Source organism: Medicago sativa, chromosome 4 (genome assembly GCF_051527215.1).
Source record: "Medicago sativa cultivar Bolivia chromosome 4, Bolivia_mono, whole genome shotgun sequence".
Classification (NCBI taxonomy): domain Eukaryota; kingdom Viridiplantae; phylum Streptophyta; class Magnoliopsida; order Fabales; family Fabaceae; genus Medicago; species Medicago sativa.
The window spans coordinates 29,211,999-29,356,177 of record NC_140752.1 but is presented as its reverse complement, the minus strand read 5'-3'; the positions used below and the strand labels follow the sequence as shown (position 1 = coordinate 29,356,177).

Below are 144,179 nucleotides of genomic sequence, written 5' to 3'. Positions count from 1 at the left end.
TCTCAAGGGGTGTTCTATTGTGCAATTGCTTCCGAGTAGTCAAGATGACTTCTTCGGTTGCATCCATTTTGAAACATGCACCCTTGTCTTTCGAGTACTTCAAGGCTTCCCAGATGTTGAAAGTAACCTCTTCATCATTTACCTTGACCTTCATGATATTATCATCAAGATCAATCATCATCCGAGCCGTTTGCATGAAATTCCTTCCCATTAAGATAGGCACATCCTCATCTTCTTCGACATCCATAACCACAAAGTCAGCCGGAAAAATAAATTTGTCCACTTTTATAAAAACATCTTCGGCCATACCTAGTGGTTTTGCAAAGGATTTGTCGGCCAATTGCAACATCATCCTAGTCCGCTTTATACAAAGGTCACCAACTCTTTTGGCAACAGACAAAGGCATGAGATTTATGCTTGATCCAAGATCAAGTAGTGCTTTACCAACATGTGTTGTGCCAATAGCTACCGGTAGAGTGACTCTTCCCGGATCTTGCTCTTTCTTAGGCAACGTTCTTTGAATAATAGCACTACAATTGGCATCAATTTGGATTGTCTCTTCATCGTTGACTCTTCTTTTCTTGGAAAGGATATCTTTCATGAATTTCGCATAGACCGACATTTGCTCCAAGGCTTCTGAGAATGGTATATCAATTTGCAACTTCTTGAAGAGTTCAAGAAACCTTGCGTATTGCCGCTCTTTGTCTTTCTTCGATGGAGCATGTGGGTATGGTAAGCGTTGAGCCACCACTTGCTTCTCAACTTCTTGTTTCTTCCCTTTATCTTTCCCCACATCTTTCTTCTTCCTTTCCATCTCCTCTTGTTCCACTAGTTCTCTTTTTTGATTTTTTTCTTTTTCAACTAATTCTTCTTTATTCTTTATATACACTTCCTTCTCTATCTCTACAACATCCTCCTCGAACTTCTCTTTTACCTCCTCATTGACAACTTCATCATCCTTCTCTTCAACAACATCTTCACCTACCCCTTTACCTACTACTCTACCACTCCTTGTAGCAATAGCTTTTGACTGCTATGCTTTGTGATGCTCCTTAGGATTTGGTTGAGTGTTAGCGGTGAAAGTTCCCACTTGCGGAGGACCTTGAGCCATTTGTTGTGCTAACTGACCAACTTGCGTTTCAAGGCCTTTGATGGACGCGTCGGTGTTTTTCTGGTTAGCCATGGACATTTGCATGAATTGCTTCAAGGTTTCTTCGGTGCTTTGGGAATTGTTAGGTTGTTGGGGGTTATTTGGTGGTGGGAATTGGTATTGATTATTGAATGGTTGTTGGAATTGAGGGTAAGGTTGTTGGTAGAAGTTTGATGATGGATATTGGTAGTTATTGTTGTAAGGTGTTCTCCAAGGTCTTTGTTGGTTTTGGTTGGCCGGATATCTTCCTTGGAAGTTGGAAGTACCTGGATTTTGAGCTTGTTGTGAAGTTCCGGCTTGTTGTGGTTGGTTAGGTCTTTGTTGGTTTCCCACATAATTCACCTCTTCTTCAAAAGAACCGGGTGTGGGACAAAAGCCGGTGGGATGATCTCCCGTGCAAAGCTCACAAGCGTTTACCTGAGATTTCCTCCTTCTTGTTTGAGAGATTCGAGAATTTGTTTTGGCATAGCTCTCATCTCCTTTTGCATAGCTTCTATTTGTTGAGTGAGAAGCTTATTTTGAGCCAAAACTGCATCGTTTGCTTCTAGTTCAAGGATACCGACTTTCCTTTGATTAGGATTCCGGTTGTGAGAAGATTTTCTAGTGTTGAGAGCCATTTGGTTAATGATTTTGACAGCATCAACTGGACTTTTCAAAGCAATAGATCCTCCAGCACTTGCATCTAGCATCGTCATGGACATGTCTTGAAGCCCTTGACGAAATAGGTAGATTTGCATCTGGCTAACATAACCATGCTTAGGACAACTCCTAAGCAAAGATTTGTATCGCTCCCAAGCATCACATAGAGACTCACTTTGACCTTGAGAAAAAGTTGTGATTGATGTTTTAGCTTCAAGATGCCTATCCTCCAGAAAGAACCTCTCTTGAAACATTTTCTCCAATTCAGGCCAATCTTTCATCAAAGAAGTAGGTTGATCTAAGTACCACTCCTTAGCCTTACCAATCAAAGAGTGAGGAAATAATTTGCAAAACATTGGTTCTTCCTCATCTTCCCTCATACCAAGAGTACCGGCGGTAACATAGAAATTTGTGAGGTGCTTGTAAGGGTCTTCATGATCCATTCCAGTGAATTGATTATGAGTTATCAAATTTATCAACCCCGATTTCAACTCGACTTGCTTGGCATTTTGATTACCAAGGTTAGCAAGCCTTCTTGGACTAACCCAACTTGGAAGAGCATTCTCATCTTCATTAGCCATAGTTACAATAGTTTCCCTTTCCGGTGATGATGGTGGAGTTGTGTGTAGAGAACCACCCAGAGATAGTGTCTGAACCGAACCCGAAGGAGAGTGAATAGAACTAGATGATTCCGGCTGAGCCAGCCTGGCTAACCTCTTAGCTTCCTTTGCTTGCTTCTTAAGTAACCTAGCAGTTTTCTCTATTTCTGGATCAAATTGAATGTCTTCTGTAGAAACGGTTCCTCGCATAAACAAAGTTTACCAAGACTATACCAGGTGGTTAGCATCAAAAATAATGAATGATATAGGTGTATAAGTATATGCATGAAAGAATTTTGTGCAAAATTGACTTAACATGACAAAATTGTTTCAAAACTTATAATATAAAATACGCTACTCCCCGGCAACGGCGCCATTTTGATGTAGATTTTCTACATGTCATATAACTATGTACACGTGAGTATATATAGGATCGTTTTCCACAGGGAGTTGTGTTATATCATAAGCGTTTTCACAATCTTTCACATTAAGGTATCATTTATAAAATGTTTGTTTGTAACACTATATTCATAGATGACAATAAAGTAAAAATGAGAAGAGATCGAACTATTTCGCTTGCGGTATAAGATAACGAGCAAGCATAACAGCAGCAATGTCTCGATCGATTAACAGATTCTAGCTTTATAACCAATATTATTACAATCATTTCTACAACAACCTTCGTGTCCAAAGTGACATCGTTATTTCTAAGTTAGCGTTTAAACATTCGTGTCCAAATCCCTTAAACGATAACAAAGTCGATCGGATAACTTAATCGACCGTGTCCAGCCTGATTAAGTATCCGAAAGCATTAAAATCTTGATTAAAAGTAATTATCAAAGGTTTACAAACTTGTCAAGAGTGATATAACATAAGATAGATTGTTATTCTAGTTCTAGATTCAAGAGTTCGTGTCCAAATCATCTTGAATCTCTTTGAAAGCATTAAAAGCGAGAACAACAACAATATTGAATCATTAAGCTAGAACCTTATATATTAAAAGATCAAAAGATTACATAATAGCTTGATTGTTACCTCAATACTACAAAGAAGGTGATAGCTACACATAGACATGTAAACTAATGCAAGGAATGAAGGAAAGATGAAGATTCCATGCCAAGATCCTTGATGTCTCAATGAATCTAGGGTTGAATCTACTCCTTAATCACTTGCTTTGTGGTTCTCTCTAGGAAATAGCTCTGACCTCTCTCTTAGAATGTATAAAAATATCAATGGAATAGTGAATGACCTAAAAGAGAGGTAAGAATGCTATTTATATGGGCCTGTGTTTTTGTACCTACGCTAATAGCGCAATTTACGCTAATAGCGTGGTAGGTCGGCCTATAATCTGGCCAATGGGCTGCTGCCACTTTGGCCTTGCCCTGCTTCTACACTCCAGCCACGCTAATGGCGTGGCTTTCTGGACTCTTTACGCTAATAGCGTGTCTCACGCTAATGGCGTGTTTCTTCATGGCCTGCTACGCTCCAGGTACGCTATTAGCGTATCTTTCGGGAGTGATTACGCTAATAGTGTAGCTTACGCTAATAGCGTGTTCTTCACAAGTGCTCCAGATTCACGCTCCAGGTGCGCCATTGGCGTACATTTCTGACCTTGGGCTTTTCTTCCTCCCGCTAATAGCGTAGGACACGCTAATGGCGTGGCTTCCTTGAATTTTGACTTTTCTTGCTCCTTGCTTGTATTTTCCTGCACAAAAAGGGTAGAATAAGGTTCAAAAGCATAAATGACATATTAACACAATATTTGGAGTTTTCCATAGAGAATCTTGCAAAACAAGTCACTAAAATGCCTAAACTCCTATGTGAAATATATCACTTTTAAACACTTATCAGGCCACTAAAATAAATTATAATATATAAACACAAATTAAAATTGTAATAAACAATATGCAAGAGGTTGAAATGATGGAGTTTGACTAAAAAACTAAGGTGGATGTAACACCCATACTAGACGTATCTAGAAAGTCTAGCATGTGTATTAGTTTAGTACTGGATACATTAAAAATTTACAACAATACAACTACGAATGAATATATATCCAACCAAATGCGTTCGTACATAATAATACAACTCAACTTTCTAAAGTATAATAGATGCATCCTTGAATATCCACATCGTCCTGCAGCGGTACGAACAAACACTTGTCGCATCATCCATTCGGCTACTAGCTTGCTAATCCAACCTGTTTATCTGAAACAAATAAGGATTGGGATGAGACATAACGTCTCAGTGAGTTCCCCTAAATCCTAGGCTATAGGCAACCTCAGGGAAAACCTACGGTCACCACGTGTCTAAAATACAACCTGACGGTTGATTATACGTGTGTGGGGACTTGCATACTTAGACGGTCGTGCATACTAGGGCCGTCATAGTCTTATCTCATTTGTTATAAGCTTCACTTCCTATACGTGTCATGACGGTCAAGGGGAATCTAAAACCGCAATGCCAAGAATACGATCTACGTATCGAGGCCTAATTCTAACATAATCATGACACGGTTCTAAACCGAACGATTAGGGGAAACCTAAGATCGTCATCAGCATATCTTTCTCTATTTTCTCTAATGCAAAATACGATGTTTCTAACAACATATCTTATCTTGCTATCATACTAGTTTTGACGATCTACGTCAATGTTCTACTATTCTTGACGATCCACGTCAAGGCTCTACTAATTCTTGACGATCTACGTCAAGGCTCTATGACATAACATAAATATGTCTAATAAATATGCACAGTCAGATTCATTCATAAGTTAGCGTTTAACAAATAAGCATTATCTGAGTTCATTTTACGGAAAGCCCCGAATGGAGTAACCCCGAGCGCAATCCCTATCTATCTGATGGAAACCTATCTAAGGTATAACCAACGGCACTCCTGCAGTGACGTGCGGGATCCTTACGGCTAACCCCGTTTCTCCTAATGGAAACCCCTTGAACCAACCTAGTGTGGACACAAGAGACACGACCACTACATCTTGCTTACTAAGTGACATGCGGGTTCCTTACGGCTAACCCCGTTTCACCTAATGGAAACCCCTTGAGCCAACCTAGTGTGGACACAAGAGACATGGCACCTTTAACTTAAAAGTCTTGGTCTATATATTAAATCTATAAATGCTATCTCTATTACCTCGGATGCCTATACGATCCGACTAGAGGTAAACTATATGCTTGCTTAACTTGCTATGTGAAGAGATGTCTAATCAATTCACGCCTAGCCACACTCGTATGGCACTCTAGTTTCTATACGAAGAGAATACTCTATATCACTTCGCATCTAATCAAGCATACTACTCATGCCTAGCATTCTATTCTTTACTAACTATTCTAGTTCTTTACAAGCTATGTCAAGGCTCTACTTTCATCCCATGCCTAGTTCTTTGCTACCCGAGTAATTCGGCTAATCTCTCTTGACTCACTCTTGCCATTCATGTTAAGATTGCTGATAGGCGTTTGGCAAGTGCACCAAATAATATCGAAGTAGTAAAATATCAATTCCACGAGGACTGTTTTTAATCTCAATAATTCAACTACGTTGTATTTTAGGATGTATAAAGGTTATTTTGATTTGCCACTAGGCAGTAGATTGGTTTGATTGCATAAAAGTAACTGCTAAAAATAAATTGGTTTTCAAGAATAAGAGAGAGATGAGTTTAGGTCTTTCGAATCATCTATGTTCCCCTAATTGTTATGTTGCACCTATTCGTATGAATGATCTTCTAATCCCACGATAGTTAAGAAAATAGTCCTAATCAATCCCTTGAGTTAGGACCCTCTTCTTAAACTACAGCCCCTAATCCCTTAGGTGGTCTAATAATCTTTGAAGGTTTAAAGCACGTTAACCTAATATCACTAATAAACGATTATCCATTCCAAGACTAACCATGTTTATTAGAACAATTCAATAGGTCTAAGTAGAAAGCTATGGTCAGTAGTCATTCATTCTCACAAAATCATATTTATATTTGATCAGGATATAAAAAGCATTAAGAACAATTGAATTGAATAAAGACTAGAATATCATTCACAATAAATAGAGTTTCACAACATAATATCTTAATTAGGGTTACAACGAATCATCTCAGACCTAACCTCTAATGGATTTAGCTACTCATAATAGTGTCTACAAATAACATAATCATTAGAGGTAATAAAACATACACAAAGTGGTTGGAAGATGAAGAAATCGTCCTCTTGGCCTTCCTTGCAGTTGCAAAATCGCACTTGGCTCTCTAGAATTCGTAACCCTTGTTTTTGGAATAGACTTCAGCTTAAATAGGCACAGAATATCGCCCAAATCGTGTCACGTTTTAAGTGAATCGTGACACGTTTTTACCTTCTGGAGCAAGAAACTGAATTAGGGTTTCACCAAATCGTGTCACGTTTTACCAATCGTGACTCGTTTCTTCAATGTCGAAATAAGAGTTCTGATGCTTCCCAAATCGTGGCACGTTTCTATGCAATCGTGACACGTTTTCATCTTTTGCAATCCTTCAGTTTTTCTGCTCTTTTTGCTGCATAAGTCTCATTGTGAACTCCATTTTTGTGCTAAAATACATCTAAAATTACGTAATGACAAGCTGTCATCACAACCCCAAACTTAAACCATTCCTTGTCCTCAAGGAATTTAATTGTAAAGCTGACAATCGACAGTAAAATAACAATTACCTGATCAAGCAGTAGTACCCAAAAGTTCAACACCTTACTAGCTAAAGATGAGCTAGTTTGACTTGTATGCATCCACCAATTCACAACTCCACGCAAATATTTGAAATAGGGTTCTACCAGTCGACATGCAGGTCTACATATTACCCTACGCTTGAAAAGTTTCTCAACATCAATCAAAGTCAATATCATTACACACTTTTGAGGTCTTTAGGGTTATAACGGGGCTGAGGTGAAAGGTGGGATACGCTTGGATAAGTAGGCTACACAAGATTTGAGTTAGGCATTCCTACGAAAGTTAAAGCAAAAAATTCAGTCCAACACATTCATTCACCTAATAGAACCACAGTTGCAAAGGTACTAGAGAATATTTATAACTTTAGGGACAATCGAGTTTGAAGTTACTCGTATGTTTCAAAGTTTGGTCCCTTTTTCATCATTCATTTCATTTTTTTTTCTTTTTTCATACATCACTTTTTGAATGTATTTTTTCATTTTGCATGACAATTCTTTTTCTTTTTGTTCTCTTATTCTCTAGTACCCCCACCCCAAACTTAATTGGTTGCAAATTCCAATAGCAACCCCAAACTTAATTTTAAGCAACATTCTACAATGCCTAACTCAGAAAAACAATAAGGGACAAGTCCTAAAAGTCTCTAAGTTTGTAATGTAGTTTGTCACCGAACAAATAGTTCTAATCCTACCGGCTCAAAGTGGCTAAGAAAAGGATAAAGTTTAACAATTATAATCAGGGTAGGCTTCAAAAGGCTCACAGGACCAAGCACTTTTGCCTCAGTGTGTAATTAACAAAGACCAATCAATAATAGAGAAACAATGCAAGTTCTAGAAATGTAGTTGCATGGAAAACTAAGCTAAATATAAGTAAACTGAAAAACAAAATATGGCAATGAACCTTATGGATGAGATTTTTGGGAGTATGTGACTACCTAGCAACGCCGTACACTTCGCCTTTGAAATACCAAGTCACTCCTCCTTTTGAACTTTTGGAATACCACTTGAACAACTATTTGTTACTAAACTGTAAAAAGTCAACTAAACAAACAAATTCATCAATAATAAACAAGTGCAGGAATAATTACATAAACGGGGGTTAAAATCGAGTTAAACTCAATGAAAGCAAATAAAATTGTTCGAACATAAAATTAAAGTTACATAACCAAAGTGCTGAAACAAAAACAGAAAAATAATAAAAGGTGGGCCATCAGTAGCCCACTCAATCCTGCATCTGGTCCTCCGGAATCCAAGTGTTGGGGTCGTCCTCTGCATAGGTATCCTCCCCAAAGTGCTGCCTAGACTGAGCTCCACCAGCAGCAAAGTCAGCTCGGATCTCCTGCTCTCTATCCTGAGCTCGACCTCTGGTGACATCAAAGTAGTGGTCCATAGCCTCCTCGGACCCATCAAAGCGCTCGAAAGACCCAGTCATCTTCCTCCAGTTGAGGCAGACCGCCTCAGTGAACTCCTGACCAAACCTAGGACGGTTCCAGTACTCCTGATCTGACACCTCATTCATCCAGTTGGCATGGCCGAACATGTAGTCCAGCATCATCGGATGAATGGGTGCATAGGTACCCTGCTGACTGCTCCCCTCTCCATGAACAAACTGAGGGTGAGGTGGTTGTGGTTGGGGCTGTGGCTGTGGTTGTGGTTGCCCTTCTGCTGCCATAAGATCCTGCATGCGCTCCTGGTAGTCCTTCATAAACCCCTCCATGTATATGTCGGTGATAGGCTTCATCATTGGAGCATCCAAATCATTGGCAAAAAGGTCACAGTCGGTTTCCTCACAAAGCCAGCAAATAAGGCTTAGATGAGGCAAAGCCTTCTTGTTACCTGTAGCAAAATCAGCAATATTATTGGCGATCAACTCACCAACATTAATAGGAGCACCATCCATAATAGCCGCGATCGTGTGGACTCGCACCAATGGAATTTCAGAAGAACATGAGGTGCCCTCCAGTGTTTACCACAAATGATGCCCAAGCTTTAGAGACCGGCTTGAAGTCAGACTTCAACAGCATCCGCTTCCCTCCTTTCCAAGTAGCCCCCTCTACACATATCTGCAATAGCAATTCTTCCCAAGCTTCATCATCCCAATTACCACAAGTTTCCCTTCTCCTCTTCACATCACATTGCTCCGGTGGAACAATCTTCAGCAAGTTATTGATCGCCTCAGGTGAGAAGTCAATGTCTTTCCCACGTACATAAGACCCATACCTTCTCCCGGAGAACCGGGCATTAGCATAAAACTCTAGGGCCAATGTCTTGTTAGCTTGCTCGAAAATCATCCCATTTAAACCATGCCAATCCCGAGCAGTTAGGGCTTGCTCAAACTCGGGATTTTTCAACAATTTTGGGAGCAGGAAGGCCCTCTCCGGAATCACTCTGTAATGCTTGATGTCTTTGAAGCAGTCACGGGCTTGTGAGTTTAAAAAGTGGTGGTTCACGGATGGTGGTGGTGGTTCGTTGGTAGACTTAGGTTTGACCGGTTTCTTTCTAGGGTTATCGGTTTTGGATTTCTTGGTGGCTTTTTGGGTGGATGCTTGACCTTTGTTACGTGTTTCGACCATGATTTTGGTTAGGGTTTGGATTGAAGGTTAGGTTTTGTGGAAAAGTGAATACTAGGGTTAGGGTTAATATGAATATGATGGAGATGGGTTGTTTGTTGATGATGATGAAGGTTTATGGTGATGGTTTGGTGATTTGAAGATGAAAAGATGAAGATTTTTCGTAGAAAAGGATTAGAAAATCGTAGGTTAGGGTTCTGGGAAAATTTTGGCAGAGTTTTGTTACTTTTGGAAGTGAATGGAATGAAAATCGTGTTGGGTTTATTTATAGGCTGGGAAAATCGTGTCACGTTTGGCCAAAAACGTGTCACGATTGGGCTTTGTAACGGTCAAAATTTGAAAAACCACCAAAATCGTGTTACGTTTGGGCAAAACGTGTCACGATTTTTCATTCTTGAAAAATTTCTTGCCCAGAAATCGTGTCACGTTTTGGCCAACGTGTCACGATTTCCCATTGTCGAATTGCACCAGTTTGAGACTTAGAAAAAATTTCATGTGCCAAAATTCGTGTCACGATTTCAGTATCGTGACACGTTTTTCCAAATGTCGAATGGGCACCTTTTTAGACTTAGAAAAATTTCTGAGAGGAGCTTCAGAGGGAGGCAAATCGTGTCACGTTTTGCCCAAAACGTGTCACGATTTGCACAGTATTGGAAAACAAAAATTTTCTTCCTCTGTTCGTTTCAGCAAAAAAAATCTTTTTGTATTTTTGAATATTTGAAAGCAATAAAAAGAAATAAGAAATACTACCTGAAATCTAAATGTGGGTTGCCTCCCACCAAGCGCTTCTTTACCGTGACTAGCTTGACTCATGACGACCCCTAAGGATCATTCAAAATAAGTCCTACCCTTGCCTTCGGTAGGTCGCCACCCAGATATGGCTTAACTCTTTGCCCATTTACCTTGAAACTTCGGTCACCTTCAGGTGTCATCAACTCGACAGCTCCATGAGGTGACACACTTTTCACCAAGAACGGTCCAGACCACTTTGACTTGAGCTTTCCAGGAAACAGTTTCAACCTGGAATTATACAACAAAACTAATTGCCCACAGTTAATATCCCTAGACACTAAGTTTTTGTCATGATACCTTTTAGTCCTGGCTTTATAAATGAGCGCATTTTCATATGCTCTAAGCCTCATCTCCTCCAGTTCATTAAGTTTCAAGAGTCTTTTCTTACCAGCGGCTTCTTGATCAAAGTTTAAGGTCTTAATGGCCCAGTATGCCTTATGTTCTAGCTCAACTGGTAGATGACATGCCTTTCCATAGACTAACTGATAGGGTGAGAGCCCGAGGTGAGTCTTAAAGGCAGTCCTATATGCCCATAGTCCGTCGTCTAATTTTTTTGACCAATCCTTCCTATTTGACGCAACTGTTTTCTCTAAGATTTGTTTCAGCTGACGGTTTGAAACCTCTGCTTGACCACTTGTTTGTGGGTGGTAGGGAGTTGCAACTTTGTGCCTTATGTTATACTTTTTAAGCAAATTTTCAAGAAAATTATTGCAAAAGTGCTTCCCCCCATCACTGATCAAGACTCTAGGTGTTCCAAACCTAGTGAAAATGTTTTTATGCAGGAAGTTAACAACTGTCTTAGCATCATTAGCAACACATGGTATCGCTTCAACCCATTTAGTGACATAATCAACACAGACAAGAATATGAAGAAAAGAGTAAGAGGAAGGGAAAGGTCCCATAAAGTCGATGCCCCAACAATCAAATGGTTCAACTTCGATGATTCCTGATAGGGGCATCTCATTCCTCTTAGAGATGTTACCTGTCCTTTGGCATTTGTCACAATGTGCAACAAAGTCGTGGCCACCAGAATCCACTTTGCAAAATTTTTGCCGCGGTTCTTTCTCCACTATGGTGGCCCCCATAAGCTGAGCTATGGCAGTGCCACATGATACTATGAGCTTCCTTACCTGCAACACAACGTCTTATCAAACCGTCAGTTCCTACCTTAAACAGATACGGGTCATCCCACAAGTAGTGGTTTGCATCCTTGAAGAATTTTTTTCTCTGAGGATAGGTCATATCATCAGGAACTATGTTACCGGCCTTAAAGTTCGCAATGTCAGCAAACCAAGGCCTTTCTCCAATAGCAAACAGTTGTTCATCAGGAAATTCTGCCTTGATGGCCTTCTCTTTGTTTGTCACCTCATCATTTTCCAGCCTTGATAGATGATCAGCTACTACGTTCTCTGCTCCTTTCTTGTCACGAATCTCAAGATCGAATTCTTGTAGCAAAAGGATCCACCTCAACAGCCGAGGCTTTGAATCCCCTTTGGTCAAGAGATATTTAAGAGCTGCATGATCTGTAAAAACAATGACTTTGGAGCCTATTAGATAAGAACGAAACTTTTCCAATGCAAAAATTACCGCAAGCAACTCTTTTTCAGTTGTGGAATAGTTAATTTGATTCTCATTTAAAACCTTGCTTGCATAGTAAATTGCATGGAAAAACTTGTTCTTGCGTTGGCCTAGAACTGCACCAATAACATAATCACTTGCATCACACATAAGTTCAAATGGTAAATCCCAATCGGGTGCAATGATTATTGGTGCAGTTACCAACTTGTTTTTAATTAAAGAAAAAGCATTCAAACATTCATCATCAAAATTAAATTCAGTTTCTTTGACCAAGAGGTTACAGAGGGGCTTGGAAATTTTTGAAAAATCTTTTATAAAACGCCGATAGAAACCAGCATGCCCCAAGAAACTTCTTATTCCCTTAACATTAACGGGTGGAGGGAGCTTCTCTATAACCTCTATTTTAGCTTGGTCCACCTCTATGCCCTTCACACTTATTTTATGCCCCAAAACTATACCTTCGGTCACCATAAAGTGACATTTTTCCCAGTTTAAAACAAGGTTAGTTTCGGTGCATCGTTTAAGGACAGCATCTAGGTGAAATAAGCATTGATCAAAAGACTTACCAAACACAGAAAAGTCGTCCATAAATACCTCAATATTCTTCTCTATCATGTCAGAGAAGATGGAGAGCATACACCTTTGAAAGGTCGCCGGCGCATTACACAGCCCAAAGGGCATCCTCCTATAAGCAAATATACCAAATGGACAAGTGAAGGCTATCTTCTCTTGATCTTCTGGAGCTACCGCAATCTGATTGTACCCCGAATACCCATCCAAAAAGCAATAAAAGGCTTGGCCAGCCAACCTCTCAATCATTTGGTCCAGGAATGGTAAAGGGAAATGATCCTTCCTTGTTGCGGTGTTCAACCTCCGGTAGTCTATACACATTCTCCAACCAGTAACGGTACGGGTGGGTATTAATTCATTTTTTTCATTAGCCACCACCGTCATTCCACCTTTCTTTGGTACCACGTGGACTGGACTTACCCATGAGCTATCAGAGATGGGGTAAATCATTCCTGCTTCCAGTAACTTTAGCACCTCTTTCTTCACCACCTCCTTCATTGTTGGGTTGAGCCTTCTTTGAGGTTGAACAACGGGTTTGTATTCAGCCTCCATGTGTATTTTGTGCATGCAATAAGCTGGACTAATACCCTTCAAATCAGAAATATTCCACCCTAAAGCTCCTTGATTGTCCCTCAACACCCTCATCAATTTTTCTTCTTCTAAAGGTGTCAAAGTGTTGCTTATGATTGCTGGCTTAGAGGCGTCTTTAGTGAGAAAAACATACTTCAAGTGAGAAGGTAGTTCTTTTAATTCTGGATTTTTCTCTCCTTCTCTACTCACAGTAGATGCCACGGTGTAGTCTTTACCAATTAATTCTTCCATTTTTATCGGGCCTAACTCTTGTTTGCTTGCCTCAAGTTGCTTGACACAAGCACTCACCTCAAAATCTTCATCATGCTCACAACTCTCTATAGAATTTACAATTGCTCTTTCAAGAGGTTGTGGTGGTTGAGGTTCACGAGAGTTGTCTTCTACTATTTCTTCAACAACATCAATCCGGTAACACTTGGGGTTTTCCTCTCGGTGTTTCATTGCTTCAAAGATATTGAACACCACTTGTTCATTATGGAACCTCAACATAAGCTCTCCCATCTCAACATCAATCAAAGCACGACCAGTTGCAAGGAAAGGTCTTCCTAAAATGAGTGGCATATCTTCATCTTCAGCCATGTCTAAGATCACAAAGTCTGCTGGAAACACAAGATCATTAACTTTGACTAGCACATCTTCAAGTATGCCAACAGGATAAGAGATTGACCGATCAGCTAAAGTAATGGTCATTCTCGTTGGTTTTGGCTCCCCACACTTGAGCTTCTTCATCATTGAAAGAGGCATCAAGTTGATACTTGCTCCTAGATCACATAAAGCTCTTCCAATGTCTACCGGTCCAATGGAACATGGGATAGTAAAAGCACCAGGATCTTTCAGCTTAGGCGGTAGCTTCTTTTGAAGAATGGCGCTACAATTCTCGAAAAGAGAAATATTTTCATCATCTTTAGGCTTTCTTCTTCCCGTTAGCAGATCTTTCTTGAACTTGGCATACAAAGGCATTTGATCAAGAGCTTCACTGAAAGGAATATTCACTTGAAGTTGTGAAACAAGTTGCATGAACTTCTTGAATTGTCCTTCCTCCTTCTTTTTCTTCTTCTCAAGATGAGGGTAAGGAAGCTTCACATATGATGGAATAATTTGTGGCTTGTCTCCATCTTTCAAGATTTGACTCTTTGACTTCCTCAAGATTGAGTCTTCATCTATCAATTTCTCACTTTTATCTCCCTCTATTTTTTTCTTCTTTTCATTTTCAACTACTCCATCTTCAATTTCTTTTTCAACTTCACCATCTTTTTCCACCTCCACCACTACTTCATCAACTTTCTTTGGAGCTTTTGGAACTAACGGTGTCAAAACCTTTTTGCTCCTCAATTCAATAGCATTGCAAGACTCATTCTTAGGGTTCTCTTTAGTATTACCTGAGAATCCGCCTTTGTTTTGTTCAGCCAACTGCTTAGCTAATTGCCCAAGTTGAGTTTCTAGCATCTTCCTGGAGGCTTCGTTGTTCTTTCTTTCAGCTTCTTGACTCTTCTTCATCTCCTCAAAGTTGCCTTGAGTCATCTTCATAAAGTTCATCATAGTTTCCTCGAGAGCTGATGGCTTTCTTTGTTGTTGTTGTGGAGGAGTGAGCATCTGAGAGTTCAAAGCGTTGTTATTTGAGTAACTGAGATTTGGATGCTTGTTGATACCTGAGTTGTAGTATTGATTTTGCCTTTGATAACCTCCCATGAAATTAGCTTCCTCACTTGATCCCTTTGGAACACATTCACCATTGGGGTGTTCTTCACCGCATAAGTCACATTTGATTGCAGCCACCTGTTATTGCTTATGAGCCAAAGTAAACCCTTGAAACTCCTTAGTAAGAGCCTCTATTTGTTTGTTCATAGCTGCTTGGTTAGCAAGGATAGCAGTTTGCTCACTTACCCCAAACACTCCTCTTTCTTTCTTCTTAGCTTGATCACGATACTCATTGCCAGCCATGTTTCCAATTAGAGCTTGAACTTCATGATCAGTTTTACTTTTGAGACTACCTCCCGCGGAAGCATCTAAGAACATTCTAGTGTTTGGTGACACCCCCTCAGTGAAGATTTGGAGGTATTGTTTCTCGGTGAACTCATGATTAGGGCATCTCTTCAGAAGCAAATTGAATCGCTCCCAAGCATCATACAATGATTCACCTTCTCCTTGCTTGAAGTTAGAGATCTCCATCTTCTTTTCCCAATATTTAGACATAGGGAAATATTTCTCCAAGAACTTCAGCTCTAACTCTTCCCATGTTTGGACAGTCCCGTTTGGAATTGTTAGCAACCAATCTTTTGCTCTTCCCGTCAATGTGAAAGGAAATAGTCTTAGTTTCTTTTGTGCTTCAGTCACGGTGGCTGGTTGCACACAAAATTCACAAGTTTCAGCAAAGCGGCTCAAGTGTTCATGAGGACTCATAGCTTCAGTCCCATCGAATTGATTGTCCCTCAAACCGTTGAGGACAGTTGTCTTGATGTCGAAAGCAACAGGGTTAGCTGGTTGAAAAGTGTGGGTCAGTTGACCGCGATGAGTTGCTAACCCGTAGTCTCCTAGCTTAGGTCTCGGTGGTACAACTCCTTCCATAGTTGCAGATTTAGGAGAAGCAGATGTTTCAGATGCAGTGGAGAGTGGCTCCGGTATTTGTTCTCGAACACTCGGTGGAACGGAATGAGCTAACCTTTGCGACCGGACAGTTTTCCGGAGTGCTCTAGCAGTCCTTTCAATTTCTGGATCGAATTCGAGATCGTCGGCGCTCACTTTACCTCGCATAAACAGCAAAATACCTTAGTAGCACTGCACAATGCAAAGTAATCAAATGAATATGAAAACAAAAAAATAAAAAAAATAAAAACAGAAAATTAAATTGCAGAAATCCTAAATTATAACGTAATTGCCTTGTTGAAATAAATCAACAGTCCCCGGCAACGGCGCCAAAAACTTGATAGGCGTTTGGCAAGTGCACCAAATACTATTGAAGTAGTAAAATATCGATCCCACGAGGACTGTTTTTAATCTCAATAATTCAACTACGTTGTATTTTAGGATGTATAAAGGTTATTTTGATTTGCCACTAGGCAGTAGATTGGTTTGATTGCATAAAAGTAACTGCTAAAAATAAATTGGTTTTCAAGAATAAGAGAGAGATGAGTTTAGGTCTTTCGAATCATCTATGTTCCCCTAATTGTTATGTTGCACCTATTCGTATGAATGATCTTCTAATCCCACGATAGTTAAGAAAATAGTCCTAATCAATCCCTTGAGTTAGGACCCTCTTCTTAAACTACAGCCCCTAATCCCTTACGTGGTCTAATAATCTTTGAAGGTTTAAAACACGTTAACCTAATATCACTAATAAACGATTATCCATTCCTAGACTAACCATGTTTATTAGAACAATTCAATAGGTCTAAGTAGAAAGCTATGGTCAGTAGTCATTCATTCTCACAAAATCATATTTATATTTGATCAGGATATAAAAAGCATTAAGAACAATTGAATTGAATAAAGACTAGAATATCATTCACAATAAATAGAGTTTCACAACATAATATCTCAATTAGGGTTACAACGAATCATCTCAGACCTAACCTCTAATGGATTTAGCTACTCATAATAGTGTTTACAAATAACATAATCATTAGAGGTAATAAAACATACACAAAGTGGTTGGAAGATGAAGAAATCGTCCTCCTGGCCTTCCTTGCAGTTGCAAAATCGCACTTGGCTCTCTAGAATTCTTAACCCTTGTTTTTGGAATAGACTTCAGCTTAAATAGGCACAGAATATCGCCCAAATCGTGTCACGTTTTAAGTGAATCGTGACACGTTTTTACCTTCTGGAGCAAGAAACTGAATTAGGGTTTCACCAAATCGTGTCACGTTTTACCAATCGTGACACGTTTCTTCAATGTCGAAACAAGAGTTCTGATGCTTCCCAAATCGTGGCACGTTTCTATGCAATCGTGACATGTTTTCTTCTTTTGCAATCCTTCAGTTTTTCTGCTCTCTTTGCTGCATAAGTCTCATTGTGAACTCCATTTTTGTGCTAAAATACATCTAAAATTACGTAATGACAAGTTGTCATCAATTGCCATGATTTTCATTTCAAGAATCGTTTGATGTTATGTGCATTGCCTAGATGTTGTTTTGGGGTTATAAAGTTATAAAACGATGAAAGAAAGGCTATTGAATGCACCACCGACCCTAGGATTGACCAACAAGCCAAAGCATGTTGGCCAAGACCAGTGTGCTGCGCTAATAGCTCAGCTGGGGCGTGGCTCATCCTGAAGAATTTCGCTATTAGCGTAGACTTCGCTAATAGCGTAGTTCTTCGGGTCTGTGGTACCAAATTTCCAATTTTTGACCCAAAACTCATTCTAATGGTTCCTGCAATGCACCAAAACATCCAGCAACATATATATACCTTATAAAACGTCTTTCATGGCAATATTAACAAGTACAAGACTAGATCAAGGCTAGGGTACTAGAAATCATTTTTCTCTAAACTTAACTAAAATCATGATTTGCTTGCAATTAAACACATAATCCCAATGGTGGGTTCTATCTAAGAACTCACCTAACATATTCCTTGTGATTCCTCAAGTTCCAAGCTTTCCCAAGTTCAAACCCTAAGCCAAGAATCCTTGCTCAATCCTTTCTCTTTGTTGTTTCTTGTCCTCGAAGCTTCTATGATTCTTGTTTGGTTACCAATTGCATGATTTGGAAAGCCTTGGATGGATTGGAGAGGGAAGGAGGGGCGCATATCTAGAGAGAAGGAGGAGAGAATTCTTTACCCAAAAACGTAGAGAGAGAAGGAAGATGGAAAAATGTGATATTTTGGTGCCAAAATCCAATAAATATCCTTTTTCGTGCAATTGCCAGAATACCCTTGCCTCAGGCGTGTTAAATCCGACTCTGATGCTTAACTTGTATTAAGTTGACATCACATAATAAATATTTCCGTCGACTTACTTGTCATAAACTTTCTTCCTCTGGCACGCTTGACTGATAATATTCCGATACTGATAAGCGGAATATTACAGTGGATACTTAAATAATTAAATATTTTACAAGTACTATAAATTATGAACGTGTTTTTGTACAGTACAACCGTTAACCGAGAGAATTTTCAGTTGATAGGACAATATGCATGAGATTTGAAACCCATGCAAATTTGAAGGTATAAGTCTCCACTAAGATGCCAAGTATAAGCATCACAAAAATCATATATGCCACTTATGAAACGACTAAAAACTAAAATCGTTGAAAATTTGTTTAAAGTCTCGCAAAATAGACCTATAATTGAATTATCTAAATTTTTCGGGTGGTCCAGTACACCTCTTTGCAGGAATTCGAATCAACCGAAACCTAAAACCGATCGACACAAAATTATATAAAATCTCGCAAAATAGACATATAACAGTTAATTTTTAAATTTTTTGGGTGGGCCGTGGCCCACTATAGCCCATGAAGGGCTCCGCCTCAAGTGGAATTTGTGAACCTATATCATGGTTACAAGAAAAAAAGTATAATGAATAAATAGACAAAAGACATAAACTAACACATTGAAAAATTATACAGCTTCACAATGGTTATAGTTTTATATCATGGTGAACCTATATCAATGCAGATTGATATTTTTTTTTTTAAAATAACATAGATAGATATTTTGTAACATTGCCGCTTCACACAGTACACTGAATTTTGATCTCCTAAAATATCACCAACAACAAAATTAAATAAATATCAATAGTATTATATATATATATATATATATATATATATATATATAAATTAAGGTTTTTTATACCACATGTCACTTCCACATCCATTCTTAATATTTTTATTATTTTTTCTATTTTTTAAAATTAATATTTTATTTGGCATAAATATCTAAACAAACTTTTGAGCAGTTCCTTCAAAAAAAATTATGTAGCAGAAAATAGAAATATCTCCTTTCAACAAAGTTTACATATATGATCTTATTTTATGATTAAAAGGCTCCAATTATTTTTTTTTGTTTTTGTAGGAAAAGAAGCTTCAATTAGTTACTACGTAATCTTTTAGCACTGTATCATTCAATTAGTTTTTATTTTTGTGGAAAAAATGCTTCGATTAGTTATAATGTTATCTTTTAGTAGCATATTCTAATGCAAATGTTAACTATAAATAAAGGAATTTTGGTTAATCATATATTCACATATTTTGAGTACAAACAGAAACCCCAAACCTTCTTTTCGTGTAACTTTTTTCCTTCTTCAGGTTTGTCAAACACCAATTCTGTTATTTCTCTTACATATACTTGGATATATATATATATATATATATATATATATATATATATATAAACCACTTTCTAATGCTACTTTTTAAAAGGGTTAATTGCACTTTTCCCCCTATCTTTTGCTAATTGTGCGATTTTTCACTCCTTTTTTTAGAGCGATTTTGCACCCCATCTTTTGCCAATTGTGTTTTGTTCAAAATCATCATTAAAAGATGGAAAAGGGGACAAAAGATGAGGTGCAAAATTGCTCAAAAAAAAAAGAAAAGAGGGTGCAAAATCGCACAATTGGTAAAAAGACAGGGGCTAAAAGTGCAATTAAACACGAGAAGGTCCATCTAACCAGAAAGGGGGCAAAAAGATGGGGTGCAAAATCGCACAATTAGCAAAATTTAGGGTGGAAAGTGCAATTAAGCCTTTTAAAATAACATGTTTTCATCTTTTTATTATTATTTTTTTTAATTTTTGAAGACAACTTTTCAAACTTTTTAAACACTTCTAGATGTTTACACACACACACTTACAATACCTTGATTCAATTTTGATTCTCAACTAACCAAATCATGAATTTCATCATTCTGTTTTTTATTTTTCTTTTCCAAAAATTATTGCTACAAAATTTAACTCCTTTAATGAAGTAATTCAATCAAAAGATATTTTATGTCATGTATCGACTCCATGTTTATTTTCAAAAATTTAATTAATCTTCTATTTTTATGAAAAATATATTCTTCTAATTTAATTAATCTTCTAATTTTGCATTGATATCTCAAAAAATTCTTTCTTTTCATGAAAAATATATTCTTCTTCTTTCAATTTAGCATATATTTGTCTCTGTCAACAAACTATATACATTACATTTATATTTTTCAATAAATATGTAGTTCATTATCTGTTAAAATAATAAGTTTTTCGCACTATACTATAGATTCATAACTTAACCCTTTAGAGAATATATTAATTAATACGTGTAAGAAAACAATAAGAGTAATAAAACAAAAATTTAGAGGGGTACCCATTATGAATCACGGACACCCTTTGGATTAGGCGTGTCCTGTTGTTGGACATGTGCCGTTGAGAATTGAAGAGCGAGAAGTCAAGCGGCTAAGGGGAAAGGAACTTGTCTTGGTGAAAGTGATATGGGGAGGACCTACGGGAGAAAGCACAATTTGCAAGTTGGAGAGCCGAATGAAGGAATCTTATCTGGAGCTATTTCCTTCCGGTAACTTTCAAAGACGAAAATTCTTTATGTGGGGGAGAGTTGCAACACCCCGATTTTTATTATTAGTTTATTAATATTAGTAATATTAGTATTATTTAGATATTTAATTATTTATTATTTTCATTATAATGTGGTTGAATAGTTGGGTTAGTCAATTATTCGAAAATAAGAGGTTATGAGAAATTAAGGAGAATAGAGGTGTATTACTAAATAAGAGGTTTAAATGAGTAAATAAGTAGCGTTTTAATTAATGGAATAGAGAACACTAAGTGAACCAAGCCCAATATGTGTTTGTGAGAAACCAAGCCCATTAAGGGGATTATAAATAGATAGAGTCTTATCAAATTAGGTTAGAACACACTTTGGGAGAAGAGGCAAAGAAGAGGCAAAGAGATCTAGGAAGAGAAGAAATCAAGGAATCAAGAAGAGGAGATCGGAGAGAGACCAAACATTGGGAGTGACTAGTTTTGGTGATTCTAGAGGTAAGGGGTAGTTTATATTCACGTGGGAAGAAAGAGAGTTTATGTTTTTCTTCATTTTGCTTCATGATCTTTGATGATTACATGTTAAATTCGTGTTCTATGATGTTGTTATGACTTTGGGTATGTAATTGTTTCTGAATCTCTGATGAATCTATGACTTTGATGTGCTAAATTCGTGATTTAAATAGTCTAATTTTAATTTTAATAATAAAAATAGGCGAGGATGATAGCAAGTTACCTTGTGGTGTAGAATTGCAGGAAGAGGACACTCATTGGCTATGAGTACCAGAGGACGGCTTTGAAGTCTACCCCGGGGGCACTGGTTAACATTTCCCTAAAAAATAATATGTGGCGTTTATCGTGTTACACATATCAAGATTGAAGAGACTATAATAGTATTATTTTATCATTAAATATAATTTATTAAAACTTGTAAGAAATATTAATTATCTTCCATTAAATGTTAATTTATTGATAATTCTTTTAAACTTCAAATTTAAAGTATTCTATATCTCATTCTTTGACTCATATTTTTATTTAATATTTTGCATTTAATAAGTAAAGAAAATACTTTGTGCTCATTAAAGAAAATAAACCTATTGAAGATAGTGGAGATCATCTATAAATATGATTGTGTAGTGTTACTTAATTTCTTATATCATCTTCTTTTTCTCCTTTTTGCACTTCTTTCCTTCCTCATTGATATCTTTCTGCCGAAACAAATCACCAATTCATTCTTATGAGTTATTGATTACATAATAAAACATTGTAATTAATTACTAACATTGTATGTAAATACCTTTATTGAGATACAGGTTGTGATGATATTTACTTATCAGAGTATTGAATCGAAGAAGTTTTTATCAAAGCTTTACAAATCCACTCTTGTGAACCAAGGCTTCTTTTGATCAAGGCAGTTGTAAGGTATTTCTCTTCTTTATTTTTATTTTATTTTGTGTGTTGATATGATTCTTTTTTACGATTTTGTTGATATGTTAGTAAGAATATTGTTGAATATCGTAAATGAGTCGTGGATGTGTAGTTATTGGGAAATCTTATACTAACATATAGATTATACTTTTGCAGTTTTTGAAAGAAAAGAAAAATATACAAACAAATAGATTAAACCAGGTAATTTAATTAAAAATAAAATTTACCATGTTCTAATTTTATTTTATTTTTACTAAAACTAGACATTTTATTAATTTTTTTAATAAAAAGGATAAATTTTTCAGGTTCATCACACTCTCACCGGCTCCATTGTAAAATAAACAAAGTTAAATAAATCTTTAAAAATCATAAATCAAAATATATTTTTTTAATCTAAGTGTTACCAACTTAATTTTCAAAAAGTACTCACAATCAAAAGGTACTACTCCAATTTTCAATGCCCTAAGTCTAAAAATAAGGCCAAAAGCATAACCAATTGAGAAGCTCATTCACAAAATGTTATTAATGAGATACCTTATTTTCCTCTCATAGTTGTTTAATTGAAGAGAAATTAAGAATGTCAAAACAAGTACAAGATATTCAAAATAATGCATCAAATCCCACATCTTAGATATTTTTTCACAACCCACGCAACAACTACGACAACTATTATTCTTGTATCTCTTAATACATCTTCCATCATCGTTGTTCCATCACCTATCATATCTCAAGTTCAACAAGGCATTGATCAAGTTGTTGTTGCGAGATCAACCATATTCATCAACGATGTGGCATTTGAGGTAGCATCTGGACCTTTCAACGTTCGTGAGACATTTGGTGATGATGTTGTTCTCACCCATTCATCTGGTAAATCTGTTTTGACAAACCAATGGGGTGTCACTTTCCATTCACCCATTATCTGATATATGAAAAAAGAGAGTTAAAGAATGATGAGGTTTAATGCATAGGGTTTAATTTTGTTGCCATCTATTTTGACGACTTTCTGAATTCTTTTTCATGTTATATTTTGTCATCGTACTATTGTACCACTATTAGGGTTATTGTTTAGTAGAGGTTTATAGAACATTGCTCATGAGAAAGACTTTTGATATATGTGTCTCCAAAGTATATGGGTATCATTCTGGATTTGTCAACCTAAATATGTAACTTTTATTTTCTCTTCTATCCGTTTGAAGCGAACTATGTTTGTTAATTTATAGTATAATATGAAATTATATGAGATGGAGTTATTTGCTAAATATTTTTCTTAACACCATTAATGATAGATTTTGAATGAGCTCCTCATTTGGCTTGTAGCAAATAAGGTGTATGATTAATCTTCTTCAACATATTTTTAGATAATAACTCCATATCATATAGTTTCATATTATACTATAAATTAGCAAACATAGTTCGCTTCAAACGGATAGAAGAGAAAATAAAAGTTACATATTTAGGTCAACAAAGCCATGATGATATCCATACTTTTGAAGAACATATATTTGAAGTCATTCTCATGAGTAGTGTTCTACAAATCTCTATTTAATCATAACCCTAATAGAAACACAATAGTATAGTGACCAAAGATAAATTGAAGAAGAAATCAGAAAGTCATCAAAATAGAGAACAACAAAATAAAACACCATGCATTTAACTTTGTCACTTTTTAGCTTTCCTTTTTCTTATATCAGATAATAACATGCACCAATGAATGAAGAGTGACACCACATTGGTTTGTTAAAACATGTTAACCAGTGAATGGATAATAACAACATCATCGACAAATGTGCTCGAATGTTAAAAGGTCCAGATGCTACCTCAAATGCCACATCGTTGATGAATATGGTTGATCTCATAGAAACACATGCTTCTCCAATGCCTTCTTGAACTTGAAAAATTAATGTTAGGTGATGGAACAATGATGGTGGGGGAATTAGTATGAGGTACAACAATAGTAGTAGTTGTTGTGAGGTGGCGTATGAAAAAATGTTAAGATGTGGGATTTGGTGCATTATTTTGACATTCTTATCCTAATTTTGACATCATATTTTTTGGTCGGGCCTTGAAAATTGAAGAAGTAGTTACTTTTTTATTTAGATTATGAATGAGTACTTTTTGAAAATTGGAGAAGTTAGTTATTAACTTGCACTTAAAAAAAAATCATATTGTGATTTATGATTTTTTAAGATTTATTTCAGTGTTTTGTGATAGAATGGGGTCAATGATTGTGTAATGATCCTGAAAAATCGACCCTTTTTATTAATTAAATAAGTAAAAAATTATCTAGATTATATATTTGCAATATAAAGAAAATACCAACATGCAGATTAAACCCCATATTTTTATTAAAAAATAAAATTTAGCATGATTGTTTTTACTGCATGTTGGTATTTTATTTATATTGCAAATATATAATGTAGATAATTTTTTACTTATATAATCTAGCTAGATAATTAACATGAATTTAGATATAAGCATCAACGTGACAGGCTAACAGCCAGAAATCCACAACTACCACACTTTTATCTTGTGGAATATATATAGGTCAAGAATTTGAAGTTAAGTTTGATTTATATTCTGGACATTTACAAAGGGTTATTCATGAATATGATCCTACGTTTTTAGATTTATTACCGATACCTCTTATGAATCAATTGATAAATAGTATTAGGGTGCTGATTTATGTCTGTTGCTGCTGTAAGCAGCTGCTACTGTAAGCAGCTGCTACTGTTAGACATAGGTGCCGATTATGTGGTCTGGCATGTCTGTTAGGGGAGTGGCAGTGGTTTTCGTTTTGGGTGTTTTTTTTTTTTTTGTGCAAGACCGGCTGACAAGAGTTTCACCAAGTAATTGACATGCTCCACTTGTAGTGACGTTGTGAAAGTGTAATTTATTTATTTTCGTCATTTACCTTCCGCAGACCATAGCATGTATCATGGGCTTTAATGTCATAGTTGTAGGTGCATATGTGCGTGCGTGTGTGTGTGTATGCTTTATTCTTATGCTCCTAGTTTAGGTCAAAGGTTCTTGTAGTGATCCAACGTCACTACAAGATACCTACGTTTTATTTTCTTGCTCCGTTTCAATTCTAGTTTAATCATTATTCAAAAAACAACAAAAACATGCAAATAGTTCAAAAATCACACAAATATTTTCATAATTAAACCTTGATCCCAAATCAAGTGATCCTCTTTTTTTGTTTTCTTTTCTTAATCAAACATTATTCAATTTAATTCCATTTTGAGTCTCTTTTCGTTTATTATAAAAAATACAAACAAGCTTATTTTGCCACTTGGCTTTTCATTTTTAAAACCTTTTTCAAAACAAATAAAAAACATCAAACCAATCAAATGTCAATTTCTACCCCGAACTACAAGGTTTTGATCCCTCACGGGTACGTAGGCAAAGGACACTCATTCTTCCAAACAATAAAAAATGTAGATAATAGGTCTCTTTTTTTCCTTCTTTATCACTTTAAATTCTTTTCTTTAAAAAAAAAAAGCAAATTATAGCGCATTAATTAAATAAAACTAAGAGGTTCCCGTAGGATACTACGGACATAAAAGGTGCTAATACCTTCCCTTTATGTAACTAACCCCCAAACCCTAAATCTCTTCAATAAGGGGTGGTTTGAACTTTTTTCCCCTTTTCTTAAAAAATTAAATGTTCAGTCGTGAAATAAATTAGGGAGTCAAACGCTAATCAAACAGCCTTGATCTCCGAAAAATGACGCAAAAGAAATGGCGACTTCACTGGGGCCCCCTAAGAGGGTTGAGCCTAATTTGGCTTTATTTAATTCTTTGTGCTATAACTTGCTTAAAAATAAAAGATGGAAATGCGTGTATATATGCTTCCTTCTTCTTTCTTCTTTCTTAAACGTGAGTGGTGAGATAAGTCCTACACCCGGACTTGAGGGAAATATAAGATATGATGGAGTACAATCATAGTGCCATACCAGGAGCGGTCCTGTGCTATGTGTGCATGTGATATGACCCCACTCAATGGAGGTCTTTCGATCGAAGTAATGTGATGTCATCATGAGCAGTCGTGATCGACACTATTATTTTTGAATGACCCTCGAAGTTGAGAAACCTTTAGAGTCACCTAACCCATCCTGGCCTTTTTAGGACGTAGTGCGGTGGCTAAACCAAGAGCAGTCTTGAATTTAGTTGATACGTGATACTACACTCAAACTAGACTTCCTTGTGAATGTTATTGGACTAGGAGCAGTCCTATGCACCGATATATTCAAAACGGGGTTGGAATTTGGGAACTTGGTAGAACCCTTGTTACAAGTGCAATTGAAACCATAGTCCCTACCAAATGGCGTTGTTACCCTTGACTCCAACATGTGGACTTAACCTCACCATGTCTTCATGTTCTTCAGCATAATCATGCATGCATGCGTTCATCCATAATTTTTTTTTCTCACTAAAACATCAAAGGATTTAGATGAGTTCTTGTAAACATCAAAGGTGTGGACCTTGTAAAGAGGAACATCAAGGAATACAATTTCAAAAGTCTTAAACTAGACCTTAGCTTTGTCGGGGACTTTGTCTTTGGTTTTGCTTTTGTTCTTAAGGGAACTGCTTTTAATATTTCAAATTATCAAATGAAACAATGTTCCTTATGATGTTTACAATTACTTTGACAAGTCCTTCGATAAAAAAAAAATGCGTCTATTTTTGCATAAGCATCATGCATCATTTTGCAGTCTCAATTCCAAGTCTCACAAATTTTTCATTGATAATTGGGAAATGAAGTGTGGATGCGGTTACCACTGATGAATTTCTTGTAATATTTTTTAATTAAAGTGATTTGAGATTTAAAAAATCAGGGGTATTTTAGTATTTTAAAAAATAACCAACACTTCTCTCTTCTCTATTTCTTCTCTTTTTCTCTTGTACCAAACCATATACATCAAATCTACTCTATTTCTCACCTTTTTCTCTCTTACTAACTTCTCTCTCGCCTATTTCTCTCTTCACAACTTCTCTTTTAAACCAAACACACCCTTAAGGAGTTAAGATGTTTTCCATTTATGTTTCTCTCTGTTTCTTCCATTTAAAAAGATAAAGACACATACTTTTGTTTAAAAAAATATAAAATAATTAATGATGATGAGACCCACTATATATTTTTTGTGTCTATCTCTCTAAATTGCATACTTCATTTATTTTATCAAATGAAGAGGATATTAACCCGAACTTAAGACATAAGATAACGAAATCTTTTATTAAATAAATGGGGAATTAGTCAACATTAACAAGAAAAGTTAAACTCTTATAATTTGTTGCCTAGGACTGATAATATTAACTTTATCACTGCATTATGTCACCCAATTGATTCGCCTATGATCTTAACCTATATTATTAGAAAAAATGCATTCACATTGTTGAAACAAATGAAAATTAACATCTCTGTAAAAAATTGTTGAAACAAGATGCATACATTTAAAGATAAAAATGTTTATAGCATTCCATGGAAACACATTTGTAGAAACAACAATGTTACAATCTACAGAATATAACTTTCATGCAATGGCACATAATATTAATCATTGAAAAGCACGAGAATGTTTACATGCAGCAAAGCTTTATAATGCAGCAAAGCATGAGAATATAACTTTCTCTTGATAAGAATGAAGGAGGCACTTTTTATGCAGCAAAGCTTTATAATGCTTTGTGTCGGCCCTTTAAAGAGTAGAATAAAAAGGTGCGACATTGTCGTCGATGGCAGTTTCAGGACATGTATTTGGGAAAATCAGAAGTTTAGAATTCAAGCAATTATGCGTTTATAAAATATAGCGCATTGCGTCTAAAAAAAATTACATTAGTAAACATACATTTAAATTGATCGGCTGACAACATATTAACTTATTCAAACAAATAACAAAGATTTTCAAAATAATAGTGTTCAACCCGTGCGAAGCACGGGTTTTTAACTAGTTGTACCATAAAACATAATTTATCCCACAAAATCATGAAAACATCCAAAAAATAAGAGTTTAATGTGTTGCTAATGTTATTGCTGAGCCTGCAGATTCTCAATTATGTAAGTCCTTGGTGAAGGTGCGGCCTCATCTAAATAGGTTCTTTTATTGGCCAATGGTGATGGAGAGCGTGTCAATGCATGGATTAGAGCCTGGTAATTTGTGGATTGATGAATTAAATGTTGAAATCCCAACTGTTATGCAAAATTTAATGTAGCAGATTTGAGTGATCAATTTAGTGGCTGAAACTATGATAGTATCCTAATTCTGAAGAGGAGAACATGAGGGATATGAGTGTGTTGTCGGGTGCTGAAGCTGGAGCCTTTTTATTGCATCTGCATATAAGTTGATCATCAATTTCAGTCTGAAGGATCCCGCTAAGGGGTGGTCTCTAGCAGATCCTGAGCGCGTGCGAAGCTTTATTTGTAATTTACAACATGATCGTTTATTAACAAATAGAAGAAAACATTACTTGAATTTTAGGCATTTCTTCTATTGAACTAAATAAATACCAATCAATTTATTTGTCTTACCATTTCTTCTATTGTCTTTTCTCTGCAAACAGTTTAGGCATTCGACCCGTTTGAGATTAATTATTGTGCAGTAATAGTGTAAAGACACTTTACACAGTCATCCAATAAGTCATACAACTATCTTTCCCACATCTCCTACCTTTTCGGTGCTTGACGGCAACCCACACTTCCTCATTTCCTTCTCTTCCGAGGTTGTAGTCCGCCACTTTAACACATCGTAAGCAATTTGGCTTAGCATCAACAACATTCTAATTACATCTCACGGTAATTTTGCTAAATCGTAGCATGATTTTGGTTCAACATTTTGGAGGAAGCTACTAGAAAAATCGTTGGACGGATTTAAGGTTAAAGTTCAGTAAAAGGAGGTAACTCTGTATAAAGCTTCATTTTTCGATATTTTTGAGAGAGCTTTCAATAGAGACAGATTTGGTACATCAAAGGAGATAACTACTTTAGTGTTGAGTGTCACTGAGACAAACTCTGTAAGTCTGCACCACACGTTTAAAACTGCTTTCATAATGGACATAAACTTCTCTTAGCCAAACTAATGTATTGTCCAAGTGAATAAGAAAAACTGTTTCAACATTAATGCCAAATAGAATAAGAAAAACTCAAATAATGAAAACATATAATAACCAGTATCACTTAATTTCACAACGAAAATAAAAAAAAAAAAACTAAGTATCAATGGCCATTAGTAGCTCCATGTCTCTGAGGATCCTGACTAGATGATGATGTGCGCCTGCCTAAACCGAGAACCTGAAAAATATAAAATAGTTGAACTTGATAAAATGATCTCAAACTGAAATGCTATTAATTAAGAAAAGTCTGCTATATATAATGGAAAGACGAATATATAAAACACCCTCCGAACATTCAAAATCCCACCCTCCTCCGTTCAAAAAAAAACTACAACTTAGAAGCATAAACTGAAAGAGAGCTACTACCTACATTATATATCTTATATGTCATCAATAAACTGAAAGTTGACATGTTGCGGATGCCCTTGGACACGAGGATAATTTCCTTTCTACTTGACGTTGTTTTTTTTCACTCCATATTGTCATGGTTTGTAAAACTTTTGCATTATTTAGAATATATCTTGCTAACACAATGTCATGTTGTAGGTCCACAAAACCGAAGTCCCGAATAGTGCAAGTTCTAAGATATAAAGAAAGGCACAGTGGAGCGGTTTCTGGCTCCACCCAACTTTCTTGTCCGCGTCCTCCTTTAATGTTCTCATCCCAATCAGTTTGTGTCTTCTGTTAATAATTCACAAAGCAAAACTAAACATAAATGTACTCAATTTTTTTATTTGAAACAAGAAACATAATAAGGAAAGATAAACTAAATACAATTCTTAAACTTAACAACCTGATAGAGCTCAAGATTTTGAAGATCAGGGCAGTGGTAGAGCACTTGTATAAACATGTCCTTATAATAGTCGATCACCAAGTGAGTCAAATTATTGAAGGTAGGAAAATCATAAGGAGTATACATCTAAATTATGTGGAAAGACTATATCAGAAATCAGAACAAAATTCACTAAAACAAATACAAATGAATCATATATCATATTAATAATCAAACTTACGAACCTCCCATAGTTGTATTCTTAGAAACTTCAAATTAAAAAGTGACTTCATAGGAAAATCACAATAAACGTTAATTATTTCCGCTCTAATCAACTCTCTTAAGCTTAAGCTATGAAACACTTGACGTTTTGTTTCCTCCTCCTCCTCCCTCTCGAATGCTAATACATCGCGTGCCTTGAAATCCTGAAGAACAGGACATCCAGCAACAAGCAACCAAAAGTTTTCTGCATCCTCGAATCCAATGCGATACAAATGAAGCGTTTTGAGTGAGGGAAATTCAAATCCAACAGAAGAAAAAGAAAAGCCTTCTACATTGAACCAACTAAGGTTTAGAACCACTAGGGTTTTACAACTAAATATGGCATTGGGCAATTTGGGGGCTCGGATTATGTGTTGTACAACAAGACCATAATCATCATTATCAACATCAGTATGAAGAAGAAGATGGAGAAACTTAACTTTGGATTGAACAACTTGGTTAACGGTTGTAATGAGATTGGGTAGGCTAAGAGAGTCGACATGATTAATGTTGGCATATCCAATGTCGAGGTAGAAACTGTCGATGGAATGATTACCTCGCGAGAGCATAACAGAGTAGACAAACTGATTGAATAGGAGAATGGATTTTTGATCGTCCAATTTGATGTCGGGGAAGTCAAGAAGAGGAAGAAAGCGCCATAATTTAATCCATCTATTTGATAGAATTCCAGTCGTAACAGCCTGTTTGGTAGAAAGATGTGAGAGAATGAGGTAGATGACTTCATCTGGTAAAGTGCTTATTCTATCCTTCGATGGTGCCATTGCTGATAGAGAGAATATATGATGGAGTGAGTTCAAAGGTTAGAGGAAGCCAACAACGAGGTAAAAGGGTTTTCAGAGGAAGCCAACAACGATATTAAGGTAAAAGGGTTTGAAGGAAGTGTCGTATAAATAGACCTATTTCTGTTGGGTCTCTTGAAACCCACGCAACAATAAAGATTGATCAAAATATAGGTTTTTCTTTTCTAAAATACTAGACTCTAACCCGTACGATGTACGGGTTTTGTAGAGTTTCTTATATAAACATCAAAGTGACTATATTATTAATTTTAGAGTTACATTCAAAGTAATAGAAACAATGAAACTAAGTGATGTTTGAGAGTGATCGACATGCAAAATCTCAAAAAAGAAAATTATAACATTAGTTTGCATCAACAAAAATGGACATGGAATAAAAGTCATAAATTATGTGAAATTAATCAAACATGAAAATAAACACAATAAAAATGAGTGTTAGTGGCTTAAAAAAAAGGCCTTTAAGATCACATATCCATTTTAAAAGCAACTATATTTCAATAAAAATGTTAGTGGTCTAGTGGTAAAAGCTCTAAGGTGTTGTTATGGGTAGTTGGTTCAATTCCTTGCAAAACAATTTTTAAAAAAATAATATTTAGAACAGCCAAAAAGGGCGGGATTAGGGTTAATTAAGGTTAATTGGAGAATATCTAACATTTATATATATATATATATATATATATATATATATATATATATATATATATTAAGATATTCGTTCCTTTATAAAAATGAAAAATATTCGTTAGGATTTCAAGCATGTGATAGTTTTTTTTTTTTTTTAAGGAATGTGATAGTTTTTTGTTTCTTTTGTTTTTAGGGAGGGATGTGATAGTTTTTTTTTTCACGGGATATACCATGTAATAAAACTATCACATCCCTCCCTAAAAACAAAAGAAACAAAAAACTATTTAGAAAAATATTGATTTACATTATGTCAACGTGTGGAAACACGGGCATTCACATAGCCGTCTTTTCGTTTTTTTTATTACGCTAACACATATAGATTATGAACGATATTTTATATAAAAAAGTTTATATAGATTAAAATTATAAGCATAAATATTTATGAATTTCAAATGTAACAAACAAAATTGTTTAAGGTATAATTTGAATAACAAAAGTCAGCCTAAAATCCTCTATTGTTTATAAATATAGTACAAATATATCATTAATAATTGTAACAAAAAAAAATATCATTAATAAGTGCACAACAACTTGTCAAAAAAAAAGTCTACAGAAACAATAGATATATACAAACGATGACACAACAGGATATGAATAAAAAGCTTATCAGCGTGGAGAAATATTAGGGATTGCTGCATTTTAGATGGAATTTGTTAGTTTAAATTGGTGCGCTGCATTTTAGATGGAATTTGTTAGGTTAAATTGATGCTAATCTAATGCAGAATTTTAGAGGGAAATTATTAGGTTAAGTTGCTGCAGACCTAATGAAATTAATAAATAAGGATAAAAAAGGCATGAAATTGGTGGACATGAAATTGGTGCGATGCATTTTTTTAGATGGAATTTGTTATGTTAAATAATTGCAAACCTAAAAGTGTAGAAAATATTTGATTCAAAAAAAAAAAGGAGGATAGGAATGAAATTTGTTAGGTTAAAAAATAAGGATTCGGCTGGCCAAAATTATAGCAAACTTGATAAAAAAATTCGGCTGGCATTAAGTAAGATGATTAATGACTAAAATTGAATGGCGCCTAAATGTGCAAGATCCAATGGCTCAGAAAAGTGGAGGGAAAAATGGGGGGAAAATATTAGGGCAACAATAGCTTGAAGAGTTAAGCTTTAGTAAGTTAGGGTAGAAAATATTTGGTTCATAAAAAAAAAAGCAAGAGGATAGGAATAAAATTGGTGCGATGCATTTTTTTAGATGGAATTTGTTATGTTAAATAATTGCAAACCTAAAAGTGTAGAAAATATTTGATTAAAAAAAAAGGAGGATAGGAATGAAATTTGTTAGGTTAAAAAATAAGGATTCGGCTGGCCAAAATTATAGCAAACTTGATAACAAAATTTGGCTGGCATTAATTAAGTAAGATGATCAATGGCTAAAATTGAATTTCGCCTAAATGTGCAAGATCCAATGGCTCAGAAAAGTGGAGGGAGAAATGGGGGGAAAATATTAGGGTTAGAAATAGTTTTACTCGATCTCTTTTATTTGTAGGCATTTTCCCGTTGTATTCTATTAACTTGGGTGCTGTGAGTTTGTTCCCAGATTCACCCTTTATGTTATAACGATGTTTGTATCTGATGTACTCGATTAATTTGAATGAATAAATATCGTTTTGTTTTTGTTAAAAAAAATGGAAAGATAGTCGTCTGTAATTATCATGATAGTATATTGGCTTTTAAAAAGGACAATTATACAATTTTATTAGATTTCGATTTTTATATTTTTTTTCAATATTTTTTTATATGTTTTTTTTTACAATTATTTTTTTTATATGTTGTAAGTAGATTAAAAAAACAAATAATATTTTAAAATTAAAAGTGTTCCAAAAAACAAATAAATTTGTTATATCCACCTATCTGTGGAAGTACAAATTAGTTACAATTTTTTTGCAAAGAAAAATTTGGCTACACCTCTTTTGTTTTTAATTAAAAAATAAATAATATTTTAAAAGTATTCCAAAAACTAATTAGGTACCGTTTGGCCAGGCATTTTTCGGTGTAAAAGTTACTTTAAAATAAAGTTAAAATATAACTCTTTAAGGAAGAAGCTAAAGTTGTTTGGTTTCTTTATTGTTTTTTAGTTTTAAAGTTATTTTTAAGTTAAAAGTTGTTTGGCAAAATATTGTACAAAACTTTGTATTTATTACTTTTTTGGTGGTGTCCGGGGTTCGAACCCCGGACGTTGCATATATTTATACTTTATCTTTAAAAACTGAGATAAGCTCACAAGGATAAAACTTTGAATTTATTATGAATATATCTATATTATGTATATGTGTGTGTATATATAATGAGAATAGTTGATTTTTTCTTTTCCAATTATACTCTATAACAAATTTTGTTATAAGAATACCATATTTTTAGTGTCAGTCAAAAAGATAAGAATTTATATTATATAATATTATATTTGTTACATTGTTGGTGTCATTGAAAAAGATATGTTTAGTTTTTTTAATAAGAAGAAGATATGCATAATTTGTTACAATACAAATGTGTAAAATATATATAATTATAATTTTTTTAGGCAACTACACTTGTACTTTTAATTAAAATCAAAATTTTATAAAAATAATTATACGCATTACGCAACACTAAAAAAAATTATACGCATTAGTGTAACAAAAAAAAAAACATACAGACTGACATAAAGTATTACTCTAAACGCTAATGTGTGTGTATATTACTCTAAACGCTAATGTGTGTGTATATATAAGTGATAATTAAAAGATTTTGAAATTAATATATAAGTGATAAAAAAATAATAAAATTCCTTCAAAAATAGATAATAAAATTAAATGGACCCTCCTTAAAAAAAATAAAATGGACCGGTTGAAAAAAATAAAGTAAAATAAAATGGAAGAAAAAAGCATATTGAAAAAATAAAAGAAATGGTTGTCAGCGTGAGTTAAAGAGGTGTTTGTGAAATAAATTGTCGGAGTTTTTTGAAGTAACATTCAACAACTTTTGGTCAAAACTCATTCCATTCAATTTTATGCATTCTAAAAAAGTACTTTTTTTAGAAGGTACTTTATTGATATTTTGTTTGGCCTAGCTTCTCCTTAAAAATGTAGAGAAGCTGACAAAAAGCCAGGCCAAACGGTACCTTAATTTTGCATCCCAAAAAAAATATGCATGGAAATTTTTTATATCAATGGCTAATTCCATAATATTTGTCCTCGGCGTTCAAACCCCGACTGTAACACCCATACTAAACGTATCTAGAAAGTTTAGCACGTGCGTTATTTTTAGTATTGGATACATTAAAATTACAACATAAAATCTTCGAATAAATGTTATACATCATTACACGTTCGCAAAAAAAACGATACTACACCTTTTGTCTAAAATAACAACAAATACATCCTTGAGATCCAAAACCATTCCTCAGCGTGTACGAACGAGCATTTGATGAGACATCCATCCGGCAACTAACTTGTCGTCCGACCTGCTAATCTGAAACAAAATAGGATTGGGATGAGACATAATGTCTCAGTGAGTTCCACCTAATCCTAGGCCATAGGCGACCTCAAGGGAATCCTACGGTCACCACGTGTCTACTTTACAACCTGACGGTTGATTATACGTGTGTGGGGACTTGCATGCTTAGACGGTAGTGCATACTAAAGCCGTCATAGTCTTATCTCACTTGTTATAAGCTTCACTTCCTATATGTGTCATGGCGGTCGAGGGAACCTAAAACCACTATGCCAAGATACGGTAAATGCATCGAGGTCTTCATGTAACATGTTCATGACACAAACCTAAGCCGGACGATTAGGGAAACTTAAGAACGTCATCGGCATCACATTCTTTACTTAGCTTGTACCTAACATAATCATATCATAAAACATGCATGAATGTATTCATTGATTCTTTATGTTAGCGTTGAACAATCAAACAAAATCTTGGTTCGTTTTACGGAGAGTCCCGGGTGGAGTAACCCCGAGTACACTCCCATACATGACCGATGTACGTACATCGGACTCCCTCAGTGTCGTGCGGGTCCCTTGCGGCTTAAACCGTTCCCCTTAGGTCGAGAACCTCTCGTATCCCCCTAACGTGGATAACGAGAGACACGAACACCTACAACTTATATTAATCATAGTCTTATGCATACATGAATGGTTAATCTATAACCTCTTGAGTTAATTTCCTTAACTCGGATCCTTAAACGATCCCTTGGGGTAAAACATATAAGTTCATGAGCGTAGAAGAATATTCATCGCACTTTACTTACATATAATCATAATCAATGATATAATTCTCGACAACTACATTGAGTCTCTAGTTCCATTCCCAATTTAGCTATTTCTTGCTACCCGTTCAATTCATGTTAAAAACTCTTGCATGCCATGCTTATTTATACGTTATGAATACTTGCTAAACTATCAAGAAACATTTTTAAAAGTCCAAGCCTTGGAGTCATGTATTGAGGGGTTTAGTACTGTAAAAGAATGCTCGAAGAAACTGGACCAAAGTGCATTTAAAAGAACCTGAAGCAAGCAAACAGGGAGCTGGCACCCTGTCACTCGCCACTGCGAGTGCTTTACTCGCCACTGCGAGTAATCCTTACTCGCCACTGCGAGTTGTATGCGAGCTGGGGGCGAGTAACACCCCCCCTTCGACTTCCAGCTCGCCACTGCGAGTAGTTTACTCGCCACTGCGAGCTAAGACAGTCCAGACATCCAAAAATAGAGTTTTTGACCCAAAAACCTCAATACAAGTATCCCAATGCATGGCAAGTTGCTAAAGATCATATAGAACTTGTAAAATAGTCTCAAAACAAGTATTCACATGTACATTTATGCATGACACAAAAAGGGTAACATTTATATATAAAAACCCTAGAAAATTCATGGTTATCTTACAAGCATATACCACATAATCCCAAAGGTGGGAGCTATCTAAGGAACTCACCTATCATGATTCACAAGCTTCAAGCATCACCTTGCCTTTACATAACCAAACCAAAGTATACTTCCTTGCCTCCAAAACTTTAGGTTAACCAAGCAACACCATCCATACTCTAGCCCATGCTCCATCTTCCACTAGTTACTTCCAATTTGCCATAATTATCATAACATCATCAAACCCACTTCTTGTTTGTCTTGAAACCCTAATTCTTGATCTTGATTCCAAGTTAGCATCAAAGCTTCAATACAAACATAAAGCCCTAGCTTCTTGGTCTATAAACTTGTGAAAGCTAGAACAACTTATGTTTCAAGTTCCAACTTTTCCAAACCAAAACCCTAGCCTTGAATATCTTCTAAAAAGGAGGAAAAGAGATAGCAAGCTTCATCCAAGTTACTAACCTCTTGTGAAATCATAGAAAAACCAAAACTTGATTCATGAACCTTGAGGAGGAATATTTGATGAGGATTAGGAGTAAAGAACAACCCCAAACCAAGCTTCTTTGTACCATAAAAATATTGGGAAAAACTTGTTCACCATGCTTCTTGATTTGGTAAGAGATTGGGAAAGATTAAAGAAGAGAAAGTGATGGATAATCAAGCTAGATCCAAGTTTCTCATGCTTAAGAGATCAAGAGAGAGCAACCTTAGCTCACTTGGAAAATGAAGGAAGAAGATTTAATGGAGAAGAAGAGAGAAAGGCCGTGAGGAAGAAGAGAGAAGGGAGAGAAGTTCTCTAACTTCAACCCTAGAGAGAGAAAGAAAAGGAAAAAATGAGATATTTTGGCCACAATTCAAAATAAATATCCTTTAGGGTGAAATTACCATTATGCCCTTGCCTTTAAACGTGTTAAATCCGACTCTGACATTTATTACGTAATGAGCCGACATCTCATAATAAATATTCTCCATAACTTTCTTTCAAAATAATAATCCTCTGACACACTCGACTGATAATATTCCGATACTGACAGGCGGGATATTACATTCCACCCCCCTTAAAAGAATTTCGTCCTCGAAATTCGAAAACCATCTACCAAACACTTAGATTAAACTCGTCTTCTTCAGTTTTCAGTTAAACAAAGTCCGTTCATACTCACTCCAACGAGTTCAAAGCATACTTCCCTCATCAAAACGTGTAATTCACTCTCTTTCTTAATCCGCACAAACGAACATAACCTCTTTATCAAATCCCAAAACTATCTTAGAACATCATGTTTGATTCTTATCTTGCTTCTTATGGATTAATTGTTTCGAGTCCATACCTTAACTACTTAACTTAACCATCAATTAAGTAACTTATAATTAGCTGAAACACTCAGAATTTGCCTTGTAGTGCTTTCGTGCATCTAATTCATGTCATCTTACATACATAATCTTTCTTATCGCTCTTGGCGACTTATTCTTCTTGCTTAGTTTACTTACCTTGATGGTTCCGCACATTTCTTTCAAACTCTACAGAACTTTTCTATCTTTCCACAATTTTCTCACACCCGAAACCATGGGTAGCTCGTCTATCTTGGCATGGAGAAATGAAATCAATTACTCCAATTCTCTTGACAATTAATAACCAAATCTGAGGTTTGCTCAACTAAAAAAAAAAAATTTCCTTCCAAATCCATATGCACTTGCGATTGAATATTCTTAGGAAAAATTCGTGCACCCCATATGATATTAATATCACACGAACATTGCTATCTCCTCTTAATACTTTATCTCCATAAAACTGGCATACTTCCGAATACCGCTTCTTGTTAGTCAATAACGATACCCATCTAGTACTTTACTTCAAGAACTTTCTAAACTCTGATACTTAGGTTCTTGGAACGAACATTTACTTGAATAAAGAAAATCCCAATTTGAAACTGAGTTTGCAATGATACCTCAGAACCACAGGACGGGTCTTTACATTTATTAAAAAGGTTTTACCACCCGCCACAAACTTGTCTATATCAAGTTGGTCCTGAAGTCGGTACGTCTTAAGTGAGATTGCTCACTTATCGCGCACCTCATTGGTTTCATCAATGTTTAATATTTTACTTTTAAAACAATTTCGTTTCCAAGTTCCTTAATACCAATCTTAACTTTAAGAAAATTTCAATCATATCTTGTCACTATTCTAGCAAGTATCGTTATCATTTAACAAGTTTGGTATAGGAGGGTATATACTTCATCATGTAATTCTCGTGAACCTTACTACATCATTATAATTTATGCTCTTCTACATACTCAACAACAACAATTAGACAACCCGAATACTTCCTCTGTGGCAACTCTAGTCTTCTTTGTCTTACTTAAGTAAAGATACACTTCTCATCCTTTTACCTTAATCATCTCTGACCACATAAACATCGATACTTACTCGCTACATCGAGAATTCCTTGTTGGTCTCATAGTACTTCTTATTAAACTTATATCACTTTCCCAAACATTCTTCGTAAAGATTCTTACAACCAAAGTTCCATAGTCACCGTTCACAACTTTACCAGTTAATTTCCTTAGCGCTACTCTGATTCCCACCGGTTGTCTTTGACTAGTTCTCTAATCCGTTGAGACGAGTGGTCTTCACATTCCTTCTATTATTTCGATAATATCTTCGTGAGCTCTTCTCAAACTTTCTATGTTGCAACCATCTCTGCTATCCTGCTCTTCCCTTAGCTTGTAAGATTAATCTCAAGATGACCTTTTCTCTTGACATACACCTGCTTCAGTCAACTTATTCTCGGTAATCTGATTTCATAATATACATCTTTGATATTACATACTTACTATTTATATAATTCATCCTTCCAACTTCCCAGGGTAAACTCATCTTGCACCCTTACGTACCTTCCTTATGCATCTAACATTACAACTTGACATTCTCTCCCGCTATGTTTTGCTCAATCTTACCATTGATTGCTCGTTAGTTTTCTTTTAAAGAAAAATTTCATAATCTAGCACACGGGCCATTGACGTTGATGATTTCCCATTGTTTGTATATAAAAACCATACTGAACCTAGGCTCCAGTCGTTACTCTAAATTCACAGAACGGGTTGACAACACAACCGTGCTATCAAATCTTAGTTCCAGTGAGTTTAGTCGACGTTATATGAGTCGTAACAACCGGTACCTACAAATTCCTCTTTGAATTTCCAAAAATATCAACTTCAATCACCTATATGCGTATGTTTCTCTAAAATCTTGTAAACTTTATAATTCAACATCCTAACGAGCCTTTGCAAATCAATTAAGCAAAACGTAGGTTTGAGGGATACTCATAACTCCACCAAAACCAAGAACCTTGTGATTTCCTATAGCTCCACACCACTTTAATTCTTACTTCATGTCTTCAATTCCGTGACATCCATTCTAAATACCAGGACTTCTAGACTCTTGATCTGAACCCCTTCTCGACCCTTGACACATTAACTTCCAAAGTTACCTTGAATCGAATCAATTCCGTTGATAGTTGCTCATGCTTTCTTCTTTAGAAAATCTTAGGGTGTGATATGCATTCGTCACTTGTTGTCATAAAGGTTTTCATTACTTAAAATATTACTACGAAAATAACTCTCCAATAGTTACTGCAAACCCTTGAGACGAACTGACCGTTTTTGGAAAAACAGAAACCTCGCCTCAGGTTCGCTATTGGTGAGCTTCTTCAGCTCAACATTCTTTTCCAAAAACTACTTTGCATAAAATCCTTATTTCTCAAGTACCCCAATGCATATCATTCATTCCCATCATCGTAAAAATGTTCTTTAATATGTGCACAGCAACCATCAACCTATATCGATACAATTCTTGGCACGTCGGAAATTTAATGCCTTAGCTCTGACAACCATAAACTTTCGCTTAAATCCTTATCTTCATCTACTACGAGTAACTTTCCTAGTTACGTCGTCGCTTATTGCAGTTTCCGTATACTAGAACCTTGTCCACCCTGATCTTACAAATTCACCAACTCATTTACATAACGCTATCCCTGCAAGCCTACTAATTCCGTCAACAACGTCGACTTCTTCCTGTACAATAAATCTGTTCCACAACAGCTCTTACTAAAACTTCAGATCATACATAAACATTTCCAAACTCTTACTTACGGGTATGCGAAGTATCTTCCACATCTTACCCAACACTTTCGGAACATTCCTACTTAACCTTACCTTACATCCCCAGTGGAACTATACTTCCACAACCTAGTTCACCGTCCACCTTCTGGCACTGCAACCTCTTACTAATACTCATCCCGGGTTCTTACCTTTCAAGGCATCTTCATCTCTTACTTCATTCCTCCTGGGTCCTATTCAGCTCTCAGGCGTCTATCTTAATCGTCAATTGGTAAATTGAGTTGATCAGGCTCAACCAACAATGACAACTAGAACTTTTACCCGGAACCCAATGGTCCCACTACCTTGTTGTAACTTAATGACCCAAGGCACGGTCTGAATCGACCTGCTCTGATACCAAATGTAACACCCATACTAAACGTATCTAGAAAGTTTAGCACATGCGTTATTTTTAGTATTGGATACATTAAAATTACAACATAAAATCTTCGAATAAATGTTATACATCATTACACGTTCGCAAAAAAAAAACGATACTACACCTTTTGTCTAAAATAACAACAAATACATCCTTGAGATCCAAAACCATTCCTCAGCGTGTACGAACGAGCATTTGATGAGACATCCATCCGGCAACTAACTTGTCGTCCGACCTGCTAATCTGAAACAAAATAGGATTGGGATGAGACATAATGTCTCAGTGAGTTCCACCTAATCCTAGGCCATAGGCGACCTCAAGGGAATCCTACGGTCACCACGTGTCTACTTTACAACCTGACGGTTGATTATACGTGTGTGGGGACTTGCATGCTTAGACGGTAGTGCATACTAAAGCCGTCATAGTCTTATCTCACTTGTTATAAGCTTCACTTCCTATACGTGTCATGGCGGTCGAGGGAACCTAAAACCACTATGCCAAGATACGGTAAATGCATCGAGGTCTTCATGTAACATGTTCATGACACAAACCTAAGCCGGACGATTAGGGAAACTTAAGAACGTCATCGGCATCACATTCTTTACTTAGCTTGTACCTAACATAATCATATCATTAAACATGCATGAATGTATTCATTGATTCTTTATGTTAGCGTTGAACAATCAAACATAATCTTGGTTCGTTTTACGGAGAGTCCCGGGTGGAGTAACCCCGAGTACACTCCCATACCTGACCGATGTACGTACATCGGACTCCCTCAGTGTCGTGCGGGTCCCTTGCGGCTTAAACCGTTCCCCTTAGGTCGAGAACCTCTCGTATCCCCCTAACGTGGATAACGAGAGACACGAACACCTACAACTTATATTAATCATAGTCTTATGCATACATGAATGGTTAATCTATAACCTCTTGAGTTAATTTCCTTAACTCGGATCCTTAAACGATCCCTTAGGGTAAAACATATAAGTTCATGAGCGTAGAAGAATATTCATCGCACTTTACTTACATATAATCATAATCAATGATATAATTCTCGACAACTACATCGAGTCTCTAGTTCCATTCCCAATTTAGCTATTTCTTGCTACCCGTTCAATTCATGTTAAAAACTCATGCATGCCATGCTTATTTATACGTTATGAATACTTGCTAAACTATCAAGAAACATTTTTAAAAGTCCAAGCCTTGGAGTCATGTATTGAGGGGTTTAGTACTGTAAAAGAATGCTCGAAGAAACTGGACCAAAGTGCATTTAAAAGAACCTGAAGCAAGCAAACAGGGAGCTGGCACCCTGTCACTCGCCACTGCGAGTGCTTTACTCGCCACTGCGAGTAATCCTTACACGCCACTGCGAGTTGTATGCGAGCTGGGGGCGAGTAACACCCCCCCTTCGACTTCCAGCTCGCCACTGCGAGTAGTTTACTCGCCACTGCGAGCTAAGACAGTCCAGACATCCAAAAATAGAGTTTTTGACCCAAAAACCTCAATACAAGTATCCCAATGCATGGCAAGTTGCTAAAGATCATATAGAACTTGTAAAATAGTCTCAAAACAAGTATTCACATGTACATTTATGCATGACACAAAAAGGGGTAACATTTATATATAAAAACCCTAGAAAATTCATGGTTATCTTACAAGCATATACCACATAATCCCAAAGGTGGGAGCTATCTAAGGAACTCACCTATCATGATTCACAAGCTTCAAGCATCACCTTGCCTTTACATAACCAAACCAAAGTATACTTCCTTGCCTCCAAAACTTTAGGTTAACCAAGCAACACCATCCATACTCTAGCCCATGCTCCATCTTCCACTAGTTACTTCCAATTTGCCATAATTATCATAACATCATCAAACCCACTTCTTGTTTGTCTTGAAACCCTAATTCTTGATCTTGATTCCAAGTTAGCATCAAAGCTTCAATACAAACATAAAGCCCTAGCTTCTTGGTCTATAAACTTGTGAAAGCTAGAACAACTTATGTTTCAAGTTCCAACTTTTCCAAACCAAAACCCTAGCCTTGAATATCTTCTAAAAAGGAGGAAAAGAGATAGCAAGCTTCATCCAAGTTACTAACCTCTTGTGAAATCATAGAAAAACCAAAACTTGATTCATGAACCTTGAGGAGGAATATTTGATGAGGATTAGGAGTAAAGAACAACCCCAAACCAAGCTTCTTTGTACCATAAAAATATTGGGAAAAACTTGTTCACCATGCTTCTTGATTTGGTAAGAGATTGGGAAAGATTAAAGAAGAGAAAGTGATGGATAATCAAGCTAGATCCAAGTTTCTCATGCTTAAGAGATCAAGAGAGAGCAACCTTAGCTCACTTGGAAAATGAAGGAAGAAGATTTAATGGAGAAGAAGAGAGAAAGGGCGTGAGGAAGAAGAGAGAAGGGAGAGAAGTTCTCTAACTTCAACCCTAGAGAGAGAAAGAAAAGGAAAAAATGAGATATTTTGGCCACAATTCAAAATAAATATCCTTTAGGGTGAAATTACCATTATGCCCTTGCGTTTAAACGTGTTAAATCCGACTCTGACATTTATTACGTAATGAGCCGACATCTCATAATAAATATTCTCCATAACTTTCTTTCAAAATAATAATCCTCTGACACACTCGACTGATAATATTCCGATACTGACAGGCGGGATATTACACCGACCACCACAAATTTTTTTTATTTCCATAATATTTGTTTCTAAGTCATTTTTTTAAAAACAAATAAATTGATTTTATAGTTATCCGTGAAAATTTGCTAGACTCTTGATGAACATTATCCGTAAAATTTTTAATAAATAAATTTTATAGTTATCCGCGAAAATTTGTTAGACTCTTGATGAACATTATCCGTAAATTTTTTAATAAATAAATTAATTTTATAATTATTCGTGCAATTTTGTTACAGTTATGATAACCATTATCCATAGTTAATTTAAAAAAAATAATTAAATTAAATTTTGCAAATTGACCATTATGCACAGAAAATTAAGAAGATTATGAGTTTTAAAGAGGACGATTATGAAATTTTGTTGTACTTCAACTTTCATATATATATATATATATATATATATATATATATATATATATATATATTTCCATAATAGTTGTTTCTAAGTCATTTTTTTAAAAAACAAATAAATTGATTTTATAGTTATCCGTGAAAATTTGTTAGACTCTTGATGAACATTATCCGTAAACTTTTTAATAAATAAATTAATTTTATAATTATTCGTGCAATTTTGTTACAGTTATGATAACCATTATCCATAGATAATTTAAAAAAAAACAGTTAAATTAAATTTTGCAAAATGACCATTATTCACATAAAATTAAGAAGATTTTGAGTTTTAAAGAGGACGATTATGAAATGTTGTTGTACTTCAACTGTCATATATTTATATTATCCATAGTTAATTTAAAAAAAATAATTAAATTAAATTTTGCAAAATGACCATTATGCACATAAAATTAAGAAGATTATGAGTTTTAAAGAGGACGATTATGAAATTTTGTTGTACTTCAACTTTCATATATACTAGTTTAGGGACCCGGCGTTGCCCGGGTTAGATATTAAATAAGTTTTATAAGTTTGTGTGCACGAATAGACGTATCAGTATATTAGATTGAATTTATTTAAATTTACAATTATAATAATATCATAAAAATAAATATAAATGATGAGATGAATGTCCAATGCAAGAATAAAAAGTGTAACAAAATCAATAATGAATTAGTCCAAGTGGTAATAGTTTTGGGTCCCTTTAAACATGTGGTCATGGGTTTGTTTCGTGGCCCATGCGTATGAGAGAGAAAAATCGACTGAAAGGGAAGAAAGTGGTTGAAATATATATATATATATATATATATATATATATATATATATATATATCAAAATATATGTATGAGAAATAATAAAATTGGTGTTTGGCAAACTTGAAGAAGGAAAAATGTTAGATGAAAAGAAGGTTTGGAGTTTCTGCTTGTGCTCAAAATATGTAAATATGTAATTAACGAAAAATTATTTATTTATAGTTAACATTTGCATTAGAATATGCTGCTAAAAGATAACATAATAACTAATCGAACCTTTTTTTATCAAAAAAAACTAATCGAACCTTTTTTTTTCCTCAAACATAAAAACTAATTGAATGATATAGTGCTAAAAGATTAGTAATAACTAATTGAAGCTTCTTTTCCTAAAATCAAATAAACAAATTGGAGTCTTTTAATCATAAAATAAGATCATATATGTAAACTTTGTTGAAAGAATTATGAGTAGTTTGTTGAGATATTTCTGCTACATAAAATATTAGAAATTCAATAAAAATTTAAAGAAAATATTGAGTGGATAAGATCAAAATGTTGTTGAGATATTTATGTTAAATAAAATACTGGTTTTTAAAAATAGAAAAAATAATAAAAATATTGAGAATGAATGTGGAAGTGACATGTGGCATAAAAAACCTTACTTTATATATATACTATTGATTGATTGATTTAGAAATACAAACGACTGTGATTGGTTTGTTATTTAGAAACGAGTGTGTTCCTATACACTATTGGGTTCACGGTGTCCGCTATATTGGCATGCACCAATTATGAATGGATGCCAATACCTATTGCTATAACGGCACGCACCAATTATGAATGTCCGTTATACTGGGTTCACGCACAAAACAACAAAAAAGATCAACATAAGCAAAAATACATATTGCTAAACTACGTAACTGGTGAAATAAAATAATAATAATAATAATAATAATAATAATAATAATAATAATAATAATAATAATAATAATAATAATAATAATAATACAAAATAGGAATGGATGCCACAAACTCAATTATGAATTATGAATAAGAATGGAGAGAAGAGCGGTACTGTTAAATCGGAAAAAGAAAAAGAAAACAATAGTATAGGTGTTAGTTCAAGGACCTGAAACAGAAACAATAGTATAGGTGTTAGTTCAAAGACCTGAAACTCGTAGATGTTTGTAATGGATACCAGAAACAATAGTTCAAGGACCTGAAAGAAAGAAAAAAACAATTAGTAAACTCACTCGTAGATGTTAGTTCCATCTTATATTATATATATAAAAATAAAAATCTAAGCATAAGTAGAAGAAACGATAGTATAGGTGTTTGTCAAACATGAAGAAAAAAAAGCTTAGAACAAAAGAAGGTTTGAGTTTCGATTTCTGCTCAAAATATGTGATTTTGGTGATTAACAAAATCTCATTTATTTATAATTAAAAAAAACAAACAGAAGCCTTTTTTTCCTCAATGAAAAAACTAATTGAATAATATGGTGCTAAAAGATTATTAAAAGATTATATAATAACTAATTGAAACTTCTTTTCCTAAAAAAAAGATTATATAATAACTAATTGAAACTTCTTTTCCTAAAAAAAAGAAGAAGAAAAAAGGAAGATTTAATGGATAATATTGAAATTATTATATATAGTTTGTTGAAATATTTTGGCTACATAAAATATTAGAAATTAAATATAAAATTAAATAAAATATTTAGTGGATAAGATTAAAAGTTTGTTGAGATATTTATGTCAAATAAAATATAAAAAAATAATAAAAATATTGAGAATAAACGTGGAAGTGACACATGGCATAAAAAACCTTACTTTATATATATACTAGTGTATTTACCCGGCGTTGCCCGGGTTAGACATATTCAAGAAGAGAAAAAAATTCTATGTATGATATCTGCAAATAAAATTTATCACAAATTGGTATAGGATGAATATCTTAATAAATACACACAAATATAATCAAATATACCATATTATAAATACTCGTAAATTTATAGATGCACATACAGATAAAATTAACTGGATTTAGTAAAAATATTAACACATATAGAATAAAATTACATTTTTTTAAGTTTTCAGACTCGCATAAATCCATATTCGTTATTAAATTATTAAAATTATACAATTGTTGTGTTACATTAAATAATATATAACTGGATCTCCTAATTAATGATTTTTGTTGGATTAGTAATTTGTGAATACCTGATTTATAGTATAGTTGAAGGGTATCGTAAGTAATTTGTTGAGATAGTTCTGTTACATAATATATTAGGAATTAAATAAAAAAGGTAAGTAAAATATTTAATAGGTAAAATCAAAAGTTTGTTGAGATATTTATGTTAAATAAAATATTAATTTTTAAAAATAGAAAAAATAATAAAAATATTGAGAATGAATGTGGAAGTGACACGTGACATAAAAAACCTTACTTTATATATTGATTGATTGATGTGTAGTTTGTTGAGATATTTCTGCTACATAAAATATTAGAAATTCAATAAAAATAAAAAAAAAATACTGAGTGCATAAGATAAAAAGTTTGTTGAGATATTTATGTTAAATAAAATATTAATTTTTAAAAATAGAAAAAATAACAAAAATATTGAAAATGAATGTGGAATTGAAACGTGGCATAAAAAACCTTACTTTATGTATTGATTGATTGATTGATGTGTAGTTTGTTGAGATATTTCTGCTATATAAAATATTAGAAATTCAATAAAAATAAAAAAGAAAATACTGAGTGCATAAGATCAAAAGTTTGTTGGGATATTTATGTTAAATAAAATATTAATTTTTAAAAATAGAAAAAATAATAAAAATATTGAAAATGAATGTGGAAGTGAAACGTGGCATAAAAAACCTTACTTTATGTATTGATTGATTGATTGATGCGTAGTTTGTTGAGATATTTCTGCTACATAAAATATTAGAAATTCAATAAAAATAAAAAAGAAAATATTGAGTGCATAAGATCAAAAGTTTGTTGGGATATTTATGTTAAATAAAATATTGGTTTTTAAAAATAGAAAAAATAATAAAAATTAAAACAGTATAGGTGATTGATAATATTACAACGCTACTGTTGAAACGAAAAGGAAAAAAATAGTATAGGTGTTAGTTCAAGGACTTGAAACAGAAACAATAGTATATGTGTTAGTTCAAGGACCTGAAACTCGTAGGTGTTTGTAATGGATGTCAGCAACAATAGTTCAAGGACCTGAAAGAAAAAAAAAAACAATCGGTAAACTCACTCGTAGGTGTTAGTTCCCTCTCATATTATATATAAAAAGAAAAATCTAAGTATAAGTAAAAGAAACAACAGTATAAGTGTTTGTCAAACCTGAAGAAAGAAAAAGCTTAGATCAAAAGAAGGTTTGAGTTTCAGTTTCTGCTCAAAATATGTGTTTACGTGATTAAAAAATTCTCCTTTATTTATAGTTAAAAAAAACAAATCGAAGTCTTTTCTTCCTCAACGAAAAAAAACTAATTGAAACTTCTTTTCCTAACAAAAAGAAAGCAGAAAAAAAGGAAGATTTAATGGATAGTATTGAAAGTATTATATATAGTTTGTTGAGATATTTTGGCTACACAAAATATTAGGAATTAAATATAAAATTAAATAAAATATTTAGTGGATAAGATCAAAAGTTTGGTGAGATTTTTATGTCAAATAAAATATAGAAAAAAAATATAAAAATATTGAGAATAAACGTTCCTTCAAAAAAAAAAAAAATATTGAGAATAAACGTGGAAACGACACGTGGCATAAAAAACCTTACTTTATATATATACTATTGATATACTATTGATTGATTGATATACTATTGATATATATATATATATATATATATATATATATATATATATATATGTGTGTGTGTGTGTGTGTGTGTGTGTGTGTGTGTGTGTGTGTGTGTATATATTGTAAGTAGATCGAGGAGAAAACTGAATAAACTAGGAGAAAGATTTACCCTGAGGTTTAGCTCTTTAACCTTTCTTTTACTCTGTTAGGGTTTCGAGATTTTAGCTTCCTAATCCTATTATTCGCTATTCACTCTCAATCTTTTTCTCTTAACTCACGTCCCATAAAACATCAATGAATCGTTATTGGCAGGCTGAGATTGTTTCTACTATTGAAGAGGAGGCGAAGAGGCAGGAAGGGTTGGATTTAGAAGAACAAGATGAGGATGCTTTGGCGGAGAGAAGAAGACGGATTAAGGAGAAGTTGCGTCAGAGAGATCAGGAGAAAGAAGAAGAGGAGGAGGAGTCTGAGTATGATACTGATTCTGATGAGGAGTACACTGGAGTAGCTATGGTGTTTGTTCCAAAGTCGGAGAGAGATACCATTGCTGAGTGTGAGCGTCTTGAGGAAGCAAGGAAGAGCAGAATGGAGGAGAGAAGAACTGATAATATTTTCACACGCGATTTCTCTGCACCAACTGGGGAAGATAAAATGGACAAGACAGTATTGCCCAAGGTTATTCAAGTCAAACACTTTGGTCGCAGTGGAAGAACCAAGTGGTCCCATCTGGTCAATGAGGACACTACTGATTGGAACAACCCGTAAGTTCACTTTCCCTTTGTATATCTTCAATAATAGCGGTAGATATGTTAATGCATTGCTGAATTCATTTTGTATACCATGCAATCTTACTTCAGGACCACTCTTATCTTGTCCCAGAAATTAAAAAAGGGGTTTTCTAGGATGCTAGGATGATTTTATACCTGGATTATTGATTTATTTTTTTATGCTCTAATGTTCTTTTTTTAATACTGATTTGCAATGCAGGTGGACTTACAATGATCCACTTCGAGCCAAGTATAATGAGAGAATGGCAGCAATGAACGCGCCTATAGCGAAGCGCAGAAAATTGAAGGACTGGGAATCTCGATGAATACTTGTGTTCTATTTTAACAGGAAATGAAAGCACTTCATTACTGGCTTAAGCATGCATGCTATGGATCATGGAGATTTATGCCTAGTTCATCTGTTTATTCTTTCTCACTTAATGAGTGAATCATATACATAATTAATTGTTAAATTATATGTTCTGCAGCAGACCAACACACTCACATAATTAATTGTTGGCATGTAAAATTAGATTAGAATAGAATATCAGTCGTTTCACATTCATTTGATATACATAATATACATGAGATGATTAGAAGGGAAATAAAAATGTGATGTTTTTTTCCCTATGCAATTCAATGTCAGCAATTCAGTTTTCTGCAAATGGAGGTAGTTTTCTACTGCTGAAGTAAATTGGCAGAAAGGCAAAGCCAACCCATTGTATATGCCAACACGCTAGCAAAAATCATGGACAACAAAGTTAGAATGTTTGAATTGAACTTATTTACAAGGTTTGCAAAGTCTAAATGTAAATATAATTGTGACAGAATATGAAAAACAAAAAAAAGTTGTTTTCATAAAAGCTTCTTCATTCAATTCAAGAGTCAGACCTACAACGATAATACTTAGAACATCCTCTATTATAAGGAATACACCCTGCAGATTTACTATAAGCTTCACCACCTGCACCACCATTACAAACTGGTTTATCTCTCTTGAGAGCTCCTTCAGAAATGTATCTCCTTTGCTCCAAAAACCTTCTGCTTATTTCAGACTCCATCAATTGTTCATCTTCTTGATTGCATTCAGCTATGGAACCACTGCATATGCTTGCATGATGATTACGACTCAATGATATTACAGTGCTGCTAAATTGAGTATAGTGTTAGACTCCAAACACATTTAGAGATGTTTTTGTAATTTTAATATTTTTAAAGAGTATAGTGAAAGTGTTAGACATATTCTCCCCTCGGATTAGTCGATTCTTTGATCGGATACCGAGATTTCAGAAGAAAAAAAAAATTGTTAAACATATTCAATGACTAAAATGATTATTTGCTATGTTGGATTCTTATTATACTAAAATTAATATTCATGTCGATTGTTCTCTATATATATTATAGAAAATAATAGTATATAATATGGCACTAGCTTTTTGTAGTTTTGGTATGTAGTAGTTTGATCCAAGTTTATGAGTATGAAGCTTTATAATTAGGTTGAAATTTATTTATTATTGTTTGATTGATTCAAAGAAATTTATTATTCCTCCACCCAAAACATTATCACTAAATCTTTCTCTTGATTTTATATTGATTCTGTAGTCTATATCAGGTGTATTGTTGGTCATGGCATATGTTACGTTTGTAATTGCAATTGTGGATTCTTGTTGTCTGGTGCGTGTTGTTTCTATTGTTCAATATAGTGCTTGTTTCACGGCTATCTTTATTTATCCCGTTGCATCCTCACTTATGTTGGCTTCGTGCAGGTATTCGGATTAAAGCGAGTGCTTTGGTATTGGTTCTAACTCGAGTAGACCTTGTGCTTCGGTTTGAGCTGTGTTAATAATGAAACAGTTTGTGCAGTATCTTTTCATTTCCTCTCATTCGAATTTAAGTTACCCCATAGTTGCTGGATTTAAGTTACCCCAATAGGTGGTTTCCATGTCTATGGAAAGCACATAATAACACGAGTTTAAACCAGATCAAGAAATTATTTTTCAGTAATTGATAGAACTCAGCATGTGTAGGGTGGTTTTTGATTTTATGTATGCTTTAAACTTGTAAAAATCAAAATCAGTTTATTTAGTTTTGATGTTTTTCTTTTGCTAAGTGACAAAAGAACAATGAAATTCTCAAAATCAAATCCTTATGTGACAAAGTCGTGGAGCACTTGCTAGAACCAACTTAATAAAATCGCTTCAGATTGAAATTCAGCATATATGCCATCACCGGTCACCACTCTAACCACAGCCAACTACTGCTCGGACAATTCCATCCACCTTCGATCGGCAATCCTACTACCACTCTCATACCACAATTTCAAATGAAAACAGAACAAGGAAATGAAAAGTTATAAAAAATTGTTTCAACATTACACAAATTGTGAAGGAGCTGAAAGATACAACAAAATTAAAAGATACACAAACTGTTTAAATCTTCATATCAGAGAACGAATATTACTGATAATCTTTACAATTGAAGGTTCATATCTTTGTCAATATAAATTTATTACGCGGGATTCAAAAAAATCTCAAAATCTGCATGAAAATATGAACCATTCAATCTCAATACGTCAAAAATCCTATTTCAAAGCGTAACATAACAACGAAGCATATATATTATATACACAAAATCAAAATTAAAAATAAGCATAAGTAAAACCCACATGACAGATTCTTAATTGATATTGTAAAATGTTAAAATATAATAATCAAGGAAACATTAATCTCATAACATAAAATCCACATGACAGATCTTTAAATTATATAAATAAAAGGCTTTAGATACTTGACTACGGATTTAATTAATCTATAATAATCATTCAAAAGCCCAATGATTTTCGCTACGAATTTTCTGCTCTTCCTCGGGACTGTAATCATTCTTAATGTTGAACATCTCACGGATCGCCTCTGGTGTCTTAGCCGCCAACATCATGTCTGCCACAGTCTTACAAGTAAGATCCAAAAGACTCTTGATATCCAAATAGTTAGCAGCCAACATAAGATCGAATAAGGTATTTTGATCAACCTGGACGAATTCAGCATCCCACTTCTTAAGTTCATCCTCTAGTGGTTTTTCATTGGATCTTGCAGACTCAACATGTTTTTTGCAATACTCGATAACCTTAGCCAAGATCTTGCCGGTTACGTTCGGAATAGGGATTCCAGTGTCGTCAGAAACATCATCGATCAAATGCTTGATCGTTTTGGATTCCATTGCCACTGCCTCTTCGATTTCAAAGGTTTCACCATCGAAACTCTTGAGGGTGATCTTCTTCACAGATGATTCAGGGAGATCTTCTTTGGTCGCCGATGATTCAGGGTGATGTTCTTTGGATGATGACATTTTTTTTTCTTCTCTTTTTCCAAACCCTAAATTTTTGTCTTTCTCTGAGTTTGAAAACAAAGTGAGGGAGCGAGTGGCGTTTTTATTGAAAAAGAATGGATGTGAGTACTATTTATAATGCAAGCAACTAGGGTCTTGCCCAACAAGTTTTGTTTTTGGAATCCACTAGAAAATAGTTGTGTTTTTACGATATTTGATTTTCAATTAAATAGATTTTTTCTTTTTTTCCCAATGAAAATATTTTTTAAGAGATTTTTTTTACTAATTAATTTATTTGACTTGTTTTTGGAACCCTCTAGAAAAAAGTTATATTTTTACAATATATGATTTTCTATTAAATAGATTTTATCTTTTTTTCCCAATAAAAATATATTTTAAGAGATTTTTTTTTCCCAATGAATTTTTAAATAGATTTTATCTTTTTTTCCCAATAAAAATATATTTTAAGCGATTTTTTTGCCCAATGAATTTTTTTGTGCATATGAGAAAAAAAAATCAATTGAAAGGGAAGAACCCACCTTTTGTTCCCCACTGATTTTTGACGGAGATTAGTCACCTCTAACAATGGTGGAATTCAGTGGCAGAGCCAAAAAAAAAACCCAGGTGGGCCATGATGTAGATTTTCTACATGTCATATAACTATGTACACGTGAGTATATATAGGATCGTTCTCCACAGGGAGTTGCGTTATATCATAAGCGTTTTCACAATCTTTCACATTAAGGTATCATTTATAAAATGTTTGTTTGTAACACTATATCCATAGATGACAATAAAGTAAAAACGAGAAGAGATCGAACTATTTCGCTTGCGGTATAAGATAACGAGCAAGCATAACAGCAGCAATCTCTCGATCGATTAACAGATTCTAGCTTTATAACCAATATTATTACAATCATTTCTACAACATCCTTCGTGTCCAAAGTGACATCGTTATTTCTAAGTTAGCGTTTAAACATTCGTGTCCAAATTCCTTAAACGATAACAAAGTCGATCGGATAACTTAATCGACCGTGTCCAGCCTGATTAAGTATCCGAAAGCATTAAAATTTTGATTAAAAGTAATTATCAAAGGTTTACAAACTTGTCAAGAGTGATATAACATAAGATAGATTGTTATTCTAGTTCTAGATTCAAGAGTTCGTGTCCAAATCATCTTGAATCTCTTTGAAAGCATTAAAAGCAAGAATAACAACAATATTGAATCATTAAGCTAGAACCTTATATATTAAAAGATCAAATGATTACATAATAGCTTGATTGTTACCTCAATACTACAAAGAAGGTGATAGCTACACATAGACATGTAAACTAATGCAAGGAATGAAGGAAATATGAAGATTCCATGCCAAGATCCTTGATGTCTCAATGAATCTAGGGTTGAATCTACTCCTTAATCACTTGCTTTGTGTTTCTCTCTAGGAAATAGCTCTGACCTCTCTCTTAGAATGTATAAAAATATCAATGGAATAGTGAATGACCTAAAAGAGAGGTAAGAATGCTATTTATATGGGCCTGTGTTTTTGTACCTACGCTAATAGCGCAATTTACGCTAATAGCGTGGTAGGTCGGCCTATAATCTGGCCAATGGGCTGCTGCCACGTTGGCCTTGCCCTGCTTCTACGCTCCAGCCATGCTAATGGCGTGGCTTTCTGGACTCTTTACGCTAATAGCGTGTCTCACGCTAATGGCGTGTTTCTTCATGGCCTGCTACGCTCCAGGTACGCTATTAGCGTATCTTTCGGGAGTGATTACGCTAATAGCGTAGCTTACGCTAATAGCGTGTTCTTCACAAGTGCTCCAGATTCACGCTCCAGGTGCGCCATTGGCGTACCTTTCTGACCTTGGGCTTTTCTTCCTCACGCTAATAGCGTAGGACACGCTAATGGCGTGGCTTCCTTGAATTTTGACTTTTATTGCTCCTTGCTTGTATTTTCCTGCTCAAAAAGGGTAGAATAAGGCTCAAAAGCATAAATGACATATTAACACAATATTTGGAGTTTTCCATAGAGAATCTTGCAAAACAAGTCACTAAAATGCCTAAACTCCTATGTGAAATATATCACTTTTAAACACTTATCAAACTCTCCCCAACTTGGCTTTTTGTTTGTCCTCAAATAAATCAATTGAAAAGGAAACTATCAAGGCTTTGGACAAGGTTTTCAACATGGTCTCAAACAATTCAAAACAAAAATAAACAAATGGTGATTCAAATATGATCGCGTGGACAAGCATGAAGTCCTCCGCTACTCTAGATTCAAACTAAGAATGCGAAAAATGTCCTAAGCACAAACTATACATAATAAACTTCAAAACATAAACATATCTATCTATGAACCACACCTAACACACTTCTTTAAAAGTAAATGCAATGATATGATAACAATAAGTGAGGTAATGAACACACATCATCATGCTAACATCCTATTTAAGTTAGGTGTCCATCCAAATATCGTCTCAAAAAGCATAAAAGCATGGATCAAAAGGTCTTGCAAGGGTTATAACTTGGCTGGGCTACAAAAGAAATGTCATGTGTGGGGCAATTGATCAGAAAGCCTATTCAAAGAGGAACATTCTTTGTATCACAACTTGAAATCCAATATCTTCCCTACCAATAATTACAATCTTTGGTGATTATCAAACAAACCAATAACCTTGACAACTTATTCTATTTTTTTCTTTTCCTTCTTTTTCTTTTCTTTTCTTTTTCAAATGTACAATTTTTTTATTTGATTCAATGTTGTCAGGTTATTTTAAAAATTTCACCATAAACTTGACATATAATGCCTCCTTTTCTCCCCAACTTGAATACAACAAAACTCTAATTGAATGTTCCCCTATCCTAAGGCAAGGGACAAAGTACAAAGAGGTTAAGGGTTCAACAAATTAAAAATTATCAAAGTCCTTTCAGAGACAAGCATGAACTGGATTTATGAAAAATTTCAGACAAATTCACTAAGCATTGTGCTTATGAATATTGACAGTTCATGTTTGAGGACTTGATTCATTAGGCTCAGATTGGGGTATTAAATACTCGCTCTTCTCACAAGTAGGCTTTATGTGGTCAAGTAGGTTACTCTCAATTCAAAAAGTGCCTTGATCCTTTCCATGCTTTCAAACAATTCAAAATGATTATCAAATTTAACATAACTAAAACAAGTTAGACGGTGATTATCGGTCTCCAGCATATATACAACAGATTGAAGCTACCTCACATTTATGTTAAGTACTAAGTGGTTCAAAAATATTTATGTTTATGAAAAGAATTAAATGATATATATTTTGTGCAAAGTACAAGTTTCAAATTCTTATTAAAAACCTAGAATAACAGGAAACCAATACCTTGGCTTTACGCTTTTTCACAAGTAATATCATTATCACTCACCTGCTTTTGCTCAAACATGGCTCCATGGAGCACTTTAAAATTTATTGTTCATGAGCAATTTTCTTTTAAGAGACACAAGCAAGATGTAAACAAAAAAAAATTCATCCAAAGCATAAGTTAAAAACCAAAAAGCTAAGTTATTAAACCACAATAATATAAAGTACTAAAGTATCAGGTCGAGCACTAAAAACCACAATGCTCGAAGAGTACAAAAACAACCAAATTAAATAAGTTTCAACATGAAATAAAGAAACATAAGTTCGAAAGCAACAATAAAAACATCACTAAAAATCCATGGTATCACTGATCATCCTGTCCATCATCATCCATATCATGATCCACGTCCACATCCAAATCATCATCATCACCTCCAGCATCAGCATCAGGTGTAGCCTCATCATCCATAGCATCTGCCACCCCCACATAAGGACCTGGCCTGCCCTCAGGCCAGTGAACATAGCTCTGGTACTGGTCAGGTGTCATGACCGGGTAATCAGCATTTCCCGGATACATGTGAGCATTGTAGAGGTCCTGGTGTATGCCCATGTTGCTCCTATAGATTGCCTCGTTCTGATCCATCAAGAAGCTGTTCTGGTCCCTCACATACTGGTTATGCATTTGTTGCTCCAGCATGAAAGTCTGAAAACCTGAAAAATCAAAGGAACCAGGGCCCTCAGATGGGCCACCCTCATCATCAGAAAAGTGGCTTTGGGAACACTGCTGCTCTCTCTTCTCCCAAGTGCGGATAGAAGTGTCAGTAATGGTCCCCTCAATGTCTTCATCATAGGGTCCAGTAATGGCTACTCCATGGGCCTTAAGCAAGGCCATGATAAGTCCGGGATAGAATAGTGCAACCTTCTTAGCACCGGTGGCAACCTTCAAAGCCACAGCCTTCAGCTCATTGGCTATTATGGGAGCAATATCAACATTTACCTTCTTCATAATACACCAGATGAGTGGTAGGACAGCTTTTGGGGCATCGAATGTATGGGCTCGGGGTAAAGCATTGTGGACCAGAAATTGGAACACTAAGCAGGCCTTAGCATTCATCTCTTTTGTGAGAGCATGCCTGATCTCTCCCCTGTCATTCTTCACAAAGTACCTCCCCTTGTTCATGATATCCCGCTCAATTTGCTCATAGGTCCAGTTTCCTTGAGCATTTCTCTTAGCATAAGTACACAAAGGAGGGTCAGTTGGATCAGGTGAAGGTGGAAGGACTAAGGGATTGTGTAACATCCCAGACTGCTTACAGGATTGCCGACTAACCCCACAAACCAACACGAGTCTTTTCAGCATGCTTTGTCCTCACTCACATGCTTACCGGGAAATTTCCGGTAGGTCACCCATCCTAGTACTACTCCAAGCCAAGCACGCTTAACTGTGGAGTACCTATGGATTGAGCTCCCGAAAAGAAGATGCATCTTGTTGATATGGGTAGTACCTAACAATTCTTATAAGCCTTCCTTCAACCATGTAGTCCCATACCTACACGGCCTCCGGATCCCTCTCATTCCGATGTGTTTCGGTTCCTACTATTGTCGTGGGGGTCCCTTGCGGCTTAAACAGTTCCCCTTAGGTCGGGAACCTTTCGTATCCACCTAGCGGGATATCGAAAGCCACGACGTGGGTGTTACAGATTGCCTAGGAATGCATTGATTGAATCCCTATCAAAAGGGATTTGCTTTCCTCTCACATATGAAGTCCAAGAAAAGGCATCAACAAGGGTAGTGGGTGAGGCATCAGGTGTAGCATTGCAATAGAACTCCTTTACTAAATCAGTGTTAATCTCAGTTGTAGGATAAAGGAGTTTATGCCACTTACGATCAGTGAAAATGTAGAGGAGGTCACAATGTTCACCATCGGGGTGAATGTCAAAAGTTTTCTCGTGCCAGGTTTTGTATTGAGCCATCTTCTAAAACCTGGCAGAGTGGACAGGGGTGGGGAAACGGTTTGGGGTCACAGGTGCAGCAGAGGTTGAGGCACCTTTGCCTCTAGGACGTTTGGTCCCGGTGATTTTGTCTTGGTTCTTAGGTGCCATCTGCAAAATAACCAGGAAATATTAGCACAAACTGGAATTTATCATTTAAAAACATCAAAAATTTTGAAAATCTGGGCAAGTACGAAGAACCACACTAATAGCGAAAATTTCTGGAAAAATTTCGCTATTAGCGTAGATTTCGCTATTAGCGTATTTCTTCGTTCCTGCAATTTTCAAATTTTCAAAATCTTTGTTCCTGCAATTTCTCAGCACAAACCAGCAAATTTTAACCCTAAGTTTCATCCTATGTCTCTACAACACACTAGAATCTTGAAAAGGAATCAAAATCACAACAATTGCACACAAATCATTCAAACCCTTGTTTTATTGAAAAATTTACAAATGGGTCATAGATCCAAAACAGAATGTTTGTTGCATGTGAGTTATGATTCTTGTTCCTTTTCAAACTATAATCAAGGAAGAACAATCTCTAATCACAAATCAAAACTCTAACCCTAACCCTAACATTGCTAATCATGTCAAAACATGTATTTCTCAATTCAAGAACAAGGAAAAGAAGGAGAATCAAACCTGTTAGTGTAGTGATTGGATGCAAGCAAGAATGAATGATGAAAGGATGAATGCTTGGAACCAATTGAACCAAAAGAAAAGGGTTTTGATTTTTAGGGTTAGTGTGTGAGTGAGAGAAGTTTTTGTGTGTGAGAGTGAAAAAAGAAAGAATGAAACCGTAAAAGGGAAGAGGAGTGGGTTGTGGGGAGTTAAAGGGAGTTACTCTCCTTGGGCCCACAAATTTTTTTTTTTTCCTACGCCAAACCTACGCTATTAGCGTAGCTTTCTGGAGCTTCCACGCTAATAGCGAAATTTACGCTATTGGCGTGAGGCTTCAGGATCAGTTTTTCAAACTTGTTTCATTTTTGCTTTTAATGCTTATGTACTACTACTACATGCAATAAACATAAAAATACTTACAAAACTGGGTGTGCCTCCCAGCAAGAGCTTGTTTTACGTCATGAGCTCGACGCATTTTGAAGCAATCATGGTTCGCCTAGTGAAATCGTCGACAAACACCGATCAATTTCACCACCGAAATAGGGCTTAAGCCTTTGCCCATTAACAGTCCAGTTGGCTTTTGTGACTGGGTCCTCAAGTTCAACAGCTCCATATGGTTTGACCTCTTTAACCATGAAAGGTCCGGACCACTTAGACTTCAATTTGCCTGGAAAGTCTTGAATTGAAAAGTAACACCATTTGCCCCGGCATGAATTGTCTCAGAATGATCTTCTTGTCATGATACTTCTTGGTCCTTTCTTTGTAGAGCTTTGAAGATTCATAAGCTTGATTTCGCAATTCTTCAAGCTCATGCATTTGAAATTTTCTTCTTTCACCGGCCTTTTCTTGATCAAAGTTTAGGAACTTCAATGCCCAAAATGCTTTATGTTCGAGCTCGACCGGTAAGTGACAAGATTTGCCATAGACCATTTGGAAAGGAGTGAGGCATATAGGAGACTTGTATGCAGTCCTATATGCCCACAAAGCTTCATCAAGTTTAGCCGACCAATCCTTCCGAGATGTAGAGACCGTCTTCTCAAGTATTCGTTTGACCTCTCGGTTGGAAACTTCGGCTTGTCCATTTGTTTGCGGATGATACGGTGATGCTACTTTGTGCTTGACTCCATAATGATCTAGGGCCTTGGCAAGTTGTGTGTTGCAAAAGTGTGACCCTCCATCACTAATAAGAACTCTTGGTGTACCAAACCGGGTGAAAATATTCTTCTTTAGGAACTTCACTACCGTCTTGCTATCGGCTTTAGGCGATGCTACGACTTCCACCCACTTTAAAACATAATCAACAGCTACCAAGATGTACTCATTTGAATATGATGAAGGAAAAGGGCCAACAAAATCTATACCCCAACAATCAAACACTTCCAGTTCAAGGATGAGTTGTAGAGGCATCTCATTTCTCTTTGACATTGATCCGGTTCTTTGGCATTCATCACACTGCTTGCAATGTAAATTGGCATCTTTGAATAGAGTTGGCCAATAAAACCCGGATTGAAGTACCTTTGCGGCTGTTCTCTCCCCGTTGAAGTGACCTCCATAGGGTGAATTGTGACATTTCCATAGGATCTTCTTTGCCTCTTCATCATCCACACACCTACGCATGAGATTGTCCGCTCCAATTTTGAACAAGTAAGGCTCATCCCACACATAGTGGTTAGCATCATGGAGGAACTTCTTGCGTTGTTGCCATTCAAAATCTTTCGGAATGAACCCGGTTGCTTTGTAGTTCACCATGTCGGCAAACCACGGTCTCACATTGATTGCAAGCAACCTTTCGTTAGGAAATTCTTCACGAACTTCCGGTTCATTCTTGGTTACCTCATTGTTTGTCAACCTTGAAAGGTGATCAGCTACAAGATTCTCCGTGCCTTTCTTATCTTTGATCTCTAAGTCAAACTCTTGAAGCAACAACATCCAACGGATGAGCCTTGGCTTTGAGTCGGACTTAGTAATGAGATACTTGATAGCTGCATGGTCAGTATAAACAACAATTTTGGAACCTACAAGGTAAGAACGAAATTTCTCCATTGCATAAACTATTGCAAGTAACTCTTTTTCAGTTGTGGCATAATTTATTTGTGCCTCATTTAAAACCTTACTTGCATAGTGAATAGCATGAAAATTTTTGTCCTTACGTTGACCCAAGACCGCACCAACAACATAATCACTTGCATCACACATTAATTCAAAATTTAAATTCCAATTAGGAGCAATGATTATTGGTGCAGTGGTCAATCTTTCTTTCAAAGTTTCAAATGCTAAAAGACATTCTTTATCAAAAATAAAAGACTTATCTTTGTTGAGCAAGTTGCTCATAGGCTTTGCTATCTTTGAGAAGTCTTTAATGAATCTCCGGTAAAATCCGGCATGACCAAGAAAACTCCGAACACCTTTGACATTCACCGGTGGTGGAAGCTTTCCAATAACCATCTAGGAAGCAATAAAAGGATTGTAACCGGAGAGTCTTTCAAGCATTTGATCCATGAAGGGCAAGGGGAAGTGATCCTTCCTTGTTGCTTGATTGAGTCTTCTATAATCTATACACATCCTCCATCCGGTGACGGTTCTAGTTGGGATCAACTCATCTTTATCATTAGTGATCACCGTCATCCCTCCTTTCTTGGGAACTACTTGAACCGGGCTTACCCAAGCACTATCCGAGATAGGATAGATCATGCCGGCTTCAAGCAACTTCACTACTTCCTTTCGCACCACCTCTTTCATGTTTGGATTTAAGCAGCGTTGTGGTTGTGCTACCGGCTTGTAGTTTTCTTCCATCATAATCTTGTGCATACAATAAGATGGACTTATCCCTTTCAAGTCGGATAACTTCCACCCTATCGCTTCCTTGTTGGCCTTGAGGACCTCTACCAATTTTGTTTCTTCATTGATGGACAAGGAGCTACTAATGATCACCGGTTTTGTACCATCTTTTTCAAGAAAAACATATTTCAAATTAGATGGTAAAACATTCAATTCTACCTTGGTGTCATCAACTTTTGCTTCTTCCTTGGATTCTTCTTTCAAATCTTCAAGAATGGCTTGATTAGGAAGAATCTCCTTCAAGGAATCTAGCTCCTTCAAACACTCTTCAATAGCTCTTGCTTCGTCTTCATCAATAGCATTGAGTGCGTCCACCAAAGCACTCTCAAGGGGTGTTCTATTGTGCAATTGCTTCCGAGTAGTCAAGATGACTTCTTCGGTTGCATCCATTTTGAAACATGCACCCTTGTCTTTCGAGTACTTCAAGGCTTCCCGGATGTTGAAAGTAACCTCTTCATCATTTACCTTGACCTTCATGATATTATCATCAAGATCAATCATCATCCGAGCCGTTTGCATGAAATTCCTTCCCATTAAGATAGGCACATCCTCATCTTCTTCGACATCCATAACCACAAAGTCAGCCGGAAAAATAAATTTGTCCAGTTTTACATGAACATCTTCGGCCATACCTAGTGGTTTTGCAAAGGATTTGTCGGCCAATTGCAACATCATCCTAGTCCGCTTTATACAAAGGTCACCAACTCTTTTGGCAACGGACAAAGGCATGAGATTTATGCTTGATCCAAGATCAAGTAGTGCTTTACCAACATGTGTTGTGCCAATAGCTACCGGTAGAGTGACTCTTCCCGGATCTTGCTCTTTCTTAGGCAACGTTCTTTGAATAATAGCACTACAATTGGCATCAATTTGGATTGTCTCTTCATCGTTGACTCTTCTTTTCTTGGAAAGGATATCTTCCATGAATTTTGCATAGACCGACATTTGCTCCAAGGCTTCTGAGAATGGTATATCAATTTGCAACTTCTTGAAGAGTTCAAGAAACCTTGCGTATTGCCGCTCTTTGTCTTTCTTCGATGGAGCATGTGGGTATGGTAAGCGTTGAGCCACCACTTGCTTCTCAACTTCTTGTTTCTTCCCTTTATCTTTCCCCACATCTTTCTTCTTCCTTTCCATCTCCTCTTGTTCCACTAGTTCTCTTTTTTGATTTTTTTCTTTTTCAACTAATTCTTCTTTATTCTTTATATACACTTCCTTCTTTATCTCTACAACATCCTCCTCGAACTTCTCTTTTACCTCCTCATTGACAACTTCATCATCCTTCTCTTCAACAACATCTTCACCTACCCCTTTACCTACTACTCTACCACTCCTTGTAGCAATAGCTTTTGACTGCTATGCTTTGTGATGCTCCTTAGGATTTGGTTGAGTGTTAGCGGTGAAAGTTCCCACTTGCGGAGGACCTTGAGCCATTTGTTGTGCTAACTGACCAACTTGCGTTTCAAGGCCTTTGATGGACACGTCGGTGTTTTTCTGGTTAGCCATGGACATTTGCATGAATTGCTTCAAGGTTTCTTCGGTGCTTTGGGAATTGTTAGGTTGTTGGGGGTTATTTGGTGGTGGGAATTGGTATTGATTATTGAATGGTTGTTGGAATTGAGGGTAAGGTTGTTGGTAGAAGTTTGATGGTGGATATTGGTAGTTATTGTTGTAAGGTGTTCTCCAAGGTCTTTGTTGGTTTTGGTTGGCCGGATATCTTCCTTGGAAGTTGGAAGTACCTGGATTTTGAGCTTGTTGTGAAGTTCCGGCTTGTTGTGGTTGGTTAGGTCTTTGTTGGTTTCCCACATAATTCACCTCATCTTCAAAAGAACCGGGTGTGGGACAAAAGCCGGTGGGATGATCTCCCGTGCAAAGCTCACAAGCATTTACCTGAGATTTCCTCCTTCTTGTTTGAGAGATTCGAGAATTTGTTTTGGCATAGCTCTCATCTCCTTTTGCATAGCTTTTATTTGTTGAGTGAGAAGCTTATTTTGAGCCAAAACTGCATCGTTTGCTTCTAGTTCAAGGATACCGGCTTTCCTTTGATTAGGATTCTGGTTGTGAGAAGATTTTCTAGTGTTGAGAGCCATTTGGTAATGATTTTGACAGCATCAGCTGGACTTTTCAAAGCAATAGATCCGCCAGCACTTGCATCTAGCATCGTCTTGGACATGTCTTGAAGCCCTTGACGAAATAGGTAGATTTGCATCTGGCTAACATAACCATGCTTAGGACAACTCCTAAGCAAAGATTTGTATCGCTCCCAAGCATCACATAGAGACTCACTTTGACCTTGAGAAAAAGTTGTGATTGATGTTTTAGCTTCAAGATGCCTATCCTCCGGAAAGAACCTCTCTTGAAACATTTTCTCCAATTCAGGCCAATCTTTCATCAAAGAAGTAGGTTGATCTAAGTACCACTCCTTAGCCTTACCAATCAAAGAGTGAGGAAATAATTTGCAAAACATTGGTTCTTCCTCATCTTCCCTCATACCAAGAGTATCGGCGGTAACATAGAAATTTGTGAGATGCTTGTAAGGGTCTTCATGATCCATTCCAGTGAATTGATTATGAGTTATCAAATTTATCAACCCCGATTTCAACTCGACTTGCTTGGCATTTTGATTACCAAGGTTAGCAAGCCTTCTTGGACTAACCCAACTTGGAAGAGCATTCTCATCTTCATTAGCCATAGTTACAATAGTTTCCCTTTCCGGTGATGATGGTGGAGTTGTGTGTAGAGAACCACCCGGAGATAGTGTCTGAACCGAACCCGAAGGAGAGTGAATAGAACTAGATGATTCCGGCTGAGCCAGCCTGGCTAACCTCTTAGCTTCCTTTGCTTGCTTCTTAAGTAACCTAGCAGTTTTCTCTATTTCTGGATCAAATTGAAGGTCTTCTTTAGAAACGGTACCTCGCATAAACAATGTTTACCAAGACTATACCAGGTGGTTAGCATCAAAAATAATGAATGATATAAGTGTATAAGTATATGCATGAAAGAATTTTGTGCAAAATTGACTTAACATGACAAAATTGTTTCAAAACTTATAATATAAAATACGCTACTCCCCGGCAACGGCGCCATTTTGATGTAGATTTTCTACATGTCATATAACTATGTACACGTGAGTATATATAGGATCGTTTTCCACAGGGAGTTGTGTTATATCATAAGCGTTTTCACAATCTTTCACATTAAGGTATCATTTATAAAATGTTTGTTTGTAACACTATATTCATAGATGACAATAAAGTAAAAATGAGAAGAGATCGAACTATTTTGCTTGCGGTATAAGATAACGAGCAAGCATAACAGCAGCAATCTCTCGATCGATTAACAGATTCTAGCTTTATAACCAATATTATTACAATCATTTCTACAACATCCTTCGTGTCCAAAGTGACATCGTTATTTCTAAGTTAGCGTTTAAACATTCGTGTCCAAATCCCTTAAACGATAACAAAGTCGATCGGATAACTTAATCGACCGTGTCCAGCCTGATTAAGTATCCGAAAGCATTAAAATCTTGATTAAAAGTAATTATCAAAGGTTTACAAACTTGTCAAGAGTGATATAACATAAGATAGATTGTTATTCTAGTTCTAGATTCAAGAGTTCGTGTCCAAATCATCTTGAATCTCTTTGAAAGCATTAAAAGCAAGAATAACAACAATATTGAATCATTAAGCTAGAACCTTATATATTAAAAGATCAAAAGATTACATAATAGCTTGATTGTTACCTCAATACTACAAAGAAGGTGATAGCTACACATAGACATGTAAACTAATGCAAGGAATGAAGGAAAGATGAAGATTCCATGCCAAGATCCTTGATGTCTCAATGAATCTAGGGTTGAATCTACTCCTTAATCACTTGCTTTGTGGTTCTCTCTAGGAAATAGCTCTGACCTCTCTCTTAGAATGTATAAAAATATCAATGGAATAGTGAATGACCTAAAAGAGAGGTAAGAATGCTATTTATATGGGCCTGTGTTTTTGTACCTACGCTAATAGCGCAATTTACGCTAATAGCGTGGTATTGGCCTTGCCCTGCTTCTACGCTCCAGCCACGCTAATGGCGGGGCTTTCTGGACTCTTTACGCTAATAGCGTGTCTCACGCTAATGGCGTGTTTCTTCATGGCCTGCTACGCTCCAGGTACGCTATTAGCGTATCTTTCGGGAGTGATTACGCTAATAGCGTAGCTTACGCTAATAGCGTGTTCTTCACAAGTGCTCCAGATTCACGCTCCAGGTGTGCCATTGGCGTACCTTTCTGACCTTGGGCTTTTCTTCCTCACGCTAATAGCGTAGGACACGCTAATGGCGTGGCTTCCTTGAATTTTGACTTTTCTTGCTCCTTGCTTGTATTTTCCTGCACAAAAAGGGTAGAATAAGGCTCAAAAGCATAAATGACATATTAACACAATATTTGGAGTTTTCCATAGAGAATCTTGCAAAACAAGTCACTAAAATGCCTAAACTCCTATGTGAAATATATCACTTTTAAACACTTATCAGGCCACTAAAATAAATTATAATATATAAACACAAATTAAAATTGTAATAAACAATATGCAAGAGGTTAAAATGATGGAGTTTGACTAAAAAACTAAGGTGGATGTAACACCCATACTAGACGTATCTAGAAAGTCTAGCATGTGTATTAGTTTAGTACTGGATACATTAAAAATTTACAACAATACAACTACGAATGAATATATATCCAACCAAATGCGTTCGTACATAATAATACAACTCAACTTTCTAAAGTATAATAGATGCATCCTTGAATATCCACATCGTCCTGCAGCGGTACGAACAAACACTTGTCGCATCATCCATTCGGCTACTAGCTTGCTAATCCAACCTGTTTATCTGAAACAAATAAGGATTGGGATGAGACATAACGTCTCAGTGAGTTCCCCTAAATCCTAGGCTATAGGCAACCTCAGGGAAAACCTACGGTCACCACGTGTCTAAAATACAACCTGACGGTTGATTATACGTGTGTGGGGACTTGCATACTTAGACGGTCGTGCATACTAGGGCCATCATAGTCTTATCTCATTTGTTATAAGCTTCACTTCCTATACGTGTCATGGCTGTCAAGGGGAATCTAAAACCGCAATGCCAAGAATACGATCTACGTATCGAGGCCTAATTCTAACATAATCATGACACGGTTCTAAACCGGACGATTAGGGGAAACCTAAGATCGTCATCAACATATCTTTCTCTATTTGCTCTAATGCAAAATACGATGTTTCTAACAACGTATCTTATCTTGCTATCATACTAGTTTTGACGATCTACGTCTATGTTCTACTATTCTTGACGATCCACGTCAAGGCTCTACTAATTCTTGACGATCTACGTCAAGGCTCTATGACATAACATAAATATGTCTAATAAATATGCACAGTCAGATTCATTCATAAGTTAGCATTTAACAAATAAGCATTATCTGAGTTCATTTTACGGAAAGCCCCGAGTGGAGTAACCCCGAGCGCAATCCCTATCTATCCGATGGAAACCTATCTAAGGTATAACCAACGGCACTCCTGCAGTGACGTGCGGGATCCTTACGGCTAACCCCGTTTCTCCTAATGGAAACCCCTTGAACCAACCTAGTGTGGACACAAGAGACACGACCACTACATCTTGCTTACTAAGTGACATACGAGTTCCTTACGGCTAACCCCGTTTCACCTAATGGAAACCCCTTGAGCCAACCTAGTGTGGACACAAGAGACATGGCACCTTTAACTTAAAAGTCTTGGTCTATATATTAAATCTATAAATGCTATCTCTTTTACCTCGGATGCCTATACGATCCGACTAGAGGTAAACTATATGCTTGCTTAACTTGCTATGTGAAGAGATGTCTAATCAATTCAAACCTGGCCACACTCGTATGGCACTCTAGTTTCTATACAAAGAGAATACTCTATATCACTTCGCATCTAATCAAGCATACTACTCATGTCTAGCATTCTATTCTTTACTAACTATTCTAGTTCTTGACAAGCTATGTCAAGGCTCTACTTTCATCCCATGCCTAGTTCTTTGCTACCCGAGTAATTCGGCTAATCTCTCTTGACTCACTCTTGCCATTCATGTTAAGATTGCCATGATTTTCATTTCAAGAATCGTTTGATGTTATGTGCATTGCCTAGATGTTGTTTTGGGGTTATAAAGTTATAAAACGATGAAAGAAAGGCTATGGAATGCACAACCGACCCTAGGATGGACCAACAAGCCAAAGCATGTTGGCCAAGACCAGTGTGCTGCGCTAATAGCTCAGCTGGGGCGTGGCTCATCCTGAAGAATTTCGCTATTAGCGTAGACTTCGCTAATAGCGTAGTTCTTCGGGTCTGTGGTACCAAATTTCCAATTTTTGACCCAAAACTCATTCTAATGGTTCCTGCAATGCACCAAAACATCCAGCAACATATATATACCTTATAAAATGTCTTTCATGGCAATATTAACAAGTACAAGACTAGATCAAGGCTAGGGTACTAGAAATCATTTTTCTCTAAACTTAACTAAAATCATGATTTGCTTGCAATTAAACACATAATCCCAATGGTGGGTTCTATCTAAGAACTCACCTAACATATTCCTTGTGATTCCTCAAGTTCCAAGCTTTCCCAAGTTCAAACCCTAAGCCAAGAATCCTTGCTCAATCCTTTCTCTTTCTTGTTTCTTGTCCTCGAATCTTCTATGATTCTTGTTTGGTTACCAATTGCATGATTTGGAAAGCCTTGGATGGATTGGAGAGGGAAGGAGGGGCGCATATCTAGAGAGAAGGAGGAGAGAATTCTTTACCCAAAAACGTAGAGAGAGAAGGAAAATGGAAAAATGTGATATTTTGGTGCCAAAATCCAATAAATATCCTTTTTCGTGCAATTGCCAGAATACCCTTGCCTCAGGCGTGTTAAATCCGACTCTGATGCTTAACTTGTATTAAGTTGACATCACATAATAAATATTTCCGTCGACTTACTTGTCATAAACTTTCTTCCACTGGCACGCTTGACTGATAATATTCCGATACTGATAAGCGGGATATTACAGTGGATACTTAAATAATTAAATATTTTACAAGTACTATAAATTATGAAAGTTTTTTTGTACAGTACAACCGTTAACCGAGAGAATTTTCAGTTGGTAGGACAATATGCATGAGATTTGAAACCCATGCAAATTTGAAGGTATAAGTCTCCACTAAGATGCCAAGTATAAGCATCACAAAAATCATATATGCCACTTATGAAACGACCAAAAACTAAAATCGTTGAAAATTTGTTTAAAGTCTCGCAAAATAGACCTATAATTGAATTATCTAAATTTTTCGGGTGGTCCAGTACACCACTTTGCAGGAATTCGAATCAACCGAAACCTAAAACCGATCGACACAAAATTATATAAAATCTCGCAAAATAGACATATAACAGTTAATTTTTAAATTTTTTGGGTGGGCCGTGGCCCACTATAGCCCATGAAGGGCTCCGCCTCTAGTGGAATTTGTGAACCTATATCATGGTTACAAGAAAAAAAGTATAATGAATAAATAGACAAAAGACATAAACTAACACGTTGAAAAATTATACAGCTTCACAATGGTTATAGTTTTATATCATGGTGAACCTATATCAATGCAGATTGATATATATTTTTTTTTAAATAACATAGATAGATATTTTGTAACATTGCCGCTTCACACAGTACACTGAATTTTGATCTCCTAAAATATCACCAACAACAAAATTAAATAACTATCAATAGTATTATATATATATATATATATATATATATATATATATATATATAAATTAAGGTTTTTTATACCACATGTCACTTCCACATCCATTCTTAATATTTTTATTATTTTTTCTATTTTTTAAAATTAATATTTTATTTGGCATAAATATCTAAACAAACTTTTGAGCAGTTCCTTCAAAAAAAATTATGTAGCAGAAAATAGAAATATCTCCTTTCAACAAAGTTTACATATATGATCTTATTTTATGATTAAAAGGCTCCAATTAGTTTTTTTTTTGTTTTTTTAGGAAAAGAAGCTTCAATTAGTTACTACGTAATCTTTTAGCACTGTATCATTCAAGTAGTTTTTATTTTTGTGGAAAAAATGCTTCGATTAGTTATAATGTTTTTTTTTTTTTGCTAAACCAGGAGAGTGGACATGCATCAAGGGGAAGCAACGACATCCCAACTAGGTTGGCACCCCGCAGAACCCCCATCCTATGCCGCCACACTCAGAAGAAATTTTATTAAAAAAAAAGGGGAAAAAAATTACATGAGGGGGGACTAGGCCAAAACCCTCAAAAAAACAAGAAACAAAAAGGAACCAAACAGAAAAATAAACAGAAAACAGAAAAAAGAGAACAACTGTCTACGGGAACCTAAAGCGAGGGAACCCACTCCAGTCCAAGAAGAAATCAGTCTGAAGAGTCTGAGGCAACACCGAGAACCAAATGGAGCCTATTCACATTTAGTTATAATGTTATCTTTTAGTAGCATATTCTAATGCAAATGTTAACTATAAATAAAGGAATTTTGGTTAATCATATATTCACATATTTTGAGTACAAACAGAAACCCCAAACCTTCTTTTCGTGTAACTTTTTTCCTTCTTCAGGTTTGTCAAACACCAATTCTGTTATTTCTCTTACATATACTTGGATATATATATATATATATATATATATATATATATATATATATATATATATATATATATAAACCACTTTCTAATGCTACTTTTTAAAAGTGTTAATTGCACTTTTCCCCCTATCTTTTGCTAATTGTGCGATTTTTCACTCCTTTTTTTAGAGCGATTTTGCACCCCATCTTTTGCCAATTGTGTTTTGTTCAAAATCATCATTAAAAGATGGAAAAGGGGACAAAAGATGAGGTGCAAAATCGCTCAAAAAGAAAAAAGAAAAGAGGGTGCAAAATCGCACAATTGGTAAAAAGACAGGGGCTAAAAGTGCAATTAAACACGAGAAGGTCCATCTAACCAGAAAGGGGGCAAAAAGATGGGGTGCAAAATCGCACAATTAGCAAAATTTAGGGTGGAAAGTGCAATTAAGCCTTTTAAAATAACATGTTTTCATCTTTTTATTATTTTTTTTTTTTAATTTTTGAAGACAACTTTTCAAACTTTTTAAACACTTCTAGATGTTTACACACACACACTTACAATACCTTGATTCAATTTTGATTCTCAACTAACCAAATCATGAATTTCATCATTCTGTTTTTTATTTTTCTTTTCCAAAAATTATTGCTACAAAATTTAACTCCTTTAATGAAGTAATTCAATCAAAAGATATTTTATGTCATGTTTCGACTCCACGTTTATTTTCAAAAATTTAATTAATCTTCTATTTTTATGAAAAATATATTCTTCTAATTTAATTAATCTTCTAATTTTGCATTGATATCTCAAAAAATTCTTTCTTTTCATGAAAAATATATTCTTCTTCATTCAATTTAGCATATATTTGTCTCTGTCAACAAACTATATACATTACATTTATATTTTTCAATAAATATGTAGTTCATTATCTGTTAAAATAATAAGTTTTTCGCACTATACTATAGATTCATAACTTAACCCTTTAGAGAATATATTAATTAATACGTGTAAGAAAACAATAAGAGTAATAAAACAAAAATTTAGAGGGGTACCCATTATGAATCACGGACACCCTTTGGATTAGGCGTGTCCTGTTGTTGGACATGTGCCGTTGAGAATTGAAGAGCGAGAAGTCAAGCGGCTAAGGGGAAAGGAACTTGTCTTGGTGAAAGTGATATGGGGAGGACCTACGGGAGAAAGCATAATTTGCAAGTTGGAGAGCCGAATGAAGGAATCTTATCTGGAGCTATTTCCTTCCGGTAACTTTCAAAGACGAAAATTCTTTATGTGGGGGAGAGTTGCAACACCCCGATTTTTATTATTAGTTTATTAATATTAGTAATATTAGTATTATTTAGATATTTAATTATTTATTATTTTCATTATAATGTGGTTGAATAGTTGGGTTAGTCAATTATTCGAAAATAAGAGGTTATGAGAAATTAGGGAGAATAGAGGTGTATTACTAAATAGGAGGTTTAAATGAGTAAATAAGTAGCGTTTTAATTAATGGAATAGAGAACACTAAGTGAACCAAGCCCAATATGTGTTTGTGAGAAACCAAGCCCATTAAGGGGATTATAAATAGATAGAGTCTTATCAAATTAGGTTAGAACCCACTTTGGGAGAAGAGGCAAAGAAGAGGCAAAGAGATCTGGGAAGAGAAGAAATCAAGGAATCAAGAAGAGGAGATCAGAGAGAGACCAAACATTGGGAGTGACTAGTTTTGGTGATTCTAGAGGTAAGGGGTAGTTTATATTCACGTGGGAAGAAAGAGAGTTTATGTTTTTCTTCATTTTGCTTCATGATCTTTGATGATTACATGTTAAATTCGTGTTCTATGATGTTGTTATGACTTTGGGTATGTAATTGTTTCTGAATCTCTGATGAATCTATGACTTTGATGTGCTAAATTCGTGATTTAAATAGTCTAATTTTAATTTTAATAATAAAAATAGGTGAGGATGATAGCAAGTTACCTTGTGGTGTAGAATTGCAGGAAGAGGACACTCATTGGCTATGAGTACCAGAGGACGGCTTTGAAGCCTACCCCGGGGGCACTGGTTAACATTTCCCTAAAAAATAATATGTGGCGTTTATCGTGTTACACATATCAAGATTGAAGAGAGTATAATAATATTATTTTATCATTAAATATAATTTATTAAAACTTGTAAGAAATATTAATTATCTTCCATTAAATGTTAATTTATTGATAATTCTTTTAAACTTCAAATTTAAAGTATTCTATATCTCATTCTTTGACTCATATTTTTATTTAATATTTTGCATTTAATAAGTAAAGAAAATACTTTGTGCTCATTAAAGAAAATAAACCTATTGAAGATAGTGGAGATCATCTATAAATATGATTGTGTAGTGTTACTTAATTTCTTATATCATCTTCTTTTTCTCCTTTTTGCACTTCTTTCCTTCCTCATTGATATCTTTCTCCCGAAACAAATCACCAATTCATTCTTATGAGTTATTGATTACATAATAAAACATTGTAATTAATTACTAACATTGTATGTAAATACCTTTATTGAGATACAGGTTGTGATGATATTTACTTTTCAGAGTATTGAATCGAAGAAGTTTTTATCAAAGCTTTACAAATCCACTCTTGTGAACCAATGCTTCTTTTGATCAAGGCAGTTGTAAGGTATTTCTCTTCTTTATTTTTATTTTATTTTGTGTGTTGATATGATTCTTTTTTACGATTTTGTTGATATGTTAGTAAGAATATTGTTGAATATCGTAAATGAGTCGTGGATGTGTAGTTATTGGGAAATCTTATACTAACATATAGATTATACTTTTGCAGTTTTTGAAAGAAAAGAAAAATATACAAACAAATAGATTAAACCAGGTAATTTAATTAAAAATAAAATATACCATGTTCTAATTTTATTTTATTTTTTACTAAAACTAGACATTTTATTAATTTTTTTAATAAAAAGGATAAATTTTTCAGGTTCATCACACTCTCACCGGCTCCATTGTAAAATAAACAAAGTTAAATAAATCTTTAAAAATCATAAATCAAAATATATTTTTTTAATCTAAGTGTTACCAACTTAATTTTCAAAAAGTACTCACAATCAAAAGGTACTACTCCAATTTTCAATGCCCTAAGTCTAAAAATAAGGCCAAAAGCATAACCAATTGAGAAGCTCATTCACAAAATGTTATTAATGAGATACCTTATTTTCCTCTCATAGTTGTTTAATTGAAGAGAAATTAAGAATGTCAAAACAAGTACAAGATATTCAAAATAATGCATCAAATCCCACATCTTAGATATTTTTTCACAACCCACGCAACAACTACGACAACTATTATTCTTGTATCTCTTAATACATCTTCCATCATCGTTGTTCCATCACCTATCATATCTCAAGTTCAACAAGGCATTGATCAAGTTGTTGTTGCGAGATCAACCATATTCATCAACGATGTGGCATTTGAGGTAGCATCTGGACCTTTCAACGTTCGTGAGACATTTGGTGATGATGTTGTTCTCACCCATTCATCTGGTAAATCTGTTTTGACAAACCAATGGGGTGTCACTTTCCATTCACCCATTATCTGATATATGAAAAAAGAGAGTTAAAGAATGATGAGGTTTAATGCATAGGGTTTAATTTTGTTGCCATCTATTTTGACGACTTTCTGAATTCTTTTTCATGTTATATTTTGTCATCGTACTATTGTACCACTATTAGGGTTATTGTTTAGTAGAGGTTTATAGAACATTGCTCATGAGAAAGACTTTTGATATATGTGTCTCCAAAGTATATGGGTATCATTCTGGATTTGTCAACCTAAATATGTAACTTTTATTTTCTCTTCTATCCGTTTGAAGCGAACTATGTTTGTTAATTTATAGTATAATATGAAATTATATGAGATGGAGTTATTTGCTAAATATTTTTCTTAAGACCATTAATGATAGATTTTGAATGAGCTCCTCATTTGGCTTGTAGCAAATAAGGTGTATGATTAATCTTCTTCAACATATTTTTAGATAATAACTCCATATCATATAGTTTCATATTATACTATAAATTAGCAAACATAGTTCGCTTCAAACGGATAGAAGAGAAAATAAAAGTTACATATTTAGGTCAACAAAGCCATGATGATATCCATACTTTTGAAGAACATATATTTGAAGTCATTCTCATGAGTAGTGTTCTACAAATCTCTATTTAATCATAACCCTAATAGAAACACAATAGTATAGTGACCAAAGATAAATTGAAGAAGAAATCAGAAAGTCATCAAAATAGAGAACAACAAAATAAAACACCATGCATTTAACTTTGCCACTTTTTAGCTTTCCTTTTTCTTATATCAGATAATAACATGCACCAATGAATGAAGAGTGACACCACATTGGTTTGTTAAAACATGTTAACCAGTGAATGGATAATAACAACATCATCGACAAATGTGCTCGAATGTTAAAAGGTCCAGATGCTACCTCAAATGCCACATCGTTGATGAATATGGTTGATCTCATAGAAACACATGCTTCTCCAATTGCCTTCTTGAACTTGAAAAATTAATGTTAGGTGATGGAACAATGATGGTGGGGGAATTAGTATGAGGTACAACAATAGTAGTAGTTGTTGTGAGGTGGCGTGTGAAAAAATGTTAAGATGTGGGATTTGGTGCATTATTTTGACATTCTTATCCTAATTTTGACATCATATTTTTTGGTCGGGCCTTGAAAATTGAAGAAGTAGTTACTTTTTTATTTAGATTATGAATGAGTACTTTTTGAAAATTGGAGAAGTTAGTTATTAACTTGCACTTAAAAAAAAAATCATATTGTGATTTATGATTTTTTAAGATTTATTTCAGTGTTTTGTGATAGAATGGGGCCAATGATTGTGTAATGATCCTGAAAAATCGACCCTTTTTATTAATTAAATAAGTAAAAAATTATCTAGATTATATATTTGCAATATAAAGAAAATACCAACATGCAGATTAAACCCCATATTTTTATTAAAAAATAAAATTTAGCATGATTGTTTTTACTGCATGTTGGTATTTTCTTTATATTGCAAATATATAATGTAGATAATTTTTTACTTATATAATCTAGCTAGATAATTAACATGAATTTAGATATAAGCATCAACGTGACAGGCTAACAGCCAGAAATCCACAACTACCACACTTTTATCTTGTGGAATATATATAGGTCAAGAATTTGAAGTTAAGTTTGATTTATATTCTGGACATTTACAAAGGGTTATTCATGAATATGATCCTACGTTTTTAGATTTATTATCGATACCTCTTATGAATCAATTGATAAATAGTATTAGGGTGCTGATTTATGTCTGTTGCTGCTGTAAGCAGCTGCTACTGTAAGCAGCTGCTACTGTTAGACATAGGTGCCGATTATGTGGTCTGGCATGTCTGTTAGGGGAGTGGCAGTGGTTTTCGTTTTGGGTGTTTTTTTTTTTTTTTGTGCAAGACCGGCTGACAAGAGTTTCACCAAGTAATTGACATGCTCCACTTGTAGTGACGTTGTGAAAGTGTAATTTATTTATTTCCGTCATTTACCTTCCGTAGACCATAGCATGTATCATAGGCTTTAATGTCATAGTTGTAGGTGCATATGTGCGTGCGTGTGTGTGTGTATGCTTTATTCTTATGCTCCTAGTTTAGGTCAAAGGTTCTTGTAGTGATCCAACGTCACTACAAGATACCTACGTTTTATTTTCTTGCTCCGTTTCAATTCTAGTTTAATCATTATTCAAAAATCAACAAAAACATGCAAATAGTTCAAAAATCACACAAATATTTTCATAATTAAACCTTGATCCCAAATCAAGTGATCCTCTTTTTTTGTTTTCTTTTCTTAATCAAACATTATTCAATTTAATTCGATTTTTCATTTTTAAAACCTTTTTCAAAACAAATAAAAAACATCAAACCAATCAAATGTCAATTTCTACCCCGAACTACAAGGTTTTGATCCCTCACGGGTACGTAGGCAAAGGACACTCATTCTTCCAAACAATAAAAAATGTAGATAATAGGTCTTTTTTTTTCCTTCTTTATCACTTTAAATTCTTTTCTTTAAAAAAAAAAGCAAATTATAGCGCATTAATTAAATAAAACTAAGAGGTTCCCGTAGGATACTACGGACATAAAAGGTGCTAATACCTTCCCTTTATGTAACTAACCCCCAAACCCTAAATCTCTTCAATAAGGGGTGGTTTGAACTTTTTTCCCCTTTTCTTAAAAAATTAAATGTTCAGTCGTGAAATAAATTAGGGAGTCAAACGCTAATCAAACAGCCTTGATCTCCGAAAAATGACGCAAAAGAAATGGCGACTTCACTGGGGCCCCCTAAGAGGGTTGAGCCTAATTTGGCTTTATTTAATTCTTTGTGCTATAACTTGCTTAAAAATAAAAGATGGAAATGCGTGTATATATGCTTCCTTCTTCTTTCTTCTTTCTTAAACGTGAGTGGTGAGATAAGTCCTACACCCGGACTTGAGGGAAATATAAGATATGATGGGGTACAATCATAGTGCCATACCAGGAGCGGTCCTGTGCTATGTGTGCATGTGATATGACCCCACTCAATGGAGGTCTTTCGATCGAAGTAATGTGATGTCATCATGAGCAGTCGTGATCGACACTATTATTTTTGAATGACCCTCGAAGTTGAGAAACCTTTAGAGTCACCTAACCCATCCTGGCCTTTTTAGGACGTAGTGCGGTGGCTAAACCAAGAGCAGTCTTGAATTTAGTTGATACGTGATACTACACTCAAACTAGACTTCCTTGTGAATGTTATTGGACTAGGAGCAGTCCTATGCACCGATATATTCAAAACGGGGTTGGAATTTGGGAACTTGGTAGAACCCTTGTTACAAGTGCAATTGAAACCATAGTCCCTACCAAATGGCGTTGTTACCCTTGACTCCAACATGTGGACTTAACCTCACCATGTCTTCATGTTCTTCAGCATAATCATGCATGCATGCGTTCATCCATAATTTTTTTTTCTCACTAAAACATCAAAGGATTTAGATGAGTTCTTGTAAACATCAAAGGTGTGGACCTTGTAAAGAGGAACATCAAGGAATACAATTTCGAAAGTCTTAAACTAGACCTTAGCTTTGTCGGGGACTTTGTCCTTGGTTTTGCTTTTGTTCTTAAGGGAACTGCTTTTAATATTTCAAATTATCAAATGAAACAATGTTCCTTATGATGTTTACAATTACTTTGACAAGTCCTTCGATAAAAAAAAAATGCGTCTATTTTTGCATAAGCATCATGCATCATTTTGCAGTCTCAATTCCAAGTCTCACAAATTTTTCATTGATAATTGGGAAATGAAGTGTGGATGCGGTTACCACTGATGAATTTCTTGTAATATTTTTTAATTAAAGTGATTTGAGATTTAAAAAATCAGGGGTATTTTAGTATTTTAAAAAATAACCAACACTTCTCTCTTCTCTATTTCTTCTCTTTTTCTCTTGTACCAAACCATACATCAAATCTACTCTATTTCTCACCTTTTTCTCTCTTACTAACTTCTCTCTCGCCTATTTCTCTCTTCACAACTTCTCTTTTAAACCAAACACACCCTTAAGGAGTTAAGATGTTTTCCATTTATGTTTCTCTCTGTTTCTTCCATTTAAAAAGATAAAGACACATACTTTTGTTTAAAAAAATATAAAATAATTAATGATGATGAGACCCACTATATATTTTTTGTGTCTATCTCTCTAAATTGCATACTTCATTTATTTTATCAAATGAAGAGGATATTAACCCGAACTTAAGACATAAGATAACGAAATCTTTTATTAAATAAATGGGGAATTAGTCAACATTAACAAGAAAAGTTAAACTCTTATAATTTGTTGCCTAGGACTGATAATATTAACTTTATCACTGCATTATGTCACCCAATTGATTCGCCTATGATCTTAACCTATATTATTAGAAAAAATGCATTCACATTGTTGAAACAAATGAAAATTAACATCTCTGTAAAAAATTGTTGAAACAAGATGCATACATTTAAAGATAAAAATGTTTATAGCATTCCATGGAAACACATTTGTAGAAACAACGATGTTACAATCTACAGAATATAACTTTCATGCAATGGCACATAATATTAAGGGAGCTGCTATGGTGAAGTTGTTTTTGTGACTTTTTTGAAAAAGTCGCATATGTGGCTTAATAATAGAGTGCCATGTGGACGTCTTTTTAAATCGGTTAATTGGAAAAACGATTTTAAAAAGCTTTTGTTATTGGAAAAAAGATATTTTTAATTTCTTTTTTATTTTTTGTTTTCATTTTATCCCTTAGGATTGTGTTCCTGGCTCTGATACCAGATTGGATGTGGGGTTTTCAGCGGAATTTTGTCGAACTTGATTTAACATTTGTTCGATTTTTATTAACCCTTGAAAAGGTTTTAAGAGTGTTTTAGCTCTTTCTCTTTGAGTGTTAGTAAGATTTTCTAAATCTTCTATTTCTCTTAAAAAATCATCAATATATTCTATATGATAAACTACAAATTCTTTAGAATGAAAAAGAGTTTGTCTTAGAATAATTTTTCTATGATAAAATTCTATATCAGAGACTATGTTCTCTAATCTTTCTTTGAAGAGTTTTAATTCTGTTATAAGACCCAAACCAGGCATTATAGAATTTTTTCTAATGATTGTTCAAATTCAATTAGTTTTTGAGATGACCATAACAAGGTTGTGGCTCTTTCTTTTTGTGTAACAGAAATATTTTCTATTCCTTCTAATTCTTCTATCATTTCATCTATATATGAAATTTGTAAAATCATTAAATCATGAATTCCCCAAATTGTGTTTTTCATTTCTATTCTTAAGAAATTTTCTTCTATTTTGTTAACTAGGTTATCTAGTTTTATTCTGAATAACCTTAATTCTTCTCTTAATGTTATACCAGACATATTTATTTATAGTTTTTGGTTTATATTATTAACCTGTATTGATAAGGTTTTTATAGAATCTTGTAGCTTTTTCAGCTCACTTTCTTCTTTAATTTCGAAATCCTTTCTAGGTGGTTCGAATGAAATTTTATTTGAGGATGAAGCATCATCTTCAAATATAGTTCGAGAGCTTAATGATTTGAACCAATTTTGTTTTAAATTTGGTAAATAGAAAGTAATGAGATGACCCTTATCGCGAAAACGAGATTTTAGCTTATATTGTTACATGTTTGTTAAATATGAAGGTTGAACATGTCCCTTAATGCGAAACATGATATGTGAACCTATTTGGTTTGAAATTCGATAAAATGAAAGTATTGAAATGACCCTTGTCGCAAAAATGAAATTTTAGCCTATGTGGTTAGAAGTTTGATAAAGAGTGAACTTGTCCCTCGATGTCCCTTGATGCGAAACATGATATGTGAACCTATTTGGTTTTATATTCGGAAAAATGAAACTATTGGAATGACTATGTCGCGAAAATGAGATTTTAGCCTATATGGTTAGAAGTTTGATAAAGGTTGAACTTGTCCCTCGATCTCCCTTGATACGAAACATGATATGTAAACCTATTTGGTTTTGTGTTCGGCAAAATGAAATTATTTGAATGACCATTGTCCCAAAAATGAGATTTTAGCCTATATGGTTAAAAGTTTGATGAATATTAATGTTGAATTTTATTTGAGGATGAAGCATCATCTTCAAATATAGTTCGAGAGCTTAATGATTTACTAAAATCTTTTTGATCTCTATTGGGTGATGTTATTCGAAGACTTTGGCTACTAAACAATGGTTTTTCTATTTCTTCAAACAGATTCTTTTCTGCTTCTATTAAAGAAAAGCTATTTCTTGTGATATTTTTAAATACTGGTGTTTCCAAAGTAATTAATGGTGTAAATAACTCATCAATGTGAATTGTATCTTTTCCTATGAATTCTATGCTATGATGTGAATTACTCAAAGCATAATTAATTCTATAGTAAATTGTAAAAGGATGATTACCTTCTTTCATAAATTTTGAGTCTTCTAGTTTATAATGAAAAACTATAGATTTATTTAAATCTATATCTTTTAGGGATAATCCTAATTGTAAATTTATGTCAAATTTTATTTTTCCATATTTTAGATTACATTTTCCTTTTGCAATTACAGCTTGTTTCTTATTTTTGATTCAAGAATCTTCTAGAGCTATTTCTAAAGGCGAATCAATACCTTTCATGAAGGTACTTTTGATTAAAATTTGAATGGTTGATACATGAATATAACTAATCTTTCTTCTTTCATTTTCAGAAAAATTTTCAAGTCTTTTATCAATTTGGTTTTTATCTATAGTTGATATAACTATTTTTCCATTAGTTGTTTCAATTGGAATTGCTTCCTCTCCTACCATTATTCCAAATTTTAGAATATTTTTTCTTGATAGAAATTCTTTAAGTTTACTAAACTTTCTTTTAAAATTTTCTTCAGCAGTTAAAGATAAATCTGCTTCTTCAATTTTATTGTCTATTATGCTATCAGCATAATAACTAGATGTTCCTTCAAAATATGAAACTTCAGACATGTTTTTATCATAATTTGTAATAAATTCATACCTGATTTTTCTTCAGAAATATGGGTTGGTTTGCTTCAGCAATTTGATCTTCTTCAGCAGTTTTTTCTGCTTGTATTGAGTTTATCCCAACTCAGGGCGAATTCCTCCAGAGTATTACCTCAAGAATTCTCAGCTATAGTGTTTTACCACTATAGGACCATTAGTTTTAAAGAAAACTAAGAGGCAAAGTTTATATCAAACTTGATATTACTTGATTATCTCAAAACATGGTGAATACAAATGAGCTTCGAGGCCCTTATTTATAAGATGAGAGACTCACAAGTTGGCCTTCATGGTTAGCACAACGTCTCTTTCCTTTACAGCACACGAAAAAGAAATGACAAGACAAAAAAGAAAGAAACGTAGAAAAATATGTTACATTATTGCCTTAGAGATAAGACTTATCTCTAAATGGGTCCCATGCCCACTAACTTTCTACATTTTCTTCGTTGTTTGGTGATACGTCACTGTCATACAACGATTCTTTGTCGGCCACGTTATTCATGTCCTTTGCGCACCACTTGCATTGGTGTCCTTTGTATTTTTGAAAGTGTCGGCAGCACTCCTGTTGAATTGGGTCGGGTAGACGGCCCAAATCTGCTTCAAGCCCACTAAAGTTTTCTTCGAACTTTAGGATTTGCTGAAGGTGTTCTTCTATTCTTAAGAAATTTTCTTCTATTTTGTTAACTAGGTTATCTAGTTTTATTCTGAATAACCTTAATTCTTCTCTTAATGTTATACCAGACATATTTATTTATAGTTTTTGGTTTATATTATTAACCTGTATTGATAAGGTTTTTATAGAATCTTGTAGCTTTTTCAGCTCACTTTCTTCTTTAATTTCGAAATCCTTTCTAGGTGGTTCGAATGAAATTTTATTTGAGGATGAAGCATCATCTTCAAATATAGTTCGAGAGCTTAATGATTTGAACCAATTTTGTTTTAAATTTGGTAAATAGAAAGTAATGAGATGACCCTTATCGCGAAAACGAGATTTTAGCTTATATTGTTACATGTTTGTTAAATATGAAGGTTGAACATGTCCCTTAATGCGAAACATGATATGTGAACCTATTTGGTTTGAAATTCGATAAAATGAAAGTATTGAAATGACCCTTGTCGCAAAAATGAAATTTTAGCCTATGTGGTTAGAAGTTTGATAAAGAGTGAACTTGTCCCTCGATGTCCCTTGATGCGAAACATGATATGTGAACCTATTTGGTTTTATATTCGGAAAAATGAAACTATTGGAATGACTATGTCGCGAAAATGAGATTTTAGCCTATATGGTTAGAAGTTTGATAAAGGTTGAACTTGTCCCTCGATCTCCCTTGATACGAAACATGATATGTAAACCTATTTGGTTTTGTGTTCGGCAAAATGAAATTATTTGAATGACCATTGTCCCAAAAATGAGATTTTAGCCTATATGGTTAAAAGTTTGATGAATATTAATGTTGAATTTTATTTGAGGATGAAGCATCATCTTCAAATATAGTTCGAGAGCTTAATGATTTACTAAAATCTTTTTGATCTCTATTGGGTGATGTTATTCGAAGACTTTGGCTACTAAACAATGGTTTTTCTATTTCTTCAAACAGATTCTTTTCTGCTTCTATTAAAGAAAAGCTATTTCTTGTGATATTTTTAAATACTGGTGTTTCCAAAGTAATTAATGGTGTAAATAACTCATCAATGTGAATTGTATCTTTTCCTATGAATTCTATGCTATGATGTGAATTACTCAAAGCATAATTAATTCTATAGTAAATTGTAAAAGGATGATTACCTTCTTTCATAAATTTTGAGTCTTCTAGTTTATAATGAAAAACTATAGATTTATTTAAATCTATATCTTTTAGGGATAATCCTAATTGTAAATTTATGTCAAATTTTATTTTTCCATATTTTAGATTACATTTTCCTTTTGCAATTACAGCTTGTTTCTTATTTTTGATTCAAGAATCTTCTAGAGCTATTTCTAAAGGCGAATCAATACCTTTCATGAAGGTACTTTTGATTAAAATTTGAATGGTTGATACATGAATATAACTAATCTTTCTTCTTTCATTTTCAGAAAAATTTTCAAGTCTTTTATCAATTTGGTTTTTATCTATAGTTGATATAACTATTTTTCCATTAGTTGTTTCAATTGGAATTGCTTCCTCTCCTACCATTATTCCAAATTTTAGAATATTTTTTCTTGATAGAAATTCTTTAAGTTTACTAAACTTTCTTTTAAAATTTTCTTCAGCAGTTAAAGATAAATCTGCTTCTTCAATTTTATTGTCTATTATGCTATCAGCATAATAACTAGATGTTCCTTCAAAATATGAAACTTCAGACATGTTTTTATCATAATTTGTAATAAATTCATACCTGATTTTTCTTCAGAAATATGGGTTGGTTTGCTTCAGCAATTTGATCTTCTTCAGCAGTTTTTTCTGCTTGTATTGAGTTTATCCCAACTCAGGGCGAATTCCTCCAGAGTATTACCTCAAGAATTCTCAGCTATAGTGTTTTACCACTATAGGACCATTAGTTTTAAAGAAAACTAAGAGGCAAAGTTTATATCAAACTTGATATTACTTGATTATCTCAAAACATGGTGAATACAAATGAGCTTCGAGGCCCTTATTTATAAGATGAGAGACTCACAAGTTGGCCTTCATGGTTAGCACAACGTCTCTTTCCTTTACAGCACACGAAAAAGAAATGACAAGACAAAAAAGAAAGAAACGTAGAAAAATATGTTACATTATTGCCTTAGAGATAAGACTTATCTCTAAATGGGTCCCATGCCCACTAACTTTCTACATTTTCTTCGTTGTTTGGTGATACGTCACTGTCATACAACGATTCTTTGTCGGCCACGTTATTCATGTCCTTTGCGCACCACTTGCATTGGTGTCCTTTGTATTTTTGAAAGTGTCGGCAGCACTCCTGTTGAATTGGGTCGGGTAGACGGCCCAAATCTGCTTCAAGCCCACTAAAGTTTTCTTCGAACTTTAGGATTTGCTGAAGGTGTTCTTCTATTCTTAAGAAATTTTCTTCTATTTTGTTAACTAGGTTATCTAGTTTTATTCTGAATAACCTTAATTCTTCTCTTAATGTTATACCAGACATATTTATTTATAGTTTTTGGTTTATATTATTAACCTGTATTGATAAGGTTTTTATAGAATCTTGTAGCTTTTTCAGCTCACTTTCTTCTTTAATTTCGAAATCCTTTCTAGGTGGTTCGAATGAAATTTTATTTGAGGATGAAGCATCATCTTCAAATATAGTTCGAGAGCTTAATGATTTGAACCAATTTTGTTTTAAATTTGGTAAATAGAAAGTAATGAGATGACCCTTATCGCGAAAACGAGATTTTAGCTTATATTGTTACATGTTTGTTAAATATGAAGGTTGAACATGTCCCTTAATGCGAAACATGATATGTGAACCTATTTGGTTTGAAATTCGATAAAATGAAAGTATTGAAATGACCCTTGTCGCAAAAATGAAATTTTAGCCTATGTGGTTAGAAGTTTGATAAAGAGTGAACTTGTCCCTCGATGTCCCTTGATGCGAAACATGATATGTGAACCTATTTGGTTTTATATTCGGAAAAATGAAACTATTGGAATGACTATGTCGCGAAAATGAGATTTTAGCCTATATGGTTAGAAGTTTGATAAAGGTTGAACTTGTCCCTCGATCTCCCTTGATACGAAACATGATATGTAAACCTATTTGGTTTTGTGTTCGGCAAAATGAAATTATTTGAATGACCATTGTCCCAAAAATGAGATTTTAGCCTATATGGTTAAAAGTTTGATGAATATTAATGTTGAATTTTATTTGAGGATGAAGCATCATCTTCAAATATAGTTCGAGAGCTTAATGATTTACTAAAATCTTTTTGATCTCTATTGGGTGATGTTATTCGAAGACTTTGGCTACTAAACAATGGTTTTTCTATTTCTTCAAACAGATTCTTTTCTGCTTCTATTAAAGAAAAGCTATTTCTTGTGATATTTTTAAATACTGGTGTTTCCAAAGTAATTAATGGTGTAAATAACTCATCAATGTGAATTGTATCTTTTCCTATGAATTCTATGCTATGATGTGAATTACTCAAAGCATAATTAATTCTATAGTAAATTGTAAAAGGATGATTACCTTCTTTCATAAATTTTGAGTCTTCTAGTTTATAATGAAAAACTATAGATTTATTTAAATCTATATCTTTTAGGGATAATCCTAATTGTAAATTTATGTCAAATTTTATTTTTCCATATTTTAGATTACATTTTCCTTTTGCAATTACAGCTTGTTTCTTATTTTTGATTCAAGAATCTTCTAGAGCTATTTCTAAAGGCGAATCAATACCTTTCATGAAGGTACTTTTGATTAAAATTTGAATGGTTGATACATGAATATAACTAATCTTTCTTCTTTCATTTTCAGAAAAATTTTCAAGTCTTTTATCAATTTGGTTTTTATCTATAGTTGATATAACTATTTTTCCATTAGTTGTTTCAATTGGAATTGCTTCCTCTCCTACCATTATTCCAAATTTTAGAATATTTTTTCTTGATAGAAATTCTTTAAGTTTACTAAACTTTCTTTTAAAATTTTCTTCAGCAGTTAAAGATAAATCTGCTTCTTCAATTTTATTGTCTATTATGCTATCAGCATAATAACTAGATGTTCCTTCAAAATATGAAACTTCAGACATGTTTTTATCATAATTTGTAATAAATTCATACCTGATTTTTCTTCAGAAATATGGGTTGGTTTGCTTCAGCAATTTGATCTTCTTCAGCAGTTTTTTCTGCTTGTATTGAGTTTATCCCAACTCAGGGCGAATTCCTCCAGAGTATTACCTCAAGAATTCTCAGCTATAGTGTTTTACCACTATAGGACCATTAGTTTTAAAGAAAACTAAGAGGCAAAGTTTATATCAAACTTGATATTACTTGATTATCTCAAAACATGGTGAATACAAATGAGCTTCGAGGCCCTTATTTATAAGATGAGAGACTCACAAGTTGGCCTTCATGGTTAGCACAACGTCTCTTTCCTTTACAGCACACGAAAAAGAAATGACAAGACAAAAAAGAAAGAAACGTAGAAAAATATGTTACATTATTGCCTTAGAGATAAGACTTATCTCTAAATGGGTCCCATGCCCACTAACTTTCTACATTTTCTTCGTTGTTTGGTGATACGTCACTGTCATACAACGATTCTTTGTCGGCCACGTTATTCATGTCCTTTGCGCACCACTTGCATTGGTGTCCTTTGTATTTTTGAAAGTGTCGGCAGCACTCCTGTTGAATTGGGTCGGGTAGACGGCCCAAATCTGCTTCAAGCCCACTAAAGTTTTCTTCGAACTTTAGGATTTGCTGAAGGTGTTCTTCTCTAGCTTGTTTTCTTGAGTCACTATAGACTAGAAAACTTTCTTTTGCAGTTATCACCCTGAAGTTAGGTAATTTTGATCCAAATCTGACGAGAGTATCATAGAATTTTTCCATTTGATGCAGAAAACATTCTGGTCTAGGATCTACATCCCTTTCATCATTTATTGGATATGAATGGTTTGAAATGCCAATCTTGATTAAATGTCTGGCTTTAATAACTTTATTTTCTTCGAACCATGGATAGGTTGAAGTAAAAGATAAAAAGAATTCTTTACCTTTTGCAAAGTTATTGTTGAATTTGTAAGCGATTTCGCCTATATCTTTTGGAAGAAGTTCTAACTCGCAGATCTTCCTTCCTGCATCTTCTTGAAGATACATTGTTTTAATCATTCCGCAATCGTAGAATGATCTAACTAGTTCCTTACTGATGCCAAGAGTTGTTACTGCTTTTACTTCTATCCTGTTGTTGCTGGGATAAAAGCATTCTGACTTCAATTCTTCTGAGTAGTTGGTTAACCATCTCCAGTTTTTGTAGTAGTCGCCAATGGTGACTTCTTTGACGAACTGTCTTTCTCCATAGATAATTCTATCAACAGAAATTTTCTTTTTTACTTACATTTTTGTGGGTTGAGCAATATTGCTTGCTGTTGCAACTTCTTTGTAGACAGCGTTGTAGGCTGTTTTAGCTTCTTCTAGGGTTTTGTAGCCTTTGTGTCTTACTGGTTTGCCTTCAATATGTACTTTTGCTGTTGCCCAGTTTTGGTAAATTCCTTTCATGGGTCCATCAAAAATTACATATGCTTGTTTTTTGCCAAGTTGACTATCAATCTTTTGACTTGTTTGTTGATCAATGGATTCTTCTTCTTTTCCATTTTTTTATTTCATCTTCTTCGACTTTGTCAGCCCAGGATGTTTTTGGTAGTTCTGCAAGAACTGTTGTTGGGGTTTTTTCCGAGATTTTTTGATTTGCTGAATCCCAAACTGTTGATGTTTCTTTTTTACAGAGTTTTTCAAGGTTTTGAATTGTTAATATCATCTCCCCCTCTTCAGAAAGAAGAGTTTCTAGACGATTTTTTTGCTGAGGTAATTTGCTCCTGCTTTTGCCTGAGAGAATTCTGTAATGTCTTTATAGCTGCTTCCATTCTCTTGTCAATGCATCTGCGAAACAATTCTTTTCAGATTTTATGTATTCAATATATGGGTGAAACGGCAGGAGTTTCATCTGCCATCTTACAAGTCTTCCATATTTATAATTATAATTGACTCGAAGGTCATATTTCCAAAATCCGATTACATATTTAGAATCTGTTCTTAGTAAAAATCTGGTTGGAATTAATTCCATTTGCCATTTTGTTAAAACTTTAACATAACTTAATGTTTCTAGTTCATGAATTGGATATCTCGTTTCAGTGTCTGTAAATGATCCTGAAACATATTTACAAAGTAAAAGATCTTTATCTTTTATCTTATTTTTAATATTTTCATAAGAATAATTAATCTTAGTATCTTTTGATGCTAATTTTTCTGATAAATCAGATAGTTTGTCTAATTTCTCTTTCAAGCTATCAGACTTAGCGTACTGGGTTGCTCCAGTATCTTTTATTCCTTGTTGATGGGTTACATCACCAACATAGTCTCCTGAATCATTTAGATTCAGTATCGCTTTACCATTAGGTAGAGCTCTCATACAACCTCCCCAGGTTGTTTTATCAGCATCAATCTCAACAATTAAAAAATCATTTTCTGTTGGATTGTATAAGCTGGGTAAAACTTCAATTTTTCTTTTGATAGCTTTTACAGTTAGAGTATCTTGTTCAGCCCATGACCATGGAACCTTTTCAGATATCTTTTTCTGTAAAATCCTTCTTTCATTTGCCAAATTTTTGAAAAATCCTTCATTGGCAATATAATTCAAACATCCTAAAAATCTTTGAATTTGTTTTCGATCTTGTAATTCATCAGGAAATGCTTGAATCTTTTCCATAACATGTGGAGATAAATCGAGAGTGCCATTTTCTTTTAAAATGAGGCCTAAATACTCGATTTCTTTTTTAGCTAATTGTGATTTCTTTTTTGAAATAACAATTCCCTTTTCTGAAATTCTATTTAAAACAGTTTCTACATCTTTAAGATGTTGTTCTTTAGTTCCTTTTGTAAAAACTAAAATATCATCAATATATGCCAAACATATATGTTCTAATCCTCTAAGAGCATTATCCATAAATCTTTGGTATATAGATGGTGCTTGTTTTAATCCGAATGGAAGGACATTCCATTGGTAGTGACCTTGTGGACATGAAAAAGTTGTTAAAGGCTTAGTTTCTTCAGAAAGTCTTATTTGATAATATCCTGATTTTGCATCAAATGATGAAAACCAGTCACATCCTTTTATTTTCTGCAGAATATAATCCTTTCGTGGTAATTTATAAGAATCTCCGATTGTAGCATCATTGAGTTTCTTATAATTTATCACCATTCTAGCTTTTCCTCTTTTTATTTCATTGTGGTTTGTCACATAAAAAGCGGGTGCTGAATGTGGACTTGCAGAAGGAGTAATTAACTTCTTTTCTTGAAGTTCTTTTATATCTTTTTGAAATTCTAATTTATCTCTTACTGAAGAAGGCATTTTATATTTTACATTGATCTCTTTATTGGGATCACGTAATTTAATGGTAACAAGTTCATGATTTGTATTTTTCAGATTATCTAAAGGATCTTCTGAACATACAGTATCAAGTTTTTGTTCTATTTCTTCAAGATTTAAAAAGAATTTTCCTTCTTCCCAAATACTTTTTAGATTTATAAGATTTTCAGAAATTAATTGGATAATCTCATTTCTAGTTATAATTTTTGTTGTTATAACTTTTGTCTTTTCTTTGGGATTTGCTAAATTCTTCCAAAGCAAAGAAATAGTTTTGACATTTTGCACAAACGGTGCATATAACTTTAAAAAATTATTTCCAATGATTAAATCTAGTCCTGAATCATGGAGATAAATTGTTGGTATGAAAAATTCATAACCTTCTATAGTAATTGAGATGTTTTTCAAAACAAACCATATTTGATGTTTTGATTTATCTGCAACAATTATTTCTTTGGGTTTTTCTAACTTTTTCCAATTTCTTGATATGTTTCGTTTTCCAAAACATAATGGTGCGCCTGTATCTAAATAGGCTAAAATTTCCTTCTCACGAAGTTTTATTTTGATAAAGGTATCACTAGGGTTACCTTTACTCAAGATCTTTGTCTTCTTCTGAATCTGTACAAAGTTCATAGAAGCTTTGTTGTTCCCAATCAGAATCTGAATCTGATTCTACTGGTTCATAACCTATTCTATAAATCATGTTTAAAACTTGTTTCTTTTCTTTAGAAACTTTCTTTGGACATTCATTAGCATAATGTCCTGTTTCATGGCATAGCCAACATGTACAAGATTTTTTACCTTTAGGACAGGTTTTATTTTTTCTAGGGTACTCCCTTTTTCTTCTATAAAAATTTTTCTTCCTATGTTTCTTTTTATCATAGGTAAATTTTTTAAATTTCTTTCTCCTGGGGTACTTTCTTTTTCTCCTAGTTTCTTTTTTGCAGCCATATGCTCCAATTCTATCATAAAGTCTATCACAGCACAAACCAATTCGTGCTTCTCGTTTAGACTGTTTTCTTAAGCATTTTTCTCGCATCCAATTCTTAAGAACAGAAATTCTTGCTCCTAAGGTGTCTTTTACTTTTCCTTCAGAAACTGCAGCTTTAAATATTGTTTGAATTGTTTGGGACATTGCCATAGGCAATTTTTGATAAAATAATTCAACAATTTGTTGATCTTGTCTAATTGTTTTATTTATATCATAGAATAATTGTGAAAATTCACAAATATAATTTTCTATGTAACATGGATCACATATGGATAAATTCATAATTCTCCATATTTTTTCAGTATTAAAGGCGGTATTAGAATCTACTGTATCTTGCCATCCTTTAAATTCTTCTAAAAGCCATTCAAAGACTTTGTTTATCATACCCATACTGTTTTCTGCAGTAGTTTCTGTTTCTGTCTTTTCAGCCAGAAATTTATACGCATTACCCTCTGTTCTACATAGAAGATAGTTAAAGACTTGTTTGGGATTTAGATTTTTTAAATCACTATCTAACTGTAGAGAGATGGTATTTGTATTATACCAATTTCTTATAGCTTGAGCAAGATTGTCAGTACAATCAATATTTAAAATTCCTTTTTCATTAGTTACACTATGCTTAGGAATATAACTTACTGGAATTTTTTGATATTTTGTTTGAGCAAATTCTCTTTGGAAATCTGAATTCCAGTTAAAAGAGAGTCCTCTTTTTGTTCCTGAGCTTTCGCCCATTTCTAGTTGTTCTATTTTTACAAAATTTCCATCGTCTTTAGATTCATCATCAGAACTAAAGTCATAGACATAATTTTCTAATTCTTTGGGTTCTGTTTCTTCCTTAATGGAATCTTTGTCACCTATATCTAAACTAGCCATAAGCTGGTCTAATTTTTCGTGTTGATACTCAATATTTTCTTCTATACTCATTTTTATAGTGAGTAAACAAAGATGTATCAATTTTTTCTTTATTCTTCTCCCCCTCTCTAAGTTGAAGAGAATGATTTTGCTTACAGCAACAATTTTCTATGATATAATTAATCATATCAGTTATATTGTTTAACTGAGGATTAAAGGTATGATATGTATGAGGATATTTATGATTCTCATTTTTGTTATAACACGGAAAATCCTTTTCCATATTTACCCAGGTTTCATGGGGTCTTTCTAATCCTTGCTCAAAATCTTTTGTAAACAAATTATTTTGTTTAAAGATTTGAGGTAAAGTTTCAAGATAAGAAATTTGTTTTTCAAACTTCTCATTTAATCTTTTCGTTTCTTCAAGCAGAGCTTCAACTCTGTTTGTAAGAGTATTATGTTCTAAGCTTCTACTAGTCATGTGATAATTGTTGTATCCTAAGACTTAGAAGATTTGCTAAGTTTTCATATTCCCAGTATATAGAATAATCATTATTAATTATTAGAAACCAATATGCTGTTTCTCTAAGCCAATTAATTTGGTTTTTAACTTGAATTATTTCATTATATCTAGGATATAAAATAAATGGTTGTGGTATAATTTTCCCAAATGGATTTATTAGCCCATACATGATTTATCTGGCTAATTTTTTAAGATTAACTCTGAGTTTCTCAGCTTTTACTACGTATCTTGAAAACAGATGATAATCAAATTTTTCTTTTAGGTAGTAGGTGGCTGTTTCATCGCACCATTTAATTTGTGATTTTACCAAATAAATTTCTTGGTAATTAGGATTTAAAATGAAAGGGACACGAACAACTTTTCCTTTAGGATTTTTTATAAATTTTATTTTAGACCTTTTAAGTCGGTTTTCATCCAACTGATTTAAAAGATTTGACTTTTTTGGAAAAGTCATTTGTGTGACTGCACCGTAGAATTGGCCTAATATTAATCATTGAAAAGCACGAGAATGTTTACATGCAGCAAAGCTTTATAATGCAGCAAAGCATGAGAATATAACTTTCTCTTGATAAGAATGAAGGAGGCACTTTTTATGCAGCAAAGCTTTATAATGCTTTGTGTCGGCCCTTTAAAGAGTAGAATAAAAAGGTGCTACATTGTCGTCGATGGCAGTTTCAGGACATGTATTTGGGAAAATCAGAAGTTTAGAATTCAAGCAATTATGCGTTTATAAAATATAGCGCATTGCGTCTAAAAAAAATTACATTAGTAAACATACATTTAAATTGATCGGCTGACAACATATTAACTTATTCAAACAAATAACAAAGATTTTCAAAATAATAGTGTTCAACCCGTGCGAAGCACGGGTTTTTAACTAGTTGTACCATAAAACATAATTTATCCCAAAAAATCATGAAAACATCCAAAAAATAAGAGTTTAATATGTTGCTAATGTTATTGCTGAGCCTGCAGATTCTCAATTATGTAAGTCCTTGGTGAAGGTGCGGCCTCATCTAAATAGGTTCTTTTATTGGCCAATGGTGATGGAGAGTGTGTCAATGCATGGATTAGAGCCTGGTAATTTGTGGATTGATGAATTAAATGTTGAAATCCCAACTGTTATGCAAAATTTAATGTAGCAGATTTGAGTGATCAATTTAGTGGCTGAAACTATGATAGTATCCTAATTCTGAAGAGGAGAACATGAGGGATATGAGTGTGTTGTCGGGTGCTGAAGCTGGAGCCTTTTTATTGCATCTGCATATAAGTTGATCATCAATTTCAGTCTGAAGGATCCCGCTAAGGGGTGGTCTCTAGCAGATCCTGAGCGCGTGCGAAGCTTTATTTGTAATTTACAACATGATCGTTTATTAACAAATAGAAGAAAACATTACTTGAATTTTAGGCATTTCTTCTATTGAACTAAATAAATACCAATCAATTTATTTGTCTTACCATTTCTTCTATTGTCTTTTCTCTGCAAACAGTTTAGGCATTCGACCCGTTTGAGATTAATTATTGTGCAGTAATAGTGTAAAGACACTTTACACAGTCATCCAATAAGTCATACAACTATCTTTCCCACATCTCCTACCTTTTCGGTGCTTGACGGCAACCCACACTTCCTCATTTCCTTCTCTTCCGAGGTTGTAGTCCGCCACTTTAACACATCGTAAGCAATTTGGCTTAGCATCAACAACATTCTAATTACATCTCACGGTAATTTTGCTAAATCGTAGCATGATTTTGGTTCAACATTTTGGAGGAAGCTACTAGAAAAATCGTTGGACGGATTTAAGGTTAAAGTTCAGTAAAAGGAGGTAACTCTGTATAAAGCTTCATTTTTCGATATTTTGAGAGAGCTTTCAATAGAGACAGATTTGGTACATCAAAGGAGATAACTACTTTAGTGTTGAGTGTCACTGAGACAAACTCTGTAAGTCTGCACCACACGTTTAAAACTGCTTTCATAATGGACATAAACTTCTCTTAGCCAAACTAATGTATTGTCCAAGTGAATAAGAAAAACTGTTTCAACATTAATGCCAAATAGAATAAGAAAAACTCAAATAATGAAAACATATAATAACCAGTATCACTTAATTTCACAACGAAAATAAAAAAAAAAAAAACTAAGTATCAATGGCCGTTAGTAGCTCCATGTCTCTGAGGATCCTGACTAGATGATGATGTGCGCCTGCCTAAACCGAGAACCTGAAAAATATAAAATAGTTGAACTTGATAAAATGATCTCAAACTGAAATGCTATTAATTAAGAAAAGTCTGCTATATATAATGGAAAGACGAATATATAAAACACCCTCCGAACATTCAAAATCCCACCCTCCTCCGTTCAAAAAAAAACTACAACTTAGAAGCATAAACTGAAAGAGAGCTACTACTTACATTACATATCTTATATGTCATCAATAAACTGAAAGTTGACATGTTGCGGATGCCCTTGGACACGAGGATAATTTCCTTTCTACTTGACGTTGTTTTTTTTCACTCCATATTGTCATGGTTTGTAAAACTTTTGCATTATTTAGAATATATCTTGCTAACACAATGTCATGTTGTAGGTCCACAAAACCGAAGTCCCGAATAGTGCAAGTTCTAAGATATAAAGAAAGGCACAGTGGAGCGGTTTCTGGCTCCACCCAACTTTCTTGTCCGCGTCCTCCTTTAATGTTCTCATCCCAATCAGTTTGTGTCTTCTGTTAATAATTCACAAAGCAAAACTAAACATAAATGTACTCAATTTTTTTATTTGAAACAAGAAACATAATAAGGAAAGATAAACTAAATACAATTCTTAAACTTAACAACCTGATAGAGCTCAAGATTTTGAAGATCAGGGCAGTGGTAGAGCACTTGTATAAACATGTCCTTATAATAGTCGATCACCAAGTGAGTCAAATTATTGAAGGTAGGAAAATCATAAGGAGTATACATCTAAATTATGTGGAAAGACTAAATCAGAAATCAGAACAAAATTCACTAAAACAAATACAAATGAATCATATATCATATTAATAATCAAACGTACGAACCTCCCATAGTTGTATTCTTAGAAACTTCAAATTAAAAAGTGACTTCATAGGAAAATCACAATAAATGTTAATTATTTCTGCTCTAATCAACTCTCTTAAGCTTAAGCTATGAAACACTTGACATCCTGTTTCCTCCTCCTCCTCATCCTCCCTCTGAAATGGTAATAGATCGCGTGCCTTGAAATCCTGAAGAACAGGACATCCAGCAACAAGCAACCAAAATTTTTCTGCATCCTCGAATCCAATGCGATACAAATGAAGCATTTTGAGTGAGGGAAATTCAAATACAACAGAAGAAAAAGAAAAGCCTTTTACATTGAACCAACTAAGGTTTAGAACCACTAGGGTTTTACAACTAAATATGGTATTGGACAATTTGGGGGCTCGGATTATGTGTTGTACAACTAGACCATAATCATCATTATCAACATCAGTATGAAGAAGAAGATGGAGAAACTTAACTTTGGATTGAACAACTTGGTTAACGGTTGTAATGAGATTGGGTAGGCTAAGAGAGTCGACATGATTAATGTTGGCATATCCAATGTCGAGGTAGAAACTGTCGATGGAATGATTACCTCTCGAGAGCATAACAGAGTAGACAAACTGATTGAATAGGAGAATGGATTTTTGATCATCCAATTTGATGTCGGGGAAGTCAAGAAGAGGAAGAGAGCGCCATAATTTAATCCATCTATTTGATAGAATTCCAGTCGTAACAGCCTGTTTGGTAGAAAGATGTGAGAGAATGAGGTAGATGACTTCATCTGGTAAAGTGCTTATTCTATCCTTCGATGGTGCCATTGCTGATAGAGAGAATATGATGGAGTGAGTTCAAAGGTTAGAGGAAGTCACCAACGAGGTAAAAGGGTTTTCAGAGGAAGCCAACAACGATATTAAGGTAAAAGGGTTTGAAGGAAGTGTCGTATAAATAGACCTATTTTTGTTGGGTTTCTTGAAGCCCACGCAACAATAAAGATTGATCAAAATATAGGTTTTCTATTCTGAAATATATAGTTTTACTCGATCTCTTTTATTTTCTAATTTTTTTTTAGAAGAACATGTATTTAGGCAGCCTTTCATGAGATATCAATTTGTTAATACAAAGATGATACATCGATATAAGTTTGAGAGTTAACTTAAGATGTGGCAATCTATGTTAAACCCTGAGCAATCTTATTCATTTGTCTCTGAATAAACTCAACATAAGAGTTTGTGAAAAATAAATTACACGAATGAATACAAGCATCCAAAATGACACCAAATTTTGTGATATCGGTGCATGCTCTCACGAAATAATACACAACTTTCTTAAAATCAACATCAAAATCAATGTTCGCTAATTTTAAATGATGGAATCCACATAATAGCATGATAGAGCCCCAAATCCTCGTCTTCAACTAAACACAATGGAGAAAACCACAAAGTTTGATTGTTACTTTACCCACCGTACTCGTTTCTCGCGCGCCCTATTCTTTCCGAAAATGCTCTTGCAATTTTCAGATTTTAGAATCCAAACTGAGTTTTTCCTTTGTTATGCGATGAAAAAAATGAGTTTTTTCACCAATTCGGATTCTAATGTTTTTTAACGGCTTCAATGAATTTGGGTGTTAAAGTAAAGAAAACGTAAGTCATTTTTCTTTTAGGGAGAATCGTAAATCGCTTCGACTAGATAATCGTAACTTGCTCTCGTTTTAAGTTTGTTGTGTTAACTGAGATTTTTATGTAAATATATGAGAAAAGTTGATATGATAAAATTGTGGAAACTCGTTAATATTGTCAAAATATAAAAATTAATACAATGTTTCTATTGAATAAATTTTTATTTTATATATGCAAAACATCGTTCAATGTTTACACCGCGCAGATTTTTTGTGCTTATATATGCATAAATAATTTTTTATGTACATATATAAGAAAATCAATATGATAAAATTTTGAAAACTCAGCTATTTTCATTATATCAACATCTATGTAGTGTTTCTATTAACGTCAAAAAAAATGTAGTGTTTCTATTAAATAACTTCTTATTTTATATTTAAAATACCGTTAAAAATTTTCACCGCACTCGTTGAGTATTTTATATGCTTATATATGCAGATTTTTTTTTATGTAACGATATGTGATAGTCGATATGTTAAAATTAGGAAAACTTGTGACTATTTTTAAAATATCAACATCACTGTATTATTTTTTTATCTAATCAACATCACTGTATTGTTTCTCCAAACCACCATTATGGATTTACACCGCATTCAATATAGAATTTATGTGCTTATATCTCCAAAATCAAATGGAAAGATAATCAAGTTTTCTTTCTCCTTCATTCATCGAGAGGGGTGGTTTTAGGTCATTTTTTGACCTAGAATCACCATTCTACATCTTTTTTCTGTTTTCTTTCAATATAAATAAGTAGTTTTCACATATATCAAGTTTTTGCTTTTGTGGTTGTTGTGATTTTTTCATCTAAGTGCGGCGTTGTATTGTTTCTCGTCTTGTGCGGCGTTTGATTTCGTGTCTTGACGCGGTGTTCGTTTAGTTCCTACTGAAAGATCGACTTCGATCAATTACAAATTCAATCAATGAATTGGGCGTTAACGTTGCAGATCCGGAAGCATGAATGTTTCGGTGACTTAGATTTTATCATATTACTTGTAGGCATTTTTGCCGTTGTATCCTATTAACTTGGGCGTTGTGAGTTTGTTCCCAAATTCACCCTTTATGTTTTTAGCGATGTTTCTATCTGATTTACTCGTTTAATTTGAATGAATAAATATCGTTTTGTTTTTGTTAAAAAAATGGAAATATAGTCGTCTGTAATTATCATGATAGTGTATTGGCTTTTAAAAAGGACAATTATGCAATTTTATTAGATTTCGATTTTTATATATTGTTTTTTTTCAATATTTTTTTTATATGTTGTAAGTAGGTTAAGAAAACAAATAATATTTTAAAATTAAAAGTGTTCCAAAAAACAAATAAATTTGTTATATCCACCAATATGCGGAAGTGCAAATTAATTACAATTTTTCTGTAGAAAAAATTTGGCTACACCTTTTTGTTTTTAATTAAAAAACAAATAATATTTTAAAAGTATTCCAAAAACTAATTAATTTTGCATCCCAAAAAAGTTATGCATGGAATTTTTTTTATATCATTGGCTAATTCCATAATATTTGTCCTCATGAACTTAGCTCAGTTGGTGTAACACCCATACCAGACGTATCTAGAAAGTCTGGCACGTGCGTTAATATTAGTACTGGATACATTAAAATATACAACAATTAAAAACTTCGAATGAATATTATTTACATCAAGATACGTTCGTATAAATCATAATACAATACAACTCAACCATACATAAAAACACATCCTTGATGTCCATAATGTCCTGCAGCTTTACTAACGAACTCTTGAAGTAATATCCATCCGGCTCCGCACATACATAATCATCCTGCTTATCTGAAACAAATAAGGATTGGGATGAGACATAATGTCTCAGTGAGTTCCCCTAAATCCTAGGCTATAGGCAACCTCAAGGGGAAACCTACGGTCACCACGTGTCTACATTACAACCTAACGGTTGATTATACGTGTGTGGGGACTTGCATACTTAGACGGTAGTGCATACTAGGGCCGTCATAGTCATATCTCACTTGTTATAGGCTTCTCACCTATACATGTCATGGCGGTCGAGGGGGAACCTAAAACCGCATTGCCAAGAATACACGCTAAGTATCGAGGCCTAAGCATAACATAATCATGACACGATTCTAAACCGGACGATTAGGGGAATCCTAAGACCGTCATCGGTATCATATTCTTTACTTGTCCTATACATATTTTGCTCTCGCCTAATAGCATCTCATGCTCTTATTGTTGTTCTTAAACATATCATACATGGGCTCGATCATGAGCATAAACATAACATAATCATCATCATAAACATAATCGTGTCTAAGTTCATTCATGGGTTAGCGTTGAACAAACAGTTATTATCTTGATTCATTTTACGGATAGTCCCGGGTGGAGTAACCCCGAAATCAATCCCATACATGACCGATGTACGTACATCGGACTCCCTCGGTGTCGTGCGGGTCCCTTGCGGCTTAAACCGTTCCCCTTAGGTCGAGAACCTCCCGTATCCCCCTGGCGTGGATAACAAGAGACACGAGCACCTACGTCTTGTTACTCAGTGACATGCGGGTCCCTTACGGCTTGAATCGTTCTCATAATGAGAACCCCTTGTATCCCCCTGATGTGGATATCAAGAGACATGTCACCTACACTTATTAGTCATGGTCTTGTCGTGCATAAGTTAAACATATACATACTTGAGTGTTTACCTCGGAACCTTAATCGAACCGATTAGTGGTAAACTCTTACTTGTTCATATTCATACCTAATCATGGTGGAGGGACTAACTAGTCAAACCACGGCTTACGTACTTGCTAAATCATACTAGCTCTTGTGCGAAGAGATTACACTTCGCGTCTTATCTTTCTAGGGATTCTTGCTAAACATACTAGTTCTCGACTAGCTAAGCCGAGGCTCTACATACATTCCCTTTCTTAGTTCATTACTACCCCATCATGCTTAAACTCTCTTGAGCCATCCTTGTAATTCATGCTAACATTGCCATGATTAATGATGCAAGGATCAATTGACGAGTTGTGCAAATTTCCAATAGTTACTAAAGACCGGACGTGCCGAAAACCCGAATTCCAAGCCGTTTATAAGTTCTTAAGATTTGATAAAACCATATTTGTTCCAGTAGAAAAACAAGTGAAAACAGTACAAGAACACACCGAAACGATCGCTACGGACCCCCACGCGACTGCCCCCAAGCACCCGAGCGCAGAACAACGCGAACGTTGTCCTGTCTAGGGCGCCTGGCGCCAGAGGGAGGGCGCCTAGCGCTGGCTCCCTGACTTGTGGACGCCTAGCGCCCTTGTTCAGGCGCAGCGCTGCGAATTCTGCGTTTTCGCGTGTTCCGGCTGCGGGTTTTCGCCATTTTCGACCCAAAACTCATCCAATTCGACCCTGTAATGCACCAAATGCATCCAACAACATATATAGACTTATTTAAACATAACTCATGGCAATTTTAACATATAATCACCTAGGACTGGCTTGGGGTACTAAAGTTCCATAAACACTAACTAACATAAATCATGATTTTAACTACAAGATTAATCAATCCCAAAGGTGGATAATCTATCTATGGAACTCACCTAGATTGTTCCTTGTGTTTGCCTCAAGCTTCAAGCTTCTCATGTTCAAACCCTAACTTTAATTCCAAGCTTCTACTCATTCCCTTTGTTGTTCTTTGCTCATGAAGCTTCTAAGATCCTTGCTTGATCACCAATTGCATGATTTTGGAAAGCTTTGATGGCCTAGAGAGGGAGAGATGGGCGGCCTTATAGAGAGAAGGAGGAGAGAATTCTCTTCTCTTAACCTAGAGAGAGAAAGAGAATTGGAAATGAAATAATTTTGGGTCCAATCCAAATAAATATCTCTTTTGCGTGAAATTACCAACATGCCCTTGCCTTAAGCGTGTTTGATTGACTCTGATACATAAGTCCATACTCAACTGATACCGCATAATATTAACTTCCCTCGTACTTAACATTTTCCATTATACTTACTTTCCATGATCTTTCGTCCTCTGATACATTTAACAGGTAAAATTTCCATTAGCTAACGAGCGGGATGTTACACTCTACCCCCCTTAAAGAAATTTCGTCCTCGAAATTTAGAGACCAACTACCAATCCTCATGACAAAAACTTACCATCTATCGTCTGAGCCAAACGCTCTCCATTCGTACATATCGGAAGGGTCCATCGCACCATATTCTCTTCTTGTTTCTTAACTCGCATGTAACTGAACAAAGCCTTCTTAATCCTAACATCACTCAAAATTAGAGTCTTCTTAGCATATCATGACTCAGAACTTACCTTGCTAGACATAAACTTATTGTCCCAGACTCGGATCTTACCCGCTTAACATAATCCATGCCTAATGGTATCTTGTCATATACATGAACACTCAGGGTTTGCCTTTTAACTGGAATCCTACCAGAGCCCAGGTTTGCCCTGCAATGTTTACTTGTATTACTCATATAAACAATTCCACATATCACTTATCTCTTCCGAGTCTTAGGAAATCTTTCGGTCTCATTGCATCTTATCACCCGTACTAAGGAATAACTCATATTGCTTGGCATGAAAAAGTGATATCGATTAGCCACGTCATCTGACAATCTAATAGCCAACGTTGCGGTTCACATGCTCTTGAAACTTGCTAGAAATTCCACTTGTACTTACATCAACATTCTTGAAACATTTCCGTGTATCCTACCTGACATTGGCTTCATACAAACCTTGTCGTTTCCATAACATGTACATACTTTCAAGTGCCGCCTCTTGTTAAATGATAACGATACGTGTTATAAAATCTTCTTTAAAGAAATCTTTCTTAAATTTTGGTATTCGGGTTCTTGGAACGAATTTATACATAACTAAAAAGATTTTTTTATCATTTCTAAAACTGATTGTATAAAGGTGCCACAGAACCACCGGACGAGTTTCGATATTTTTGGAAAAGATTTAACAATTCGCCCAAAACTTGTCCACGACAAGTTGGTCCTGAAGTTTGTACGTCGTAAGTGAGTCCACTTACAACGGACCTCATCAGTTTCAAAAATGTATAATTCCATAAGTTTAAATAAAAACATCGTTCCCAAGTTCCATAATACCAATCTTAACTTTTAAAAGTTTTAAAATCATGACTTAACATGTCTTAACAAGTATCGTTTCCACTCAACAATATTGCATACGAGAGTATGATTCTCTTTGCATCAACTCGAGAGTTGCACCTCCTTTCATGATAACATACTTAACTTCGAAGATAAATTCTTTTCTTATTCAACCGATATACATACTTGTCATACCGCTTTCATATCCATAGGAAATCCTTGGACCTCTTAACATAAACTTATTTCTCTTCTTCGAAACACTAAGCTTGATTCTTTACCTAAGTTACGGAACGAATCCTTCTGGTCCTTACATGTTTTCTATTATCATCATTCATGCATCTTGACCAATTATCATACGACAATTCTTGTCCTTTTTATCTTACCTAGATGACGACACATACTTAAACTTATACCTTAGCCAACAATGCTTGAATAAGAATTCATCCTTATCTATCACATCGAGAACTCCTTGCATGTCTTATGATGCATTTTGGTTAAACTTGTGTTTCCAACCGAACATTCTTCACGAAGATTCATACATACTAAAATTCCACGTTTCATGATTACCATTAACTTCTGTAGCGCTACTCTGATTCCCACTGGTTGGCTCAAACTAATACTCTAATCCGTTAGAGCAATTGAGACTTCAATTCATGCTTATCCCTTGATTATTTACTTCTTGAATTATTCTCAAGATCTTCCATGTTGTAACCAACATCACAACCTTACACTTGTCTTGTGAATTCAAAACTCATGATGGTTTATCTTATGCTCATAATACTTGACTCGGGGGTAAACCTTACTCTCTTGCTGGTTGCACTTACCATACATATCATATCTGAACTTATTTTTGAGTAAACTCAATTTCCATTAACAACCCATCTAGCACTTGAACATAACTTTCTTGAACATCTAATCTTTGTACCTTCGCATTCTCGCGGACTATATTTTGCTTAATCATACCAATGCTTGCTCATTAAATTTTTTTTTTTTTTTTTTTAAAGAAAACTTCGTAAACTAGCGCACAGGTCATTGACGTTGATAATTTTCTACTTTATAAATATATTGAGTTTTGGCCCCGGCTGTTACTATAAAATCATAGAACGAGTTGATAACACATATGTGTCATCAATTCTAGATTCTAATGAGTCTAGCTCGCTCTACGAGTGTCGTAGCAAACCGGTTCCTAGAAAAAATCTCGTGAATTTCCAAAATGTCAACTTCAATCACCCATACGCGTAAACTTAATGATCCAACATCATATCGAGCCCTAGCATGTCCGTTAAGCAAAACATAAGTTCGAGAGATACGCCATAATTCCACATAATCCGAAAACTTTGTGATGTCTTATAACTTGCACCAATTAAATTTCTCGCTTCCTACCTCATGCATACGCATTCACTTTATCCAGTCATATGCCGGAACTTTGTACTATTGATCTTGGCTCTTGACACATTAACCTCCAAAGCTACCTTAAACCGGATTGATTTCCGTTAATACTTGTCCATGCATTTTCTTCCTCAGAAATCTTAAGATATGATGTGCATTCGATACTTGATGTTATAGAAAGTGTTGGTTATATAAAAGATTGTGAAAACAACCCCCAATAGCTACTACTGACCCTAGAGACGAAATAACAGTTCTCGAAAAAACTGAAAAATTTGATCCAGGTTCGCTATTAGCGAAATCCTCTGGAGTAATTTCGCTATTAGCGAAATTTTCGCTATTGGCGTATTTTCTTCAACTCAGTTTTCCAAAATAAAAATTGTATTTCACATAAAAATCTTATTTCTTCAAGTATCCCAATGCATATCATTCCTTCCAAACATCTTAAAACAATTCTATAACATTTGCATGGCAAGCATTAACATCATTCGGTTCCATTCAAGGCACATTAGAAACTGATATCTTGTCATCACGTCTCTTAACGTAAAATTTCCACATAATCCTTAACTTCATCTGCTAAGAATGGCTTACTTCATTACGTTGCTACTTATGCAACTTCCAAACATACATATAGTTAACTTCATTCATATAATGCTATTCCTGAGAGCCTGTTGACTTCGTCAACATACGCCGACCTCTTACTACCTTGTAGCCTTGTTCAGACAATCTAGAATATCTTAAACCCGTTCCAACAACAACTCTTACCGAAACTTTCGGTCATGGTTAGTTACATATATCCAACTTCTTCACTTACGGGTACATGGAATATCGTTATCATCTTACCCGACATTGTCGGAACGTTTCTTCTTAACATGCCTTACATTCCCAGAGGGTTCACACTTCTACTTGATTAGTTCACCGGCCACCTTTTGGCACAATCAAGCTACTTCATCATACACTTCATTCCTCCTAGGTCCTATTCAGCTCTCAGGCATCCATTCTAATCACTGAATGTTAAATTGAGTTGATCAGGCTCATCTAACATCAACAACTAGAACATTTACCCGGAACCCAATGGTCCCACTACCTTAGTTGTAATTTAATGACCCAAGGCACGGTCTGAATCGACTTGCTCTGATACCAATTGTAACACCCATACCAGACGTATCTAGAAAGTCTGGCACGTGCGTTAATATTAGTACTGGATACATTAAAATATACAACAATTAAAAACTTCGAATGAATATTATTTACATCAAGATACGTTCGTATAAATCATAATACAATACAACTCAACCATACATAAAAACACATCCTTGATGTCCATAATGTCCTGCAGCTTTACTAACGAACTCTTGAAGTAATATCCATCCGGCTCCGCACATACATAATCATCCTGCTTATCTGAAACAAATAAGGATTGGGATGAGACATAATGTCTCAGTGAGTTCCCCTAAATCCTAGGCTATAGGCAACCTCAAGGGGAAACCTACGGTCACCGCGTGTCTACATTACAACCTAACGGTTAATTATACGTGTGTGGGGACTTGCATACTTAGACGGTAGTGCATACTAGGGCCGTCATAGTCATATCTCACTTGTTATAGGCTTCTCACCTATACATGTCATGGCGGTCGAGGGGGAACCTAAAACCGCATTGCCAAGAATACACGCTAAGTATCGAGGCCTAAGCATAACATAATCATGACACGATTCTAAACCGGATGATTAGGAGAATCCTAAGACCGTCATCGGTATCATATTCTTTACTTGTCCTATACATATTTTGCTCTCGCCTAATAGCATCTCATGCTCTTATTGTTGTTCTTAAACATATCATACATGGGCTCGATCATGAGCATAAACATAACATAATCATCATCATAAACATAATCGTGTCTAAGTTCATTCATGGGTTAGCGTTGAACAAACAGTTATTATCTTGATTCATTTTACGGATAGTCCCGGGTGGAGTAACCCCGAAATCAATCCCATACATGACCGATGTACGTACATCGGACTCCCTCGGTGTCGTGCGGGTCCCTTGCGGCTTAAACCGTTCCCCTTAGGTCGAGAACCTCCCGTATCCCCCTGGCGTGGATAACAAGAGACACGAGCACCTACGTCTTGTTACTCAGTGACATGCGGGTCCCTTACGGCTTGAATCGTTCTCATAATGAGAACCCCTTGTATCCCCCTGATGTGGATATCAAGAGACATGTCACCTACACTTATTAGTCATTGTTTTGTCGTGCATAAGTTAAACATATACATACTTGAGTGTTTACCTCGGAACCTTAATCGAACCGATTAGTGGTAAACTCTTACTTGTTCATATTCATACCTAATCATGGTGGAGGGACTAACTAGTCAAACCACGGCTTACGTACTTGCTAAATCATACTAGCTCTTGTGCGAAGAGATTACACTTCGCGTCTTATCTTTCTAGGGATTCTTGCTAAACATACTAGTTCTCGACTAGCTAAGCCGAGGCTCTACATACATTCCCTTTCTTAGTTCATTACTACCCCATCATGCTTAAACTCTCTTGAGCCATCCTTGTAATTCATGCTAACATTGCCATGATTAATGATGCAAGGATCAATTGACGAGTTGTGCAAATTTCCAATAGTTACTAAAGACCGGACGTGCCGAAAACCCGAATTCCAAGCCGTTTATAAGTTCTTAAGATTTGATAAAACCATATTTGTTCCAGTAGAAAAACAAGTGAAAACAGTACAAGAACACACCGAAACGATCGCTACGGACCCCCACGCGACTGCCCCCAAGCACCCGAGCGCAGAACAACGCGAACGTTGTCCTGTCTAGGGCGCCTGGCGCCAGAGGGAGGGCGCCTAGCGCTGGCTCCCTGACTTGTGGGCGCCTAGCGCCCTTGTTCAGGCGCAGCGCTGCGAATTCTGCGTTTTCGCGTGTTCCGGCTGCGGGTTTTCGCCATTTTCGACCCAAAACTCATCCAATTCGACCCTGTAATGCACCAAATGCATCCAACAACATATATAGACTTATTTAAACATAACTCATGGCAATTTTAACATATAATCACCTAGGACTGGCTTGGGGTACTAAAGTTCCATAAACACTAACTAACATAAATCATGATTTTAACTACAAGATTAATCAATCCCAAAGGTGGATAATCTATCTATGGAACTCACCTAGATTGTTCCTTGTGTTTGCCTCAAGCTTCAAGCTTCTCATGTTCAAACCCTAACTTTAATTCCAAGCTTCTACTCATTCCCTTTGTTGTTCTTTGCTCATGAAGCTTCTAAGATCCTTGCTTGATCACCAATTGCATGATTTTGGAAAGCTTTGATGGCCTAGAGAGGGAGAGATGGGCGGCCTTATAGAGAGAAGGAGGAGAGAATTCTCTTCTCTTAACCTAGAGAGAGAAAGAGAATTGGAAATGAAATAATTTTGGGTCCAATCCAAATAAATATCTCTTTTGCGTGAAATTACCAACATGCCCTTGCCTTAAGCGTGTTTGATTGACTCTGATACATAAGTCCATACTCAACTGATACCGCATAATATTAACTTCCCTCGTACTTAACATTTTCCATTATACTTACTTTCCATGATCTTTCGTCCTCTGATACATTTAACAGGTAAAATTTCCATTAGCTAACGAGCGGGATGTTACAGTTGGTAGGGCAAAATATATGCAAGGTTCGGCGTTCAAACCCAGACCACCACAAAAAAAAAATCCATAATATTTGTTTTGTAAGTCATTTTTTTTAAAAAACAAATAAATTGATTTTATAGTTATCCGTGAAAATTTGTTTGACTCTTGATGACCATTATCCGTAATTTTTTTAATAAATTAATTAATTTTTATAGTTATTGTTACAGTTATGATAACCATTATCCATAATTAATTTTAAAAAATAAAAAATTAAATTAAATTTTGCAAAATGACCATTATACACATAAAATTAAGAAGATTATAAGAGGACGATTATGAAATTTTGCTGTACTTCAACTTTCATATATATGTATATATATATATATATATATATATATATATATATATATATATATATAGTTATCCGTGAAAATTTGTTAGACTCTTGATGACCATTATCCGTAAACTTTTTAATAAATAAATTAATTTTTATAGTTATTGTTACAGTTATGATAACCATTATCAGTAACTAATTTAAAAAAAATAAAAAAATTAAATTGAATTTTGCATAATGACCATTATACACATAAAGAAGATTATGAGTTTTAAGGAGGCCGATTATGAAATTTTGCTGTACTTCAGCTTATATATATATAGTTATCCGTGAAAATTTGTTAGACTCTTGATGACCATTATCCGTAAATTTTTTAATAAATAAATTAACTTTTATAGTTATTGTTACAGTTATGATAACCATTATCCATAATTAATTTAAAAAAAATAAAAAAATTAAATTGAATTTTGCAAAATGACCATTATACACATAAAGAAGATTATGAGTTTTAAAGAGGACGATTATGAAATTTTGCGTACTTCAACTTTCACGTATATATATATATATATATTGTTAGTAGATCGATGAGAAAACTGAATAAACTAGGAGAAAGATTTACCCTGAGGTTTAGCTCTTTAACCGTTTTTTTTTTTTTTACTCTGTTAGGGTTTCGAGATTTTAGCTTCCTAATCCTATTGTTCGCTATTCACTCTCAATCTTTTTCTCTTAACTCACGTCCCATAAAACATCAATGAATCGTTATTGGCAGGCTGAGATTGTTTCTACTATTGAAGAGGAGGCGAAGAGGCAGGAAGGGTTGGATTTAGAAGAACAAGATGAGGATGCTTTGGCGGAGAGAAGAAGACGGATTAAGGAGAAGTTGCGTCAGAGAGATCAGGAGAAAGAAGAAGAGGAGGAGGAGTCTGAGTATGATACTGATTCTGATGAGGAGTACACTGGAGTAGCTATGGTGTTTGTTCCAAAGTCGGAGAGAGATACCATTGCTGAGTGTGAGCGTCTTGAGGAAGCAAGGAAGAGCAGAATGGAGGAGAGAAGAACTGATAATATTTTCACACGCGATTTCTCTGCACCAACTGGGGAAGATAAAATGGACAAGACAGTATTGCCCAAGGTTATTCAAGTCAAACACTTTGGTCGCAGTGGAAGAACCAAGTGGTCCCATCTGGTCAATGAGGACACTACTGATTGGAACAACCCGTAAGTTCACTTTCCCTTTGTATATCTTCAATAATAGCGGTAGATATGTTAATGCATTGCTGAATTCATTTTGTATACCATGCAATCTTACTTCAGGACCACTCTTATCTTGTCCCAGAAATTAAAAAAGGGGTTTTCTAGGATGCTAGGATGATTTTATACCTGGATTATTGATTTATTTTTTTATGCTCTAATGTTCTTTTTTTAATACTGATTTGCAATGCAGGTGGACTTACAATGATCCACTTCGAGCCAAGTATAATGAGAGAATGGCAGCAATGAACGCGCCTATAGCGAAGCGCAGAAAATTGAAGGACTGGGAATCTCGATGAATACTTGTGTTCTATTTTAACAGGAAATGAAAGCACTTCATTACTGGCTTAAGCATGCATGCTATGGATCATGGAGATTTATGCCTAGTTCATCTGTTTATTCTTTCTCACTTAATGAGTGAATCATAGGACTATGACTTCCTCCCTTGTATGTCATCACAATTACATTGTTACTGGCTGTTGATAAGGATTATATTGGGTTTTCCTATATTGATGCTACTCGTTTTTTTACAAGTCAATACTCAAATTAATAGTCGAAAGACTGTGTCTGTTATGTTCGACATTAAATGATTTTAAAAGTTTGCCATATTAATCTTCATGTTATGTAAAAATTGAATATACACATTTATACATAATATACATGAGATGATTAGAAGGGAAATAAAAATGTGATGTTTTTTTCCCTATGCAATTCAATGTCAGCAATTCAGTTTTCTGCAAATGGAAGTAAATTTGCAGAAAGGCAAAGCCAACCCATTGTATATGCCAACACGCTAGCAAGCTAACTTGGATGATTATTAAAACAAAAATCGTGGACAACAAAGTTAGAATGTTTGAATTAAACTTATTTAGAAGGTTTGCAAAGTCTAAATGTAAATATAGTTGTGACAGAATATGTTGTAAAATTTCATAAATTTCCAAATACAAAAAAAAAGTTGTTTGCATAAAAGCTTTTTCATTCAATTCAACGATAATACTTAGAACATCCTGTATTATAAGGATTTGAAGGTGGAGGAATACACCCTGCAGATTTACTATAAGCTTCACCCACCCACAACATTAACACTAAATCTTATTCCTCCACCCAGAACATTAACACTAAATCTTTCTCTTGATTTTATATTGATTCTGTAGTCTATTGAGTTACGTTTGTAATTGCAATTGTGGCTTCTTGTTGTCTGGTGCGTGTTGTTTCTATTGTTCAATATAGTGCTTGTTTCAGAACTATCTTTATTTATCCCGTTGCATCCTCTCTTATGTTGGCTTCGTGCAGGTATTCGGATTAAAGCGAGTGCTTTGGTATTGGTTCTAACTCGAGTAGACCTTGTGCTTCGGTATGAGCTGTGTTAATAATGAAACAGTTTGTGCAGTATCTTTTCATTTCTTCTTATTCGGTTTTAGATTAATGTAAGCACTACTATCTTTACAAGTACTACATTCCATATTTTCTAACATCTTATGATGAATTTAAGTTACCCCATAGTTGCTGGATTTATATCCAAAACATATTGATGACACTAGCATCTGAATTACTATTAATATTGAGGTTTATAAATCATGGGAGGAATGCTATTGATACTAGCATATCCAAAACTTATTACCTTACTACATTGGAATCTTTTTTAATTTCATTAATTATAATTATACTTGGAATGCACAAAACCATATATATCATCTACCATATCTCTGACATTTATCTCAGAATTCATAAACCGTTGATAATCTTGATTTTTTATTATTTGGTTGTATAAACTATAAAATCTGAGATCAATATACAATAGATGATGGGAGGTTGAAAGCGGTATGTGTAAAGACATAGAAAGGTGTTCGTATTCATAGAGGTTAAGCCCTATCTTCGTATGTCCTGCCTTGCTGTGGAACTGCTTCAGACAATGTATCTGCTGCTGGCAAGCGTGAGAAACTCCACACAAGATAACAGTTAAAGTGTTACAGAACTGCTATAGCAGTTATTTGACAACGCTTTATATTGCATAACCTATCACGAGACAATAAAGATTTGTCCAAATTATGCTGCGCAATTTGACAATACTTTACTTATTTCATAAAGTTGACATATCCAAATTCTAAAGCGGTATAGCTGCTATATATTTGACAATTTATTCGTTTGAGTTGCACATTCAGTTTATGTGGAGAATATAGAACCTACTGTCAATGAGTGTTATAACGAAATTTTATGGAAGATTGCAATTTGTTGTTTTACGTGGAAGCGAAAAGTTAAATAACTTAGATGCATTGTGCCAGCTTTCCTTAATCTAATTATAACCACTTGTTGCAATGATAAAAGATTTATTTATAAATACTTGAGATGCAGGAAAGATAATAAGCGAAAAGTTAAATAACTTAGATGCATTGTGCCAGCTTTCCTTAATCTAATTATAACCACTTGTTGCAATGATAAAAGATTTATTTATAAATACTTGAGATGCAGGAAAGATAATAATTTGCATTACTACCGATCAGAAGCTCTTATGTCCTGGAACTCTAAATCCACCTGAATCATATGATTATCGTGTCCTGCATAAATGTACAAAAATCTCCATATTCACCTATTGAACCATTTCAGATCCCGTTCTGACTTCTATTACGTCCGTTGGAGATTGTGGAAAATAAGTCTCTTCAATATCATGTGTTGGAGATTTAGGAATCGTAGCTATCTGTTTTGAAGTGGTAGTGCTCTTTCCAATAGGTGGTTTCCATGTCTATGGAAAGCACATAATAACACGAGTTTAAACCAGATCAAGAAATTATTTTTCAGTAATTGATAGAACTCAGCATGTGTAGGGTGGTTTTTGATTTTATGTATGCTTTAAACTTGTAAAAATCAAAATCAGTTTATTTAGTTTTGATGTTTTTCTTTTGCTATGTGACAAAAGAACAATGAAATTCTCAAAATCAAATCCTTATGTGACAAAGTCGTGGAGCACTTGCTAGAACCAACTTAATAAAATCGCCTCAGATTGAAATTCAGCATATATGCCATCACCGGTCACCACTCTAACCACAGCCAACTACTGCTCGGACAATTCCATCCACCTTCGATCGGCAATCCTACTACCACTCTCATACCACAATTTCAAATGAAAACAGAACAATGAAATGAAAAGTTATAAAAAATTGTTTCAACATTACACAAATTGTGAAGGAGCTGAAAGATACAACAAAATTAAAAGATACACAAACTGTTTAAATCTTCATATCAGAGAACGAATATTACTGATAATCTTTACAATTGAAGGTTCATATCTTTGTCAATATAAATTTATTACGCGGGATTCAAAAAAAATCTCAAAATCTGCATGAAAATATGAACCATTCAATCTCAATACGTCAAAAATCCTATTTCAAAGCGTAACATAACAACGAAGCATATATATTATATACACAAAATCAAAATTAAAAATAAGCATAAGTAAAACCCACATGACAGATTCTTAATTGATATTGTAAAATGTTAAAATATAATAATCAAGGAAACATTAATCTCATAACATAAAATCCACATGACAGATCTTTAAATTATATAAATAAAAGGCTTTAGATACTTGACTACGGATTTAATTAATCTATAATAATCATTCAAAAGCCCATTGATTTTCGCTACGAATTTTCTGCTCTTCCTCGGGACTGTAATCATTCTTAATGTTGAACATCTTACGGATCGCCTCTGGTGTCTTAGCCGCCAACATCATGTCTGCCACAGTCTTACAAGTAAGATCCAAAAGACTCTTGATATCCAAATAGTTAGCAGCCAACATAAGATCGAATAAGGTATTTTGATCAACCTGGACGAATTCAGCATCCCACTTCTTAAGCTCATCCTCTAGTGGTTTTTCATTGGATCTTGCAGACTCAACATGTTTTTTGCAATACTCGATAACCTTAGCCAAGATCTTGCCGGTTACGTTCGGAATAGGGATTCCAGTGTCGTCAGAAACATCATCGATCAAATGCTTGATCGTTTTGGATTCCATTGCCACTGCCTCTTCGATTTCAAAGGTTTCACCATCGAAACTCTTGAGGGTGATCTTCTTCACAGATGATTCAGGGAGATCTTCTTTGGTCGCCGATGATTCAGGGTGATGTTCTTTGGATGATGACATATTTTTTTTCTTCTCTTTTTCCAAACCCTAAATTTTTGTCTTTCTCTGAGTTTGAAAACAAAGTGAGGGAGCGAGTGGCGTTTTTATTGAAAAAGAATGGATGTGAGTCAGTACTATTTATAATGCAAGCAACTAGGGTCTTGCCCAACAAGTTTTGTTTTTGGAATCCACTAGAAAATAGTTGTGTTTTTACGATATTTGATTTTCAATTAAATAGATTTTTTCTTTTTTTTCCCAATGAAAATATTTTTTAAGAGATTTTTTTTACTAATTAATTTTTTTGACTTGTTTTTGGAACCCTCTAGAAAAAAGTTATATTTTTACAATATATGATTTTCTATTAAATAGATTTTATCTTTTTTTCCCAATAAAAATATTTTTTAAGAGATTTTTTTTTTCCCAATGAATTTTTATGTGCATATGAGAAAAAAAAATAATTGAAAGGGAAGAACCCACCTTTTGTTCCCCACTGATTTTTTTTTTAAATTGTGATAATTCCTCTTTCATGGCCTCTATCCAAGAATAGTCATCAATTTCTTCCTTTATGGATTTTGGTTGAATTTGTGATACCATGATCCTCTTGTTCTGACTCCATGTGTTCTTTCTCCAATTATTTGTTCTTGTGGGTGATGATCTACTATTTTCCATTATCTTTGAGGAGTTTAGGGACATCTTTATTTGGGGAACTTTGATGAGAAACATCTTCCTTGTGTGATTCATATTGAATTTCTTCTTCATCACCGATTTTTCTTCCATCTTCAAGTTCCTCAAATTTATCAAATATCATGTGCATGCTTTCTTCTACAATTCTTGTTCCTATGTTGTAGATTATGTAAGTTTTGATGTTGTAGAATATCCAAGAAATATGGACTTGTCTGATTTTGAATCAAACTTTCCTAGGTTGTCTTTGTTATTCAAGATATATCAATAACATCCAAAAATATAAAAGTAAGAAATGTTTGTCTTTCTTTCTTTACTGAGTTTGTACGGGGTTTTATTTAAAGAAAAATCTTATTGAAACTCTATTCAAGATATAGCAAGATGTATTTATGGCTTGTGCTCAAAAATATTTTTTAACATTTGATTAATTTAAAATAGTTCTTGCCATTTCTTGTAGTGTTCTAATTTTCCTTTCCACAACTCCATTTTATTGAGGTATTCTTGGAAAAGAGAAATGATGAGATATTCTATTGCCATCATCAAAGAAATGCTTGAACGACGAGTTTTCAAATTTTCCTGCATGATCACTTCTAACGGAAATGATATTGGCTTCTTTCTCGTTTTGAACTTGTTTACAAAAATATTTAAAAGCTTCAAAAGAATCATTCATTTTCAACTTGTTTACAAAATTTTGGTAAAGCTTTAAAAGAATCATTTTTATGTTTTAGAAAACCCAAGTGAATCTAGAATAATCATCATCGATTATAAAGCCATATTTTTTTTCCACTAAGACTTTTGATTGAGGTAGGTCTAAATAAATCTATGTGAAGTAGTTCAAGAGGTCTTTTTGTTGAATTAAAATCTTTTGAATGGAAAATACTTTTAACTCATTTGCCTTTGACACAGGCTTCAACTAGATTCCGGGTTTCCTCCAGAGGATTTTACTGGTGAAATTGCATTGTGGGGTTGTTTACTAAGCTTGGTGATATCAACCGAACATGCAAACCAAATTATGACAGCATGAATAAAAATACATGGTTTCATTTAGACTTAAAAATATGAACCCACATTTTCTTATGTTCGTCAATGGAATTTTACAAACTCTGACTGCAAGTAATATTTAACCTTACCTGTTTCATAAAGTCTTATTTAAATCTAGGTAAATTGTTGATAATCGGATCAAACTTTGCATATTCAAAAGGATTTGATTTGATTTTGGTGGATTGATTTGTTTTGAAAATTAAGTAATTTGATTGGGATTAATTTCCAAACATATATTTTTTTTATTTATGGGAATAAATTTTATTTTGTGAAATATGTAAAATATATTTTATACGTGAAACATATATTCCCATGGATGTGAGTCTAAAATATTATTTGTGAAAATCTCTTTTATAGAAGTGAACTATTCTATTAAAGTGTTGTAATTGTGAAATTACTTTAGACTCAATTTTGTTAATCATAGCACCAAATATTGCGTATATGAATTTATAATTATTGCATAAATTTCATGTTGCCTTGTTGTTGTTGTTTATATGCTCACTTATGAAATATCATAAAAGATAATTTTTGAGCAATTCTGAAGGCAATTAAAAACTATCCTTGTATAGTATTGATCTATTATTAGAATCATTCTTTTGCTATATTGGTTGTTGTTGATTTATGAACCAATTGAGGTGATAATATGTCAAATTGTGTGGAAATTTCGCTAAGTCGTGCTTAATGACTCTACATACAAGGAAATTGATTACACCTTTTGAGGTTAGCCATGTTTTATTTAATTTAAATTCTTTTATTGAATTTGATTAAACTTGTTCCCTTATTATATAAGGGATGGACATATCGTATTGGTGTAATATTAATTGACATGACCATTGTGTGATAGAGAATATAGTTGAATATTTTTTAAAATATTTTAAAAGTCTTGGATTGATAATCCAACTATCATTCTCTATCAAGTGGGAGAATTTTACATGTCAATTATCTTGATATGAGAAACAAATATCATTTGTTGATGACTACTCTTTGTTTATTATGGAGACTTACATTGAGGATATTATAGTCTTTTCTTAAATAATTTTGTGTCTCTTTTGTCTTTTATCCTCAATGGTGGTAAAATTCGAGTCTCATATATTTCCGCTGCGTAGGTAATTGATTTAAATCATTACTTGTTAATGAGATTATGAGTTTAGCGGTAATAGTATTAGTTGTTTTGTGGTTGCAACCTATCGGAGGGCTTCATAGCTTCTAAAAGAGAACGAAGGAAATCACTTTTCATATATTTACTGTCATAGAGTTTCATAAGAAACTCACTTTCACACTTAGCAGTGCCAAGCATTCAATTGATAGTAACAGGTCAATATTCTTTACATAATGTTTATAAATGATAAAAAGGCAGGATAAACGCGCAAATGGACGCTGAACGTGCTAATTGGTTCAATAAGTGGATATGGAAACTTTTTTGCTTTTTCTGGATCAAGAGATTCTTTAGCATAACACTATAATCATATACATCTAATGAAATACTTTGTCGGCTGAACGAGGTCTAGGTTGAACTTAAGAGGAATTAGTTCTTCACCGGTCCCTTCGTTTCAGTCTCAAAACTTACACAGTACTCTCAAGCTTCCCATGTTTTCTGCAAATGAAAACTCAGACTTTTACCCGGCATTCAAACGTCAATATCAATAAACTGATATAACATAAACTGAATGTGCAATTCAAACAGATATATTGTTCGCCTAGCATAAATAGAAGAAGCTAGATATATTGTGCAGCCTTTATAATAATTAATACTAGCATAACCAATACAAAAGCACTCCTAAACAAAAACACTGTAAATGCGGATGCAACACGATACACTGTATAGAACAACAGAAATTGCACGCACCCGACAACAAGAAACCGCGACTGCAATCACAAATGCCCACTATTACACCCGATGCCGCCTAACTCAATAGACTACATAATCAATATAATAATTATGCAGAAAAATCCAAAAAAAGCAGCTGCAACTGTGAAATGACGACCCACCTGAACATCATTGAACAAAACACGTCAATGGATCTAAGAAACACGAATTCTTTCTCTACCCACCCAGATAGGATTGCCAATAAACCTTTTTAACTTTATCCACAACTTTCGCCAGATGCTCAGCATGCCTTATATAAGAGGGTGTTGGAGGATTAATTCCAAAAGGAAGTTTCGAACATACTTCATTGCGGATCCATTCACGCAGGATGGCATTGTCGAAAAGCACATAAGTGAGCATGTTTTGAATCAAGTGAAAAGAGTGAGAGATGTTAGTGGGAAGTTCGGATGGGTTTGCATTGGGTTGAGGTTGTTCAGTTTGTGCCGTGTTTTGAGCAGCATCGGTGAAGATTGGATGAGCTCCAGTTTAGCAAAAGGATTAAAGGATCCACAACGAGAAGGAAAGCATGGTAAAGGGGAACCATAGTGGGCATCAGTAGTAAAATAGTCTTGTTGAGGAGTTCTGAGCAAATTATTAAGAAAGTCTGAACTGAACAGCGAAATGGAAGAGTTTTGATTTCCTAAGTAGCGAGATGTCATTCCTTCAAGAGTCTGCACAACATTGAGATTGAGACTTGGAAAGTTGGGATCAAAAGAGAATGTGGTATTCAAGTCAAAGGGAAATGAAAAGTTTTGGAAGTTTTAACAAATTTTGTATTCCTATATTGACTTTGAAGATGTTTCGTTCACGGTCACCTTGAGAAGTTCAGACATATTGTCATCAATTATTTTTCTTTTGACACTAGATGGTTCAGCAGGTGTGACAGTTTCCTTGACACGGGAATTTTCAGAAGTTAGGGATGACATTTTTAGTGGATTTTGCTTCATGTGGCTTATGTTTTTGGATGTTTGTGTCAAAATATTCAACATCGAGATGAATTTTGAAACGTTCGAACACTTTAGTGCGAACCATGTTGTAAGGAACAGTGTTTCTTTTGCTTTTAGAGATATAGCATAAATCATATTGTGAATCATCACATTTGGCAGATTAATTTTTTCACCTGAAGCAAAGATGATACATATGCATTATGTCACTCTCCATAATTCTTTCCATGCAACCAGAATGAGAAGCAGGGAGTATTGACACAAGCTGTGAAAAGTTTTGTACTCAGCTTTCATTTTGGATTACACGAGATTGAATTTATCAGCTGTTGAAAGAAACATTAGATTGACTATTTCGGTTCTGCACTTTGTTTCAATGATGTACTAGTTTCTTCCATGAGCATTGAATCCCTCGCTTGGAATATCACCTTTTCATATTGGAGGGCTTCATAGCTTCTAACTAGAATTTGAAATTTGTAAAATAGTTAACAAGAAATCTTTAGTTAAAGAGTAAGATAAGAGAATGAAGGAACTCACTTTTTCATATATTTTCTGTCAATGGAAGAAGCTAAGTAGAAGAAGCTAGATAACAATATGTTCCACTTCCCCTCAATGGAATTACAATCAGAAAACTCAATGAAGAAACTAAAAGTACTTTTTTTCCATTGTGCGCAAATACATTTAGGCCATGTTTGGATAAACAGCTTAATCAAGTGTTTATCATATAAATGCTTATGTATAAGATATTTCTATAATAAAAGGCTAAATAAAGTCAAATTGTTTTCATATAAGTTAAAACTTGTTGTCATAACATTTATAAGTTGATTTTATAAGTTATCTTGGCAAGCTTATGGAAATAAGCTTAAAATAACGTATGAAACATAGCAGCTAATCATCTGTGTAATCTGTCTCCGGCCATTGCTCCTACCTTAAATTAGATCATTCAAAAGTAATCATCAATTGATATAAAACGACCTAGTCTAGGAATTCATAATTAATCCTATGAGTAGCAAAAAGAAAAGGTCCTGTTTTCTTGGAATTGTTGACAAATAGTCATTCATGTTTACCGGCTTTTAGTATGAAAATGAGGAAACAAATAAAATAAAGATGTGAACTTCATGAAATTAGTATATTGTGAAATAGCGCAGCATAATTTGGACACATAACTATCATCCTATGAACGGCTATAGCAGTGCTATAAGACTTTAGTCTAGCGGTATTTTCTGTGATGCACGATTGAGAACACTACATGAAACGTCTTTAAAACCATTGGACAACAACAATAACTAACCTGCTTTTCGCGATTTGGCAGGCAAATACTGGGTTGTAGCCTAGGGTTTTCTGATAGTGCAAAGAGTTTCTCATGCTTTCCAGCAGGATATATACTCAATGTCTGAAGCAGTTTCACTGCGACACAGCAATGTTTCAAGCAACAAACCTGAGATTATTCATTTATTTTCCTTACGAAAAGAAAATCATGCAAGTGAGTTAAAGATATACTCATTTTCAAAACCAATGGACAATAGCTAACCTGTTTTTTGCGGAGAAGTTTCTCACGTTTGCCAGAAGCAGATATACTCAAGTTCTGAAGCAGTTCCAAATTGAACGTTTATTCATTTTCTTCACAAAAAGGAAATCATGCATGTAGTGCTAACATAATCAAATCAAATAGCTAAAGAAGTAAAACTTGCACATGACACCAGCGAACCATTTGAATGTTCTTGGAATACGAGATAGGGCTTAACCTCTATACAAACACCAATCGCAGTGCTTATGTATACCAGGTTTTAACCTTCCATTACTTATTGCATATTGATCTCAGATTTTGCATGGTTGATCTCAGACTTTATAGATTATTAAAAATCAAGATTATTAACGGTTTATGCGATAAGTATCGAAAATTGTCAATGTTGACATCCTCTGTAATCACTCAGGATGCAGATTAAGCAAGGAATTGAGCAGGAGACGATATATGACCGTGTCCATAAGTATAATTATAAGTAATGTAATTAAAAAAGAAAATTTAGCCTTATAAGTATTAACTCTTTCACTAATCAAATATGAACAAATTGATACCACAATTTTATTTTAAATGAAAACAGAACAGTTTCAATATTAATTCCAAATGGCTAAGAGACCACTTGAATTTTATCCACAACTTCCGCCAGACTCTCAGCCATATTGTTGAAAATACCGTAATTCCTTGCCATCCAAATAGAGCAAAGGACGACATGCCAAATGAGTAACAAAATTTTTCTAATAGTGAACAAATCTGGTGCAATAATTAAAACTAATCCAAGCAATCTACACAACGCATACCAAATTTGACACGCAAAGCAACAATGAACAGAGAAAGAAATGTAATGAGTTTTCTATTGAACCACCACAAAATACACACTCTAAACTGAAACCAATCGATACCATAATTTTAAATGAAAAAAGAACAAGTAAAAGAATAGATAAACAAATTGTTTCAACATTACACAACTGTTTCGATATTATAAAGTTTCATACTCTGAATCTTGTATCAAACTATCACCCACCAAAACTACATTGCAGTTCTTTCATGAATGAATCTAAGCATAACAAATGTATTAAACGAAGCATAACGAAAAGAAAAACTAAAGACTAAGACACTTGATACTAAATTGACTAATTCTGTAATCATTGAAAATCTTTTATCAAACTACTACCCACCAAGAACTACATTCACAATGTTGAACAGCCCATTCATTTTTGCGACGAACCACCTCCTTCTTGGGACAGTAATCATGCACAATGTTGAAAATATTGCGAACCTCCTCCGGTGTCTTCTCCTTGATGTTGTTCGCTACAGTCTTGCAAGTAAGATCCAACAGATTGTTGATGTTCAAATAGTTAGCAGCCAAGATCAGATTGTAGAGCGTGTCTTGATCAACCTGGACAAATTCAGCGTCCCACTTCTTAAGCTCATTAGAACTTACAGCATCAACATGCTTCTTACAATACTCAATAACCATAGCCAAGATCTTGCCGGTAACCTTCGGAATAGGGATTACAGTGTTATCGCCACACTTGTCGTCGGTCAAAAGCTTGATAGTCTGAGATTGAGCAAATGAAGTTTTGATTGAAAAAGGAAAACGCGGCCGTGAGACTATTAATGCAGCAGCTTGGGTCTCTTACATGGTACTTGCCCAACAAGTTTTGTTTTTAGATTTGATTTTCCATTAATCAATTTTTTTTTTTATGAAATGTTCTAGTTACCAAAATTTGGGTAATTTTTAAATTTAAGTAAATTTCTGTATTAATATAAAAGTTTAAGTAAAACCTTGCTGAGGGCAATTTTGGTTAATTTAATAATTTTGGTATTAACTTAAATGTTTAAGTAAATTTGGGTGTAACCGAAATTATATGGGATGCGACTAAAAAAAAATTTCTCTACAATACAATAGATCTTTTTTTTTAAATCGAAATATAGTAGATACTGATTATGAAGAAAAATAGCGATAATAAAATTGAACAACAGAGCGGATAATTTAAAATTTTCCTTTCATGGATCATTACGAATAGATATGAATCAGTGATTAGATATTATACCTCTTGTAGTACAAAACCTTTGTAGCAAAATAGTTTATGGTCACGACGGGGCGAGCCAGAACGCGCGGGCCTTTTGAGAGAAGGGTTAGAGAATTTAGAGCGGCTAGGGTATCTATTTCTTATGTTGATTAAAACATGAGTCTTATTTATAGACTCGTTGGCACACTCCGTATCATAATCATATGGTGCACTATGTTTCATGAAAACGCATTGTAACCTACGGTGTTATGCGTTTCTCTAATTTTTGTAATTAAATAATAAGTCCCTACTTATTTATTTAATTAAAATAAGTCTTACTCACTTATTTATAAATGAGTTTCACTTATTTATTCTCTCATATGTATGTTTTATGTGTGTGACCTTGTAGGTTCTTGTAACATTGATAATAATATTAAGTCATATATTTAATATTATAAACAAATATTAGCATCTAGCAATTAATACGTCATTTTTTTAGGAAGCAATTGATACATCCTTGTTATTTAAATGACGAAAATGTCATGTGATATGACAAAACATTTCCGTGATAAAGATCTTGTGTATAATTTTCTCTTTGCCCTTTATATCCATATTGACCACAAGGCATAGACTTTGTCATCCTTGTATATTCAATATTTATATTTCTTGATCCTGGAATATAATGAGTAGCGAATAAGGTCAATATCTCATACTTACTTAGTTCGGCATGATCATGCAATTTTACAGTCATATTTCATCAAGAGGCCTAAAGATATTTCTCTTGTTATGCAGGAGGGACAAATCCACTGTAGGACGCTCATGTCCCTTAACATGATTCGTCAATTTTCCATTAACCAATTTTATAGTTATCGTGTTAAAGATAACGATTAAATGACAATAAAGCACTTGAGTCCACATCTAGGGATTATGGTGGTTTCCGATCTAAGTGGTATACACCATTATCATTATGAGAATATTTGATGACACCTTCATAATATACTATGTAGTATTCTCATGGTGGGTCAAACCAGTATAAATATTACTTCTAATATGTACCTATGTATAAACTTAATATCTCATTTCTATAATTCGTGAGACGTGGTAACTAGTCTACATACATAATAGTCTCTATGTTTTATTACTATCTCAACTTATATTAAATTTTTACTTCGGATGCATTTAAGAATAGTGTTCTTTATGTTAATGTAATTTCACGATTAAGTCTTACTTAATATATCATTACTTAACTATTTATTCTATGGTCTTTATTAATCTTATAACAAATACAATAAATAATGTCTCGTTTTATTTAATTATTAAAAGTCATACATAATACAAAACATAAGTTTAACATAAAATTATTGGTCTCTTCCTTCAAAAAAAAAAATTATTGGTCTCTAAGGCTTACACTAACAAATTGAATGATATATCGAATATCTTATTTTTTTAAAATGAAGATTAGTTTTTAGAACTAGTTTTTCATTTTCTTACAATTAAAATTAGTTTGATTGAAAATTAATTTAACTGAAAAGTAAATAGAACTAGGTTAATTTGACTTGTTAGGGCTTTGAAAATTGGTTTAATATATATAGTTGGTATAGAGTTGGCTTAAAGGTGATAGTAATACCTCTGAATATTGAGAAAAACTCAAGTCCCACATCGGATAGATAAGACTCTTGAGAAAAGTATATAAAGAGGAGGCAATCCTCACCTTACAAACCGGTTTTGTAAGGATGAGTTAGGCCCCAAATTAAATTTCAACACTGAAAGTGTTCTGACGAGAAAGTGTTCTGACGAAAGTGTTCTGACTCTCGAGGTCTGCCCTAATCTCAATCTGACGAAAGTGTTCTGACTCTCGAGGTCTGCCCTAATCTCAAATTATATTGTCGAGGTCTGCCCTAATTTGTCGAGGTCTGCCCTAATCTCAAACGAAAGTGTTCTGACTCTCGAGGTCTGCCCTAATCTCAAATTATATTGTCGAGGTCTGCCCTAATCTCAAATTATATTGTTAGGATGGTGTTAGGATGGTTTTATTGTTAGGATGGTTTTAAGAATTAAATCTCAAATTATATTGTTAGGATGGTTTTATTGTTATATTGTTAGGATGGTTTTATTGTTAGGATGGTGTTAGGATGGTTTTATTGTTAGGATGGTTTTAAGTTAGGATGGTTTTAAGAATTAAATATTGTTAGGATGGTTTTATTGTTAGGATGGTGTTAGGATGGTTTTATTGTTAGGATGGTTTTAAGAATTAAATCTCAAATTATATTGTTAGGATGGTTTTAAGAATTAGATAAGATTTTATTTCAAATTTAAATCTTAAATCGCCAATATATGAAATTTTATTTGATTCAAATGTGAAATAATGATAAAATTTATTGTATTTTTTTTCCTTATAAAAATTATTATTTAATGACGTTTTTACTTATTCAAAAATTCAAAATGCAAAGACATGATCATGAATTAGTGATATTTCAATTATGTTGACACCACATTGATCATCTCCAATCTTTTTTTTTTATTGAAGAAATCATCTTCAATCATTTAATTACACAAAATATGATAAAATTATAATAGAAGAGTTTAAATGAATAATACAATTGGAAGAAGAAAAAAAAGTGTGACTTAACTATGAGACCCCATCAACTAAAAGGCATTATTCTTATTAAAGTATCCGTAGTGAAAAGTTTTACTATAAAAAGTGTTAGTAATAAGGCATCGAGACTATCATGTGGACATGCTTTTTGCAATACTCAATAACCATAGCCAAGATCTTGCCGGTAACGTTTGGAAGAGGGATCCCAGTGTCGTCGGCACAATTGTCTGTTGGATAATAAACTTGATTTGGTCCATTGGACTAATCAAGTGTTAGGCCCAATTAGCTAATAAGTGATGTAGCCCATAGAAAGTTCTAGAGTCATGTAGAACTAGATTGGTAGAAATATCATTAAGTGTAGTTGAGAGAAGAATGTAGAACTCTCCATAGAAAGTTCTAGAGTCATGTAGAACTAGATTGGTAGAAATATCATTAAGTGTAGTTGAGAGAAGAATGTAGAACTCTCATGAGAGAAGTGTGTAGAACACTCTCTTGAAGTGTGTAGAAAGTTATCCTAGGATGTGTCTAGAACTCTCCCTTGGAGCCTATAAAAAGAGGAGAGCTTGTCATTTGTAAATCAAGCAAGCAAACAAGAATCAAAGTATCCTTTCAAGTAATAGAAATTGTTCCTCTCTCAAATATTCTCCTCCTAAATTCCTCACAAAGTTCTCACCATAATCTTCTCCTATTTTCCAACAAAGTGGCATCAGAGCTTAGGTTCTGAGAATAAATTATTCCATAGTTATGGCGGTCAATGGAGCAGCATCCTTCCAGGTTCCACTTCTCAAAGGGAGTACCTATGATAATTGGTGCATCAAAATGATGGCTCTTCTTGGAGCACATGATGTTTGGGAGGTTGTTGAAAAAGGCTATACGGAATCACAAAATGAGGATTCCTTAACTAAAGCACAAAGAGACTCTTTGAAGGATTCAAGAAAGAGAGACAAAAAAGCTCTCTTCCTCATCTACCAAGCATTGGATGAAGATGAGTTCGAGAAAATCTCAAATGCAACATCCGCTAAGGAGGCATGGGAGAAGCTTAAAACCTCTTGCCAAGGAGAAGACAAGGTAAAGAAGGTACGTCTCCAAACTTTAAAAGGCGAGTTTGAATCCTTGTATATGAAAGAGTCAGAGTCTATTTCAGAATATTTTTCTAGAGTTATCTCTATCTCAAATCAATTAAAAAGAAACGGTGAAAAGTTAGAAGATGTGAGAATTATGGAGAAGATACTCCGATCATTAGACCCCAAATTCGAGCATATTGTTGTGACAATTGAAGAAACCAAAGATTTAGAGACTATGACAATAGAGCAACTTCAAGGATCTTTGCAAGCTTATGAAGAGAAGCACAAGAAGAAGAAAGAGATCACTGAGAAACACTTCAAGATGCAACTAAAAGAGAAAGATGAAGGTCAAAGAAATGAGAGGAGCCAACAAAGTCAAGGTAGAGGTCGAGGACGAGGTCGCGGTCAAGGACAATTTGGACGTGGCTACGGTGCGCGTGGTTCAATTTTTTCTGGAAGCAGTTACGAGAAAGGAGAGACCTCAACTAGAGGACGTGGGAGAGGATACCCAAAATCAAGGTATGACAAATCTCAAACTCAATGCTACAATTGTCACAAGTTTGGGCACTACGCTTCAAAGTGTAGATTCTCCAAGAATCCAGTAGAGGAGAAGACCAACTACGTGGAAGAAAAAGACGAGAAATTTGAAACAGTGATGCTAGCACGTGGAAGTAATGAAGGCATCCATGAAAATTCATGGTGCCTTGACACTGGTGCAAGCAATCATATGTGTGGAAAAAGGAGCATGTTCGTGGAGCTTGATGAATCGGTGCATGGAAATATCTCATTTGGAGATGATTCTAAGATTCCAGTTAAAGGCAAAGGTAATATCTTAATTCGCTTGAAAGATGGAAGACATCAATTTATTTCAAATGTCTACTATGTCCCTAATATGAAGAGCAATATTTTGAGTCTGGGGCAACCGTTAGAAAAGGGTTATGATATTCACATGAAAGATTCAAGTCTCTCCATCAAAGATGAAAAAAATAATCTCATCACCAAGGTACCAATGTCAAAAAATAGGATGTTCTTCTTGAATATCCAAAATGATGTTGCAAAGTGTCTCAAAGCTTGCTACAATGATGCTTCATGGCTTTGGCATCTCCGATTTGGGCACTTAAATTTTGGAAGTTTAAGCTTGAGGGCAAAACAAAATATGGTGAGAGGTCTCCCATCTATCAACCATCCAGACCAATTGTGTGAAGGATGTTTACTTGGGAAGCAATTCCGGATGAGTTTTCCAAAGGAGTCAAACTCAAGAGCCAAGAAGCCACTCGAGCTTATACATGCTGACGTATGTGGACCAATCAAGCCATGCTCACTAGGTAAAAACAATTATTTCCTCCTTTTCATTGATGATTTTTCAAGAAAAACATGGGTCTATTTCTTGAAGCAGAAATCAGAAGTCTTTACAACCTTCAAGAAGTTTAAAGCTGTTGTGGAGAAAGAAAGTGGTCGACAGATAAAAGCTATGCGGACTGACCGAGGAGGAGAATTCACTTCTAAAGAGTTTCAAGAGTTTTGTGAAGAGCATGGAATCAGGCGTCCATTGACAGTTCCAAGATCCCCCCAACAAAATGGTGTGGCGGAAAGGAAAAATCGAACAATACTTGACATGGCTCGAAGCATGCTCAAAAGTAAGAAACTACCAAAAGAGTTTTGGGCTGAAGCTGTGACATGTGAAGTTTATCTATCTAATCGATCTCCAACAAGGAGTGTGTGGGGAAAGACACCACAAGAAGCATGGAGTGGAAGAAGGCCAGGTATCTCACACTTGAGAGTTTTCGGGAGTGTAGCCCATGTTCACATTCCAGATGAGAAAAGAGTAAAGCTTGATGATAAGAGTGAGAAGTTCATCTTTGTCGGTTATGATCAAAGCTCGAAGGGCTACAAGTTATACAATCCAGACAACCACAAGATTGTAATTAGCCGAGATGTGGTTTTTGATGAAGAAGGAGAATGGGACTTTGGAGCACACAAAAAGGAATACAGTTTCTTTCCCGAATTTGAAGAAGAAACGTCTCAAGAAGTTCAACAAGTGCCCCGTTCACCAACATCACCCACTGCTGAAGATACAAGTAGTGAAAGAATTACGGCGCGCACACGGAGTCTTCAAGATCTTTATGATAACACGGAGCCAATATCACAACGAAGGCTTGAAGATCTCTATGAGGAAACAGGAGAGACCGATAACATCACACTATTTTGTCTCTTTGCAGATTGTGAACCCATGAACTTCGAAGAAGCTACGCAAGATAAGAAATGGAGAGATGCAATGGATGAAGAAATCAGATCCATAGAGAAGAACAACACATGGGAACTCGTATCCCTACCCAAAGGGCATAAATCCATCGGTGTCAAATGGGTGTACAAAGCAAAGAAGAATTCAAAGGGAGAAATTGAAAGATATAAGGCAAGACTAGTCGCAAAAGGCTACAGTCAAAAGCCGGGAATTGATTATGATGAAATGTTTGCCCCAGTCGCTCGTCTGGAGACCATAAGACTCATAGTGTCCCTAGCAGCTCAACAGAAGTGGAAAATTCACCAGATGGACGTGAAATCTGCCTTCTTAAATGGAGTTCTAGAGGAGGAAGTGTACATCGAACAACCTTTGGGTTACAAGGTGAAAGGACAAGAAGATAAAGTTCTCAAACTAAATAAAGCATTGTATGGATTGAAACAAGCCCCAAGAGCATGGTACAGTCGAATTTATAACTATTTCAAAGCAAACAACTTTACAAAGTGCCCACACGAGCATGCCATGTAAGTCAAGATCAAGAATGGAGATATCTTGATAGTTTGCATATATGTGGATGACTTGATCCTCACGGGAAACAATCCAAATATGTTTGAAGAATTCAAGAAAGCTATGATCAAGGAGTTCGAGATGTCTGATATTGGGCTCATGTCATACTATCTTGGCATAGAGGTAAGGCAAAAAGAGGATGGAATCTTCATTTCCCAACAAAGATATGCAAAGGAGATGCAAAAAAAGTTCAAGATGGATGGTTGTAAACCAATTAGTACACCAGTGGAGTGTGGATTGAAGCTATCAAAGTTTGATGGAGCAGAAAAGGTGGATGCTACCAACCTCAAGAGTTTAGTTGGGAGTTTGAGGTATCTGACATGCACAAGACCTGACATCCTATATGCTACTGGGATCATCAGTCGACACATGGAGAATCCAACTATTACCCATCTCATGGCTGCAAAAAGAATTCTTCGCTATATCAAAGGTACAACCGACCTTGGCTTATGGTTCTCATCAGATAAGGACTATAAGTTAGTTGGTTATAGTGACAGTGATTGGGCTGGAGATGGCGATGACCGGAAAAGTACTACCGACTTTGTGTTCTTCATGGGAAACACATCTTTCACTTGGATGTCGAAGAAGCAGCCAATTGTCGCACTTTCGACATGTGAGGCAGAATATGTAGCAGCTACATCATGTGTTTGTCATGCAGTTTGGCTTAGGAATCTATTGAAGGAATTGGGAATGTTACAGAAGGAGCCGACCACAATTTTTGTGGACAACAAGTCATCCATCGCTCTTGCAAAGAATCCAGTATTCCATGATCGTAGCAAGCATATTGATACACGCTACCATTACATAAGGGAGTGCATCGAAAGAAAGGATGTACAAGTTGAATATGTGAAGTCTCAAGATCAAGTAGCTGACATCTTCACCAAGCCACTCAAGCATGAAGACTTTATCAAGTTGAGAGGTTTACTAGGGATGACAAATCAAGTTTAAGGGGGGATGTTGGATAATAAACTTGATTTGGTCCATTGGACTAATCAAGTGTTAGGCCCAATTAGCTAATAAGTGATGTAGCCCATAGAAAGTTCTAGAGTCATGTAGAACTAGATTGGTAGAAATATCATTAAGTGTAGTTGAGAGAAGAATGTAGAACTCTCATGAGAGAAATGTGTAGAACACTCTCTTGAAGTGTGTAGAAAGTTATCCTAGGATGTGTCTAGAACTCTCCCTTGGAGCCTATAAAAAGAGGAGAGCTTGTCATTTGTAAATCAAGCAAGCAAACAAGAATCAAAGTATCCTTTCAAGTAATAGAAATTGTTCCTCTCTCAAATATTCTCCTCCTAAATTCCTCACAAAGTTCTCACCATAATCTTCTCCTATTTTCCAACATTGTCATCGATCAAATGCTTGATCGTTTGAGATTCTACTGCCACCGCCTTTTCAATTTCGAAGGTCTCATTGTCGGAACTCTTCAGAGTGATCTTCTTCATCGCAGTTGATGATTCAACACCGTCAGACATGATTTAGATTTGGATAAAAACCCTAAACCCTAAATTTCTTTCTCTGAGTTGGACAATAGAGTGAGTGAATTGAATTAAAAAGAAAAGGCGTGAGTGCTATTTATAAAGCAAGCAATAGGGTCTACTTGGCGAACCAGTTTTTATATTCAGATTTGATTTTGAATTAAAAAGATTTTTCCTTTTTTATACGGTACAGTGGTTATATCTTCTTTTTTTTTAAATAAAAAAGTATAGTAGATATTGATTGATTTTTTTTAAGGAAGTATATATTGATTTTTTTTTTGACAAAGGAAGTATATATTGATTGATTGATATATCGAATATCTGAATTTACAAAAAAAAATCAAAATAGAATATATTAGTGTCCGTTTGTCTTTTTTATTGTGCTAATGCATTTTTTTAGTGGTGGCCGGGGTTTGAACTCTGGACCTTGCATATAGTATACATTGTCCTTATCAACTTAGCTAGGCTCACGAGGACATTGTGTTAATGCGTTTAAAACATGAACAGTATTTTTTATAAAATTTTGATTTTGATTAAAATTATATTGAGTTTGATTAAACTTATAGGTACAAATATTTTGCACTTCAATAGTGTGTGTGTGTGTGTGTGTGTATATATATATATATATATATATATATATATATATATATATATATAGATATAAAGTAAGGTTTTTTATGTCACGTGTCACTTCCACATTCATTCTCAATATTTTTATTATTTTGTCTATTTTTAAAAACCAATATTTTTATTTAACATAAATATCTCAACAAACTTTTGATCTTATACACTCAATATTTTTATTTTTATTTTTATTGAATTTCTAATATGTTATGTAGCAGAAATATCTCAACAAACTACACATCAATCAATCAATCAATAGTATATATATAAAGTAAGTTTTTTATGACACGTGTCACTACCACATTCATTCTCAATATTGTTATTATTTTTTCTATTTTTAAAAACCAATATTTTATTTAACATAAATATCTCAACAAACTTTTGATCTTATGCACTCAATATTTTTTATTTTATTTTTATTGAATTTCTAATATTTTATGTAGCAGAAATATTTCAACAAACTTTTGATTTTATGCACTCAGTATTTTCTTTAAATTTTTACTGAATTTCTAATATTTTATGTAGGAGAAATATCTCAACAAACTACACATCAATCAATCAATCAATCAATCAATAGTATATATATATAAAGTAAGGTTTACACATCAATCAATCAATCAATCAATCAATAGTATATATATATAAAGTAAGGTTTTTTATGTCATGTGTCACTTCCATATTCATTCTCAATAATATTATTATTTTTTCTATTTTTAAAAACCAATATTTTATTGGGTTAATTAAGTAAATAGTCCCTGTAAATATTCAGAATTTTGTTTTTAGTCCCAATAAAATAAAATCACACTTTTTAGTTCTTATAAAATTTTCCATCAACATTTTTTGTCCCTATAAAATTTTTCCATTAGCATTTTTAGTCCATATAAAAATTTTCCATCAACATTTTTGGTCCCTAAAGTGCTTAAGGAAAATGTCACAGGGACTAAAACGTGTGATTTTATTTTATAGGGACTAAAAACAAAACTGTGAATATTTATAGGGACTAAAAACTTAATTAACCCTATTTTATTTATCATAAATATCTCAACAACATTTTGATCATATCCACTCAATATTTTCTTTCAATTTTTATTTAATTTCTATTATTTTTCCCTCAAAAAAAAATTAATTTCTAATATTTTATGTAGCAGAAATATTTCAATAAACTACACATAATACTTTCAACAAAGTTTACATATACGATCTTATTTTATGATTAAAAGACTCCAATTTGTTTATTTGTTTTTAGGAAAAGAAGCTTCAATTAGTTATTACTAATCTTTTAGCACTATATCATTCAATTAGTTTTTATGTTTGAGGAAAAAAAAGGTTCCATTAGTTTTTTTTTTATAAAAAAAGGTTCGATTAGTTATTATGTTATCTTTTAGCAGCATATTCTAATGCAAATGTTAACTATAAATAAATAAATTTTCGTTAATCACATATTTACATAATTTGAACACAAGCAAAAACCCCCAAACCTTCTTTTCATCTAACTTTTTCCTTCTTCAGGTTTGCCAAACACCAATTTTATTATTTCAACCACTTTCTTCCCTTTCAATCGATTTTTCTCTCTCATACGCATGGGCCACGAAACAAACCCATGACCACATGTTTAAAGGGACTCAAAACTCTTACCACTTGGATTAATTCATTACTGATTTTGTTACACTTTTAATTCTTGCATTGGACATTCATCTCATCATTTATATTTTTTTTATGATATTATTATAATTTTAAATTTAAATAAATTCAATCTAATATACTACACGTGTATTCATGTACACAAAGTTATAAAACTTATTTAATATCTAACCCGGGCAACGCCGGGTCTCTAAACTAGTTTATATTGTAACAAACTATAGCTATCTTTTTAATGACACCAACAATATAACAAATATATCCTTTCAAAAAAATTAATAAATTATATATAATATACATTTTTATATTTTTGAATGACACCAACATTATAGAATTCTTATAACCAAATTTGTTTAAGGGTATAATTTGAAATGAAAAAGTCATCCCAAAATCATGTATTCTATGTATACTAGCGTTTAGACGGGCATGAAGTGTCCATATAAATTATGAACAATGATTTTTATAAAATATTGTTTTTCCTCTTCAAAAATGAATATTTGATTGAAATTATAAGTACTAGCAGAAAGATAGGCACTACCGTGTCCGTTTGTCCGCTCTTTTTACCGCGCTAACGTTTGTGTATATTTTATTATGTTTGTTTGTATAATTTTCATTACAATTTTTAAATATTAATGAAAATTATTTGTATATCGATTTATCTAGAAATTATTTTCAAAGCATATAACGAAATTATTCATCAACTCTGCATATTTTGGTTTGTTTATAATATAACATAAAAAAAATTACGATAATTTTTTTATTGATTATATTTATAGTGAAATATATTTTATCTAGTTTGTGACACTTTTTTAAGGATAAAGGAAAAAAACTGGACATATACTCATATCGTCTTTGTTACACGATTTATTTTGTGTGGTAACAAAAAAATATTGTTTGTTACATTGTTTCTAATATTTGAATTCACTCTCATCCAGTATCTTTTTTAATATTTGAATTCACTCTCATCCATTATCTTTAATATTTGAATTCATTCCCATCCATTATCTTTTTTAAATGATAAGAAAAAAAATCGAACATATACAATTTGTTATATTTTGTTTTAATATTTGAATTTACTCTTATCTATTTGTTATATTTGCTATTTGCATTGACTGAGGATAATTTTAGAAGCAGAAAAAATCAGCTCAAAAAAGTCGAAAGGGACTATTATCTTTATATATAGGGCCCGTTTAGATTGAGCTTATTTTGAGCTTATGCAAATAAATAAACTTTTATTTATTTATTCATAAGCTTGTTAAGGTAGTTTATGAAAAAACAACTCATGAAGAAAAAAATTTCGTTAGTGAGAACTTATGAATTAATATAAAAGTCTATTTACATGCATAAGCTATTTTTCATAAGCTCAAGAAAATTTTGTTCGTGTAGAGAATATTAGAATAATATTAGAAATATTTAAATTAGAATAATATTAGAAATATTATAAATTTAAATATTTGATCATGATTCAAATTTATACAATATTATTCTAATATTCTAATATTATATAATATTATATAATATTTTTCTAGTAAAAATTCATGTTGATGACATTATTTTTGGGTCTACTAATGAAAATTTGTGTAGAGAATTCTCAAAGATTATGTATGGAGAATTTGAAATGTCACTTATGGGTGAGCTTACCTTCTTTCTTGGACTACAAATAAAACAAACCAAGGAAAAGAACCTTCATTATCAAAGAAAGTATGCCTTAGAACTGCTCAAAATGTTTGACATGCAAGATTACAAGTCAATCTCTACTCCAATGGCTTCAACTCTATCAATTGACAAGGAAGAACTTGGCATCGACGTTGATGGTAAAAGGTATCGTGGTATGATTGGTTCCTTACTTTATTTAACTGCAAGTAGGCCTGACATTTTATTTAGCATTTGTATGTGTGCTAGATACCATGCTTCCCCAAGGAATCTCACTTAAAAATTGCAAGAAAAAAAATTAAGATATTTAAGTGGAACTTCTATTTTTGGCTTGTTGTTTAGTTGGGTTTTCAGATTCTTATTTTTTTCGGTTGCAAATCAGACAGAAAGAGCATTAGTGGTACATGTCACTTGTTTGGTAACTGTTTACTCTTGTGGCGCGCAGTAAAAATTAACATGGTGTTTCTCTTTCCACCGCTGAGGCTAAATATGTGACAGCCGGTAGTTGTTGCTCACAAATTTTATGGTTCAAACAACAACTACTTGACTTTGATAACACTAGTGTTATCAATCTCAAGAAATATCCAGTCTTACACTCATGCAAACATATTAAGTTAAGACATCATTTTCTTAGGGATCATGTAGGAATGTAATTTTTTAGTACGTTGGCACCAAGTGTCAACTTGCCGATATTGTTTTCTCTAACCATGGTTGTTTTAGCGCTTGTTTCAAGTCTTTCGGTTGGTAAGAATTCCATTCCTCTCTCGACCAGTGACCCAACAATATTCCTTGCTACGCCATGCATATTTATTAGTGTTTTCATGCTTTGCCTTATCATTCCCATTGTGTTCACCTTGCATGCTTACTTGTATTCAATTGTGATAGTGTACTTGTGTGTTCCAATCTTTTGTTAGTGTTTCGAATGTCATTTATCTCTTTTGTTGTCAAAGGGGAAGAAATGTGTTGATGTGGCTTACGTTGATTTCTTCACTTTGTTTATATACTTGTATATAGCCACGTTGTTTTTTTCTTGCTTGTATGCTAAGTTTCACCTTAAATATATTGACTAATTATATTTATCTATCATGCCCCTTCAAAATTGGATAGCCATCGATGACACTAATTTTGTCTCTGAGAATTGAAATTCCGGTGATACGATGTTGAGGTTTTTTAGAGTGTCTACAAGTTGATCCTTTGTATTAGGACTGAGCATATAATCCGGACCCGCCCGAAAACCGAAGTATCCGAGTAAACCACGGGTCATACGGGTCGGGTTAAAGCGGGCTTCGGGTAAAAATAGAAGAAAAATTGACTTCATGTGAGTTCATACGGTCGGTTACGGGTTTTCTAAATCCAAAACCGTGATACTCATTCCCGACCGTAAACATGACTATTACAATTGTGTTTTGTAGTAGCCTTTTCAACCACTACTTTTAATAAAGAGAGCCTAGTTACTTACACCTAGAGCTACAAGAGCTCAAGTCATGCATTGAGACCCACAAAACACACTTCCCATGTATTCAAAGGCACGCATAGCATACAACACCCACTGGCAGCTTTTATTTAGTAGACACGTCTCGTTTCTTTTACAAATTTCCAAGAATAATTCATATTAAATTAGTATTTGTAATTACTATTTATTTTCTTTTCTTTTATATTTATAAGCTTATAGAAAAGCAAGTTCTAGCTTTATTTGCAGAGCTTTCTTCTTCAAATAATCTCAAGTTATACATAGACTACATCACTACAAGCTCTCTACTTTTCTGTACCAGCCAGAACTCCTCTTGAGTTGCTACCATCAAATCCGGAGTCATTCATCTCTACCATGTGTTTTAGCTCATCCCTCAAACTCTCCTCTCTTTTCATCTTTTTATTTACTGTTTTTTTTTTCTTGTTCAAAGAAGTTGGATGAAATCTCTGAAGTTAGTCTTTTAAAAAAAAAATTATTTCTCTTCACCTAACCGAACCAACCCACCCGAAGACCCGTCCTTTCGTACTACCCGAGACCCGCCCAAACCCAGCTCAGATATGGTCGGAATTGGGTCTTAAAACAGCATGGTCGGTTTCATCTGGCATGGCAAGTTCAGGCCGAACCCGCCCGAACCCGCCCGTTGCTCTACCCTACTTTGTATATATATGAGACTCTAAAAAAAATTAAGTTGAACCATTTGACTCACAAAATGATAATCAACTGCGACATATTTTATTCTAGGTGAAATACTAGATTAAAACGAATGTAAGTTTGGCCAATATTATTTAAAAGAAAGAAGAACTTCTAGGTGAAATACTCAAATAGTTAATGTATTTCATCGAAACAAGAATCGTTTAGAAGAACTTGAATTCGATCCTTGAATGTAATAATGTGCAGAGTAAAAATTATTTAATCTTTAATGAGGAATTTTCCATGAAGAGGAAACTGTCAAGCTCACAGCCTAAGAAAGTCAAAGAATCAACAAATCTTCCAGATCAAACTCCTACCCTTAACACTCCCAATATCCTCCCCTCTTTTCCACTCCAAGTATTATTTAACACAACCTATTTAAGAAAGTCTTATTTAATACTAGATATATGATTGATAATATATTGGGAATTCTGCTCTTTACCCAAACGTTTTTGCTCATTTCCAAGTGAAAAGACCAAAATGCCCTTGCATGAATTACTACGCTGGTGTAAATCTCAGCGTGAGTTAACATGCGTAGGGGTATTTTGGTTTGTTCACTTGGGAATGAGCAAAGCCATCATATATTGGTTCTTTTGGGATTGCATCCTTTTGGAAGGCTTCAATTCATAGCCTTCTAACTAAAATTTGAAATTTGTAAAATAGCTAACAAAAAACCACTAATTAAAGGGTAAGATAAGAAAATGAAGGAGCTCACTTTTTTTTTTTTTACAGAATCTACTAATGTTAAATACCCCAACAAGATGACTTTTTATACCCTTAAAACACTCGGTTGCATCCAATTTTTTCAATATCATATTTATATCTAATTTTTGTTAACAATGCTAATAACTTTGCAAACCCTAAACCTAAATGGTTTTGCCTCCAAAACAAGGAAGACCGTTGGATCTCATCATTTGGCTAAGGATGCATCTCATCCTTTGATCTAATCTGAGTCAAACTTTCAAATTTGATGTATATTTCCTATGGTTTTGACTCATTATTATCCTCTCCTCCAATTCCCAAATTGACTCCACACTTATCGATGCCCACCTCTTTCTCCTTCATTTCTAAAGTTCTCTTCTCTCCTCTCCGATTATTCCTTCTAGCCTGCTTTGACGAGGTCGGCGGTGGAGTGGCGAGATTCTCAGATAATTCCAACGGTGGTATGAAGGTCATGGTGTGAGTAGACAGGAACTCAGAAACTGTTGATGACCCATTTCTATTTGTGAAATTATTGATTATACAGGATATTGCATCGTTTAGTGGGTTAGTCTTCTTCCTCCTTACTTTGCTCAGTTTGTGCTCAAGAATTTATTTATTTTTTAAAACTGTAATCCTGTTCACCATCCCTACTTTGAACATCATATTTGCCTGTGAAATTGATTGAATTCTCTGTTTATTTTCGTTTTAGTTTTGTTTTTTAACTATTGTTGTAGTTGGAATATATTTTTGGTCAGACTCTAATTTGATTTTATTGTTGCTTCTAAGCTCAATCAACTTTTTCAGTATTTTGGGTTTGACTTTTCTTTTTCCCCACGATGCCGTTTCTCTTCCTTTGTTTCTTTGCAAGATTAAATTCCATCTTCGATTATTGTTGTTTTTTTTATCCTATTCATACATGGATTTTTATTTCAAGCAATTGAAACCTTGGTTTCTTTTTTAGTTTTAGAATATGATTTTGCAATTTGGTTTTCAAGGGTTTTACCCTAAAAGTGTACATGTAGAGACTACTTGCCGATGAAATTTGTATCAAGGAAAGGACCCTAGAGTCACGACCCTCTGTGTTCAGTAAAAAGGAAGAACATGGTTGAATGAATTCAATACAGGTGCATCCAGATAACTATATTAGGAAGACTGGATTCATTGTTGACGGTGTATCGTTGTGATTGCAAGCTAAACGGTATCTCTTGAATTTCATTTTTCTATTTGTTTTTAGGGATTTTGAGGGGATAATCATGATATTTTGAAAGCTTATGAAATTTTTTTATTTTGAGTTTGATTTTATATGCCTACCGATCTTGATTTATATATTTTGGGGGTTGAAAGTTTGATTTTGTGTCAATGTTAATAATAATCTATAATTTGTGTTTTCAACAGTCCTCTTTGTGTTCTAAGGTAGATAGTAGAAATTGAATTGTGAACAACATGGTGACTTTTGTTTAATTGTTTCTTATGTAATAACCTTGGAGAAAGATCTTTTAACAAACCACATAAGATGATAAAAGACCATGTTTTATATTTCTGTTTCATCTGATACCAGATTTTGTCTCTGCTCTGGATCATGATGTTTAGTTTATTTTCTTGAAACTATTGATGTTTTCGGTGTACTCTTTTTTGAACCTAAGACCCAAGTGTCTCATTTACTATCCTTTCATGTTGCTGTCAAATAATTTGTCTGAATGAATCAAATTTTTTTCTGATATTAATACTTTTGCTGATTTCGGTTTTACCTATATGCAAAGTCATTTGTGTTTGAGAATTAGTGTTTTGAGGCTTTGATTATAAGCCTATTAATTCAGACAAGATATTGGAGTAAGAATTACATTCATAATGAATGCGAACCAGGTGTAATAACAATAAGTTATGTGCTGGTGTAGATGAGGGATATGTGAAAGATATCATATTTAAGCTTTATAGTCTATAAATGAAACATTGCTAAATCCTATGGATGTGTGATCAGGTTCATATCAGCCACTAAAAGGGTTGTCCCGCCGATAACAAAATAATTTCTATTCATTAAGTATGCAACTTATTTGAGACTGTTTATGACTAATATCGTTACGGGACCTTTCCATCAATATGTCTTTTGATTATATGTTTTATGACATTGTTGATACATTATTATATGCTCCAATAGTGATTGTGTATGTTTACTATTGCTAAGCGCATTGTTAACGTATTCATAGCCATTCGCCGTTTATAAGAGATTAAATTTAACTCATTCATAGTGCTTTATCAATAATTTACATATATTATATAGATCATTGTGTTATGTTTTTAAAAGTCTGCAATTTTTCTATGCTTAATTGAAATAAATGTGCCCCTGTTGGTAGTTATTTTAAATGTTGTAGAAATGTGAAATTGAACAGCAAGAAGACAATTTATCAATCTAACAATTAAAGTCTTTGTAAAATCAAGGATCACATATTCTGCAGTGCGCTATAAATGTATGTTGATTGCAAGTTGCAACTATATCAGTTTGTTTTGAGTTGTAAGTAAAAAGTAAATATTGGGATTTTGGGTCTATTTTGGCCATTTTGATCAATTTGTAAGGTATCAACCACTGTTTGAAAGTTCTTTCTTTGCTTGGTTTTACGATTTTTCAAGGAGCATTACTGTGTAGCTAATTTAGATTGATTTTGTATATCGAATCGTTGATAGAGCTATTCTTTTGTTGCACATGATTTGGTAGATGTGGCGTGTATTTATATCCGTTCCGGACTGGTGTGGCGCCAACATGCCTTCAAAATTATAGGTATCTCAACCATGAATATGCATAAAGGAATTGGAAGCGCTAAACACTTCAACAGACAATAAAGTACACTTTATGGCATATGTTGATGGAAGTGGTAGAGATTTAATGATCGTTAAAACAGCTTAGGGGACTTATGTTGATATTTACTATGACAAAGGTTTGTAGTATGGCAATTTGTGAAAAGTTGTAATGAGTATTGTAATTGGTAGTGTTGGCACAATTATGTTGTCTCCATGCTTCTTTCATTAGTAATGTTAATTTTTCATTAAATAGCCACGTTTGAATGCAAACTTGATTATTTTTTTACAATCAAACAAACTGATATAGTTGCAAGGATGAGGTAAACAGAAAGCTTCATAAGAAATCTCTAAAGTGTATGATTTTTGGGATTTGATATTCTTGAATCCAACATCCACTCTACCAAGATAACTCTAAAAGTTGGATCTACCAACTTGATGATAAAAAGTCAATTTTTTTATAAAACAAAAAGGCTTAACGCTAGCTTCTATCCAAACCTACCAACTCTTCATACTCAATTAGATACAAATGTAGAGTGAGATTTCACAATCTGAACTTCTATCCAATTATGGATCATGTTAGTTATCTTAATAGTGTTTTTATGTGTTATTTACTATACATTGTCTTTGAATTGGATTCTTAATGATAATTTTATCTATATCAATTATGACAGTAATATATTTTACATATATCTCGCCCGTACAACGCACGGGTGTGTGATCTAAGGACATAAAATATTGAATCATTTTGTTTTCGATGTAATAGATCATATTGCAATATATCAGCTTCTCCATTGTTAATGTCCCGGGCGGTAGCACGGGTAAAAGTACTAGTTTTATCGTAATACCGATATATCCCTTATTTTACAAACCCTATATTTTTTCTCTCAATCTTACTCTTCATCCCTCTCACAAAGACTACTCTCAAAAAATCCCTCTCACAAAGATCCATTACCTTCGCAATAGCACCAATAATAAAATATCAAAAGAAATTGAATAACACATTTCTCTTTGACAACATGCCTCCTTGAAATCTACAATTCTTGTCATAAAATGCTTTGATACCAATTAGAGAACAAGAGTTCCTTTGATGTAGAAGAACATAGAGATAATTTAGAAAGTTACAAACAAAATCCTATGATGTAGACCAACATAAAGATAATTTAGACTAGGAAGTTCAAAAAAAAAAAAGAATATGATATTTCATAAGTTGAATGTGCAACTCAAACGAATATACTGTCCCTCCAGCATAAATAGAAGAAGCTAAATCACTATATGTTCCACTTTCCCTCAATAGCATTAGTAATCCTTGTAATACAGTAAGCAGCACTTAAAGGGTAACCAGAAACTGCAATCAGAAAACACAACGAAGTAAGGAACTTAAAGTACCTTTTCTCCATTGTGCACAAATATATTAAGATCATATTTAGATAAACAACTTAATCAAGCGCTTCTCATGTAAGTGTTTCTGTATAAGTTATTTCTATAGTAAAAGACAAAATAAAGTCAAATTGTATTCATACAAGTTATAATTTGTTTTCATAAGCTATCTTGGAGAGCTTGTGGAAATAAGCTGAAAACAGCTTATGGGATGTCAGAAGCTGTTTTCATATGTTCTTCCAAACAGTCTCACAAATGCTTATGACAATAGAAGAACTCAAATTAGCCAATCCAAACAGGCTTTTAGTCTTCGGACCAAATTTAAGGAAAAGTGAATGCAAGGATGACATACCAGCTATATAATCATCTGTGTAATCTGTCTCAACCTTCCCATGTGCCATTGCTCCTACCTTAAATTAGATCATTCAAAAGTTAATCATCAACTGAGATAAATAGGCAAAGGAATTTGAAAATTGAGCTAGGGAGTACCACAAAGACAAGGTCCTGATTGCTTGGAATTGTTGACAAATACTTGGTCATGTCTACCAGCTTCTCTGAACTATAAGATAAACCTAACATTCAAAGGAAACAATTACTTAAATTTTTTTAAGAGAAGAGAAACACAACAGTGTACAAAAAGGAAGAAACAAATGAAATAAACATGTGATCTTCATGATATCAGTGTTAAGTACAAGGTGTTGTTAAATAGTGGCTATAGCGCTTTAATACTATAGCATTGTAGCGTAATAGAATATGACCAACTGTTATTTTCTGCGATCAACAATTGACAACACTGAATGGAGTCATTTTTTAAACCATTGGACAACAACAATAACTAACCTACTTTTCGAGAGTTGACGGGCAAATACTGGGTTACGGGGTTTTTGATCGTGCGGAGAAGTTTCTCACGTTTTCCAGCAGCAGTTATACTCAATTTCTGAAGCAGTTCCACTGCAAAACAGCAATGTATAAAAGCAACAAATGAGAGATTATTCATTTTCCACACGAAAAAAAAAAATTAAATTATGCAGACACACACAAGATAGTAGTCCTAAGTGTTAACACAGTCAAATAGCTAAAACTTACACATGAGACCAGCGAACCGTTTGAATGTTCTTGGAATACGAACATAGGGCTTAACCTCTATAAGAACACCTTTTTCAGTCCTTATGTATACCATTTTCAACCTCCCAGCTGTATTTAGTTGGCTGTCTAGAATAGATAGAAGTGCCTGAAAACAACATTTTATATAGAATGAGATTTAAAATTGTTATGCTTAAATGTTTTTTATTCCTCAAAATATGATAATATTTGCTTTTGATCCCCCCAAGACTTCGTCTCGTTTTTGTCCTTAATTTTTAGAAATGTATCAGTTTTCCTCAAAAGCCCTTTGAGGGAGATGCCAGCAATAGTATACACAGTGCTGAGTTGAGAACAATAGAAAGACACAATTAGAGTTATAATTAGACTGACGGTGTCTTAAAATTTCAATCAATGCTAAATCAACCCTACAAAACTGTCTTGTAATATGAGAGATGTCTCCTGCTTATAACACTTTCAGGCCGTATACCCAATTCTGCTCATATCTCATATAATATTAATCTCTCAACATAAAGTTAGCTACAGAATCAAAGTTGACAAGTTTTCATAACCGAGTCAAAAATTTGGTGGACCAAAAGCAAAAAAATTGTATTTCGACGACTTAAAACATATTTAAGCCCAATAATTACTAAAAATATTCAAGACCAACATTGTACATTCTTTGAGGGAGAGAGGAACCCTTCCAATCAGGCCATGGTAGGCTGTGGAACAAGACAATACATTAAAGCTTTGAGGAAGAGCGCTTAATTACCGTGCTTAGCTTAGCTAAAGGTGAGGTTCTACGTATATCCTAATAGAATCAGATTTAAAGGTTATGGTGAATCTTATTAAGCATGCTTGTTCTGCTAATAACCCAAACAATAATTTGATTCACAGTATTTGTCGGTTAATGCAGTCGAATGGAGCTTGCAGTATTTATCATATTTAGCGTGAGGCAAACCAAGTAGATTCGTTAGCAACATTTGATTTATCTTTAGTGTTTTCCCGATTCAAGCAGGGTCTGTTTTCCTAGTGGTATCTAGCAGCATAAACATCAAACTAGGTAACAGAAAGTAGTGAGAATACAATTGATAAAAACATTTTGGAACCAACCTGATGACAAATGTCAGGCCTGTAATGACCAGGATCCTTGCTATGTTTGCGGAGGAAATTAGCATGCTCATTAGAGTTCAACAGCTGATATGTCTGTAGACACATAGTTCAAAATCATTATTACTCGCAATACCGTAGCATCACAACATCTTTGCTAGTAAAAAACAATATTAATACAAGTGTTTGCTTTTGATACATTATCATTGTCAAATTTTATCCCATTAAAAATTCATGTATGTAACTTTAGAAGTAATTATGAGTAGAGTCAAATGTTTCTAATAATTAACTGACATTATAAAAACCTTTAGAGACTATGTGAATGAAGGCCTTGTTTGGATAACCGTTTAATAAAGTGGTTATAGCATAGACGATTATCATATAAGTGTGTACATAGCAAAATTTTACACCTCTCATAAACGATTATCATATAAGTTTGTGCGTAACAGAATATTACACCTCTACTTTCTCTGTGTGTGTGTACGTAACAGAATATTATACACCTCTACTTTCTGTGAAATCAATCTTGCCTGAGATATTTGCTAGTTAAAAACAATAATTAAATAAGTGCATAGTTTTGATGCATTATCAGCCAAAAATTTACCCTGGAAACAAATCACAATCAATTATTTATGTGATTTTAGAAGTAATTTTGATTAAAATCCAACGTCAATCATTTATGTGATTTTAGAAGTAATTTGATTAAAATCCAATGTTTTTGATGATTTAACGATAACAATTGGTTGACATCATAAAAATTCTTTATAGACTATATGAATTAAGGCTTTGATTGGGTAAACAGTTCAAGTGCTTATACAAAATCAATTATCATATAAGAATATGTATAACCTGTTTCTAATACAAAAGAAAGAAAAAAAATCAAATTGTAATAGCTTAATCTTAAGCGCTTATATGATGAGTGTTTATGCTATATAAGCTGCAAAGTAAGCTGTTTATCCAAACAAGGCTTATCTGGGAGAACTTATGAAAAGAAAGGGCTTATATAGTATAAACCCTCATCATATACGCGCTTAAGAATAAGCTATTTTTGTAACAAAAGATAAAATAAAGTGACATCGATTTCGTATAATTCAAGAGTAGTATTAATAAGCTATACTGAAAATCTTATAGAAATAAGCTGAAAACAACTTAGTATGTGATTGACTACCGCCATTGTGTCTTTAAGAGCCTTGGAACGTGAAAATACAGAGGCTACAAATTGTAGCATCAGTCCAAACACAAATATCCACCACCAAAACAAACAGACACATATGCACTAATTGTTTTCGTATAAGCTGTTCTGGAGAGCTAACAGCTTTTAGATATGTCATATATTGAGAAACTAAGAAAATAGGAGAAAAGAGAGAAATGAGAGTGAAAATTGTTATTGTATTGAATAGAATGAATAGTTACAAGGTGTTTGATATTTATACATATAAGCTTGCAGGTCTAAACTAGCTTATCATGTATTACATACATCATATAACAGCTACACTTGTAACTAACTCATAAAACAGTTACATCTGTTTTTCTCCTTCTAGAGATTTGCTTTCTTGCGTGACAAGTAAAGCTGGTGTAGTGTGTTCCTCTTCCTTATCTTTGATTCTAAGCTTTCCATGTTGTGTTTCAATATCATAGACCATATTCAGATAAGCAGCTTATATAACATAAGCGCTTATCATATAATCATATAAGCGCTTGTGAATAAACAATTTATATAAAAGGGCCCATTTGGATTAACTTATTTTTAAGCTTATGAAAAATAGCTTATGCAAGTGTATATATCAATAAATAAGCTAAAATAATTCAATATATAAAAACAGGATTAAAACCAATTAATTACCTTGCCAACTTTAGCGACTTCTAAAGAAGCTTTTTCGAGAATGAATATAACACTTTGTTTCTCGCTATTCTTTTCATTCAAAGGAGGAGCAATTGGAATACCAGGAAGTTCAGTTACATCGGTTACTTTTGTAGTTTCTGTTGGAGCACTTTGTTCCTCGTTCTGAAGATTTGGTTTCTTCGGTGTTGGTTGAAATTGTTGTTCTTCATCTTTTTCTTGTTGATGGTCGTGTTTTGTGGCTGCGTCTTTGTTATTTCGCTTTTTCCCCTTTACTGTGTAAGCTCTCGTCATTTCTCACAATACGGCTCGACGATACTCACTCTCTTGCGACGATAATTTTGTAGGGTTTTTCAGGGCTTTTATTGTTGAAGAAATCAGAATAATTTTTTTTTTTTATTATTTATTTGTTTATAATTAAATTAAGTTATCAAAATCAGAATAAATTAAGTTTCTGATTTTTTTTTAATTTTTTTTTTCATTTATTTAATTTAAAAATTGATTTTTTTCGTTTTTTTTATTTTTTTAATTAATTAATTACACACGTGGCATGCCACGTATGCGTTGACTTGGTCAAAATTGACCAAAATGACCAAATATGCAAAGGGGCTAAATCTTAGGGGGCCAAAATTGTAGTTTTCATACTTAGGGGGCCAAAATCGCAACTTTTTGAAAGATAGGGGGCCAAAGTTGCACTTTAACCTTAAATCTATCGATGTTAAATCATCTCATATAGGAGAGCCTTAACTTCGTATGTTTTGGTAGTATTAGAGCATGACAATGGTAGTTCACTAATAGGGAATCCTTAAATGGATCATATGTGAACACATCACTTATTTATAATTTTTTAATAAAAGTACTTATTAAGGACATGACTCTAATGACAATACACTAATAATGACTCCAATGAAAAATACGTAAATATGTCCAACTAACTTTACATCATTAAACAAAAATAATTTATTATTTCTTTTGCAAGTGGGACAAGTAGTACATATTTTATTACATTTTTAAAACGTGAGACTTGTTAGTTGCACATGTGAGAGAGAGTCCTTATATAGCTGTTTGTTGCTTAAGAGGGACTCATTTTTTCTTCCTCTAATGAGGGGTCCTTAACAGGGAGTTGTCCTTATTAAGTAAGGACCCCCCATTAGTGATGCTCTAAGTAACTTATTACGGAATAAAGGGAAGCGAGGCTTATGGGTCACACATCTTTAATTTTAAAAAATTTAAATTTAATAATAATGAGTTTTTTTTTTTTACTCAAACAATGAGGAATGCTTGTAAAAGTTGA

General features: G+C 34.1%; 6 protein-coding genes, 3 long non-coding RNA genes, 1 other non-coding gene and 2 pseudogenes across 11 annotated transcripts; 4 read left to right on the top strand and 8 right to left on the bottom strand.

Moving 5' to 3' along the window:
* The first annotated feature begins 15,256 nt into the window (after positions 1–15,256).
* Positions 15,257–15,362, top strand: LOC146927597 (small nucleolar RNA R71). Its single transcript, XR_015009234.1, has one exon. It is a non-coding gene; the product is annotated as a small nucleolar RNA R71 (small nucleolar RNA).
* A 14,214-nt stretch (positions 15,363–29,576) lies between these two features.
* LOC146927596 (F-box/FBD/LRR-repeat protein At4g00160-like) lies at positions 29,577–31,001 on the bottom strand. Its single transcript, XM_085708171.1, has 3 exons — positions 30,204–31,001; positions 29,980–30,105; positions 29,577–29,864 (listed from the first exon to the last, which is right to left on the bottom strand). Exons 1-3 carry the CDS (start codon positions 30,999–31,001, stop codon positions 29,577–29,579), a joined length of 1,212 nt encoding a protein of 403 aa, XP_085564297.1.
* Positions 31,002–49,050: 18,049 nt separating this feature from the next.
* On the top strand, positions 49,051–49,916 carry LOC146927595 (uncharacterized). Its single transcript, XM_085708170.1, has 2 exons — positions 49,051–49,532; positions 49,759–49,916. Exons 1-2 carry the CDS (start codon positions 49,066–49,068, stop codon positions 49,862–49,864), a joined length of 573 nt encoding a protein of 190 aa, XP_085564296.1. The 5' UTR covers positions 49,051–49,065; the 3' UTR covers positions 49,865–49,916.
* A 2,439-nt stretch (positions 49,917–52,355) lies between these two features.
* On the bottom strand, positions 52,356–52,921 carry LOC146927594 (SKP1-like protein 1A pseudogene; annotated as a pseudogene).
* Positions 52,922–86,115: 33,194 nt separating this feature from the next.
* LOC146927593 (uncharacterized) lies at positions 86,116–87,120 on the bottom strand. The gene is made up of 2 exons (XM_085707096.1): positions 86,960–87,120; positions 86,116–86,911 (listed from the first exon to the last, which is right to left on the bottom strand). Exons 1-2 carry the CDS (start codon positions 87,118–87,120, stop codon positions 86,116–86,118), a joined length of 957 nt encoding a protein of 318 aa, XP_085563222.1.
* Positions 87,121–93,193: 6,073 nt separating this feature from the next.
* On the bottom strand, positions 93,194–95,346 carry LOC146927592 (F-box/FBD/LRR-repeat protein At4g00160-like). The gene is made up of 4 exons (XM_085708169.1): positions 94,407–95,346; positions 94,183–94,308; positions 93,760–94,067; positions 93,194–93,567 (listed from the first exon to the last, which is right to left on the bottom strand). Exons 1-3 carry the CDS (start codon positions 95,208–95,210, stop codon positions 93,780–93,782), a joined length of 1,218 nt encoding a protein of 405 aa, XP_085564295.1. The 5' UTR covers positions 95,211–95,346; the 3' UTR covers positions 93,194–93,567; positions 93,760–93,779.
* A 2,324-nt stretch (positions 95,347–97,670) lies between these two features.
* LOC146927591 (uncharacterized) lies at positions 97,671–103,565 on the bottom strand. Its single transcript, XR_015005753.1, has 2 exons — positions 99,641–103,565; positions 97,671–97,868 (listed from the first exon to the last, which is right to left on the bottom strand). It is a non-coding gene; the product is annotated as an uncharacterized LOC146927591 (long non-coding RNA).
* A 192-nt stretch (positions 103,566–103,757) lies between these two features.
* Positions 103,758–105,977, bottom strand: LOC146927590 (uncharacterized). Its single transcript, XR_015005752.1, has 2 exons — positions 105,728–105,977; positions 103,758–103,955 (listed from the first exon to the last, which is right to left on the bottom strand). It is a non-coding gene; the product is annotated as an uncharacterized LOC146927590 (long non-coding RNA).
* A 1,287-nt stretch (positions 105,978–107,264) lies between these two features.
* On the top strand, positions 107,265–108,286 carry LOC146927589 (uncharacterized). The gene is made up of 2 exons (XM_085708167.1): positions 107,265–107,746; positions 107,973–108,286. Exons 1-2 carry the CDS (start codon positions 107,280–107,282, stop codon positions 108,076–108,078), a joined length of 573 nt encoding a protein of 190 aa, XP_085564293.1. The 5' UTR covers positions 107,265–107,279; the 3' UTR covers positions 108,079–108,286.
* A 2,940-nt stretch (positions 108,287–111,226) lies between these two features.
* On the bottom strand, positions 111,227–112,309 carry LOC146927588 (SKP1-like protein 1A pseudogene; annotated as a pseudogene).
* Positions 112,310–135,039: 22,730 nt separating this feature from the next.
* Positions 135,040–137,734, top strand: LOC146927587 (uncharacterized). The gene is made up of 2 exons (XR_015005751.1): positions 135,040–135,249; positions 137,396–137,734. It is a non-coding gene; the product is annotated as an uncharacterized LOC146927587 (long non-coding RNA).
* Positions 137,735–138,447: 713 nt separating this feature from the next.
* LOC146927586 (uncharacterized) lies at positions 138,448–143,222 on the bottom strand. Of its 2 annotated transcripts, none has more exons than XM_085700847.1 (7): positions 142,889–143,222; positions 141,049–141,141; positions 139,942–140,086; positions 139,696–139,806; positions 139,345–139,427; positions 139,208–139,265; positions 138,448–138,864 (listed from the first exon to the last, which is right to left on the bottom strand). In XM_085700847.1, the coding sequence occupies exons 1-7, from the start codon at positions 143,177–143,179 to the stop codon at positions 138,830–138,832; spliced, it is 816 nt and encodes a 271-aa protein (XP_085556973.1). In that variant the 5' UTR covers positions 143,180–143,222; the 3' UTR covers positions 138,448–138,829. The 2 variants fall into 2 exon arrangements, with proteins under 2 accessions (XP_085556973.1, XP_085556972.1); XM_085700846.1 differs by having other exon boundaries at positions 138,448–138,823.
* Between the last annotated feature and the right edge of the window lie 957 nt (positions 143,223–144,179).

Bases quoted from the DNA above. Each gene is read 5' to 3' on its own strand.
- LOC146927596 (XM_085708171.1), bottom strand. From the start codon at position 31,001: ATGGCACCATCGAAGGATAGAATAAGCACTTTACCAGATGAAGTCATC. The intron at 30,106-30,203 runs GTTCGTAAGTTT...CACATAATTTAG, and splicing joins TAAGAATACAACTATGGGAG to ATGTATACTCCTTATGATTT. The intron at 29,865-29,979 runs GTTGTTAAGTTT...TATTAACAGAAG, and splicing joins AAAATCTTGAGCTCTATCAG to ACACAAACTGATTGGGATGA.
- LOC146927595 (XM_085708170.1), top strand. From the start codon at position 49,066: ATGAATCGTTATTGGCAGGCTGAGATTGTTTCTACTATTGAAGAGGAG. The intron at 49,533-49,758 runs GTAAGTTCACTT...TTTGCAATGCAG, and splicing joins ACTACTGATTGGAACAACCC to GTGGACTTACAATGATCCAC.
- LOC146927593 (XM_085707096.1), bottom strand. From the start codon at position 87,120: ATGAAAGGAATTTACCAAAACTGGGCAACAGCAAAAGTACATATTGAA. The intron at 86,912-86,959 runs GTAAGTAAAAAA...CTATGGAGAAAG, and splicing joins ATTGCTCAACCCACAAAAAT to ACAGTTCGTCAAAGAAGTCA.
- LOC146927592 (XM_085708169.1), bottom strand. From the start codon at position 95,210: ATGGCACCATCGAAGGATAGAATAAGCACTTTACCAGATGAAGTCATC. The intron at 94,309-94,406 runs GTTCGTACGTTT...CACATAATTTAG, and splicing joins TAAGAATACAACTATGGGAG to ATGTATACTCCTTATGATTT. The intron at 94,068-94,182 runs GTTGTTAAGTTT...TATTAACAGAAG, and splicing joins AAAATCTTGAGCTCTATCAG to ACACAAACTGATTGGGATGA.
- LOC146927589 (XM_085708167.1), top strand. From the start codon at position 107,280: ATGAATCGTTATTGGCAGGCTGAGATTGTTTCTACTATTGAAGAGGAG. The intron at 107,747-107,972 runs GTAAGTTCACTT...TTTGCAATGCAG, and splicing joins ACTACTGATTGGAACAACCC to GTGGACTTACAATGATCCAC.
- LOC146927586 (XM_085700846.1), bottom strand. From the start codon at position 143,179: ATGACGAGAGCTTACACAGTAAAGGGGAAAAAGCGAAATAACAAAGAC. The intron at 140,087-141,048 runs GTTGGTTCCAAA...TGTTGTTTTCAG, and splicing joins GGCCTGACATTTGTCATCAG to GCACTTCTATCTATTCTAGA. The intron at 138,824-139,207 runs GTATGTCATCCT...TTCTGATTGCAG, and splicing joins CACAGATGATTATATAGCTG to TTTCTGGTTACCCTTTAAGT.